Source organism: Talpa europaea (genome assembly GCF_964194135.1).
Source record: "Talpa europaea genome assembly, chromosome: 8".
Lineage (NCBI taxonomy): Eukaryota > Metazoa > Chordata > Mammalia > Eulipotyphla > Talpidae > Talpa > Talpa europaea.
In genome coordinates, this window is record NC_140075.1 from 31,796,316 (window position 1) to 31,940,494 (window position 144,179).

Here is a 144,179-nt window from a genome sequence, read left to right on the forward strand (position 1 = left end):
CTCACATACAGTCAACCTATGTTCAGAGCTCCAGGGTGCCAGGTATTGGTTGAGGTGTTAGTTCTTTCAAACCTCACCAGAATCTGTAAGGCAGGTGCTATTATTCCCCATTTCACAGTTGAGAAGACAGAGGACCAGAGACAGTGTGCTTAGGGTCGCTCAGATGGCAAATGTGAGGGAAGCTCCATCGGGAAAGCTGAGCTTGTGAAGGGTTTCCATTCCTCTGGAGTCAGCTGCTTTACAAAGCAGCTCTATCGTTTAGCATAATAAATGAGCACAATTCTCTAACTCCTAAAACACACGCCCTTGTTGTTTGGATGACTGAGGGGATCATAAGGAAATGAGAAGTGATCACCTGAAGGGGAACAATAAGGAAGATTAATTTGGGAAAGGTACAGAAAGGCATCATGTGCAGGTCACGTGCAACTCTGCAAGGCTCAGCCGATGCCATTATCACCTCATGGCCTGGCGCCTTCTTGAGGGGATTGGAGAAGGAAAGATGGAGTGATTGCTGCAGATGTTAGCGAAGAGCCAGTGGAGTGGGGTTTGCTGCCCGAGAGTGTCCCGCTGGGACAGGAGGCAGATGTTGGTGAGGACAAGCAAGGATTGGGAATTGGCAAAACGTGTCCCCAGAAAGATGGCCAAGACCCTTGGGCAAACTTTCTGAGGAGGTTTCTATTTTGAGAGGGTCAAGGTTAAACCTGTCTCCAAGATTCCTTCTTCTCTGAACTCCAGGGTGACTGACCTTTTCCAAGTAAGAGCATCACTTCTACCTCCTTTTGTGGAAACCCTTCCATGTGCTGGCCTTCAAAGATGAACCTTGCTCTCGGGGAGTTCCCATGAACCCGTCTGCTCATCTGTGAAGTATTTACCTCACAAAGTGGTAAAGATTCTAATTAGAGTGGACATAAAAACATTTAGCAACCTGCCTGCCTTATGCTAAACTTTCCATAAATGATTGTTTCTGTTATAAGAATGAGGTAGAGGGAACAGTTCAGAAACAGAAGTAAAGTAAGGGGTAAAGTAAAGTAAAGGGAGCAGAGGAGGAACGCCTAATTGCCTGAAGCAAGAGCAGGTCATCAAAGGAGTTAGTAAAACCTGGGGATTTGGTCTGACTGGGAGGAGATATGAAAAGGGCATCTTGAAAATGTTCCCCAGGTTGACATGCCAGCTACGAGAAAACCACTAACTACTCTTTCAAAGTCACTTTTTATTATTAAAAGTTATATTTCAACAGCTCGGGACAATAGAGAAAAGATTCACCCGTAATTCCAGAATGCCAATGCATTCACCATTTGTAAATGGTGCCCCGCATCTTTTTCCTCATGCATCTGTTGCTTTAATTGTTTTAATCATAGTGCATGTGATAGCTCATATTTTGCATTTTTGCCTTACTATGCCATTCCAGGCATTTTTTACTACATTGTTTTTCTAATGTTTTATTTTATGTTGATCTTTAACTTTTTAAAAAAGGTTTATTTATTTATGCATACAAGCCAGATGTGCAGAGGGTGAGAGGATTCACCAGAGACAGAGTGGGGAACAGAACAGGCAGACAGACTGAAATACACTGGTGAGGGGAGCAGTGGGGTGAGACAGAAAAGGTTTGCTGCATGTGGGTTGATCCCTGGAGGGCTGGGGGAGAGGCTGCAGAGGCTGTGGATTGCTTCCTAGTGTGGTGCTTAACCCCTTGCGCCACCAGGGAGGCCCTGATCCTTAACTTTTTTTTTCTAAGTAGAAGTGCTTTATGTTCTTTTTCTAAAAAATCTAATACCAGTCTAAGTTGGTATTAAAAATATTACAAATCTCATGTGATCCTGTACTCACAAGTAATCACAGGATTTTTATGTGTGCTTTCAGGTTTTTTTCTTTCCTATGCAAATAGCACATACAAAGTTTTCATGTTTAAAAAGGTATATTGGGTGGACAATAGATTACGGTGGAAAAAAGTTACATTAATTTATTTCATAACCTGCTTTTTCACTCAATTATACTTCATAGATAGGTTTCCATGTTAATAAATATAGGCATACCAAACTTTTTCTAATGACTGCACAGATTCAATTTTATATGTATGTCAAATTTATGTAGCCAGTCATCAATTGCTGGATATTTAAGTTATTTTCTTTTGCATGTATGTGTGTGTGTGTGTGTGTGTGTGTGTGTGTCTATCTACCATGTGGATGAACCATAATTTACTTAAACATTTAGCTATTTTGGGATATTTAGGTAGTTTTCTTTTGTTTTTGCTATAATAAATAACAATGTACTGAAAAATCTTCAGGCATATGGCTTTCCCCATATTTTGAATAATTTTCTGGAGTAGAAGTATTGGGGTGGGAGTAATTTATGATTCTTGATTTGCATCACCAAGTTAATTTCTCAAAGGGTTATTTGTGCCAATTCAGACATTTCCAGCAGTGTGTTGGTACCAGTTTCCTGCCTTCCAACTCACTCCCCAAAGGCAGGTAAGTGGAGGCAATCTTTTCCCTAAGAAGCTACCAGCCAAGGAGGGCCACATAGGGACTACAGAAGATAGGACTGAGAGCAGAGGGAAGGGGAACATGAACTTGGGGATGAGGGAAAGAGAAAGGAATGACCCCAACAAACATTTTGCATGTGATCCCCCTCCCCCCATTGAAAAGCAGTGTATACTCCTTGTGAAAACCCCAAACTTTCCTATCAATGTTCAAATTTATAATATTGAAATTCCTCTTCCGCTGGCAGTCCTTTTACTATAAAACTTGTTTGTTCGTTTTTTAAGAACTGGTTTCATACTATACGCACCATAGTGCAATATTTCTCCTGGAGGATGTATCTTAGACCCCTTTGAAACGACTACTGGATGTGTGCAGATAATTTGTGGCTTAAGTATCTACTTAGAATAGAGAGAGAAGCAGTGCTCTCCGGGCCACTAGGCAGAGGCCACTACCCTGGGGCCAGTGCCACTAGCAGGCCCTACCTGCCTGTTTCCTTCCATTTTCCATCTAGACCTCTGCAGGCGGCAGCCCCCGGCACCTGCTTGCGCGGCAACCCGACGCGGACCCTCCCCGGCCAGGAGGTCAGCGGCTGGGGGAGAAAACCCGCAGCTACCTGTTACTCTCTGGGCGCCTCAATTCACCCCTCCTTGCCCGGCGCTCCCGGACCCCCCCGTGCCTGAAGGGTTAACAGACACCATTACTGGAAAAGACCCAGGTTCGGCCAGAAACCCATCGCCTTGGGGCAGGACTGGCCTGACTTTCCTTTAACGCTTCATCCAGGTGCAGCCACCACCAAAGGGAACGCGACGGCCCCAAGCGCCCCGACCCACCTCCGCGAGTAAAAATGGATTCTGCTAGGGGTCGGGGAGGGGGAGAGGGTGTGAGGGTGTGAGGGGGGTCCCACACCTGGCCCGGGGCGTTGCCCTCACGTGAGGCCCGCAAGCTCCAGGCGCCCGATCTGACTCAGTCTTGCAGACTTTGCAGCACCCCGTAGCAGCCCCGTGACTCAGTTTCTCCATTTGCTCACGCGGGCCAAAGACGTGAGGCACCTGTGCGGAATGCGAAGGGTTCTTCCGACTCCCTCAGAGTGCGTGCTCCGAGGCGGAGCCCCTGAGGCCGGCAATTTCGCCGCCAGGAGCGCGCCTTCTGCACGCGCCCTGCACGGGCTCCGCAGGGCCTCGGCAGAGCAGGTGCGCGAGCAGGGTGTGGGGAGACGCTCCCTGCACCGCCCGCCTCGGTCTCTGACAGGGCCCAGGCCACGGACGCGCTGTCGGGAGGACGACCAGCGCCGGTGCCCACCGTCCGGCGCCTGACGCAATCCGAGGAGCCCTTGCTGCATGCGGGCGCTGGGGAAACCTCCCCCGCCATTGCATCACTCCTGCCAGGTTTGCTACAGAGGTGGAGCCGAACCAATCAGCCGGCGCGCTGGGCGGGGCCAGGCCGCTCAGTTACCCAATCAGAGCGCGGCGAGATGAACCAGGCAGGAAAGGCCCAAGTTGATTGGCCAAAAAGGGCTTCGCCCCGCCTCCATCACCGCGGCAGCTGGCTCCGGGGGGTGGGGCCTCCCGGCCGGAGGGTTTAAAGGGCGTCTAGGCGGGGGCCGCTCAGCTGGAGCGACCGAGGGTGCCAGGCCAGGTGTGCGCGTCCGCCGGCCCTTCCGCGCCCGCGCCGGAGACCAGCCCCGGAGGCCGCCCGGGCCCGTCCCTGTGCCCGGCACCATGAAGCAGGAGCCTCGGAACACGCCACCCGCCTCCCCGGCCGCCTCGCCCCCTGCATCGCCGACCTCAGCGGACACCGCGCCGCGCCCCCAGGGCCGCGGCGACCCCCAAGCGCTGTGGATCTTCGGGTATGGCTCCCTGGTGTGGAGGCCCGACTTCAGCTACAGTGACAGCCGCGTGGGCTTCGTGCGCGGCTACAGCCGCCGCTTCTGGCAGGGAGACACCTTCCACCGGGGCAGCGACAAGATGGTGAGCACCAGCCCGTGCCCGGAGAGGGGCGCTGGGGGTGGGAGGGGGCCCCGGGGGTGGGAGGGGGCCCCGGGGGTGGGGGGGGGCCCCGGGGGTGGGAGGGGGCCCCGGGGGTGGGAGGGGGCCCCGGGGGTGGGGGGGGGCCCCGGGGGTGGGAGGGGGCCCCGGGGGTGGGGTGCTGCCGCCTCTCAGGGCCCGTGGGCGCCCTGCTGGTGGGGGAAATGTGTAAACCTGTGCCAGGGACGTCTGACCTGTGTCTGTGCCCGGTGGATGGCCGTGTGATGTGGAGGCCGAGCTAGTGGATGGCTGTGCTGATTGATGACGGTCTCTGCCAGTCTGAGCCGCTGGCATGTGTGTTTCTGCGCGTGGGCACATCCCTGTCGCGCCTTGCTCCTCTGGCCTGCAGGCTTGATGAGGGTTTCGGCCGGCACTGATGGCAGAGCTGGTTTCTAACTTGTCTCTTTCGAAATCTTTCTTCCCCTTCTCTAGCCTGGCCGTGTGGTGACTCTTCTTGAAGATCATGAGGTAAGTGTCAAGAGAGGTCTGGGGCCCAATAATGGAGGGGAATAGAGAGACTGAACTTGTGGGCCCAAGAATCATATGAGGAATCTTGTGAAAATCCCAATTTTGATATAATAGGATGAGACTGGCATCTGAAACTCATTTGTAACATGCTTACAGATAAGCCCATTGAGTCTCAGACTAGCTTTTGAGTGTGAGTCCTCTTCTCCCCCGGGCTAGACCACCTGTTTACTGTAATTAAAAAGGAGATGAATGGTTTAGTGTATTGTTCCTAGATTGGCTTAGTAGTTCTCCACCCACCTCCCCTATCAGAACAGCCCTAGGGAGGGACCCACAAGGAACTGTTTTGACTGACCCTAACCCATGTTTGCTCCTAGGGCTGCACTTGGGGTGTGGCTTACCAGGTGCGAGGTGAACAGGTGAGCGAGGCCCTGAAGTACCTGAATGTGCGGGAGGCAGTGCTCGGCGGCTATGACACCAAGGAGGTGACTTTCTACCCTCAAGATACCCCTGATCAACCACTGAAGGCATTGGCCTACGTGGCCACGCCACAGAACCCTGGCTACCTGGGCCCTGCCCCCGAGGAGGCCATTGCTACACAGATCCTGGCCTGCCGAGGCTTCGCAGGCCACAACCTTGAGTACTTGCTGCGCCTGGCAGACTTCATGCAGCTCTGTGGGCCCCAGGCCCAGGACGAGCACCTGGCAGCCATCGTGGATGCTGTGGGCACCATGTTGCCCTGCTTTTGCCCCACCGAGCAGGCTCTGGCACTTGTCTGAGGGTCTGAGCCCCTGCCGGAGTGTCCATGTGGAACATTGGGGCCAGGTTCCCACTCTCGTGCACATAGACTTAATACGGTTAGAGCCCACGGAGGACACTATGGGTGGCCAGGAGCTTCTCTCCTTTAGCCCCTGTCATTCTGCCAGCCTCCAGCTCTTTTGCCTGAAACTGACTTACTTACTTGAAACTTTATTTATTGCACCATGTTGGTGTGGTGGGCAGGGTTGGGGGCCTGCCCTGGACGCAGGGGCCTGCTGAGCAGTGCCCCACCCTAGGTGCCTGGTGCTTGACCAGATTCCCCCCTAGTGCTGCTACTAACCCCACACCACCCAGACCTCCACTTTCCCAGGGAACCTCCAAGAACCTTGATTCTCCTGCCCGCCCCCACCCCCCATTCCCTAGCCTCGTGATACCACCTGCCAAAGGTCTCAGCCCATTGGTAAAGGATAGCAGGGGACCCTATAAGAACTGAGGCCCCCACCATCCCTGCTCATGCCTTAGGTCCCTAGGGAAGAACTGGACCTGAAGCCCAGCCTGGGCCTCATACCCATTTGGCTTTGTTTCCCTACTCCTCTGTCTGTCCACTTGTCTGTTTGGGTCATTCCTATATGTTGGTCCATTCCTGGGAAGTTTATCACTGTAGGCGCAGGCTCCTTCCCAGTGTGTCCCGTACCATTATCCATAAATTGATCTTTTCTTATCTGTGCTGTGCTGGAATGTGGTTCTTTCTTCAGATGGGGTTGGGGTGAGTGAGGTGGTGAAGCTGATGAGGCCCTAGAGCCCTCCTTCCTTGGGAAGGGGGCACTAAACAAGACTCACAGGTGCTGCCACCCCATGGGCACCATTCATAGCACATCCAAATAATGCCCTAGTCATGCAGAATTAGCCCCCAGTGGCTCTACCTGGGAAGCTGTCTCCTCTCAGCTGCCCCAAGGAGGCTGGCAGCTTGGAACGTGGACCAGGTCTTCCTCCAGTTGCAGAGCCAGCTGCTGCCTCTTCCTGATGGCCAGGCTGGACTCTTGGCTTCCTGCTGCAGGAGCATGTGGCCTCGGGTGTGGTAGTGGCTGCACACAACAAACACTTGATGAAGCTCGTGGCCCTTTAACTTCTAAGGTCAAGGTGCTCATGGTTGCCTCCTGAGGCTCCTGTTGGGGTGATGTGGGCTGTGCCTTCTCTGTTACTGACCTGCCAGGACTCCCCCCTGCTAGGATGAGTTGCTGAGGTACCCTCTGGGTGGCTGCTCCTTTTCCCTGGGGCTATCTCTGGTTATGTCTCTGCTCTCTGCCCTGAGACCCTGGCCCCAGGGGCAAATCCTAGCCTCTGGGATCTCAACCTAGTCCTGGGCTCCTCAACTAGGAGTGATACCTCCGTGGGTTCAACCAGTCCCTGAATCTGCCGAATGGGTGCAGGTCCCAGATGACAGGCTTTAGCAGCAGAGTCTGGCTCAAAACCAGCCCCTCCCGTCACTAGCCAAGTGCCTCCTCTGAACATCAGTGGGCTGAGGGGGGACAATACCCAAAGGAAGCTGCTGCATGGTAGATACTGCTGCTGCTCTGTGGCTGATGCCCTGGATTGGTCTGGGTGTCCCCAGCAGGGTCAGCCCCCACCAAGTTGTGCCTGGGGAGAGTGCTCATGGCTAGTGGGTGTGCCCATGCCTTAGGCTCATGTCTTGGCAATTGACAGAGCGTGGTGTTCAGCCAGGTTCTTCTGGGAACTTGGTTAGGGCATCTGCCCTCAACAGGAGGGGCAGTGGGGGGGCAGGGAGCCCTGGCAGGTAGCTTCATGTACCAGAGCAGGTGATTCGTCTGGGCGCTTGAGCAGAGCCCTGCTGAATATGGTTGCTGAGCTGGGGTAGGTAGTGCTGTTTGCCAGCTGCACATGGGGTCACACTTCTGTTAGCCATTCACCTTTGTAATAAGCTCCTTACCTGGCAGGCACCATAGTAGGCGCTTGGGATACAGCAGTGAAGAAATCCTTCTCAAGGAATTCGGACCTAGAAACCATGGTGACCGTTTAGCTGGAAATGTGTGCTGAAGGGAGACTGGGGCATTCGGCACACAGGAAGGGCCCTGCCCCACACGGTGGTCAGGGAAGGTTTTCAGTGGGAGGCAAGGACAAGGCTGAGCCCCAGAGGCTGAGACTGACGGGCACAAGAGGCAGGGAGTAGCAGGTACCTGAGGAGGAAGCAAGGTCAGGTCATCTAGCCCAGAGTGACTTGTGGGAGGGGACATGAGGCTGGCCAGGTGACAGGATGGCATCCTGCTGGCAGACTGGGTGAGCTGTGTTGTGCTGAAGAGGTGGCATTCCTCCTAGGTTGGTGCAGGGCTTCCCTTGTATCCCGAGCTTAAAAGGAACACTAGCTGCTGCTGTGTCTGATGGGAAGAGAAAGGCCTCGATGGGCGAGGGCGAGGTGGAGATAACTTGGGCAGAGGTGGGGCAGTGGGACTAGATGGATTGGGAGCAGTTGAGGGGGTGAGGTCAGTGGGGTTTAGTGTGGCTGGTTGAAGAGAGTGAGGGAGAAGACACAGGGCCAGGGCCTGGGCTGCCTGGTTAATTTGGAGTTGGAAAGGGTGAGTGTGGGTATCTGCCCCGTTACTGCGTGAGTTGGTGTCTGGATGTGAGGCTGCAACATCCATGTAGATGCTCAGGGGGCGTTTGGATGTTTGTTTAAATCTCAGAAGAGCAGCTGGGGCTGGCGTTAGAGATTTGGGGTTCTCACATAAAGGTAGAACTTGAGACCCTGGGAGTGCAGAGTAAAGAGACCAGGACCTCGGCCCAGCCCTGAGGTCCCCAGCATGAGTGGTCTGAGCAAGGCAAGAAGAGTCAGGAACAGGCGAGTAGGAGGTAGGAGGGAACCAGCAGACGGGGTGTCCAGACAGCCACGGTCCTGTTGCCAGGATGTCAGGGAAAATGTGGAAGGGGGTGCTGTTGGATGAAATCCGGGGGTCCTCTGTGGCCCAGAACAACTTGGAGCGGTGGCAGGAAGCCACAGGACTGGGCTGAGGAGGCGGAGTGAGGGCAGTAGATGGCTTTCAGGGAGTTTGGCTGCTAAAAAGAGGGACAGAAGCAGATAACTGAGGCTATGGGGGGCGCACCAGGGGCCTCAGGACTCCTTTACAAGTTAAAAATCATTGCGGCCCCTAGGAGCTTTTATTCATGTGAGATAGCTATCGATATATGCCATAAAAAATTAAAATAATAATGGTACTTCATTACAAAATTTTTTTTAAAGTGGAAAAGTTTTACATATTTATTAAAAATAAGCCCATGACATCCTAATATATTTTGAAAGAAAATGCATTTTCAAAAGCAAACACATTTAGTGAAAAGAGAGGCATCGTTTTATATCCTCACTGTCTGATGGAATGAAAGCAGCTGGATTCTTGTCTGCAAATTCACAACCACGGAGTCTCCGGAAAATTCCTCCTCTGTACACTCATGAGGAAATGGGAGTAAAAGGACAAATAATTTCTTTTTCTTTTTTTTTTTTTTTTTTTGTGGGACCCTCGCCGGTGGCCAGGGATCGAACCGGTGCCACAGAGGCTGCGGGCAGCCTCGCAGCCCAGTGCTCAACCGCTGCGCCACCAGGGGAGGCCCGACAAATAATTTCTTAATATTATTATGAAAATAGTTCTGGCATTGCAGACTCCCTGAGAGGGACCCCTGGGCTATTTTTTTTAGGGCTTCTGCTGTAGGAACATCAACATTTTTTTTTTCTTTTTTCCTTGGGAGGGGCTTGAGCAGGGTGGTAGGTGGTTGCTCAACCTTAGGAGGCAGCATGAAGGAATTTCAGAGCTAGCAGGGACTTCAGGAGTCTCTGGTCCTGTCCCTCTCCCGAGGATTTCCCTCTGGAGAGCGGGAGGAGGTAGGAAGGACCAGCCGATTGGCTGACTGTTTACTGAGTCTACAGCAGACTCCAGCTGTGGGACACAGAACCTCCCTCACATCTGGAGTGGGGTAACAGCAACTCCGGGACTAGGGATGGGGCGCAGGTGGTCAGGTCTGTGTGGGCCTTAAAGAAGCTGTAGGTAGCTACCAGGTGGGGGGGCATCAGGAGTTTGGGGATGGTGCCAGCCAAGGAGGGAGGCACACAGACAGCTGGGCAAATGGCTGCGTGGTGGAAGCTCTGGTGTGCTGGGGGCAAGGCTGAAAGCTGCTTTGGTATTGGAGGAAGTGTTGGCCTTTATCTTGGAGGGAAGTTGAATTCTGTGGTGATTTTTTTTGTTTTGTTTTTCATGTGTTTTTCCTCCCACAAAAGGGTTTTTGTTTGTTTTTGCTCTTTTTGTTTTGTCTTCTTGTCAAGCAGACAAGTCCTGTGTGCAGGTCTGGGTTTGAACAGGCTGGGCCGAGGCTGGGGACGGATGAATGGAAAGCGGGGAGACCTGGTAGGTGCCTGTGGTGACTTTCCAGGGAGTGCTGGGAGCAAGGGCGCTGAGCTGCAGCCAAGAACCAGGATTTTGGGGATGCCTTCTGGCAGCATGTTGGAAGTGGGGGCGAACGGGAGGGAAGAGCCTGGGCGTACCAGGGTTCTGTCAAGAAAGGGCTTAGACTGTCAAAGAGACATGGGTGAACCCCAATCTGCCCTCCAAACTCACTTTAGGCCTGGCAGGCTCTTATGGGGTTCTCCTGGTCTGGGTTTCAGAAAGGACCACACTCCTCCGGGGGCTGTATTTCCCCTGAAGACTGGCCACCTCAGGGCCAGCGATTAGAGTGGGAGAAGACCCTGTCTTCCAGGCCTGGCTCTGAGGACGGTCCCAGTGCACGAGGATGGGGGCGGCACTTCATTGTCCCTGGTGGGGTTAGAGGAGGCCGTGGTCCTGGGAGGAGTAGAGTGTCCCTTGAGGGTCAGGACAGCAGCACAAGGGCCAGCCAGCCTCCTTTGACATAACCCAGTATGCCCAGGTCAGGCCTGTTTTACTCTGGGTGTCTTAGAATAATTGTTGTTTTTACTCTCAAAAGCACCGGCTTGGATAGTAAGTGGCATGGGGGTTGTGGAGATGGGAACAGAGTGGCCTGCTTCATCAGGGGGGCTGGAGGCGCTCAGAGGGGTTGACCAGAACCCCCTGATCATGCTGCCCTCCTCTAGAGATCCCTAGACCCTGACTCCCAGCCCAGAGGAGGGAAGACCCTCTCTTGCCCTTTCTGATTACCTGCAGACACCCCACAGGCCTGCCCTTCCTTGGCCAGGCCTGCGCCTACTTAGGGCATTTACTTGGGTTGGAGGGAGAGGCCACGCCTGGGAGGCCCAGCTGCTCGGCAGGACACCAACCCTTCCCCTCTAGGTGGGACAGTAACCACCTGAACCCTCTTTTACATGCCAGTCTGGCCTCCTCCCTCACATCTCCACATGTTCTGATGTTGCACTAAGGATTTCCTGTATCTGCTTTCTCTCCCTGATGATTGTCATGCGCTCTTGTCCTCAATTTCGAGCCTTTTCTGTATATCTTCCACAGACCTTAAAAGGCAACTCTGACATGCCCCCCCCCCCCACCATTCTTGACAGACTCCAAGGTTGCCTCTTTTGTTTGGTCACTAGTTTTCTTCAGTTGCACTATTTCTTATGGAGGGAATGTTGGTTTACAGTATTGTCTATGCTCTAGGGGTCTAGGCTCCCCCCAACATTCTTCCTGGCCTCAGAATAAACTTCCCCGCGGGCCTGGACCCTGCTCACCCTTTTACCCTCAGTGCCCCTCAGACGCTGCCACCTCAACAACCTGGCATCCACGCTGCCTGGGTCTCCCCCCTCCCCAAGCTGTTTCTGGCTATCGAGACTCTGTTTCCCCTGCTTCCCCTACCCGGCAGCTTTGCCCAACCCTCTTCAATCCTTGCAGATTCACCCAGTGTCCTGCTTCCAGAAGTTGCTGGAGACCCTGGCTGGCTGGTGCCCCTGCTGTGCCCCACCCGCCTCCATTTTGTGCCCGGCTCCTTATATTGTGTAATCTGCTTACAGGTCTGTTCCCACTAAACCGAACACCCCTGAGGGCGGGAACTTCATGTACCCCAGCACATAGCCCACATCTGGGCCCCGCAGGAGCTGAGGGGCCCTATGGGGACTGGGATTTAAGGAGACGCCCTTCTGAATACAAAGTCACACGTTCCCTTGGCGGGAAAGACCCTGCGAAAACCGCAGTCATTGCCAAGGGAGGAGGCCAGGCCGTCTCTGGGCTAATATTCAAGCTGAATGTTTATGTGCACAGCCTGGGAATGTGCAACCAGAAGCCGCAGGGGCAAGGGCAGGCCGGGCAGGCAAGGGCAGCCTACCATGTGCCAACTGGGGCAGCGCTGACCCACGCAACCTGGGCTGGCCTCTCTCGTCTCAACTTGGTCTGTACAAGGCTGAGCCCTAAACACACACCAGGCGGGGCTACCCCCGACAAGGTGTGAGGGGAGGGGGCACGGGATCCTACTCTTGCTAGTCTTCTCCCTTCCGGGTGTCAAGCTGGGAGGCATGTACCTTCCTCATGGGTAGTGCTCCCACCCTACGGTTTCTCGCCCCATCCTGGTAGGAGAGGGAGCTTGGCCTGCCAGACACGACCTGAGAGTGTTGGTGACTGAGGGGGGAAGGGAACAGTAATGACTCCATCTATAGCTTCCTCCTACTGCAGTCAAGGCCTCCAGCCAGGCACAGACCCTCCTGGGCCAGTCATGCCTGTGCCGCCAGGCCAGGAGGGTGACAGCAGATGGGGAGTGTCAGATGTGCTGGTGGCCTGGTTGGGGGTGATGATGTGTCCAAGGTGGGGGGAACTGACGAGGAGTTGCTCACATGGGGTGTCTGAGTCATCTCCACAGGAGGAGAGACCCTTACCCATGGGAGTTTCCACTGAAAGGAGATGAAGTTCCCATTCACAAACCACTCGCAGCCCTGAGGAGTGTGACACTGAGCAGGGGAGCTGCTCTGACAGAACCTGGGTGTCTGGGGCAGGCAGTGAGCCTTCTTAACCCTCCTGCACCCTTGTTTCCTCTCCTGAAAGTCTCTTCCCTGCCAGTTCTGGACTGGTCAACTCATTCCTCAATCTTTAGTCCTCACTTGGGATGTCACCTTCCTCAGGAAGCCTTCCCTGAACCTGCTATACCCCCATAACCAAAGTCTGACTTTAGGCCTTTACTATAGATCTGACACCTGTTTTTTTCCTTATGCAGCTTTAATAGCACCGTGATCCTAGTCGGCCTCCCAGCAGGCTGCGCCTCCCAGCACCTAGCAGGCGCTCACATCATGATGGTTGAACGGACGCCCAGTCACTCAGCAAGAGGCAGGCGCTGGTGAGAAGACGGGCTCTGGGAAGGGCACTCTGAGCTGTCCCTGCGCAAGAGTTACGTGCAGCAGAGAGAGGTGGGCTTTGCGGGGGTGCAGGGGAGGCGTCAGACCTAGCATGACCACCCCCACCCCATATCTGCCAGGGTCATCTGCTCTGGGCAGGGCATTGAAGTGCCCTTCCGATGCAAAGAAGGAACACTGTCTTGGGGTCCGGAGGTTCTGGCCTGTTTTTTTTTTTTTTGTTATTTATTTTTTTAATTGGGGTAACATTGGGATCCCCCCATTTGGTATCACCATCATAGTGCACCCATCACCAAATCACCCATATTCCTTCCCTTTGTCCTTACCCCTCCTCCACTCCTACCCTCTTTATTTATTTATTTATTTATTTATATATTTATTTTTTCCTACCCTCTTTATTTTTTAAAATAAAACCTTTTGGGCCTCCCTGGTGGTGCAAGGGGTTACGCACTGCACTATGAAGCAATCTGCAGCCTCTGTAGCACAAGTTTGATCCCCGGCCTTCCAGGGAGCAACCACATGGCTCAGCAGACCTCTCCCGCCTCGCTGCTGCTCCCCTCAGCAGTGCTTTTGGTCCATCTGCCTGTTCTACTCCCACTTCTGTCTCTGGTGAGTCCTCTCACCCTCCGCACCTCTGGCCTGTACCCCAGCTCTTGTATGCATAAATAAATATATCTTTAAAATAAAATAAAACCTTTTTTTTTTTTTTTTAAAGAGAAGTCTGTGCCTTTGCTGGCTGAGCAGCTGGCTGAGCAACTACCTGAGCAAGGTGAAGCAGAAGGAGCCGAGTAATTGGAGGCAGAGTTGCAGGCCGCCCGGCGTGCTTCAGGGAGTTTCTGCACCCAGCCCAGACCGGGTGGGTTTATCATCAGCTCAGGCAGCTTGAAAGAGAACCTTGGAGCCCTTGGCATCATCCCCACAGGTTGGGGGAAAAAGCCGTCAGGGAGACAGCAGCTTGGGCGCCCCACCCCCACCCCCAGCCTCCGCCGCCCCTATATGCTCCGTCTCCCCGCCCAGGCGCGCCACTCACGCACGCCCACAGGTGCCGCCGTCAGACGCGTCAGGCGTGCGTGTAAGACCACAGGTGTGAATCATAGATGCTAATGGTGGGACCGCGGAAAAATCCTGGTAACTTCCATTCACCCTTCAAGGAGAGAGAACACGCCCAGGCGGCTGACCCCTCAGGCTCGGTTTACGCCTGGTTGAAGGTTTTGCAGCTGTCTTTACCACCTGGTCTTCCTGGGGGTGGCTTCTTGGTGACCCAGGTGCCTCAGCAGGGTGTGCCCCATCATGCCCACCCCTCTCCCCACCCCCCAGTCCCCAGCAGCTGGTCAAGGTCCTCCCCCAGGAAGGTTACTTCTTCTGCTCCATTCTCGCCATCTTGTCAAGTCTTGGGAAAGGCCTGGCCTGGGTTTTTAGCTGTGTGTCTTAGAAGGTGTTTGCTTCTCTCTGAGCTTCTGTCTCCTCAAATGTAAACCACAGAAATCAGTTCCCATCCCGTTCCAGTGGCCCCTCTTTTTCAGGAGAGATGCAGGCTTGGGGGCAGAGAGGCTGGGCTGGATAGTCAGGAATCCCCAGGTTGTGTAATATCTCTGAGCTGCATGTTTTCAGCTGTAAAGCAGGACTGGTAAGTGGATCTACCTCTCAGCGTCTTGGGGTTTGCTGGGCCACCAAGTGAAAATGTTGGGTATCAACATTATTTCTCCATCAATACCTCAGTAGTTATGGGGTTATCTCTGACCTCACAGGTGTGTAAGCCCCATCGGGGCCTGAGCTGGCACCTCCCTGTCGTTGCTGTGTGCTTGGTACCCAGCACAGAGTCTTATTCCAGGGCCTCACACAGTATTTGCTGGCTAGTCTCCTTGGATGAACGACCACACAAGTGGATGCGTCCCACTCCCTTAGAGCAGGAAGGACAAATCAGGTTGACCTGGGTGGCAGGAGAAAGGGAAAGAAGGAAGTGGAAGAAGCAGGGAGTACTGGGCTCCCAGGCTTGGCCACGTGGGGGAGGGTCGGTAGCAAAAGGCAAGAGGGGAATGACAGAAAAAGAAACCAACTAGGGATAGTGCGATGAGGCTGCTTCACAATCCTGTCTGGGGGGGTGTCACTGGGTGGCCCCTCAGCCCTGAGTCCTCTCCCTTGCAGTGCTCTCCTCACTGCTTTTTTAAAAAAAAGATTTATTTATTTATGCATACAAGAACTGGGATACAGGCCAGAGGTGTGGGGGGTGAAAGGATCCACCAGAGAGAGTGGGGAACAGAGCAGGCAGATTGACCAAAGTACACTGCTGAGGGGAACAGCGGGGAGACAGGAGAGGTCTGCTGCGCCATGTGGGTAGCTCCCTGGCCGGGGAGCAAACTTGTGCTGTCGTGGCTGCACACAGCTTCATAGGTTGCATCTTAACCCCTTGCGCCACCAGGGAGGTCCCTCTCCTCACTTCTTGCAGCCCCTTACTGCCAGCAGGCTGGGGAGAGCAGGGGACGGGTGCTGCAGCCACGCCTTTCTGGTTTGTTTACCAACAGCACAGCCCTCGTGGGTCATGACACAGCCAGCAGCATTTGATCCAGCTAAATATATCTGCTCTGCTGGCCTGGACCACACAGCGGGGCCCCTGGAGTTCAGGACCACCCGCTCATCCCTCGGGTCAAGACTCTGGGCCTCTTCCTGACCCAGAACCCTGTGTCCCCAGGGAGTCAAGGGCCAATTGGGGTCTAAACTAAATGCAATTGTTGCCTGAGCCCAGAGGGACAGTTTCATCTTGGACAGAAGCAGAGGATTTAAGGGGGAAAAACTAATTGTCCAGAAGGACCACAAAATGGCTCATGCCCCATCAATGGCCCCGTCATTCTTGGATGTTTAGGAATAAATACGTATTTACTAATGTTAGGGAAATGTTTTACTCTTTACAGTACTCACTTTACATTGTTATTTGTAATGTTAAGGTGAGTAAAAAACTTAGATACATGGTTTGAATACAATCATGTTTTTATTTATTTTTATATTTATTTATTTCTTGTATTCATGCATACAAGAACTGGGGTACAGGCCAGTTCTTGTGGGAGGGTGAGAGTATTCACCAGAGAAGACAGAGTGGGGAGCAGAACAGGCAGACTGACTGAAACACACTGCTGAGGGGAGCAGCAGGAGAGACAGGAGAGGTCTGCTGCGCCATGTGGGTTGCTCCCTGGCTGTAGAGGCTGCGGATTATTCATAGTGCAGTACTTAACCCTTGCGCCACCAGGAAGGCCCACAAATGTGAGCTTTTTATCTACCATTTTGTATCCTATTTTTCCACCTAAGCTTACACTATAGATACGTTCCAAAGTTATCAAATAGTCTTGAAAGGATGATTTTAATGCCCCCCTAACATGCCTTCATATGGATGTACAAAATTTAATTTTTTCCTATACTGTTTCCGTTTGAGTTTGTATTTGGGTTGTTTGAAATTTTTTGCTAAATTTAATTATGCTCAATCGGGCTTAAGTCAGAAGGAGATATTGGTGAAACACAACAGAGGTCGGGGTCTTAGGGCAAGGCTCAGTCTGGTCTCCTAAGGTTCTCCTTTAGTTTTGCTCTTACCCTTCTCTGTGGCAACCTCCCCCTCCCCTCCCCCCCCCCCCAGGCTGGCTTTTCTGAGTCCCCAGGCAAGAAGCGCTCACAGCTCAAGGGGAGGGTGGATGTGGAAAGAAGGCTCAGGGACTCAATTTTGCTCTGATTGGCTCATTTATGAAAGGATGACCAGTGACTTAAACAAATCTCTGCCTTAGGCTGGTTTCCTAGCCCATCCCTGACCAGGTCTATGGCAAGGGGTGTGTGTGTGGGGGTGGGAGCAGGATGGGGGAGATTATGCCTATCCCTTGCCTGTCAGACAGCGTGGCTTCCAAGAAAAGATGCTAAGCAGACAATCAAAGAATGCCCTGGGCACCTGGTTACTCAGATTGGAGTCTCAGCACCTCTACTTTGGAATTCATTGGAAATGCAGAAATCTTAAGGACATCCTCACATCTACTGAATCAGATTTTGAATTCAATCAGAGTTGCACCCAGGAAATTATGTGCATTCGAGTTGAGATGCCTCCCTGAATTAAACTTGACTATTCCATGAAAATAGATCCCTAAGAGTGGAGTGACTGGGTCAAAGGGCATGGATACTTCTAAAAGTCTTGATACATATTATCAAATTACCCTGTAGAAGGCTCTATCATTTTACATTGCCACCCTGGGATCTGGGTGTATGAGGCCTAAACTTATGCACTTTGAGAAAAATCATCTTTAAGAAAAAGAATACAAAATGAAGTACAGGGCCTCCCTGGTGGCACAAGGGGTTAAGCACCGCCCTGTGAAGCAATCCGCAGCCTCTGCAGCAGGAGTTTGATCCTCAGCCGGCCAGGGAGCTACCCACATGGCACAGCAGACCTCTCCTGTCTCTTCCGCTGCTCCCCTCAGCAGTGTACTTTGGTCGATCTGCCTGTTCTGTTCCCTACTCCGTCTCTGGTGAATCCTTTCACCTGCCCTGTACCTCTGGCCTGCACCCCAGCTCTTGCATGCATAAATAAATAAATCTTAAAAAACAAACAAACACCAGAACATGACTGTCTAGAAGAATACCTAGCTTATCCAGATCTCAGAACTCATGTATGTGGAGGCCAACAGAAGGTCAGAAGGCTTGCCTTGAAACTCCATTTAGTCTTGGAAGACCCCACAATTCCTCCTTCAGAGTACTTTTCATGGGTTCAGAAGTTCTGGACTAGGTAAAATGGTTTCCAAGCCCCCAGAAATTTCGAAAAGGTAACCTAGAAGAGGGGAAGGCTGCCTCATATAGGCACAAAGTCAGGGAGGGGCACAGATCCTAGTCCAAAAACAGACTTAAGAGCTACAAGAATTTGCACTACTGTAGCTGTGGGCATCTTTCCGTGTTTGACAAATTGGAGTCACATTGTAAGGGGCTGAGCCCAGGTGCTCACAGGACCTGCTCCCTCGGGAGAGGTTAAGATCTTCAGCATGGTGCTTAATTAAGCAGCGACAGTCATCAAATCTCTACAAGAAAGTGCTAACCAAGATAAACTCTGGTACTTCAAAGGGCTAAATGTCAAGCTTTCTGAAAGACTTCGCTATTCAGAAAGACTCTGGATTGCAGCGTTTATGTTGACCTTTCCAAATCTATTGGGCTGAGAGTAAACCACGACCCTGGACCAGAACCACCCAGAAATCCATTGGGTTTGATGAGCCTCCCTCCCTACTGTCTTCATGTTCAGACTTCAAGGGTGGAAGGCATGGAGCTGTCTGAGCAGCTGGAAAATGTGAAGGGAGTCCTTTCCCTCTTGTCCGTAGCAGGAAGAGCTGCAGGGAGGCCAGGTTCAGGGCAGGGCTTGTGCTTGGGCACTGGAGGTGGTGGAGGGGTAATGTGCTCTGAGTGTTCGTGGGTATTCTCCTAGGGAGCTGCTATGAGGGATCACGGGACATCACCTAAGCTAGAGAAGGGAGCTTAAACGCCTCATTGTCTCTTGCAACTTTATTTTTTTTTAAAGATTTATTGATGCATACAGGAGCTGGGGTATAGGCCAGCTAGCCAGCCGGGGATTGAACTCGTGCTGCAGAGGCTGCGGATTGCTTCATAGTGCGGTGCTTAACCACTTGCACCACCAGGGAGGCCTGTTTCCTGCAACTTTAAACCTGAGTCCTTGCTTCCTTCTTCTCACCACCATTCAGAAACTTTAAATATGATAAACTTCAGAGGCTGCTGTAGCCTCCTCCTTAGTCCAGGTTAGCCCCAGGAAGGCCATCCCTTGGGGCCAGGCTTTCATTCATGAGCTTGGGCCCCAGAATAAGGAAAACATGAGGGGAGCAAAAGGGGATGCAGGAAGTTCTCCTCATTGTGTTCATGCATGAGAGAGTCTCTTGGATTCCTACCTCTGACTGAAATGCTGGAAAGAAAAGAATTTCTTCATGTGGCTTCCAAAAAAGAGACCATTACTGTTCATCTCATATATTCATTTTGTAACAGGGTGGTCCCCAGGAAAAAGGGAAGTTTTAGGTTTCCTGCCCCACCTAAGGGAGGGTGGAGCTGAGCAGGGAGAGAAGAAGCTGCAGAGGAGACTGAGGAAGGAAGGAAGCAGGATGGAGCCAGGAGGAGACCTGGAGGAGGCACATGGAGCCTAGAGACACGTGAAGAAACTGCGCTTGTCTTTTGGTCGTGGACTGGGTGACACAGATGTGGGTGAGACCCATGGGGAGGTGACAATGGCGGCTTTTATCTCAATTTTGATGATGCTTTTTTCCTCCAGGACTTGGATGGTTGTTTCTGATCCTTTTCTGTGGGTCCCCACTGGAAGTGTAACAGGGTGGTCCCCAGGAAAGGGGGAGGTTCCCTGCCCCACCCAAGGGAGGGTGGAACTGAGCAGGAAGAGAAGAAGCGGCAGAAGAGACTGAGGAAGGAAGCAGGATGGAGCCAGACCTGGAGGAGGCGCATGGAGCCTAGAGACACGTGAAGAAACTGCGCTTGTCTTTTGGTCGTGGACTGGGTGACACAGATGTGGGTGAGACCCGTGGGGAGGTGACCATGGCAGCTTTTATCTTGATGTTGATGTTGCTCTTTTCCTTCCGGGCTTGTCCGGTTGTTTGTGACCCTTTTCTGTGGGTCCCCACTGGAAGATGCTTTAGACTTGTGGCAGGCTTTGGGGCCTTGCTCTGCGCCATTCCCATATGGATGGACTTTTACCCACGAGGGGACGGGTAACTTTGGGTGCTTCATTTAGAAACTAGACTCTTTGCCTTACCTGTATTGTTTCCTAGTTTTATTAAAGTTCTTTCCCATTAAAGTCTCCTATGTTTTGTGTTGATGCGGCGGATGGCAGAACCCATTTAGAATAGGCAGGTTTGTGGGGTTTGGGCTGCCCCTCTCCCTGCCCTATAACAGATTGTGCTTTAGACTTGTGGCAGGCTTTTGGGTCGGGCCTTGCTCTGGCCTATCCCATTTGGCTGGACTTGTACCCACGAGGGGACAGGTAACCACAAGTTGGGGGCTCCCCGGTACTGCACCGAGTGGGTAGCTCCCTGGCCAGGGATCAAACTCGTGCTGCAGAGGCCGCAGATAGCTTCATACATTGCGTCTTAATCCCTTGCACCACCAGGGAGGCCCAATAAAAGAAATCTTAAACCAAAAAACCCACAAGTGCCAGAACGGCTGGCCAGGATGCCATGAGAGCTGTGGAGTCGATGTTAACTCCCTATGTTCAATGCTACTTTCACCTGGTTGTTTTGATGAATAAGAAAACCCTTTCTAGGGCAAGCGGGCAAGCAGGAGGGACTGGCAAGGGAGGGCCAGTGGGCCGGGAGGGTCAGGAGGCAGAGTGAGCCTCCCAGCCCCCTGCGCATGTGCGCTTGTTCTCTGGCCTCTCTCTGGAGTTCCTGTGCCGGGAGAGTGGTGCTGAGTGACGCTGCCCTTCCCGCCATCGCCTGTCATAGGTGTGAGCACTTGCACACATGCACGCCCGTGCTCTCTGGGCCGAGGTGTCCACAATCACAGGCGTGCAAGACCGCAGGTGCTGGCCAGGAGGGTGGGAAAAAGCCCCATAATGTCATTGACCCTACTGCTCGGAAGAGCATGAACGCGCCTCCCTACACCCGCACAGCCAGGCACCAGGGCCTGCGACAAAGCTGACAACAGTAAACAATCACCCGCAGACCTGCCCAGGCGTAGGGAACTCCAGCAGAGCCCCTCCGGGCAGGAGCGACCCGCCGGCCTCCACCCTAGCTCACAAAAAAATTCCGCCAGTAGCCAGACCCTATAAAGACCCGCTCTCCCATTTGGGGGCAACTTTTGGCCTGCAGAGTTGTCACCGCACGAACTTTCAATAGAGCCTGCTTTTGTCTGATACTATTGTTCTCCTCCCTTTCTAACATTCCGGGGCTGAAACCCGGGACGGCCTCCCCTCTTCTCTGGCACCCTTGATATGCACACACATATTCCGTAAAAGCACAGCGCTCAGTTTTTGGCAATAGCTAGGAGGCCTAGGACACACCCCGGGCTGCTTACCGTAAGGGAGGATCTGGCATGAGAAAGCGGGCGGGGCACTTTTAAAGAAGAAAGAGCTGTGTACAGTGAATGAGGTAAAAATCAGGCTTTTGGGGCCCTCCCGCTATTAGCCTCTATGGCCAGCACCTGTGGTCTTGTGCGCCCGAGACTGTGGACACCTGGGCCGAGAGCGCGGCACGCGCAGGTGTAAATGGAGACACCTGTGCTGGGGCGAGGGGCTGAGGGGCTGAAAGGGCGCGTTGCAGGAGAGGAGACAGCCAGAGAATGCTGAGAGAAGCGGCTCCGTCCCCTGAGTCTGCATTAAAGGCCTGTAAAAATCTACTGAAGGCGCCAAAGTTATGGTCTTTGAGAACCGACGGTGAACTCCCCGGCCCGGGATGGCTGCCTTAAAGGGTACCAACTGAGCCCTAGGACTTGAAGCAAGGGAGACATGGGGGCACAGGAAGGTCAGGGGTCTGGCGAAAGGGAGGCACCCAGTTTCCTCAGGCCCTCCACACCCAGGAAATGGGCCTCTGCTTGTCCTCCTCCTTCCTCCCCCTTCATTCCGCCTCCTCTTACACCCAGTCCTGGCAGCTGTCCCGTGGGACTGGCATCTCCATAGCTGTGGAGCATCTCCTGGTGCTGCTGGCTCTAGACACTCTACGATGACAAATGGGTGGGTTGTTCCTGTGAGGACTGAAATAGCCCAAGCTCCTGCCACCCCGTAGCACTTGGGAGCAGCTCTGTGCAGGGCCGCTCCTCGCAGCAAATGCTTTTTTTTGAGTTAGAAATGAAGCTTTATTGTCAGTGCTGGGGTTCAAAGGGGTTACAGTGAGTGGGGTTCTCGGGCCCATCTGATAAATGATTTTTCAGTAGCACAGGGCAAGTTTATTAAGAAAAAGGGAGAGACCCCATCACAGGTGCAGGTGGACAAAAGCCCGCATTTTAAAAGGGCAGGTTTTAAAAAAAAAAAAATAAAAAATAAAAGGGCAGGTTTGTTAAGGAAAGAGAAAAGGAAAAAAAGGATTATTTGCATAGGTGCAAATGGGCAGCTCTTAAAGGGCGTGAAGCTGCCTTTTGAAAGAGGCCATAAAGAGAGGCCTGCAGAGACGCAGCCTTGGGGCAAGATCAGCAACAGATGCCTTATCACTATTCGCTACCACAAAGCAAATACCTGGGCACAGTTTCAGGATAGCCTGAGGTTCTGCTTTTTCTAGACCCACGCCCTCCGCCCTTTGCAATGAAGTAGTCTGAACACGCCTCAGGAATGGGGCAGGCTGTGCCATCCACCGGGACTGACTATGCCCCAGCAGTCTCAAGAGCATGGCAAAGCGAGAACATGGCAGAGCGGGCCGAGAAGGATTTAGGAATGAGCTGACAGCACTCCCTGATTCTGAGGGGTCTGGAGTCTGGTGGTCCTGATAAGAGGGCACAGGCAGTAGCTAACAGGAATCCAGGGATCACAGATTCTCCAGTGCATGCCAGCAGCCAGAGGCGCCATCCTAGCAGAGGCCGCCCAGGATCGAGGGCCAGCACATCAGAGACCTTGGGCACCTAAGGTGTCTACCAGAGGGGCTGCTCAGGGGAGAAATGCAGTGGAGAAAAAGATGGATTGACATTAACCTGAATTTATCCTGACAGGCAGGACTGGAGTGTGCCCTTGTTATTCTGTGTGTGGTGGTGGTGGGGGGGGTGTCCAGTGACTAGCAGCAGGGCTCTGGAGTGGGAAGAACTATAGAAATTCAGTCTCAGGTCTCCCCCTAGAGCTTTTCAAAGGAGCATTTTGAGAAGATTCCAAAGTGATTCATATATATATTAAAGTATGAGAAGCATTGCTTTAAGGGATGATTAATGTTCCAATTTCTTCCCCCTCCAACTTAACTCTTCTTGCAAAATCTTTACCTGGCAGAACAGCTCTGTTCGCTGGAGAGAACTGGGCCTCTTTTGCTCAACACTCACAATAGCCTTTGAGGCACATCTGTGGCTGTCCAGAGAGGAGCTAAACCTGCTTAATCTTGCCCAAGCTCCTCATCTGTCACTTAAGAGTGCAAAGGAAATCTGTGAGGGACACAGGTGAGGGTGTGTGGCCTGCACTTGAAAGCCAGCAGGGAGGCTCTTATGGATGGAATATGCCTGCTGACACTGGCGGAACCTTAGAGTACAATAATTTAGGATCAAAAGATTTCACAAGGACAAACACCAGACAAGGGGGGTAGGAATAATTAATGAACCTTAAATTAAAACCCAGCTATAGGTGGTGCAAGGGGGTTAAGCACAGCACTATAGGGCTATCCACAGCCACTGCAGCACGAGTTCGATCCCTGGCCAGGGAGCTACCCACATGGCGCAGCAGACCTCTCCTGACTCGCCCACTGCTCCTCTCAGCAGTGCTTTTGGTCCATCTGCCTGGTCTGTTCCCCACTCTGTCTCTGGTGAATCCTCTCACCCCGCCCCAATCCCCGTGCCTCTGGCCTACACCCCAGTTCTTGTATGCATAAATAAATAAAATCTTTTTTAAAAAAACCAAAACCCAGCTTTGGAAGAGTCCAGGAATCTAAGGTGGGGGTCAGAAAAGACTATCAACCAGAGGCGGCGGCGGCGGGCAAAGATGATTATCAATCTTAATACCAACCCAATCTGACATTATTTCCACAATAATTTCATCCAACACTACAAAAGAACTCACCTTGCTCTGGCAAAATGTAGCTCTTGTCTATTAAGACTGCCCATCTGGGCCTCGCTGGTGGCGCGGGGGTTAAAGACAGGGCATCAAGCTATCACCAGCCACCGCAGCACTGGTTGGATCAGGAAGCAACCCACAGCCGCGCCCGCTGCTCCCCTCAGCAATGGATTTCAGTGGCTCCACCTGTTCTGCTCCCCACTGTGTCCAGTGGATCCCCTAATTCCCCCTGCACATCTGGACTGCACCCCACTTCTTGTATGCATAAATGAATAAATGTTTTTTTTAAAAAAGACTGCCTGTCTGTCTTTTCTTTTTTTACCTTGCCTCACTAAACTGCACCTGTACTGATGAATGGGGACAGCTGCTGAATACTCTCTGAGATACCCAGGAACCCCACATACCAAACCTCATACATACATCTGAACCCCAATACCACCAAGACAAGGCTGTAAAGAACCTCCCAGAGATTGTTGTACAGTCCACATGACTTGTCTTGTGCACCTCAACTTCAGGGCCAGGGAGATCAGACCCAAGTCCAGGGTGGGTGTCAGTAGAGTCCTAGATGCTTCAACACCCCCTTGAGCCTTCCCTCCCCACCACTCCAGAACTATGCTACTAAGGAGTAAGCCCTATGCAAACTGCGCATTTCAAAAGCTGCTCAGACAGAGCAACAGTCTTAAAATCCACTTACCTTGGGCTCCCAGAGTGGCAAGGTGACTCTGCTTAAAGGGACAGTCCATTCCAGGTCTGTAGTGTAGAACTGGGCTTCTAGGCTTCCTGAGGGGAGTCAGGTAGAGGATCTCCCCAGCTTTAAGAGGCTTTTTTTTTTTTTTTAAAGATTTATTTATTTATCCAAGAACTGGGGTATTTATACAAGAACTGGGTACAGAAGCATGGGGAGGGTGAGAGGATTCACCAGAGACAGAGTGGGGAACAGAACAGGTGAAATGACAGAAATCCACTGCTGAGGGGAGCAGTGGGCGAGTCAGGAGAGGTCTGCCGTGCCATGTGAGTTTCTTCCTGGCTGGCCGGGATCGAACACGCCCTGCAGAGGCTGTGGAGAGCTTCAAAGCGTGGCGCTCAACTGCCTGCGCCACCAGGGAGGCCCATGAGGCTGGTTTCATTGGGGTCATAAATAGGTGATGCTGGGTTCCCTCAGGTGATAACAAGTAACTCCTTGCGAAGTGGGTAGAGGGGCCTCCCTGGTGGCGCAGGCGGTTGAGCGCAGCGCTGTGAAGCTGTCCGCTGCCTCTGCAGTGCCGGTTCGATCCCCGCTGGCATTGGAGCACCCCACATGGTGAGCAGACCTCTCCTGTCTCACTCGCTGCTCCCCTCAGCAGTGTTATTTCGTCAGTCTGCCTGCTCTATTCACCGCTCTGTCTCTGGTGAATCCTCTCACCCTCCCGCGCATGTGGCCTGTACCCCAGCTCTTGTATAAATAAAATAAATCTTAAAAAAAAAAGTGGGTTTTGGGTGATAATCCGGAGACTCATTATTTGTGAGCTTGAAAACTTCACTTTAAGATTCAAGTCCCATCCCCTACCCTCAGGAAAGGGAGGGACAGATGAGGAACAGCAAGGCAGAGAGCATCCCTCAATAGGGAATGTTAGTTAAGTCTCTTCAGGGTAAGGACTGAAAATGCCTGAAAGGGGAGCATGGTCAGTGAAGACGGGAGGACTCAGGCCCAAAACGTGCTTTTCAGAGAGGGCAGCAGCCTGGCCACATTTGAGTGAAGGTGTGTGAGGATCTGAGAGTTGCCAGCTCCCCAGAGAGGTGGCTATGGCTGATCTTGGCCAGTTTACAGCACAAGTGTGCGACCTTGGTGAGTGATGAGACCTGAAGGGGACCCACCCTAGTGGGCTTGCTGACCAGAAGCCAGAATGGTGACAATAGAGCATGGTTAATTGGGAAACTGATATTGTTTTGTTTTGCATTTTGAAAGGGGATTTATTAAAAAAATAAAAGATGCCTGCATAGGCAGGCAGGCTTAGGGCAAGACCTGCTAAACTGATACTGGTTTGTTGTTCTGTGTAAGGCCTTGATCAAATTTACTAGCAAGAAAAACAAGACCAGTATATCTGATAGTGCCACTTGAGAGCATCAAAATGAAGACAAGGCTGACCCTGGGGTTGGGTGAGCAGCTACCTACGAGCCAGCCCACCCCTGACAAGGTTGTACAGGGTGAGCCAAGGCTCTCGCAGCCAGCATGCTTGGGAACAGCATGAGCCCTGCTCAAAGGTGATGTAACAGTGTATCAGTGTTGTAGTTCGAGCAGAGAAACACCAACTGCCAGTCCAGTCTAGAACTCCTTCTTTTTCCAACTCATCAGAGAGCTAAGTTTTCAAAGCTTGAATGTGTTTGGCATCCCCAGGAACATATTTCACTGTTTCCCTTCATGATTCTTACAGTTAACTTTGAGAACACTGAGTTCTTTTCACAGTTCATATTTTCACAGGCTTAACTGATCCACAGACCCTGTGTACTGAACTGCAAACCGGCCATTTTCTGGGTGTGTACACACACATTCCATTTTATAAATCAGGACCATAAAGTTCCCATTAGTTGGAGATTTTATATAAATGCACACTACCAGGATAATCTCAGTTACTGCTGAGTATTAAGAGAACCACTACAGAGCTGCCTGACAATAGACCAGCCAGGCTGCCCACACCTAAGTCTTAGGTCAGGCTTTTAGGCCTAGGCATGTTGGGCACTTGATCAAATGCCCTCTCTGATGGCCTGAAGCCAATTCCTGCACTCCATTAAGAATGCCACTGAGGAGAGGCCTACAGAACTCTCCTTCCACGGAGTACCTATTATGTCCTCTCTGAACACAGGACGATGCTGGGGCTGTCTCTCCTTCGTCTGGCTGCGCGCCCTTAAGAGCCCTACAATACCCAAAGAGGAGGCAGTAGCAGAGACCACAGACACCCCAATTTACATAAAATTATCTCACTCCATTTATTTAAGATTTTTTTCTCCAGTTAGTAAAAGAAAGATGTGTCTCTCTTTATACATATGTACAAGTTCAGTTATAAAAATAGACAGCACATTCAAAGAGAAAAAAGGCTTGGCATTTTTCTGATTCCCTCTAAATAGCATCTGTACACAGAAGTCTGGGTTTGGGCAGGGGAATCGTAATGATTTAAATTAAATGATTCCCCTCCTACCCTTACTTCAAAAAAAACTTTTTAAAAATCAATCTATCTAAACTCAATTCCGCGATTTTCAGGTGTGCAAATTAGAGGCTGGCCCGCCCGGAAGCACCTGCGCCACCAGGACATCAAGCTGGGGGCAGGCAGAAACAGCTCCCATGCAAACACCACCACTTTGCCTCTCTTGGAGGGCAGCACCTCCAGCTGGTGGGGTCGGGGCTGGGAGGTGGTCGCTGAGCTTGCCCTCTCCCCATCCGCTCCACCTCACTCCTGCTGCCCCTTCCTTTCTCAGTGCAATACAGACAGTGCATACAGCCAAGCGGGGGCTGAAGGGCAAAGGTGGGGAGGCTGTGCATTCAGGAAGGGCAGGGGAGACGGCAAGAGGGGCAGTGAGGATAGTGAGGATGTCCTGCTGATTGAGGTGGCTCCTGGTCTCTACTGGCTTCTGGGAGTCTTGGGCTGGGAGCTGCTGCTACTGTTGCTGGTGGGACCTGAAGGTTCTCTGTGTGAACTGTGCAGGATGGGGAGGAATGCTGGGAGAACGACTGGATCTGGGCATGCTCCCTTCTAGCCTCTGTCATCCTCACAGCTACTATCTTTCTCTAGAATTCACTGGTCTCTTCAACAATGACACTGGAAAATGGGGTTTAGAGACCTGGGGGGCTGCCCAAAGACGGCAGATGCCAATTACATGATTTCCTCCCCTCCTAGCCCTACATGAAATCAAAGCCCTAAGAGAAATTTCCACTGTGGAAGGGCCTTCACCACATTTCAGAGCCTTTGCAAGGGACATGGCCAGAGAAGACGACTAGAACAGGGATGGAGCCAGTGTGTCTGAGCATCTCAAGGGGGTCTGTGTCAGGCTGCCTCCCAGTACAATGTTTAAGACTTGGCTATAAAGATCATCTGAGATGCTGGGGGCTGATTCCTGTCCTTGGGCCTTCTTCCTGCAGGCAACCCAGAGCAATCCTCTAGAGACACAGGTGATAAAAGTGCTCATACCACCACCTGCCTGTCTTTCCCTTGCTGCAGCTGACCACCTCTGCCCTCTGTCCTGCGATGTAAGATGCAGCACTGGGCAAGCCCTCCAAAGACCATTCGCAGGCCAGGACGCTAGCCCCTGGTTTGGTTGAAGGAAGTTGGAGGGCCCAGGTTGTTACCGTCCTCCGGAGGGGTTGGTGCCTTTGCCCTGTTTCCGGACCAGGGAGTCTGGGGCTAGGCTGCTGGTCAAGTGGAGGGTCTTCGGAGTCCCAGGAACATTATTTCCTTTGCTCAAAGGGGAACTCAAGGGAGAAGAGGCGCTTGAAGGTCCAAAGTCAGCAAGGCCAGCAGGTCGAACAAGGGATGTCTGCAGAGGACTGCTGGCAGAGATTCCTGTGGGGATGGAGACAGAAAAGAATAGGTAAGTGCTGGTCCTGCCCGAGCTGCCTCGATGACTATAGTCTGGGTTGGAGGTGAGATTGTGGGGAACTCCTCACCCACCACTCTTTGCCAACCTCTTCTTAGCACATTCGTCTGCTGTGTCAACTGTCTTTTCATTAAGATGGATGTGGGTTTTTTTGTTTTTATTTTTATTTATGCATCCAAGAACTGGAGTATAGGCCAGAGGGTGTGTGTGTGTGTGTGTGTGTGTGTGTGTGTGTGTGTGGTGGTGGTGGTGGTGGTGGTGGTGGTGGTGGTGGTGGTGAGAGGATTCACCAGAGACAGTGGGAAGCAGAACAGGCAGACTGACTGAAATACACTGCTGAGGGGAGCAGTGGGCGAGTCAGGAGAGGTCTGCTGCGCCATGTGGGTAGATCCCTGGCTGCAGTGGCTGCCAATAGCTTCACGGTGCTGACACTTAACCCTTTGTGCACCAGGGAGGCCCTAAGATGGATGTATTTTTAAGAGAAAAATAATACCTATTCAGCCCTCTCTCCACGTTACCTCATCCACAGGGAGTGAGGCGCTCAAGGGCAGAGCACAAAACATACAAACCAAGGCTGCAGGATGAGCTGTGATTCACTGGGAGCTCGTGTATTTTCTTACATATTCCTTCTTACATATTCCTTCTTCTTTCTTGGGACACTACCTGTGGTTAACTGCTTCCTTCCTGATTTCAGATGAAGTCCTCTACTCTCTCACCAGTCTGGCCAGAGAGGGCACAAGGCGTCCCACTCTATCCTGGGTCTACGCTCATGCTGTGCTCCAAGTCCTGCCACCTTTCAGGGACCCATTTCAAAGTTCCCATCTTCAATAATGGCTCCCTGAACAACAGTGAACTCTTCTTGTCTAGTAAGAGCCAAATCCACTTATATCTGATCACATATTGCCTAATATGATGCTTCAAAGGTTTCTCATGTACTGGTTTTAGTTTCCTGAAAAAGAATTTTAAGTGCTTGGCGGGCAGACACATGTCTCATCTCTGACAGAACTGCAGATAATCTCTGAACCTCATATTTGTTGGATGAACAAACAGAAGCTGAGGCTCCTGCAGGAGGAGAAAGGGGAAAGAACTAACACCCATGGAGCACTTAGTGTAGAGTAAGTGTTTTCTAGTCAACAATGCCCTTACTTGCTACAACAATCAATGAGCTAAATACTCAGCCCATGCTCTGAATAGGAAGAGAGCTGTAACTGGGCTGTTCCGCCTTCTTACCCCTCAGAAGCCAGTCGTTCCATTGCCACAGTTACCCTCTCCACATCATGTGAACACAATGGCCACTTTCCCTTTTTTTTTTTAAATTTTTTTTAAAGATTTCTTTCTTTATTTATACAAGCACTGGGTACAGTCAGAAGCACAGGAGGATGAGAGAATTCACCAGAGCCAGAGCGGGGAGCAGAGCAGGCAGAAGGACCGAAGTACACTGCTGAGGGGAGCAGCGGGCGGCAGGAGAGGTCTGCGCGCCATGTGGGACCCTCCTCCGGTGGCCGGGGAGCAGCCGGGGATCGAACCGGTGCTGCAGAGGCTGCGGGCAGCTTCGCAACCCAGCGCTCAACCGCTGCGCCACCGGGGAGGCCCCACTTTCCTTCTTAAACTTCCCAGAGACCCTTGGCACACACTGATAAAGCTCTGACTTGTCTTTCTGATTTTACCTCCTACTGCTGCTTGTCAACCCAGCCTGACTGACCTGCTCAGGGACTCCAGTATGGCCTGGTCACTGCCAACTTTCTGTTGCCAGTCCAAATCCTCTGACATCCTTCTCCTTCCTGAATTATAGCCTGATAGCTCTGTCATCATGGTTCCTCCTTCTGACCAACAGCCACAATTAGGGCCTTCCCTCTTTTTTCACTGAGTGTACATACACTGCCTGGCATTGTTGTTAAATATATCTCATGCACACAATCCCCTTCTCATTTCTAATATATACTTGAGAGCAGGGGCCACGTGTTATACTTATGCCCAGAGCAGGTGCTTAATACCTAGGTGAGGGGGTCACACAGCTGGATAAATGTTAGTTTTGCAAGCCTGGTCTACTGAAATGTAATTACTGAAATGTGGGTCTCAGAGATTAAAAAAAAAAAATCAGTTCTTGAAGCAGAAAAAATTCCAACCATTTAAAGTGGTACAGTACAGGGGCTCCCCTGGTGGCGTAGGGGTTACGTCTAAGCACTATCACAGCTCTGACCACTGCAGTGGCCTGACTTCAATCCCTGGCCAGGGAGCTGACCTACATGGCACAGCAGACCTCTCCTGTCTTGCCAGCTCCTCCCTTCAGCAGTGTATTTCAGTAGATCCGCTTGTTCTGCTCCCCACCCTCTATCTGGTGAATCCTCTCGCCCCCTGCACCTCTAGCCTACCCCCCCCCCAGTTCTTCTATGCATAAATACATAAATCTTTAAAACAATAAAATAAAGTACAGCACAGAAATTCAGATCTCACTTCGCATAGCTACTTCCACTTCAAAGGTGGCTATGCACTAAGTCACAGGGGAAAGGGAAGAGTCAGGGCCACTCTGCGCAAAAGCATAACTTGATTAGTGCTTTGGGAAGGCGGTTCCTAGCCTGGGGAGTATCCCACCAGCTCTACGAGGCAGAACACACAAAAGAATCTCCAGACTGCCCCTGATGAGAAGGGAGGCCAGAGTTCCTGCAACTCCGCACCTTTAGACACATTGTACCCGTATGCAGCATAGGCAGCGGCAGAGGCAGCTGCAGCTCCAGCTTTGGCGCCTGCCATTGCAGCAGCACTGCCCGCGGTGGACTTCCGGCTCCGGCCTTTCCCTGCTCCTTTGGCTGTGCTTCCTGAACCTTTGGGGCGGCCTCGGCTTCGGGCTGAGTGACCACGTCCTGCAGCTGGCATTTCCTGGATGGAAATTCCTATGGGAACAAATGGATCAAGAGGAAAAAGTCAGTCTCTTCATATGTTAACAGAATCTCCCCCTGCCAGGGGAGGATGGCTCTCAGGGTGTTTGCTTCAGGATTCCCGGGAGGGGCAGGGCGGGGTGGGGGGGGTCTACATCTCCACTTACTAATGGAACATGGAGTCACACAAGAGCTGGCAAGAATTTTAAACTGCTAGAACAGCCTGACTCCTCAAGCTGCTTTCACTCTGAAGAGTGGTTCCATTACTCTAGAATTTCTTCTTTAGATTAGATCACTCCAAAATAACCCCAGGGACTTACTACCTGTGATTCACCTGCACACACCCAAGCACTTTTGCCTTGGGAGTCAACTTTTGTTCCCAACTTTTAAAATTAGGGTGTCTTGAGTAACAGCAGCAGCACTGAGTTCCACAGCACAAAGTGAGGAAAGGACCAGAAAAATGAATTTCAATTAAAAGATACCAAAATTTAGAGTAAAATATGGAGAAGGATGACTAGAAAATAAGGAAGTTTCAAATCTTTCTAAATTTTGCTTTGCCCAAATGTTCTCTTTTTCCCTTTTGCATGACAGGGCTAATGAAAGAATGAGCCTAGACATTCCCCTTTTGACCCATATTCCACTTTTCTTTAACGGAAGAAGAAAATGCCATTATTTAAAAGGAGTCAGGACCTCACTGAGCTCCAAACCAATGCTTTTCTTGAGGCACTGTGTGGGAGCAGGTCCAAGCGGTGTGGTGCAGCAGCATCACTTACCATTCACGGTGTCTGAGACGGAGCCTGTTACAGAGGCTGGAGAGTTGGTGGCTCGAGACTGAGGTGCTGAGGAGGCTGGATCATCAACTATGACCAACATGTCACTGCTGCTCTCGTCAGGAGGGATGGAGCCAGTGTGCAGCTCACTACTGATAGAAATCTAGAGGAGGAAGGATGGAGATCACACTAACCCCAGCGCCCAAGGCCCTTGCATCTAGGTGGGGGACACGTGTCTCAGTTCTCGCCTCGATATCCCACCCCTGTCTGAACTGACTGCTAAAGGTCAGGCCCCTGCCTTGGTCGCAGTAAAGGCAGCCTGTCATCTGCTGCTTTTCTCCTTGTGGGTTCCACAGGCAACCCCTTTCTACAAGGCAGGAGAAGCAGGGGCACATGAAGGCTAGCTACAGTCCCCACCGAGTCAAAGAAGGCCTGCACAAGGGGCCTCACCTCACTGAAGGGACTGGGCATGGCTGAGTCCACACTAAGGAAGGAGTCGTCCCCGTCGGCAGAGAGGTTGGAGTTATCTGCCGAGGGGACAAATGGGATCACCAGGTTCACACCCTCCTTTCTCCTTTTCCCGTCCAGTTCGTCTTCCTTCTTCCTCTGGGGACACACAAATGAGAAAACATAGACAAAAGCATGAGAGTGGCACCGTGAGAAAAGCGGGACTGCAGAAGAAAATGAGAGAACTTTCACTCCTTACTGTATAAACTTCTAGTTTACATTTTTTATGTTAGTACATTTTTTTTTAAAGATTTATTTATGCATACAAGAGCTGGGGTGCAGGCCAGAGGGGTGGGGGCTGGGGGGAGAGGTGAGAGGATTCACCAGAGACAGTGGGGGACAGAACAGGCAGATCTACTGAATCACACTGTTGAGGGGAGCAGCTGGTGAGTCAGGAGAGGTCTGCTGCACCATGTGGGTAGCTCCCCGGGTGGGGATCGAACTCATGCTGCAGTGGCTGCGGACAGCTTTAAAGTGCTGAGACAACTCTTTGCACCACCAGGGAGGCCCTATTGTTAGCACATTTTTTTTTTTGGTGGGACCCTCGCCAGTGGCCGGGGATCGAACCGGTGCTGCAGAGGCCACGCACGGGCTGCCTCACAACCCAGTGCTCAACCGCTGCGCCACCAGGGGAGACCCACTTTTTTTTTTAAATATTTATTTATTTATTTATGCAAGCACTGGGTACAGTCAGAAGCGCGGGAGGGTGAGAGAATTCACCAGAGCCAGAGCGGGGAGCAGAACAGGCAGAAGGACCGAAGTACACTGCTGAGGGGAGCAGCTGGCACGGCAGGAGAGGTCTGCGTGCCATGTGGGACCCTCGCCAGCGCCGGGGATCGAACCGGTGCTGCAAAGGCTGCGGGCAGCTTTGCAGCCCAGGGCTCAACTGCTGCGCCACCAGGGGAGGCCCTACGTTAGCACATTTTTAAAGAAGAAAAATTCATAAGGAAGGAGGAAGAGGATGGCTTAACAAGAGTCTATCTGTCATCTGCTACAACCAAGATGAAAGGTAGGCCAGTCACAGAAGGGGAGCTGCATGGAGCATAATCTTCATGGGGGCAAGGTGTGTGGGAAGCAGTAGCGTGTGCAGCTGCAACAATTCTCAGGAACTGAACTAGTCCAATCTTCACAAGAGGAAGGAGCAGTGCCTTTACTACATTTTCAACCCATCTGCTTCTACACTGCCTTCTTTTTTAAAGCTACCAAAAAAGCTTCTTACTATCATTACTTTCCAATCTACATGTAAACACTTAAGGTCAGTAAGACTTTGTCACAGATTAGGGACCTGGAATCACATCCAGCTACTGCATCTACCTGCATTTGTATTTAATACAGTTATGTCTTTGTATTATTACTGGGTATTTCTCTGAAAGTTTTATGTACAAAGCAGAAAGGCATCTGATGCAAACTTAGAACCGTATGATGTACTGTATGAGAAAACCACCTTTTCTTTTTTTGATATTGTTTCTGAATGTTAAGGCCATTTTAATTCTAAATAGCATTAAGCAATGGATTAGAGATTTAGGAGTGGGATCTAAGAGTCTGAGGAAATGGGTAGAGACAGCAGCCCAGGTTAGGAGGAGCTTCATCCTGGGATTTTTCACGTTTGTAAAAGAAGTGAGAACCAGAGACATCCTTCAGGTTGGAAAAAATTCCAGGTAGCAGAAGATAAAATTGAGGGTATGGATTTTGTAACAGTTAAGAGCTGGTATGTCTCCTGGAAATGATGGTACAATAGAGACAGGCACCCTGGCTGTCCCTTCAAGGCCATATGGATAAAGGGACATGGGGACCAATACAAGTTTGGATAAAGGGAAGAAGCTGATCATTTAAAGTGGAACCGATTTTATCACGTGGTCAGACAATGCACTTTAGAAAAACCAAGCAGTCCTGGGATTTGATGGCCCAAAGCTATGGAGATGCCTGAAGTCAAGGTGGCTGTCCTGTTCAAGACCAGGGACCCAATCAGGGCTGGTGAAAATGGCATGGGTTACTATAACCCAAAGAGAAGCCAAATCCACCATGAAGAAATTACAAATGCTTTCTGTAAGGTAGTAAAATGGTGCCAAACCAATAGCTTGGGGAACCTAATCAGAACTAATGAGCCGACTGACACCTGAAACGAGTATATTCTCATTTTCTATTTATATGCCAATAAACACTAGGATTACTGTTATGATACTTTGGGTAGAAACAAGATAGGGAGAAACGTAGGTGAATTACATCTACTTTGCAGTTAGCATGGTAGGTGTGAGCAAGATAGACATGAACAGATTGTATCAGTTTAAATCTTTGACAGTGGGGCCTCCCCGGTGGCACAGCAGGTTGAGCGCTGTGCTGTGAAGCTGTCCACAGCCTCTGCAGTGTGGGTTCGATTGTCAGCCAGGGAGAAACCTACACGGCGTGGCAGATCTCTCCTGTCTCGCCCGCTGCTCCCCTCAGCAGTGTCTTCAGTCCAGTCCGTCTGCCTGTTCTGATCCCTGCTGTCTCTGGTGAATTCTCTCACTCTTTGGCACCTCTGACCTGTACCCCAGTTCTTGTATAAATAAATAAATCTTTAAAAAAAAATAGAGCCTCCCTAGTGGCGCAAGGGGTTAAGCACCGCATTATTAAGCAATCCACAATGTCTGCAGCACAAGTTCGATCCCAGCCGGCCAGGGAGCTACCTACATGGCTCAGCAGACCTCTCTTGTCTCGCCCACTGCTCCCCTCAGCAGTGCATTTCAGACAGTCTGCCTGTTCTGCTCCCCACTCTGTCTCTGGTGAATCCTCTTACACCCCCCCTGCATCTCTGGCCTGTGCCCCAGCTCTTGTATGCATAAATAAATAAATAAATAAATCTTTAAAAAAAAAATCTTTGACAAGAATTGGAGAAAAACAGATGAATATACTAGCTAGTGATTTACTTTTCTAATGGTAGATCATACTGAATAGCACACTAGTAGAATTATGATAGAAGCACTGGGCCTAATCACCTCTGAAACAATTTCTAAGAGTCTACAGAATTTAATAATGCAAATGACACCCACCTTACCCATAGTTAGCCTTATACCGCTGTGTAACTGGCTCAACAAATGGTTCCCATACTCATATGTGACAACTGGGGCCTCCCTGGTGGTGCAGCGGGTGAGCGCAGTTTCGTGAAGCTGTCCGCAGGTTCTGCAGTGCAGGTTCAATTCCTGGCCAGCCAGGGAGATGCCCACATGGTGTGGCAGATCTCTCCCGTCTCGCCCGCTGCTCCCCTCAGCATTGTATTTCAGTCCGCCTGCATGTTCTGCTTCCCCACTCTGTCTCTGGTGAGTTCTCTCACCCTCCCACACCTCTGGCCTGTACCCCAGCTCTTGTATAACTAAAAAATAAATATTAAAAAAAAAAAAAACCCTATGTGACAGCAAGAAGGGGGTCCCGTGTGGGGAGCACAGGACACCAACAGTGCTCCTCCCCTAATCAAATGTCAGTTAGCATAGAACTACTTCTAATCACTCATAACTGGAGCTGGGTATCAACCAGCTAACTAAGGTGACAAGCAATCCACTCTTAAGTCTTTTCTGTAAGCACCTCCCTTGTCCCCATCAGTCCTGTTGGCCACTCTAAGCTTGAAATACCTTCTCTGCATATTTTTCCCGCTTGCGCTTGCGCTCTTTGACACGGTTGGTTTCCTCTTGCTGCCGTTTCTCTTCTTGCCGCAGTCTCACTGCAAGAAAAAAAAAAAAAATGTGGTGAAGTAATGTGGCAATCATAACACTCATTCTCTAGAATTAAGACAGTCAAATTCTTTGATACTCATGTTCAAAGGTATGACTTCCACCTCTGTCTGAGGCAGATTACCAGTGATTTCCTAACTTTATTTATTTTTTAATATTTTATATAATTCTTATATCATTTTTTGCACACTGTATGCATTTTCATTTTGGTTATATTCCCCATACAATTGCACCTCCCCCTTATTTTGACCCTAATCCTTCCTCTCCCCCCTCCCCCCCGCCCCCCCACAGTAATCTGTCTCTGGTTTACAGTTAGTTGCTTGTTGATTTTGATTTTCTAACTTTAGAAGAAACAAATTTCCTGGGTTCTGAACAGTTTTGTGTTCAAATCAGGAAAGGTTTGATTGCTATGAGCCTTTTCCTTGCCTTTTATTATTTTCCCTTTTCTTCTCAGCCTTTTCCTATCTCTGCATCGAGTGATGGAGTACGGTGTTAGAGTTCTAAAAGGTTATTCAGAAGGGGTGGCAGATGTATCACATGAAAAGAGCACAATACAGAAAGTGCTTCATTGTATTTTCAGACATGATATGGTGAAAGTCCTCAGAGGCTCCAAGGTAAGCCTGAAACCCAATGTTCTCAAAAGTCAGAAATAGATGGGAGAATGATTTGTATGTCACAGCAGCGCCCTTCTCCAATTTCTCCATAAAAATACCTCTCTGTGTAGAGAAGTAAATCTGTTATTGCTGAGGAGTCTAAATTTAAAGGCTACTGGGGACAAATTTATTTGTTGTCATTAATTTAAAAATATATGTGAATTCTGCCTTCTACTCAGTAACACATCCATGTTTGGGTTTTACTATGAACTATAAAGAATGTTTCCATTCTTTGGCTTTGTCTATGCCAAAGTCAGCTCCTTCCATTTTCAGATGTGTGAGGCCAGAGAAACATTTTTGAAGGAAGGAGAGAGCACCGATAAGAGGTAGAGTACATACACTTCTTCTCCAGTTCTTCATCGTCCAGAAGAAGACTAACTACCTCTTTGGGTTTCAAGGTATCTGGTTTGAAATTCCCACCAGAAATCACCATCCGCTGAATCTGTATCAAAGAAGATCCAAATGTCATCACCAGGCACCCATTCTCATGTCACACATCCAGAAAGAAACAAACGACCTTTCTCAACTCACTCCTCCAAGCCATGACTCTGGGCCCCAATTTCTTTGTCAGTTCATCCTATTGGCTCGTTTAGATCACTTGTCCAACAAAAGGGACAGAAAGAGCTTTGCATGGGACTGCTAACTGATAGCTAAAAGATCCAATAATCTAATAGATGGAAACACCCCCAAAATAATAATTTCATTGTAAAGTATCAAACTTAGCATAATACTCAGCCTGGATGAACAGAGAATACTAGAGCGAGAGGAAATATCATTGCTTCTTCCCTTGGGATGTGAAAGAATGTCAAACACAGGGCCACGTATGGTGTCGGTGTCTACACAAACCACAAATATAGACAAAGAATCTAGGCTGTGGACACCATTCTGGCAGAAAAAGTAGTGGGGAATGGCAGGGTAGTTGAGATTGCTATTGTGCAGAGAATCTGGTTTTCTTTTCTACTAAGAAACAATTCAAGAACTTAGTATGGGCCCAATTAATATGGCTAGATTTTCTATTTTCTCCACCAGTAGAGTCATTCCTTTGCCTTGTGCTCACCTCACTCTTCTCCTTGGCTCGCTGCAGAATGCGTTCTTCAATGGTACCTTTACAAATGAGCCGGTACACAGTAACCTGCTTTGTCTGCCCCAAGCGGTGGGCCCTGTCCATGGCCTGCTGGTCCACAGTGGGGTTCCAGTCGCTATCATAGAAAATCACCTACACAGGCAGATGAGAATACAGCAAAAACTGAGACAGCCAGGGAAAGACCAGGAATTCTGAGTGCAACCCCATCATTTATCTGTTTCTAACAGTTTGATGTGAGACTTTTTTCTATGACATTGAGATGAGCAGAAATCCACTTTTTTTTTTAAGGATTTTTTTTTTTTAAAGATTTATTTATTTATACAAGCACTGGGGTATAAGCCAGAGGCGTGGAAGGGTGAGAGGATTCGCCAGAGACAGAGCAGGGAGCAGAACAGGCAGAAGGACCAAAAAATATACTGCTGAGGGGAGTAGTGGGTGAGACAGGAGAGGGCTGCTGCGCCATGTGGGAATCTCCCTGGCCGCTAGGAATTGAACTGGCACTGTAGAGTCTGTGGACAGCTTCAAGTGCTGCGCTCAACTCACTGCGCCACAGGGGAGGCCCCTAGGGAGACCCCCAGAAATCCACTTATAAAAACAAGGCATATCTTTACTTGCCTTGGGTGACAGAGAAACACTCTGGGTTTTTTTCAAGACTTTCATTTAAAAAGAGAAAATAGCAATAGTATTAATAGTTAGCACCTAGTACTCACAGTTTACCAGTCATTGTTCTAGGTGCTGTATGTATACAGACTTATTCAAATCCTACACTAACTATAATTTACTTACTATCAAGATCCTCCATGTTATAGATGAGGAAACCAAGGCATAGAGGAATTAGAAAATTTATCCAAGATTACACAGCCCAAGTAAGCAGAGTAACTGGCATGTAAAGGATGTCAAAACCTTCTCTTTTTAAAGATAATTTATTTATGCATATAAGAACTGGGGTTGTAGGCCAGAGGTGTGGTGGTGGTGGTGGTGGTGGTGCGGTTTTAGAGATTTAGCAGAGACAGAGTGGGGAGCAGAACAGGTAGATCAACTGACATACAGTCTGCCATTTTGAAACAGCCCTCATTTCTCATATAGCCTGCTTTATATTCAATCAAGTCACCAAATTGAATCAGTTGCTTCTTAGAAACCAACTGGACCAGGTCCTCACCACGTTTGTCTGGCTCACTAACGCTGTTAGATGCAGGCTTCCTGGATCTGTGTCTTTTTTTAGTCTACCTTGGGTATCACTGTAAACTATTTCATCCCTGCTGGCTATGCTACAACACATCAAGTCCAACTCCGCTCAATAATCAGGGCCCCCCTAGCTGTGCCTAAACTTCATTTCCTCTTTCTTAACATAAATATGCCCCTTTCCTTTCATCAGATGGGTCTCTTGAGTGTTCCACTTACATTTGTCTGTACCACTTATTTCTCAAGCTGTTTCTCTGACCTAGAACCTCCCAATTCTTCTCAATTGTTCCTTTAAAGTTCAGTTCAAGCTAGACCACTCTGCCTGTTCTGCTCCCCACTCTGTCTCTGGTGAATCCTCTCACCTCCCTCATCTCTGGCCTACATCCCAGTTCTTCTGCACAAAAATAAATAAATACAATCTTAAAAATATATAAAATGGAAAATAAAAGTGGATGCAATTTTTCTGCTATTCTCTGCAGAATTCACTTTGAGTAAAGACGGATGAAAGAGCAATTTCAGTGTTCTTGTTTCTACTAATAAGAACCCCATTAACCCTTTCTAATGGTGTTCTTTTGTTTTGCTTTTATATCTTTTATATGAGGTATAAGATCTCAATTTTTAGCATAGGTTAGATACTTGGGTAAGAAAATTAAAAACCACTTGGCAAAGAAAAAAAATCAACATAAATTTATTGTTAATCCATTGTGTCCACAAAACTAGTGTAAGTTGTAGAGCAGCATAGCAAACCTAGTCACAGGACATTTTGGAGCTTCAGCAGGATATGCAAAATTCTAAAAAAATATAGTCAAACTTTCAGGGAAAACAAATAGACAAAGAGTTAATGAAATGGAGGCCTCCAAGTTGGACTGGAGGGCACATTACTTGCCCAATACCCATGATGAGTACCTATGTGGAAAATGCGGCTATTGTGCCACCCAAAAGATAGTGCCTTTACTTGTTCAAGCCTGAGGCAATGGTTCAGAATGCATTCCTAATGGGGAGTCCTGTATCATGAATCATTTCATAGATACTTCCTTAACATTTACATTTTTCCTGGAAGTCTCAGTAGCAACAAACCAAATTCAACATGGGTTCTTCTGAGCTCATAACTAGTAAGTTTAAGGCCTAAGGAGACAGGTTGGCAATTTAACAACACCCTCTCCACCATTGGTGGCTACTTATCATATAAGTGGATTAAAAGAGGTGGGGGAATTCAAGAGGCAAAGAGAATAAAATAAGTTTCTATTTAGAAAATTACCAAGGGAAAAAAGAATATGAAATATGTAAAAATCAGTAAGATAAAGAAAGAACAAGAACTAAACCCAAGTGAGATGTATGGTTATTATTTGAAAATAAAATGAACACTGAATCAATCATGACATGAACTCAGGGTGGGTAAGGGTGGTGTTAGGGGAGACAGTGCCCACCAGTGCCACAGGGACGACACCTATACTTGGTAATCAGGTTATGGAGCTCAGTGACATGTTCTAGAGAAAAACAAATAACAATTGAAGGATTAAAACAACTGACTAAACTAGGAAATATTAAAACAAGTCAATCAACAAAGCTTGGCCCAGCTATGACTAAGGGGAAATATATTAATAGTCAGCACCTTCATGAAGTTGTAAACACCCAGCAGGGCAGGCATGGGGGAGGGGGAGAGTTGAGATGGGGTGGAGGCTCCCGGTTATGTAGGTCAATGAGAGGGAGTTTCAGGATATGAAGGAGTGAAATGGAAAACAGGAAAATTTGGAGAGGAACAACTGGTAAAAGCTGGGCCAACACTTGGAGGGTAGAATTATTTCCCCCAAGAGAATGGGTGGAAGTTCAGTCCCTAGGGAGGGCTAAAAGCTGTCCCTTGTCTTATGGGATACAGGAATGTTCATATTGCTACCAAGGGACAAAAGCTCCTCATTCTCTTTATACATGTAAGCATTTAAGACAGATCTAACAGAAACAGAATAGCAGTTTATACATGCCTCACTAAACAGAGTCAAACGCAAAGAGACCCCTACTTCAGGAAGAACACACAAAGAACAACACAGTAAGGAGCAGCTGCCCTTAATCATGTGCCAGAATCTTGTTTTTACGAACAGAGTGAGCCGGACAGAGTTCCACTGTTTACAAACACATGTTTATATGTGCATTCTCCATCATTAAGACATTAAGTTTCTCCTGACATTTCAGGCTGACTAACTCTTCCTTGGCCATAAATGGCTCTGGGGATCTTTCAAGTTTAAATAAATCTCAGGGCAAAGGAAAAATGCCAGACAAGTCTTTAAACCTATTGTTTCTCTAATAACACGTAAACACAGAGTACAGCTTGACTTCACACAAAGCATTACCTAGGGATTCATTTCAATCTTGTGGTCTGATTTTTTTGAGGTATATTCCAGGAGGTTCTAATCGACAAGTAAGTCCCCAAGCCGTCTTCTCAAGAGTAAATGAAAGTTATATTGGAATTAAGAACAGACTAGATACAGAGCCCTTTTCTAGGTCCCAGGATGCGAGAGGAACTCCCATTTCTATTCCTCAGCTATTGGTCAGAGGCGCACATTGGTTTCTTAGGTGGCTGCCAGGAGCTCTTTGTCCGCAGGAGAAGGCAAACGATGTGAATACTAGAAGCGTGATGTAGATCTTTCCCCTTAAATCTGCTTATTTTTTTGATCATTCATATGAACAATGGTTAAACTTTTCTTACAAAAACTACAGACCAAAGCTGAGACGGGCAGGCTGAGAAGGGAAATACACTTTAAGCAAATGAGCTTCTGAAAACAAATGAACTGATGCCAGATCTCCCCAGACGGCCTCGTTTAGCCTCATGTCCTTAAATATCGATGACCTGAGGATTCCAAAATACATTTCGTTACAATCTTTCTCCTGAACTCCAAAGAGTTCTGCTTTGCTGTCAGGGAGACACTGCCACTTAATGTCTACTAACCTTCTTGAACTTAACTCGCCCCAAACCCTATAATCGGTATCTCTATTATTCTTATTGCTCAGTCCAAACACCCTGGCGTTCTCATACATACCCAACATCCAATCTAGCAGCAAACCCCATTGGTTGTGTCTTTGAAATATATGCAGATTCCAATTATTTCTTACCCCATTTCAATTCTTGTCCAAGTCACCATCATCTTATGCCTCCCTCCTAACTGAACTTTCTTCTTCTTTTTTTTTTAGAGATTTTTTTTTAAATATATATTTTTAATTTATTTATTTATACAAGCACTGGGTACAGTCAGAAGCGCGGGAGGGTGAGAGAATTCACCAGAGCTAGAAAGGGGAGCAGAGCAGGCAGAAGGACCGAAGTACACTGCTGAGGGAAGCAGCGGGCGGCAGGAGAGGTCTGCGCGCCATGTGGGACCCTCCTCCAGTGGCCGGAGAGCAGCCGGGAATCGAACCAGCGCTGCAGAGGCTGCCCGCAGCCTTGCAACCCCGTGCTCAACCGCTGAGCCACCAGGGAGGCCCTCTTCTAACTTTCTTGCCATAGTTCTCCCCTCCTGCTCATTAAGAAGCCAGTGATACACTTTTAAAATCCAAGTCAGAGTCTGTTACTATTTCTCTATTCAAATTCTTCAATGGTTTCCCATCTCAAAGTCCTCATCACGGCTTACTTACTTACTAAGCCCTACATGATCTGCTTCTGCTACACTCATCTCACACCACTCTCCCTTCTCATCCATTTGTTTCTTCTACAAAGATCTGCTTGCCATTGCTTGATTATGTCAAGCATGTTCTCACCTCAGGGCTTTGCATCTCCCTGGAATGCTCATCTTTTTGCCAGGTAAACATCTGGCTTGCCTCTTCACTTTCCTCTGATTTGGATCAAATGTGAACTTAACAGAGACCTCTTACTACCCCAACCCCTGATCATGAGTAGGGTTTTAAAGAATGAGCAAAAGTTCATCAGATGGAAAAAGAGGTTCACAAGGGGATGATCTATGTTGAGGAAATCATTTATTCAATAATGTGATACAATACAGTACGTTTAGGAAACTACAGGTCAATTATTATTCTGGAATAAATATTTTGGAAGGAGAAGGAGACTAGCAATTAGGCTGGAAAGGGAGATAAAAGCAAAAAAATGCAGGGTCCTTTAAAGGCCATTTAAAGGAACTTATTCTTTATCTTGTAGTTTCTAGACTCCCTGAAGAATTTTAATCAAGGGAGTGGCATGGTTAATAAAGAGAGCTGTATATGAGCTAAAAAGAGGCTGAGTGTAAGGGTAGAGGCTGAGTATGAAGTCCAAAAGATCAGCTAGGAGAAAGTGATGAATCTGGCATGTACATTGGGACAACATAGAATGTTTAAAAAAACAGAGCAAAGAATCAAGGAACAAGGAGAAAGCCAGGTCTCTTGTTATCTGACATGGCACCAAGTGAACCAGCACACCGGAGAACAATCCTACTGTCACCGACAGCCTGCCCATCAGATGGCTGGGGCTGATGATGTGCCTGTTATATACAGCATTGACTCAGTGATACCACCAGCATCCTCAGGTGCTGGAACTCTCTCCCAAATGGCTAACTAGCTATCAAAAAAGGTACAACTTAAGATATTACAGAATCTGCTTTTTATTCTTGAAGGCAGACAGTGTACAGCACAACAATTAGGGAGTGAGAGAAGACTCAGCCTATGAGTGAAGACTAGAGATAATGGGCTCCAGTTCCAGCTCTGCTGCTATCAGTCTATTCCAGTCTCTCTCATGTTTCCATGACACTCCAGTATTTGCATTCTCATATTTGTAGGGATTTTGATGCTTTGTATTTCATAGTAAGGGATCCAATGTAATATGACAGTTTTAAAGTTGTGCCTTCAACAAAGCAAATTCCTATTTATATTTATATGTCTCAAGGTTACTGAAGTTGTTATTAAATATATCTGAATCCTGGGATTAACTCTGAGATTCATTAGGAATATTCTTTTCTTCTCCCTTTCAGATGTTAAAGTAATCCTCTAAGAGGTTGGAATGAAAGGAGAGATAATGTGATGAAATGTCTTATGTCATTATTATTTTTTTTATTACTAATTTCACTGTTTTCCATTCACCTTCTGAAATTTGGAAAACAAAACCATGAGTTTTTTCTGTAATAGAATAATGTCCAAGAATAAGAAAATCCTTTCTGATTTGTTCATATATAGCTCCTAACGAATCTGGATGGGTGGGGTCTCCCTGGTGACCTAGGGGTTAAGTCTCAGTGTTATCTCTGCCTGCATCGATCCCTGGCTAGGGGGCTAACCCACATAAGGCACAGCAGTCCTCTCCTTCTCGCCCGCTGCTCCCCTCAGCAGTGTATTTCAGTCAGTCTGCCTGTTCTGCTCCCTACTCTGTCTCTGGTGAATCGTATCACATAACCCCTGCCCAACCCAGCACCTCTGGCCTACATCTCTGTTCTTCTATGCATGCATGCATAAATACGTCTTTAAAACAAACAAACAAAAAATGAATCTTAAAAAAACAAACAAACAAATCTGGATGGATTGGTGGTTTTTCAGTCGGCATACTCAATACAAATCTGTTTAGAAAAGTATCAGACACATAATAGGCATTAAATATTTGTTGAATCAATGTGTAAGAAACTTATTCAGAGAGAATAGAGTCTAAAAAGAAAACTAAAACGTTCCAGTTTCAGGTAAAGGACAATTATTGTATTTTAACATAGTAAAGAAATTAAATTTCTGACACAAGCAAAGATTAATACCAAATGAACAACATATTTACAGTAGAAAAGCTGCATTATGTTGTGTATTGTGATGATCTTATTACTTACTGTATCTGCGGCAGTAAGATTGATACCCAGTCCTCCAGCTCGTGTGCTTAGCAGGAACACAAAGATATCATTTCTGCAGAAGAGGAAGGGATATGTTAAAACAAACAAACAAACAAAAAATTATAAAAGAAATACAGCATATAGCAAAAGAGAGGGAAGTGAACAGTGTCTAAGACCAGACAGAGTTTTGGTCCTTATTCAAATAGTCCTGATCCACATTTCTCTGACATATTACACAGAGGTGCTCTGTTGCTAAAATCAAACAGTGGGGCCGTCCTGGTGGCCTAGGGGCTAAGTCTCAGCACTGTATGGCTATGGCCTGAGTCTGCTCCCTAGACAGGGAGCTAACCCACATATGGCACAGCAGACCTCTCCAGTGTTGCCCGTTGCTCCCCTCAGCAGTGCATTTCAGATTTCAGTAAATCTCTGTTCTGCTCTCCACTCTGTCTCTGATGAATTCTGTCAGTGCAGCCCTCACCCCCCGACTTATATCCTAGTTCTTCTATGTGTCAAACAATAAATAAAAATCATAATGATGGCAGCCACTTTCCAGTTTGCAGATATACTTTTGCTACCCACTAATAGTGACTGGTAGATAATATATTTATAAATGTAGGTAGGTACCACCCTTTAAACACAACTTTCAATAATTTGGGAACTAATGATTATAATTCCAAAGCATTCTTTGTAAGATGAAGAAAATCAGTCCTAGAAAAATGACCTAAGGTCAGGTCTAAGACCTATGTCAAGACGTCTATGTACTAAGTTAAACTTAGGCTCAATCTATGAAGACAGGCTGGAATTAAAGTACTTTTTCAAAATGCCAGCATAGCCTGTACACAGAAATGATCATACAGTTTTTTCAGTTTCCCTTTACATCCTACATCCTTTTAAAGAAAACGAGAATTACAAATAAGCCAGGAGCTACTGTCACTCATGCAGGCAATAAATATTTATCAAGTACCTTCTAGGAACAAGTTCCATGCCAGATCACAGGAGCAGACTTTTACTGTAAGATTTATGTATATATACATAGTTTAAAGCCAGTTTTTGTAGGTAATACAAATATATTTTAAAATTATCTTGCATCTTTATGTTCCTGTCACCTAAAATTATTTTTTAGAACACTTCTGAGGGAAAGGGAGTGTGCATTAGACTTGTGAGCAAACTTCTCTGAATCAAGCTGTTAATCCATTTCCTTCATGACTCCAATGAGGGATACGACTGGAAATTCATTTAGATCAGTGTTTTCAAATTGCAGGTCACATTGATTATTTGTCATGAAATCAGTTTGGTGGATCTAGACCACATTAAGGAAATAACCAAGAAATAGAACAGACTAGAAAATACTGTAATACATCATGGTATAAGGATATGTACTATTTTGTGAAATTTGAGATATGGCCTATAGGTATTATTCCACCTTTAAAAAAGAGAGGGGGGGAAAAGGAAACACTCTGACATCAGCATGCTCTCATCCCTTGATGCTGTTTTTCCTTGGTAAAGTCATTTGACTGCTGATGGTCTGTTTCCTGGACTATAAAATGAGGATGCTCTGAATATAGCTGCAGTGACTAATTGATGACATATCAACAGCAAATATGAGTACTGATGAAGGAGCTATTTTGAAATATACATCCTGGTAAATCACTAAGCTGGGTAGACCCCAGAAGAAATCTATCCATTATTTACATTCAGTTAAACATAACTTTCCAAGAGGTAAGTGTGGAGAACAAAGCATATCTGGAGGCTTTTTGCAAGGCACGATTCCAAAAGCTCTGTACTTTCATAAAAGTTCTACTAGTTTACCCTCAATTTTATTTACACCCTCATTTTTATAGTGACATTTAACATTTCATAACTTTACTAATTTATGTCATCATTTATGATTAAATCATAGAGTAAATCAAAAAGTTCAAAGGCACTGGTAAATTTACAAAACAATAGATAGGATGATAGAAACAGAAACTTGGTACCTCACAGTCCACAAGATATTAAGCCATATCCTAACAAAAAGGCTTCAAATAAAAATTGAGCTATTAAGGGTTATATTGATCTCAACTGAATAATCCTTCCCACCTGGCCCTGAGAATACTGCTCTTCCTTATATATCTCTCTCCTGCTTCGGTAGGTACAGAGGCTTCTCTTTTATATCCATGTAAGAGCTGATGGAGTCACCCAATGCCTATAGTAATTCCTGAAAAAATTCAGAGTCTGAGTATGGGGCGTGGGGAAGACAGGGGAATAGGGATGGGATAGAAGGGGAGGTAGTAGGCAGGTGATAAGTAAAATAAAAGGGTTATTTTGTAAGTCTGGATAGTCAGAGAAATAAGTCCCTAGACGTGGTAATCATTTTCAAATAGGAACTATATACAGAAAAAACACCAGCAAAAGGAATCTAGGTGAAAATAGTAGCAAAACTTAGAAAAACAAGGGGTAGATGGTTAAGTAGCAAGGTTTGGCTGCATCCAATGTGATTTCATCACACTGTAAAAAACTAAGGATTGCAAAAATGTTGGATTATTAAAAATCAAAGAAACTACTTTCCATACTGGATCTCACACTGGCTTACTGGATTATTTATAAACAAAATCATCAAAATGAAACTGCTGAGAAGCTCCTTTCTACTTAATACATTTAGTGTTGATAATGTGATGATGTTTGGGGGGCTCTGACTAGATGGAAGAAAACAGAAACCCAGACAGCAACATGGTGGTTTGGATGCCCTCTAGGGGGATAAACAGGAATCTCAGGGTCTCTGTTGGAACAGATCTTAAGAGACCAAGCTTCTGGGTGGTCCATGAAGGAGCCTATGAAGTCATATAGCAAAGACATGCCTATCTCATGCTCACATTCTGTTAATGACCACTGAGACCAGTGTGCACCAAAACACCCAAACAGCGGTCGGCACGTAGTCTACTGCACTAAAAGCTTAGGAAATGACTGAAAAGAAGCCAGAATAAAAGAAAAATCCTCATGACGTTCACCTTTTCACATGTTTTCCAAAGGGTCACCCTGAGTGGTCAGATAACAGGGGGATGCATTAGGTAAATGTCATGGGGAAGAAGGAAGGGAAGCAAAGGCCAAGGCACCCCAGAGCAAAGACCTTGTGAATGGCTTCAAGGATCACGCACTGGTCACATGTTCTGAATGTTGCCCAGTCAGGACATCCTGGCCAAACAGTCTTTAGTCTCAGTCAGACTCTTTCCTGGAAGGATCCCTCATAAATAAATCTTGTATGAAGGGAATGTAAATGGCTTTTTATAGGAGTTCTTGTTTACTCTGGCTGACCTTTGAGCCACAGGGCTTTCCAGTTGAAACTACAATTTTTTCTTTTGATGTCTTTTCATTAATAATAAAAATATTTGGCAAGGCATGCCTTTTTGTTTTCAAAACACCTGTCTTTTTCTCTGTATTGGGCCACTGCAGTCACTCACATTTATAAGCTGAGGACTTCCCCCCATTTGTAAGGGTCTGCCCAATAAACTTCTGGTTAGCATAGGCACAGTTCATGTTCTATACACAATCTCAACTCTAAGCCAGTAGAGTTAGACAAGGTATGAGAATTTAGTCCGCTTTTTTCATTTTTCCTAGTATTAGACACAGGGTGTTAAAATGATGGTTACTCAAATAATGAATCTAAATAAAACTCACTGCTCCCGAAGCAATTCTCAGTACAAATTAATAGTGAAAAGACCCTCCTTGTAGAGTTAAGCTGTTTAAAAACATACAATAAATTAGATACATCAACTGATTTTTCCCACCAAAAGGTCACTTGTAAAATATACTGTGGCCCTGGATGTCACAGTCCAGTTTTCTGAGAATTAGGTCAACTATAACAGCTGTAGCTCTACAACTCAGAAGCTCCAATCACTGGATATCAACATGCTACAGTTCTGGTTGGAATCCAAATCAGTAGAACTTTTAACAAAGCAATCTGATAATAGGCAGTTTTGAATGCTCATATCCTTTTACTTAGTAATTTCCCTTGCTTGAATCTATATTAAGAAAATAATCTAAAGTGGTAAAAAGCTTTGCAAACGATATTCACCCAGCAATTTAACGTAGAAAAGTGGTGTATATATAGACCTAGGGTAATAGAACACTGGTCATTATAAGTAATGATTACAAAGACTTTTAAAAATGATAGGTGAAAATGTTGTTGATGTAATATTAAATGGAAGCAATCAGAACACAGAATATCTACAATATGTTATCAAAATGTAAATATTAATGCATACATTAAAGGCTAGAGGGCTATGTCAAAATATTAACAATAATGAGATTATGAGTGATTTTTATTTTCCTCATTAAATACCAAATTTTCTTTAATAGGCATTTTATTATAATAGGAAACAAATCCAATTGTTACTGCAAAAAAATCATTTTGTTGAGAATGAGATCCTCACACCACTCCATAGCATCAAACAAATCAGTGGAAAATGAACACAACCAGTAAAGGTGAAATACCTATTATTTAATGGCTTTTTTACAAACACACAACTCATGTCACTTCATACCAATATGCCCACATCACAGAGGTGCTGGCATACCTAGAGAGAAAGCACACACCCTGGGGAAAACACAGAGCCTGTAGATCTTATACATGTTACCCTTGTCAGGCGGAGCAGGTTAAGGACAATACATTTCATTTGAGTTTAGTATAAAGAAAAGAGGAAGATCATCTGATAAATTTTTTTCCTGCGTGGGTTGGGGGCAATAATATGGCAGGGCGAGGAGGCATTACTGTGCTTATATATGTCTCAAATAATTCAAGAATCTAAGAACCTGCCAAAAGCATCTGCAAGGTGAGAAGCTAGGTGATTCCATCCACACAACTACTCCCAGGTCACAAAGTGAAATAGCTCAAAAGCTGATCTTCCACTGTTGGTATAATAGTCACTTGCATTCTGATGTTTCAATTTGGGAAGCTATTGGCCTAAGCATAAATCAAAACACCAGGATATATCTCTCTACTTGTGTGTGTTCCACTGCAAGGGATTGAGCAATAGCAAAAATCATCTATCAGAGGGTATTTCATGATGAACTATGGATTTGTTTTATGCTAAATTATTTAACATCTGAAGTAAACTATACTGTACAACTGAAATGAAAATTAATACTTTCAACCTACCAACTTAAAAGTTAAATATTAACAGACTACATAAAGGACATTCATTCAAAATTGTTCTGGTACACAGAACATTAAAATTTCTTCTATTTCTTAGTTCTCCAGGGTGAAGGAAGAAAATTAAGGGTGGAGTTCAGCAGATCAGTCTACCAGTGAGCTTGGCTTTCTCCTTGGAGAGAGCAGTAACCAGACTCTGCTTATTATAATGAGAAGCTGCACTTAGGATAATTATGGCTCTGTAAGCCATCAGCATCCAGCAGGCAGAATTTGAAATCTCACAGGCACATTATCAGGTGGGAGAAGTGCTGTAATGGAGAGGTGCCAGCTAAGTAGACAGCAAGCTATTTGTCATGCTGTACTGTGCTGCCACAGTGCTGGAGGAAAAGCTGGAAAAAGAAAAGGTTTTCTTTAAACTTACACAAAATGAAATAGGTAAGCAGAAACAAATTAAAAATGAATTCCAAATCAACTCCCAGGGAGAGAGCCACTATTAATTTTAGGAATACATACCCTTGTGAATTTTTTTCCCCACACATATTATCTAAAATAAGGGTGACTTTGGTTGACAATCAGAAAACCAGGCACTGACTTGGAAAAAAGCATATTTCAAACACAAAATTACCAAGTATTCATTTTCTCTTTTTCATAGGCACACAGGCCTAAATCACTATAAGCGCTCAACTGCTGCGCCACCGGGGAGGCCCAGATTTAGCTAACTTTTAAAATGGCAGGAATTTAAAAATATTAAACTATTTGAGATATGTTGGCATTCCTTTAAAACTCACCATCTGAAGCACAAAAGGAAAATCAAAATGAGAATTTTGGAGATTCCTATTACCTGTTTTGAAAATCAGCAACCATGTCCCGCCTTTCTGAGATCTTGGATGAGCCATCAAGCCTCATGTAGGTATGCTTCCTATAAACCATATATTCCTGCCAATCAGAGAAAAAAGATGTAAGAAGTCAATGCAAATTACTGTATTCTAATTCCCACAACCATCTACCCACCTTCTACCTCAGCCATTCCAAGGACAAGACACATCCAGAATGAGGAAAAAAGCAAACTTAAGTACAGAAAATTTGTAAATGAATTCACTGCCAGTGTGTGAAAATCAAGGGTAACCTGAGGATTACAACCACCTCAATTTCAACTTGGAAACTGATCCTATTCCTGCATTTTTCTGCAAGGTTTTGTAGATAAAGAAAACTGCCCCAAGAAATCTCCAAACCAAAAGGGCTTTTTTTTTCAGTCACCAACTACATGTCTCAGTTTTGGAAATAGCCAGTTTTCTTTCAGTAAATAATCCTTGCCTTACTGTGTTTCTCCCCCAGTAAATCCTTGCTGACATGAATCCTTGAATTTACAGCCTATGCCTCCTTCTCCCATCAGAGAGTGCAACACTGTAAGGGAAGCCTGAGCATCAGAGGGAAACAGAAGACAAGCTAACCTTCCCTGGTATAGACTGTTCTTGACATCTGTAAGAGGAATTACAAGTTTTTAAGAACAAAGAGACTCCAAAAGATGCAACAGAAAGATGCAGCTCCATTCTTAGCAGTTGCAATTCATTTTATAGATACTGTGCAATTCCAAATGAGCACTGATTTTCTCTTTCTATAACCCTGAATAGATGGATTATACATCAAAAAGTCCATCTGTAAAAGAGCTATTATCAAAATCTTAACACAGTAGCATATTTGTAAGAAACGCCATACAACAGTTATTTTGGTCTAAAATAACTTTTTCCAGTGCAGCTCTCCTCCCAAGATTGCCTGCTTCTCTTTTTTCCTTCTCCTTTTCCTGATAAACATTTAAAATGTAAAATGTCCCTTTTACAATGTAAAATAAATAAGTAACTTTTACCTATTGAAAAAGAGTGAGGGCCTCCCTAGAGGCCTAGGGGTTAAGGCTCAGCACTTTCATGCTATTACCTGCTCCCTGAGTGGCCTGGGTTCCACCCCCAGCCTAACCTGTACATGGCGCAGCAGACCTCCCCTGTCTCGCCCGCTGCTCCCCTTAGCAGTGTCTTTCAGTAAATCTCTCTGTTCTGTTCTCCACTGTCTCTGGTTAATACTCTCACGGCACCCCCCACACCTTTGGCCAACACCCCAGTTCTTCTATCAATCAATCAATAAAAATAAATCTTTTTTTAAAAAAAGTGATCATTTCTACATTTGGGAAATGTTTGTGTTCATTAATTTTCTGAGGGCAAATGTTCCTTTACTGCAAAATTCTCCTAAGTAGCTCATCTGACTGGGTATTCCATTCACAAGTTCTCATTTTGGTATGGGTTGGTGCAGTGCACGTGGCAGTCTATTCTTAGAGAAAGTGTCCTCAAGGGTCTCCCTGGTGGCGTAGGGTTTTTAAAGTCTCAGTGGCTGCCAGCCACTTTGGCATGAGTTCAATCCCTGGCCAGGGAGCTATACCCAGCCACTGCAGCACGAGTTAGATCCCCAGCCTGCCAGGGAGCTACCCATATGGTGCAGCAAACCTTTCCTGTCTTGCCTGCTGCTCCCCTCAGCAATGTATTTCAGTAGATCTGCCTGTTCTGCTCCCCACTCTGTCCCTGGTGAATCCTCTCATCCCACCTCCTGCACCTCTGGCCTACATATGCATAAATATGTCTTGTATGCATAAATAAATCTTAAAGAAAAAAAAGTGAGTGTCAGAAACCCTGTAATGGTTTAGCAGAGGTCTCTGGCTAGATGGCCTGTGAGGTGAAGCTGATTGACAAACTAGACAAGCTGATCAAGGTACACATCTTCTTTGTGTATGTGTATACACATACATACACATTTTATACATATATATATATAAAATGAGTTATATATACACAGTTATATATATATATAACATACACAGTTATATATATATATATATAACTCTTTTTTGTCTCAGGGAGGTTCTTTACTGCCAGAGAGGAGCAGAAAATAGTCAGTCTAAGAGAATTTAAGTTCATAGTTTCAGGGACTGGTGCCATCAGAATAACAAAACAACTAGATGAAACAGACTTCACATATATTTGAATTTTTTTTTTAAAAAAACTTTTTATTTATTTATTTATTTATATATACAAGCACTGGGTACAGTCAGAAGCGTGGGAGGGCGAGAGAATTCACCAGAGTCAGAGTGGAGAGCAGAACAGGCAGACTAACGAAGTACACTGCTGAGGGGAGCAGCGAGCGGCAGGAGAGGTCTGCGCGCCATGTGGGACCCTCCTCCGGTGGCTGGGGATTGAACTGTCACTGCAGAGGCTGCAAGCAGCTTCGCAGCCCAGCGCTCAACCGCTGTGCCACCAGGGGAGGCCTATATTTGAATTTTTAATGAAAAGGTGGGTTTCTTACACAGGCACTCTTTAGTCTTTTAAACCAGAACTTCTAACCTCAATGAAAACTGATAAAAGAATCTCCTGGTAGATCTTTTTATCCATATAACTTATACATCATGGTCAGCACATCAGTTATTAATTCTAGACCATAATCAAACCAACCCCTGATTACAGGGAGCCTGTTACTAAGGCAACAAAAGTGAATCTTATCGTTTTACTGCTTTAAGTCTTCACTCTCCACCCCAAGGGAGCAGAGGGATTTTAGAGGCTTAGATGAGTTTAGATCTTATTTCAGTAAACAGCTTCTAAACAAGTAAATGAACATGCAAAAAGCAGTTACAAGCAGACAGAGGAATGTGTACAAACTCATGCCACAGAAAAACATCCAAAAGACAAGGACAGTTATAAAAAAAGTAATTTAGCATTTTTCAAATTCTGGCTATACCAAGGTATTCTAGATTTCTAAAATTTTAGGTTCTTTAGAAAAGACAAATAGCAAATGTTCATGTAGAAAGAAATTTTCTATTTTCTTCATGAACAGAAGCCATTTTCATTCTTAATCCAGTTTTCCTATGATTCTAAAGATATTTAATAATTTAGCATAAAATCCAATCCTATTCTGTTAAAATAAAAACACAAATTCTAACAAATGATTTGAAAGCACAGCCATAGTATTTTGAAAATTTATTTAAAAAAAATCCAATTCCACCCAACAATCTCTAAATCAAAAGATGTTTTAAGATGTATCTTAAAAGACTTGATTAATATAATCTTTTCAAAATCAGCAGCTGAGATCTGGATAATTAGAAACTGTCCTCTGTCTGAGTATGGCAGTCGGATATCTTGAAAAACAGTTCCGGTTGTCCCTCAAATCTCTCTAGTTCATGCACGTGTCTGAGGACCACTGCTGCATAACTTCTTTGTTGGATGCCTTCACTGTGGTTTGTAGGACCTGTGGCATGCTTAGCACTCCTGAACATTACAGAGGGTTTAGAGGATAGAACTGTCTAAACCAGTCTGTCCTTACACTGGATATTCTGGAGAAACCAAGGATACCTGTCACCCAAGTCCATTTTTAGGAAAAGACTTAGAAAACGACACATTAATATGATTAAATTTTCTGGAAACTTGCAAAGCAAGAATTACTTTTACCTTACTCTAAGCAGAAAAAGGAGAAGTGAAATCAAATGCAGACTTTCTTCTTCTCCTAGAGGCCTCAATTTAGTATCCTTTAATTAAACAAATATAAACAACAGTGCTCTCAAGTGAATTTTTGTGGCTCAGTAACTACTAACCATAGTAACCTCTAATACTAGTTGAATAAAATTATGGCTTTTAACATTTAAGGAAGTCTTGAGAACTGTGTTCTAGTAGATACTATTTAAAAAAATCACCAAAGAAAGTCAAGGGGTATGGATAAGATGTACTGTTAGCACCTGAGTAGTAATTTTCTTTTTAAAGATTTATTTATTTATTCATACAAGAACTGGGGTACAGGACAGAGGTGCAGAGGGTGAGAGGATTCACCAGAGACAGAGTGGGGAACAGAACAGGCAGAGTGACTGAAATATACTGCAGAGGGGAGCAGTGGGTGAGACAGGAGAGGTCTGCTGTGCCATGTGGGTCAGCTCCCTGGCTGGGGATGGAACTCATGCTGCAGTGGCTGCGGATAACTTCATAGTGCCACCACTTAACCCCTTGTATCACCAGGGAGGCCAGAACTTTTTTTTCAAGTAAAATCTCATATGGAACATCTTTAGTAAACAATAGATTTTAAAAAATTATTATTCTGGTTGATGAAGAAGGGTAGGGAGTCCAGGGCCTCATCTGCTTAATATCTAACTAGGTTCCCTATCCTCTTTCTCACCCCACCAGTTTGAAAACCACTGTCTTAGAGTTGAGAAGACAGGTCAATTTTTGGTTCACACGCATAAGTCCTACACACTTTAAGGCAATGACATGCATTTTAGGCAATGATATGCAAATAAATAATGTAAAGGAATTTCAGCAAGTACCTCTTACTCCTTTAAAGTATACTAAATAAATGCAAACATTCACATAACCAGTGGTGTAACACAAAGGGGCTAAGTTCATCTTAAAGTGACAGTGATGATGGCTAGCATTTACTCATTGCCAAACATTATTTTCTGTCCTTTATCTGGCGTTGCTTCTCTAATCCTTACTGCAACTATACTCCTTCAGGCAGGTGATGTTATAGATATTCCCACTGCATAGACATTAAAAGCCTCTAAGGTGGCAAAGGCAGTGGGTAATTAGTTAGGATTGGAACTAAAGGAGATTTGGTTCTAGAGCATTTGGCTTAATCCTACTACTGCTTCCCAGATGGAAAAAAGTTTACTAGTAGGATAAAAAGTGTGTAGGAGGGAGAGAGAAGTCTCATTAATCTTGAGCTTCTTAACACAATCTGTCCATCATCTCCATCCATCATCATCATCATCATCATCAAGAAAAGATAATTAAGGACTTGAAAAATTAAGCAGATTTTTCTACATCTGAACAGGAACCTTCCATTTTGAGACTTCTTTTCTGTTTAAAAATTTCAGATGGCATGAAAAAGAAATGATCTAAAAAGAATAAATATGTTATATGCAGTTTTAAGTAGATACTTTCCTTCTATAGTTCCTTAAGACCTAATGAATATGCTAGTTAACAATGACCCCAATGTGTTTTTCATTCCATAGGCAAGTTTGAGAATACCTAGCCTCCCAGTATGTTCAGAATTACAGTTCCCAAAGGTGACTTGGAGTTCTTGGAGAATCAGCTTGTAAATGTTAGAGCATCTGTTCAGGATGAATTTTTACCCAGTAAGGTTCTTGCTGATTAGGCAAGTTACACAATGCAGTGTCCCCAATGTCATCATTAGCTATGGATTATCTAGATTTAATTCTGAATTTGCACTATTTTCATACATTGGTATAGTTCAAGATTTATCTGCGTTTCAGTATTTAACAACCACACCACAGATACACCACCAGTTAGCTGATCCTTACAAGCACTTTTGTGCTCCACAGAAAATACTGAGGTTTATTTCCTTCAACTGAAAACTCAATTGCTTGGACCTCCCTGGTGCCACAAGAGGTTAAGATGCAACCTATGAAGCTATTTGCAACCGCTGCACCTTGAGTTCAAGCCCCAGCCAGCCAGGGAGCTACCTACATGGCGCAGCAGACCTCTCCCGACTCATTCGCAGCTCCCCTCAGCAGTGTATTTTGGTCAATCTGCCTGTTCTGTTTTCCACTCTGTCTCTGCTGAATCCTCTCCCCTGCCCACCAACACTTCTGGCCTTTACCCCAGTTCTTGTATACATAAATAAATCTTTAAAAAAAACAACTCAGTTGCTTGATACAGTAGAAATGAATCTCAAAAGAGATAAACCAGAGATAATGTAAGTTATCTGTAGTGAGTTATAAATTCTCTGCAACTACCAGAATATTTGGGGGGTGAGGGAAAATATCCAAACTAGGAGAAAAACAGTGGTGACAGGAAATGTTTTATCTGACATCCAGCTGCACAATACCATCCCACGGGAGCTAGGACACTTTTCTTTGTGCCCCCATTAGCCAAGACCCTATAGTTTACTCAGTGAATATAAAATAAACCCATAACATAACATTTAATGGTTGGCCATATCCACCACTAATTTTGTCCTTGACTTCTGTCTTCTGTCCATGGCACATTAAAAATTTCTGATTCTGGAAATTAAGCAGTCTCCTGTTTTTAAAATCCTCTATCAGGAAATACCATTGGATACCACCAGAAAGTAGAAGACATTTCTGAATAGAGAATCTGTTTGGAAGACCTTACATATTCACAAGAAATTTAAACTGAAGTCAGACTTTTCCCAGGAGAAGGCATCTATCAGTCATTTTAGAAAGTAATGAGCCAACACTAAATGCAGAGAACTAGCAGTTCGCACAACATCGAAACCTAGTCATAAGAAGTATGTGAATTTTGTTATTGATAGTTCTTCTGACTCCCTCTGAAACAGATAAATAGAGAGCCTGGGCTATGGGCATAGAACAAAAAACCCCCAAAGGTTACTGGAAAAAAGACATACTCCACAGTTACACAACAGAGCATCAATGTCCCCATGTGAGTTTTAAACTTCTGCTTTATAGGAAGTTTTTCTTTTCCCCTTTGATATACAAGGTACATGATGTTAAGGCAAAAAGAGAATCCTGAAAAAGAACTTATTATTATTATTATTTTTTTAAAGATTTATTTATATAAGCACTGGGTACAGTCAGAAGTGCGGGAGGGTGAGAGAATTCACCAGAGCCAGAGCGGAGAGCAGAACAGGCAGAGTGACGAAGTACACTGCTGAGGGGAGCAGTGGGTGGCAGGAGAGGTCTGCGCGCCATTTGGAACCCTCGCCCGGCGGCCGGGGATTGAACCGGTGCTGCAGAGGCTGCGGGCAGCTTCACAACCCAGCACTCAACCGCTGCACCACCGGGGAGGCCCAAAAGAACTTTTTTTTTTTAAAAAGATTTATTTATTTATTTATACAAGCACTGGGTACAGTCAGAAGCGCGGGAGAGTGAGAGAATTCACCAGAGCCAGAACGGGGAGCAGAGCAGGCAGAAGGATCGAAGTACACTGCTGAGGGGAGCAGCGGGCGGCAGGAGAGGTCTGCGCGCCATGCGGGACCCTCCTTCGGTGGCCGGGGAGCAACTGGGGATCAAACCGGCGCTGCAGAGGCTGCAGGCAGCTTTGCAACCCAGCGCTCAACCGCTGCGCCACAGGGGAGGCCCAAAAGAACTTATTTTTAATTAACACAATCCTTGGGGTTCGAGCACCAGGTCATATTTTAAAGCTGAAACATGGCTTTAAAAAATGTCTATAGTAAAGTTTACATTATGAAATTGACCAAAAAGTTCGTAACACTCTGAAAAGGTAAAAGAATATAGACCCAATCCTACACTGTCCTAAGAGCCACACTACCTTTACTACTGCAATAAGTGATTAGACATACACTAAACATTGTGGGCACTGCAGTTCCAAGCCCACACAATAAATTTTACTTGAAAACTAACTTCTTGGAATACAGGATGTAGTTCATTTGAGCATATAATATTGAAACAAATATACAGACTGCCCATTAAATGAACTTTTAGAAATTTAACAACTACAGAGAAATAGCAAGTTACCAAGGTGTGCAGAGCATACAGCACTCATCCTGATCAAACCCATTATTGTATTTTTAATTTCTTTTTTTAAAGATTTATTTTAGTTATTTATGCATACAAGAGCTAGGGTGTAGGCCAGAGATGTGGGGGGTAAGAGGATTCAGAGACAGAGTGGGAGCAGAACAGGCGGATGTACTGAAATATACTGCTAAGGGGAGCAGTGGGCGAGACAGGAAAGGTCTGCTGCACCATATGTGGGTTAGCAACCTGGCAGAGGATCGAACTCATGCTGCAGTGGCTGCTGATAGCTTCATTGTGCTGAGACCTAACCCCTTGTGCCACCAGAGATACCTTGTATTTTGAATTTCTTTAGTAATATTTATGAGCATCTAGAAGTGGGACATACACAGAATGAGGGACTAAAATGTAGGACTGTATCAAATTTAAACCACCTATATTCATTTCACCTGTCAGAGCTAGTTCATTTTTTGGAGGCTCACCTATTTTCTTTTGGAACTTCCCTGTAATATGCACCAATTTTTAGGACTCTGTAATACGCCGATATAGCCCTGAAAAGGAAAGAGCATCACCTCTCTCACAAAATCCTCAGCATACTGCTTTTTCTATAATTCTTAGCAGCACAAGATCACTACTTCATCCGTACATCCTAGACTCTTCAGGACAAGGCAAATGCACTTTACCTTAAAAGAGTCCATGATGGAAGTTACCCATATTGTTTTGGCTATTGGCATTATTTGATTTGAACAAAATGTTAAAGATGCAGGCATCTTTATTTTGGATTACTGCTTATTAGGGCCTTTAACATAATGTTTATCTTTTTACATAATTTATGAGCTTATAAGCATTTTTCTATTCCTTAGATATAGGTGACCTACTCATAATAATATAAACCAAAGCGTTTGACCTGTTGACAGCACTCAAAGGGTTAACCATTGTATTAAATGCAAGACTCAGTGATTATACTGACCTTGAATATCACTTGTTATACCTCTTGCTAAAAGAAGTTGCCAGGTCATTAGAAAGAGGCTGTCAGCAAGTCAGTCTTGGCTTCCAAAGAACCTTAAAAAAATTCTCTCCTACCCTTCATTCTTTTTCTGTACTGATATGATACTTAATCCTTTATTTCCACATAGGTACAATAATGGTCAATTTCACTTATTATAAAAGAATATTTATTTATTTATTTATTTTTTATAGAGGCATGTTTTATTTATTTATTTATTTATTTTATTTGTTTGTTTGTTTTGTTTATACAAGCACTGGGTACAGTCAGAAGCGCGGGAGGGTGAGAGAATTCACCAGAGCCAGAGCAGGGAGCAGAGCAGGCAGAAGGACCGAAGTACACTGCTGAGGGGAGCAGCGGGCGGCAGGAGAGGTCTGCGCGCCATGTGGGACCCTCCTCCAGTGGCCGGGGAGCAGCCGGGGATCGAACTGGCGCCGCAGAGGCCGCGGGCAGCTTCGCAACCCAGCGCTCAACCGCTGCGCCACCGGGGAGGCCCTATAAAAGAATATTTATACACTACTGACATCCAGGTGCTTTACCCCTTAACCAGCAGCTTTCCCACTTTCTTACACTATAGACTTAATCTAGTGGACTGTGATTAGTTGTCCTCACTTTTGCTCTCCTCTTTCTATGTGTATGACGTCCTCTCCTTCAAGTAGAAGTCATTACTTGTACAACAAGTATAGACAACATCCACCATAGAAGTAACTAAACAAACAATTGTTCCCTGCACAGTAAGATATAATTGCTTTCTTTCACCATAACTCATCATTTGCAGCTTTGGCTGTATATTAGAATCACCTTGGGAACTTTTAAATATCCTGATGCCTAAACCTCATTCCAAATTTATTAAATAAGAAATCTCTGAAGATGGGACCATACATCAATATTTGTTAAAGATTCCCTAGGAGACTGCAAGATGTAGTAAAAATGTGAACCACTATTCTCTCATTATTTTTACACAGAGAACCACCATTCTCTCATTTTTTTACATAGAGAACTACAATCTTGAGAAAACAATCTCCTTTTTCATACAGAATTTCCAAGGATTTTTCAAAGAAATTCCTATGCTCTGATCTATTTTAAGGGAGTAAGAATGATTTATTCCAGTGGTACAGGAAAGGAGGCAAAAGTCCTTTGCACGTTTTCACACCTGCCAGGAACTAATTCTCCTCCCTTCACAGACTGTAAAATCACAAAGACAAGTTTTGGGTTCCCATTAAGCAGGACTGACATTAGTCATAGACATCTAATTCCTGCAAGCTAAATGTCAGGGTGTGCTAGATCCCCAAGTTTCCTTCTCCTACCTCCAGCAGGTCTATCATCCTGGTCATCTGGGAGTAGATAAGGACCCTATGTCCTTGAGACTTGAGCCGAGTCAGCAGGACATCAAGGGCATACAGCTTTCCACTGTCAGTGATGAGGCTCTCCTTGCCTAGGGAGAAGAAAAGGGTTGAGGTGGGGAAATTATATTTAATTGAAGCAGCAAAATCACCCACTGCAAAGCTGTATGCAGCCAAAATTACTACAGCCAGGATGCTTGTCATCATGAGAGCAAGAACGTACTCTAGAGAAGAATGAAAAGCACTGTGAAATCATACCAGAAGTGCTCTGAGAAGAAATATCCTGAAAGAGGGAGGCGTAGGTTCTCTATGAACTGAGAACTCCCCATCAAACATCTGCTAAGGCATTTGAAGCTTCCCTCCTCCACATCCTTACTTAGGGAATAGCAGGCATGTGTGGATGTCCAAATGATAATCTATGTCGTATCTGGTCTAAATTAACTGAGATATCTATTTTTTTCTTTGTTCATTTCATCTCTAGATAGCTGTTTCTGCTAATTCTGTGGCTAAAACTATCGTTATCTCCTGAAAGCAGGAGAATGTATACATACAGGGTTGTTCATGCCTGACCCTGGAGATATTTAAACATAAAGAAATACAAATAAGCATACAAACGCCTGTCTTAAAAAAAAAAAAAAAAGAAAAAGAAACAAAATTCCTCTTCTGAATGATTTCAAATAAGTTAGCTGGTAAATGTCACCATTCCACATTGTAATTCAATACAGACAATAGGGCCTGTTCAGCTATCCAGAAAGACTGGCTGTCTTTCTGTGAAATGGAAGCTGCTTTCACTCACTAAACTTATATGCTTTCTCCTTCCTCTTCCCACTAACAAAAACAAAAACAAAAACAAAAAAGTTTCAGTCAGAGATCTTTAAGGAACACTTAACTCACAAATTTTCATCTTATCCATTCAGTATCACTCAACTCCCATCACATTTCAGGAAGTAGAGGTTCCTGTTTGCCAACTGGTCCATAAACATGCCCTGAACAATTGCTGCTAATAAGAGGAGAGGAGATGGAGCTTAAGGGACTGGGAGATTTAAGAATACACATGGAAGTGGCTGTGGGACACAAAAGAGACAGAAAGGACAGCAATATTACATAATTAACAGCTAAAAGTAAAAAAGATAACAAGAAAAACACAGGGTGTATCTTTTGTTTCTGCATTTGAACCCATGGCTTTTCCTCACAGAATTGCATAGGCTAACTGTTGAGCGCAATCCAAGAGTTTTCATTGGTCATTTCTCTGTTCTTGCTGCTATTTGCCAAGTGCATAATTATTGTAAACTGAACAAGAACGGATGTGCTGACAGTACCATAACAAATCATCAGCCACTTTGTTTTGCCACAAAGCCACGGGTCCTGGATGTTTACTCCTCTGCACTACAGACAGCCTTTTCCCACCTTCGGAACGCTGCCAAGCCACACCGCTCCTTCCACCACCCCTTCCCTGGTGCGGTGGCACACACCTTTGTTCAGTCTCTTTGTTTAGTCCTGTTTAGATTATTGAAATGTTCTTCTTTTTTGTTGGTCTCTTTACCAACACAATCAAATGGCTGCAGCTGGGACAGAATCGATTGCTGAGCCTGCTCCCTGGCACCAGACGAGCAGGCCTGTATAAACCCCAAGTCTGATCAGACAGCAATGTTTTCAGAACAACTTTAAGGTTTTCTTTTTGTCACAATTACCATTCTCCTTTAATTCGAGTCTCTGAGGTTGCTTAATTTTGATAGCTCCTAAATATTCACCTCAGAGCCACCTATCAGCTTTAGATAATAAATTTCTTTCTTTTATTATAAGCACTGGAAGATTGGGGGTGGGGGTATTGTTTTTAGTCACTAAGCAAGAGTGTGCCAGCCAAGTTTATCAGATTTCTGCAGCTTGCTTATCATCTTGCCATTCAGAAATACTCCCTCAACACAAATATTTAAGCACATACAAAAGTCTTGTATCTGAATTTTGAGAAGCTTCAATTCATCTCAAACTCATGATTCAGTGGTTTTCACACATTTCTGCTTCCCACATCTCCTTTACTTTGCTAACCAGAATGAAACGATGCCAGGATTCAGGAAGCTCAGAGATGAAGTGCACACTCTTAGAAGGCTAGAGCTCTGATGTGCCTGAAAGAAGCAAGAAGTAGCTCCTATTGTTAGTTTATTATTGTGTAGGTGGGGGAGGCAGAAGTGGATGGACTGGATTTCTTTGGACTGCCTTAAAGGAAAAAGTCTTAGGAAAAAAGAGACTTCACCAACAGTCTTAACTGTTAACACGTAAGCACGAACAATATTTCATGTACAACACGCAAGACAGAGGAAGCCCGTCTGCATTATAATTCTTAGAAAAATATGAAGAAAAACATTTCTTTCTCTGCATACACAGGTATCTTCAGGGCCTAACGTCCATTACCCAATGTTTTAGGGGCCACCGAAGCCTGCTGCTAAGCAGGGCACAGAGCCAAGAAGAGAGCACAATTCCCTACAGATTAGGCTAATTCTGCTAAGTCAAGCCCATGCCCATGCCCATGCCAGTCTTTAAAATGAGAGCTCAAAAAATATTAAAATGGACAGACCTATTCCACTTTCTTGTAATCTTTCCTAAAATCCTATGGTATAATCTTGTAGTATTTTCATTCAGGTACAAATTCTTACTGACCACAGTGTAAGATCCTGATCAGAGACAAAAATGAATGTAGTTAATAGTAGTAAAATTAGGGGAAAAGATTAAATAGTATCTCTTTTTCCCAAGGAAAGGCTTTTGAAGGGGCTGTACACCTTTCCCTGGTGAAATATGGAGATGCAGTCAAGATCTGAAATCCAGGAGCTTTTAGTAAGTTTTTCAAGGATGCAATGGAACCAAGCCTTCCCAGGGAAATAGAAAATACAGAAGTATAGAGGGAAGAGAGATAAATACAGGTTCCAGGGACAACCCCCACCACCCCCCTGCCCCAACTGCCCTGCCCCAGTCAGTCTACAGAGCACAATGGGGTCAGTGAGGAGCTGGTTGGTTCTCACAGTAAACAGCCAGTGAGGCTGGTGCTTTTTATCGATGCGAAAAGAACTCAGACACTTCCTGCTATTTAAACAAGGTCCATTTTTCTTTCAAAGAACAGGAAAAGCCACAAGAGATTCCCACAGCGCCAGCAATATGCTTTCTACTCCTATACTGGGAACTTGGGAGCTAGAATGAAGAAGGAAGAAAGAAGAAATAAGGTGTTGTCTTGCTTCTTCCAATACATGTGCTCTTCTGCAGCCTGGGTTTAGTCTGTGGTTTCCATACCTGCTGGATTCCATCCTATTACCATGAGCCTTCAGGCCTACTTTATACTTGGGCTTTCCCTCTCATTTTTCAGCAACATGCCTATACCTACTGTTTTCTTGTACTCTAAGTCAGCTATGAGGCCATACACAACATTGCTTCATGGGCTGAAAGTGGCATCTTTCAGTTCACAGCACTCCCAAAGCTATTAGCAGGTTGCCAAAGGTCCCTGACGGAGGACAAAGGTAACTTTAAATGGAAAAGTCTGGTCTTAAAGCCTGGAATCCAACTATTTTTAAAAAAAGTCAGATACTCTCTTCTGAATGCTGAGCTCTAGTTATTTCCATTATAAGACAACAAGATGAATGAGTCAAAGTGCCAGATAATTTGGACAACCAAAACCAACACAGACGCTCCATGCTACCACTCCAGCTTGCCAGCAGGTGTAAGCAACAAACATAAGTCTACGAACCTTCTGTGTTCAATTTCCTTAAAAGTCGTCTCACTAAGGCAAAGATGAAAACCTAGTTTCCTTTCAACCCTCGACCTTGACCCTAGGAGGTCTGGGAATCCGCTAGCATTTTGGCACAAAACACAATGTTTTTCTTCTGGTTATCATTCAGATCTCTAGTGCTTCGTGCAGGACACTGTTTATGCTACTGCAATGAGGCTTTCTGTGAGTGACGACATTCTCATTCATTCCACTGGCAATGGCACAAGACAACTGTACTCACTCGACCTAGAGCCTTTCCTACAAGTTTATTTTACCCCACTTCTCCCCCATTCTCCACCCCCTTTTTAAGAGCTTTCCTTTCTCAGCTGTAAACTTGTACTTAAGCATATATTGAAATCATTTATCTCTCAAGTTACAAATTATTTAAGTATTTCTTGATTAGGCAAAATGGAAATAGAAATTCCAAGAACTCTGAATTTCAACTCTCTGAAACCACTACACTAGCATCTCCCTTTCTGAAGCTGGGAGTGTATTTGAGAGAATGGAAGACTCACCTGGAATCCTGATGAAAGACCAGCCATTCTCAGGCCTGATGCTCCACAATCCCCCAGCTGGCTCTGGGAAGAACTGGGATCGTCGGTTTAGCCAATCTGCCGCCAGTTCAGGAGCCCCATTCAACAAGCACTGCTTAGCTGCCAGGCTCCCTCCTTCCTTCAGTACTCGTCTCTCATATTCTGCACTTCGGTCATTGCAGTAAGAATCCAACGGCACTGCGGTGACCTGAGGAGTCACATAAAATGGTTTGTTCACATTTTCCATACCCACTAAACCTTTTGGGTATGTCAACTTTGAAATCACACTAATGTGGCAATTCTTACGTCAGTGGTCTTAACTTCCCTGTTCTGACAAACTGAACTAGTAACTGAATTAGTGAGCTTTTCCATGGAAAGGCCAGCTTTTTACACCTTGAGCCTGCAACAGAGATCCAATCCAAAGAGCATTGAAATTAGCAGATAAATCAGGATTATCAGATCAGGAATAATTCTATCAGAGATGTATATGTATCTGATCACTTTATAACCTCCCTTCATGGTTGGATACTGTTTGGGGCAAAGTCCAATTAATTACATATTCAGGATGGTGTGGCCAGAAAGGGAGCTGGAGCTAGTCATCATTAAAGGATGAAAGTGCACTGGCCTGGTGTACCTGAAGCTATCCTTAATTCTTTTGTGGCAAAGTTCCCAAGTTTTTTAACATTTTTTCTGACCAGGTTGCTGACTGACAAACCTAACGGAAGACAAAAGAACCTTTCTTTCAGACCATAAACTGGTGGGGAAGAGGGGTGGGGGGGGAAGCAGTCGCCAGAGAATAGAGGATTTATTTCTTGGCAGAGGCTATGCACAAATTCTCTTCTCGCCACAAGGTGCCATAAAACTCAAATGCTGCCCTCAATGGATGAGAAGGTTTCTGCCAACTTAGAAGCACAGGTTTTATCCTTCTTTAGCTCTGGTCTATTCCCAGTCTAATAAGCAGCTATGTATTCAGATGGCTAAGAAAGCATCTGATGAGGAGACTGAGGCTACCTTTTGTTAACATTAGAAGGCTGATTATTTGCAAGTCCAGGCTGATAAAAATACTGAAGTCCCATTATAAATAGTAAATTGATCAGAAGAACCTTGGAGCTAGACCAAGAGATGAGGAGAAACTGGGATTAAGGAAAAAGCAGATGTATAGGAGACTGCAGAACATACAGCATTGACTATACCTAGTGAGGTAGTTCTACTGTTTCTCAGAAGTGAGACATTTAGGAAAATATCTTTTCTTACTATTAACATTTCTATTTTCATGCCCATTAATCTTAGGATGTCAAGATTTGGTATGCATAAGAAACTCTTTGGGACTCTATCAGTGCAGGTTTTGATCCAGAAGCTCTAAGAGGGCCCAACAGATCTAGGCCTATTTAACAAGTAGCCTGGCTTTCCAGGCAAGCCTGGAGAAATAATGCCTTGGGCAGAAACTTACTATGGGGTTGCAAGTGCTCTTCTGGGATCTAGAGGCTATGTACACTACAGAAAGAACATCATTTACCAATAACCACAGAGAACTACTCTGGCTTGCGACTGAAACTGTACTGAGTTTGCTAGGGAGTGGTGCCCTCTACGGCACATATGCAAAACTACAGAGGTTCACAGCAAGCTAGGCTCCCGAAGTTCCAAAACCTAGAAATCCGTTTATCCTGACAGTGCTAGGTGTAGGTTTTTCTCATATGAATCACCCTCTTCAAAATGACTTTGTGCTAGTTTCCAAGTTATGCATTCTTTCCACCGAAAGTTGAGCATAGGCAAATAAAGACTGCAATATAATGCCAGAGGATCTCTCCTAGCTATGACTTGTCCTGATACTATCCCAGCAAATACTGAACCAGAGCAGACATCTAAACTAGGGTCTGAGTCCAGAATCTCACAATCAATAGTTGCTATAGTTCCATAAAAGTAGTTAAAAAAGCAGTGGTCTGGTCCACAGAACAATGATCAGTTCTATGTATTTCAAATAATATGCATACTTTTGGATGAGTAATGCATACATTTTAGTCCTTTCTAGTAAGACTTAGATTGAACAATCTACACTCAAAGACAACTGCTTTGTTTTCTAGAAAAGCAGAACTTATGTCGGGATTATATGCAAGAACTTTGGACCTATAGTCTCAAGATGAAACCAAAAGCTAGAAGCTCAGCATGAAAGAATAAGGGAGAACAGTGGCAGAGGGAACAACAGTGTTTCCTGCCTGGGATTCCGTTCTAGGCACTATTTAAAAAAAAAAAAAAGTTACAAACTTTCACCTATTTTCATTTTGCTGCTATCCTTCCAAGTTCAGGGTTGAAAACTGGGGAGTTTATAAAGCATAGTTCTTAGTGATTTTTTTTTTTTTTTTGATGTTTTGGTAAGTTTCCTTAGCAAAAGCCCTGGATCAAGTTAAAGGCAGAACCATAGAATGTCATATTGTAAGTATGTAAGCAGTGAACTCGTGAGGTCCAAAAGGGGTCAAATAAGTCCATTTCTACTTAACTCCTGCTTTCTCTGTCAGCTCTGTCCTAGACAGCCTCCACCCATTCTACTAACCCCAAGTGGCCTTCCTGATTGTTCAGAAGCAGGGGGAGATGAAGCATGACATACCATTCTTCCCTCCCCACAAATGGAAATGCACACTCCCTTTAGTCCCACATGAGCTATGCCTGCTTCTTGCTTCATTAACTTCCTAAACTACAGGGTCTTCAGGGGCTGTCTCCTCAAGCATTCAGTGCGTCCTTCCTGAGGACATGTATACTCCTGCTTTGGCTCTAGGAAGCGTGACCGCTCCAAGCGCTTCGGTTTTTTGGTAAGATGAATTCCCAGGGTCTTAGTTTATTAACCCTGCAGAATTATTTCCTCAGCTAATGAGAAAACCGCTCCTATAATCCCTTCCTTAATGGCACAGTTCTTCCTGAACTGACCCTACAGTTTTCATAGCATGTGCCAGGGAAATTAATTTGTCTTAACTCAAGGCCAGGGTTGAGACTTCAAAGGAAACTCAGTTTCTTCCCACCACAGATGGGTTAGAAATCAATATAAGATAGTAGGTATCTCATGAAATGTTGCCTTATTCATACCTTAGGCCTGATACATTTAAGCTTTTGTATATGTATATAAAATATTGAGACATATTTAAAACTCTTCTTTCTGTCCTCATAATCCTGGCATAAGTACTCCTATTTTCAGGCTTAGCACATGCACATGAAGAGACTCTACAAACAAATATGAGGGAGGAATGAAAGGTGCTAGGAAGGCGCCCTTTGGTCAAATGATAAAAACTCTCCTACTCCTTGCCTGCAACCACACCTTTAGGCTATCACAGTCTTCTTCAAACTCTTACTTGTTTTTTAGGAAAACAGCAGCACCAGGCATAAACATTTGGCTCCTTAGAAAACAATACTTATGTAGAACAGTGGGAACACGCAAGTGTGAGTTATGTTGGGAAAACAAGGTTGTTTTTCTACACGGAGCTAGGTTATCAAACTCCCAGGGGTACAAACGGAAGAATTTTTATGTCCATAAATGCAATTACAGTCCAAGGCAGTTCATTTTTTACTCCATAAAATACTAACAATATGCAAGAAAGAAATGCCTTGCAGTTCCTCTCTCAGAAACCTAGACTGCCTTTTCTCAGGCCTCTGCACACACAGATTGGAAGAATGAGAAGGAAACAAACTAGGCAATTGTGAGGCCTAAAGCTTGCTTTGTAGGAAAGGTCTTGGCTTGAGATGTTTTCTAGAAAAAAGTGCATTTCCCTGCATTGGCTTCAAAGACCAAGAATGCTTTGGAAGAACCCCATATGAACAAAGTTCACATACTTTCTGGATATTCAATACAAATCAAACAAAGCTGACAGTGGCAAAAAAAGCCAAGTTCATGTAGCACACACAGGACAAGCAAAAAGAAATCAAGGCAGGCAGGAGTTAGTGAGACTCAAGACTATCATCTCATTTCCATTCATGATCTTTGGACCTCTGCCATATTTTGACCTTTGCTAACTTAAGGATGCAAAAGGGAATAACAATGGTAGAAAAATATCACTGAGGAGGATTCAAAGTGCTACCTTCTTTGAACAGACCGTGAAAACAGTAATCTTGCTAGGATGAGTGGAGGAAATAAGATAAAGGCACAGAAGAGTAAGAAATGTCAGCCTCTTAAGCGTTTCCTGGATAAGTGCAAGTTGCCCCTTCAAGCAAAACTTAATGATCAAGTTAGGGAGAAAGAAACCTTCTTTGCATTAACCAGAGTCCGGCCACATTTTTATTCTGTTTCTCTCCCTTCATATACTTCTTCATGGATGTAAGAGAGTTTGTGTCTGGCTCTGATCAATAAAGACAGGAAAAGGTAGACAATGTCAGCAAAGTACACATTTGTAGGGTGCCAAGGGGAAGACTTTGTAAGGATGCTTTCAGCAGTCCCCTGTTTTGAGTAACAGAGTATTAGGAAGGACCCAACAGCAGCATAAGGTAGAAACCACAGTGGACATTACCCCCAATCTACAAGTAAGACTATGACTGCTGAATGGCGAATGTTGCAACAGTCACTTTTCGGAGGGAACGTACCTGTGAACCACAACCCAGGCAGTACTGCTTAGGAAAGCGAGAGAACACCAAACGAAGAAGCTTCTTGACGTTGGGGTGTCATATTTCTTTTTGTTATCTAGAGACTGTGCTGAGGTGATAAGGCCAGATCAAATCTTCTCCCAAACTGGCTCCCTCCTCAAAAACCCTCAAAAACCTCAATGCAGTGACAAATGGCTCCCCCTCCTTTTCAAATGTTTCACTGCCCCTGACCCTGCTGTTAGGTATTAATCCACCCAACAGATGGCTTGCTCCCATGGTAATTCAGAACCCCTGACTAAATGAGAGGAACTACACAGGATAGACATGGTCAGGGAAAGAAGTCATTCCTGTCCATTATACAACTGTTCTCAAACCAACACAATTCAAGGTGAGGAATGTTGACTTGGGAAGGTCAGGACTATGGATGCTCTTTTTAAATATTGAGGATTTACATGTTTTGCAAAGTTTACAAAGCTTATCACTATTTTAAGAAATCAATTCTTTGAAAATCGGTTCCTCAAGTAACATCTACTTTGTCTCTTCCCTCCTGTGACACTTACTCGTGGACTGGCCACACACAAAAAAGATGGCAGCTCAGTGAGCAGGCAGCAACGAAGAGAGGAGGTAGCTGATCTCCGCTGATGGATGACCTGGTCTGAATAGCCACTCACTGCTTTACAGTGGCTGCTGAAAACAAGAGACTATAAAACAAAAATGCAAATTAGTGCTATTGACAATTATGCTTGATGTAAACAAAATGGGAAAAATCCCATTAAACATCTGACACATTCTTTCTAGTGAATATTATTAATTCTAGTAAATAAATAACCACTGTTTAGAAACAAATGTATATTATAGTTAAAATCTATGTTAAATTAGAATGTGGTACCTTAAGCAAACATCATTTCTAGTTCTTTTTCTGGAAGAGATACTTTTAATTATAAATAATCACAGCAAAACCTTCATTTGACAAAACTCTGTGGGCATGTAGGGGGAAGTTTGGTTCATTTGTTAAACCATAGACACAAACTCATATTTTGAGATAAAACAATGACCAACAGTATTTCCTTCTAAACTTTTCTTTAAGGCAGCTAGAAATATTTAGCATCATGTGCATGTACTAATACAGTGCAGTACACTTCTAGTAAGCTTAGCTATTTTATATCGTGACATCAATACAAGTGGTCAGAAACAGGAAACAGGTTCTCTTTAATTCCTATCCCTATCATTTAAAATAAATGAATTTTTCATTTATACTACTGTATCAAAAGTATATTTTAACAGACTCCATAGCTCATGTTAAAGCTTCTCTTTACAGCTATTCATGTGAATGATTTTATTTTATTTTAAAGATTTATTTATTTATTTATACAAGTACTGGGTACAGTCAGAAGCGTGGGAGGGTGAGAGAATTCACCAGAGCCAGAGTGGGGAGCAGAACAGGCAGAAGGACTGAAGTACACTGCTGAGGGGAGCAGCGGGCAGCAGGAGAAGTCTGCACGCCATGTGGGCTCCTCGCAGGCGGCTGGGGATCGAACTGGTGCTGCAGAGGCTGCAGGCAGCTTTGCAGCCCAGCGCTCAACCGCTGCACCACCAGGGGAGCCCCCATGTGAATGATTTTAAATATAGAATGTTCACATACAAAAAATGTTAGTGGGATTATAGTGTTTCATATTAGAAACAATGTTAGAAATTTTATCTTTTGATTTCCATTTTTGATTACTTCAATTACTTGTTTCACTAGTTTCTGAAACAAGGCAGATTAATAATCTAGATAACCATATGAAGGTAATATATACAAGGTAATCACATTTATATATTGCTTTAACATCAAGAAAACAAACTGCAAGATTAACAATAATCAAGACATGATGCAACCAAGAGAATAGTTTTAATTCTAGTACTAAAAGCTTAAAGTACCCAATCTCTTCAAGATTTCTTTGTTTAGTACATTTTTTCCTGGAGCAAATGGGTTTTTCAGGTTCATAATCTGAGAGAAGCCACCTTACGTTGCCTAGTAGGAGAGGCATAGCATAATCTGCTTCCTTCCATGAACCAATCAGTATCTTCTAAATAGTCATGAGCAAATTGGAAGGCTTTAAGAACTGGGCCATTTTCAGTGGTTTCTCATTAGACTGTAAGTCTTTTCAAGGGTTTATTATAATTCTGGACCCAAGTAACTATGATGTGTTTGATTTTTCTCTTCAGATATTAAAGACCCTGTCATTAACCAGAAAATAATTTTAACTTTCTGAAAGAATTTTTCACCAATATCTGCGTCCTCATTTTTATATTGGTTAGCATCTGCAGTGAAGTCAATCCACCTCTCTAATTTTTTTTTTTTAAGATTTATTTATTTATGCATACAAGGGCTGGGGTACAGGCCAGAGGCGTGGGGGATGAGAGGATTCACCAGACAGAGTGGGGAACAGAACAGGCAGAGTGACTGTAATATACTGCTGAGGGGAGTAGTGGGCGAGTCAGGAGAGGTCTACTTCGCCATGTGGGTCATCTCCCTGGCAGGGAATCGAACTCGTGCTGCAGTGGCTACGGACTGCTTCATAGTGCTGCATTTTAACGGCTCGTGCCACCAGGGAGGCCCCCTCTAAATGTTTATTTTCCATTATTGGCACACCTAATGCAAGGATCATTATGAAGATCATCAGACTAAGTGTTATGTTTTACCACCAATGCTCTATACTGAACAGCTAGGAACACTGCCAAAAAACCCTATAGCTGATGCATAAAGGATAAAAAATGAACCAATTTTCTTATATTCCAAAGTTATACTTTTGATTACTGATGGCAATTCCTCCTGCCCCAGCTGGAGGGTAGAGAGAAGATGACACAAGTCTAGCAGGTGAGGCGGCAAGAACAGTGGTTTACGCTGACAGCTAGGAAGGGTGCTGCCACCTCTGTGGCTAAGAGAACAGCAGTTGCTGACCCAAAGAATTTTGAATTCTTTACTAACATAACAATGTCTCCATTAGGAATCTCTTAAAAGTCTCCCTCAGTTTAAGTATTTTCATATAGCGAAACCCAACAGAAACCTGTTTGTTATTTCATTTTTACAGTATAAAAGCAAAAGATAAAAGAATGAACAATTCCTTCAATTACTTTCTCTTCAATGTTACAGTAATTAGTAAGAAAGGCACAAATATTCACTGTAGGAAGTCCTTTCAATACACTACATTGTGATACCTTTTGGTATATAGTGATAATTCTGTCTCCAGAGGTGGTCATTCCCAAATTGTTCTGTGCGTGCTAGGTTAAGGTGGTATTCTCATTGGAAGTCACTAAGTCAAGGTGATTTGTAACTTTCTGATAGCATATTAAACAAATAATTCATTTGTTCAAACTGTTCAACATACCTTAACTTTAAAGAAACCCTGACTATTCCCAGCATGTTTTATTCAATCTATAGTTTCCTAGTTTTTTTCTCTTAACACTGGCTCCACGAAATCTTCCTGAGCGCTGTTGGTCCTGGTACTGTACCACGCTACCCACATTCCCTTCACGTAATGACATGAACTTCCAGACACTGCTGGAAACAGAAAAATTTAATGCTTGACACAGAAGAACACAAAGAACACCTCAAATACCATTGTGTAGGTTACTTGGGAGTAGGGACAGAAAAGACGGCTCATTACTTCTTTAGTCTATTTTGGTCAAAAACAAATTAGGAAAAAAAAAAGAAACAGAATGTCACATTATGGGAGATGTGACTTGGTTATAATGTGGTCACAGGTTTTGCTGTTCTGTCGTCCCTTCCTACTGCGCTTGAATGTCTCATTACCCTGTAGGCACCGGCAGCTGTGTGTGTCTTGCTGCCAGTACTACAATATGCACATAGCAGCGAAGTTAGGCTTTTGTAAAGAGTCTTTTGGCACCATGGAAAAGTCTCAAGTGAAAATAAGTAGGCCAGGATGACAGGCACTACAGCTGCATACTTCTTGCCATGGTGTAACATGGAAAACCACAGATGTTTCCCCCACAGATATAGACTTACCCATTTAACAAGGGGTAATGCTTTGTTCTTCATGTCTTGTTTAAAAATTAAAAAGAATACTTATGTTAACATTCAGGTCTTCGTTATTTAGAAATTAATTTTGTTTTTGTTCTTAAATACATCAGGGCCTCCTGGTGGCGCAGTGGTTGAGCGCTGGGTTGTGAAGCTGCCCGCAGCCTCTGCGGGGCCGGTTCAATCCCCGGCTGCTCCCTGGCCACCGGAGGAGGGTCCCGCATGGCACGCAGACCTCCCTGCTGCCCGCTGCTCCCCTCAGCAGTGTACTTTGGTCCTTCTGCCTGCTTTCTGCTCCCCACTCTGGCTCTGGTGAATTCTCTCACCCTCCCGCACTTCTGACTGTACCCAGTGCTTGTATAAATAAAAAAAAAAAAAAAAAAAAAAAAAAAAGAATACATCAAACAGATATAGAGAAACAGTCTCATTTTAAATGAAAGGGCGTGATGTTTACAGATCAACTGCTAGACTGCATGGATTTTGTTTTCACAGATAATTTAAGTGACCAAACAAAAAAGGGGGAAAATAAAATACAGAAAAACCCTGAACACAATGGCTTCCCAGAGCTTTCCACAAGGGGCGTTGGCAGCTCTCACGATCTCAGGAAATGATGACAGATATAGATACTGTAGTTGCAAATTAACATTTTGGGGAAAAGTTTTTGAACACTTCCTGTTTGAGGGATTCTTCATCAATAGCCCGTCAAAGCTCTCTAAGCATTTAATAGAGAACAGTGTTTAAAACTTAAAACATATACCACTTTTTTTCAAAACATTCTTTATGTTTAGATCTTTTTGTATATTTTAAACTTATATGAAATGTGCCCTAATTTTGAGTTTTCTGGTTCACTAGAGAATTTAGAGTATATAAATCTTCTAATGCATGTCTAAGTAGACTATTACCATAACAACAGTCTCACTGAGCCTGAGATAGGAGATGGAAGCAATACCACCAACCATCACTTTAATGTGACATTTAACTGGATATAATCTAATATCTGTAATGTCTCCCCTCAAAATGACAAGATGGTATATTTTCTACAGATTTTAATGGTTCTCTTTATTCTTCTAAAAAAGATTCATACATGTGGAATTTACACTTTGTTCCCCGAAAAACCATGTAAGAGCTCTGGCCAAAGCTGGTGGGGAGGGAGGTGTGTAAGAATGAATTAATGCAAAGTTTTGAACTAAATATTACTCCTCTCTGAAATCCTCACCAGAAAGCAGGGTGGAGCACAATGAAATTAAGTGGAACAGAGGAAACCAGACTGGTTTTTGCTTCGCAAGCCTCACAGAAGGAAATATCAGACAAGCTTCATGTCAAGTGAAAGATTTTGAAAGATCCTAAACACCATTCAAAACACTTCTAGGTGTCACTTAAAGTGTGTCTTTAGCCTCCTAGTTCTTTCTTAGTTCCTTGATGTTGAATCATTATCCCAAAGCCAGTGTTAGAGAATTGTATTTCATTGAACTAAAACATAGAATTCAAATTTAATATTCACTACACGGTTTCACAGACAGGCAGGTGGGGTGGGGTGGGGGAAATAAAGCTTTTCATTGTCCAGATTCATTCACATCCATGCGGGGAAATATTCAGAGGAGAATTGGGTTAAACTGCTAATATGACTCAGGTAGTACATGACTTGAGAGTTTACCAAGAATAAAATGACAACATGTAATTAAGTCAACTGTCATTACTGTCTCCTCATATGAATAAAAACAAAGCTTTTACCTTGATCAGATGCTAGGAAGCTGTACTAAGGAGACAGGCTGCTGGAACAATACCTACTACTCTATAAAACAAATGAAGGCACAGAAGAGAAGAGAAGGAAGAATTTCCTGTGTTAAGAGAATAAAGCTGAATATGGGAAAACTAACTCAAAGATAATTTGGTTATTTTACTAAAAGTAATACAAGAGAAAAAAATAATACAAGAGAAAAAAATCCTGACACTTCCAATTTTAGCATTTTCCCTGTCTCTACTCTCAGATCTGTCTGCTTGAGAATAACCACAAACATCACTTTTAAGATTGTTCCTGAACATGCAATTTGGACTCAATTCATATGTTCTTCCACCCAACCTATGAAATATTGATATAACTTGTGTTTACATTGCATATTAAACAAGACCTCTCCACTTCCTAATGTCACAAAAGAAAGCAAAACTAAGAGTTGAAAAAACATGTCTTCAACATTAAGCTTACAAATAGTGGGCCTCCCCGGTGGCACAGCAGGTTGAGCGCCGCACTGTGAAGCTGTCCGCAGCCTCTGCAGCACAGGCTCGATTCCAGCCGTCCATGGAGAAACCCAACATGGCGCAGCAGACCTCTCCTGACTCTCAAGCTGCTCCTCTCAGCAGTGTATTTCAGTCAGTCTGCCTGTTCTGTTCCCCATTCTGTCTCTGGTGGATCCTCTCACCGCCCCCGCCCCCCACATCTGGCCTGTACCCAGTTCTTTGTATGCATAAGTAAATAAATCTTAAAAAAAAAGTTTACAAATAGTCACAAAATCAGAAGTTCACCAATCAAATGAAAACAGAAGACACAGAACAGAGACCGCAACCAAAAAAAAAAAGTTAGCTTACAAAGAGTCAGGGATTATGAGCAATAAAATCTTGTTGATAAGCCAGATACTATATATTGTATTTAATATCTCCCCCAGCTGACATGTGCTGTGGCCAATAAAACTATGAGCAGATGGGTGATGTGGAAAGTGGGGAGAGATTCCAATATCCTTTCTAGTTTAACAACTTTTTCGGTGTCAGTTAGAACCTATCTCTATATAGTCTTAGTCAAAATCTTAGAACAGGGAATATCAAAACAAACTTTACAATAAAGTGACTAATATAAAAGTATCAGCCTAGTAGTAAGGGGCTCTGGTCATTTTAAGATATGCCACAAATTCTCTGATGCCACTCTTTTTAAAAGGAAGCGCCTAATTACCCTCTCGAGTATGGGTTAGATTTAGTGACTCCCAAAACTAAGTCATTTAAGGCATTGTGGCGCCTCCTCATTCTCTATCTTGAATATCTCACTTTGGGGGAGGCAGCTGCTATGTCACAAGGAGCTCTCAAGCAGTCCCTTGGAAAAGTGCAAACAGCAAGCACTGAGTCCTCCAGCCAACAACCAGCACTTACCTGCCAGGCATGCAATGGACCACTATGGGAGTAGATCTTGGCTTGAGTCAGGTCTTTGAGAAAACACTACACAAGTTGCTATCTTGATTACAACTTTGTAAGATTTCCTGAGCCAGAACCACATACTTAACTGATCTTAAGTTCCTGACCTACAGAAATTATTTATTGATTTAAGCTGTGATGTTTCAGGGTAAATTAAGTATTATCTATAGTAGGTACAGAGGACGACGACAAGCACTCTTATCCACAACTGACCCTTTTTGCAATTACTCTTGAGCTTTCTACACATTAGCGTCTCTCTGCTGGTGTTTCTCACTCTGAAGAAATGCTTCTAGTTCTCAGCTCAAACACAGGGCAAAAATAACAGGTAGAAAACAACACTCAACAAACACTCAAACAAATCACTAAATCCCCATCCACATTTCCCAAGCTCTAAGGAAAAGGTAGAACGCTTCACAGAATTTTAAGTACTGCATTAGACTATACTTGTATTTGAAGCTAGACGACATTCCCTCAGATGAGAACACACATACAGTTCCAATGGGAAAACCCACACTAATAAAATGCACCAACATTCACTAAGTTATTCAGCAAATGTTGATTTAACCTTATAAAAGAAGGTAGCTAGAATAACCAGACCACAAAGACAAGAGGGACTACACAAAATAGCTAATCACTGTGACTGCATTCTCACTCGGAGAAAAAGGAATAAAAGAAGAGAAGGGTGGAAATGATGGGACTGCTTAGAACTTTTTTCCTGTTTAACTTCAGTCTTTCTGCACATTGTAAAATACTTTTTGTAACAGAAAAGTAACTTTCTATAATATAGCTCCTACCAGTACTCACTGATTTTTCATATAAAAAGGGTAGTTAACCACTTTCCCATGCCCATCCATTGCATCACTTACTGTTCAATTTACCTCTTTGCTTACTTCTTTCCCCACAATTTCAAACCTTAAAAGTCTCTTACAAACTTAACTTTGACTTAAGCCCAAGTGTTCCACCGAAGTGTCTTCCCATTTTTTCTTTAACTATTAGTCTTCAGTACCCGTTTTCTGCACCTCCTAACCAGAGTCTCTCTCTCTCTGTGAAAGACTGTGCCTTTCCTATTCTATCTGCACATCAAAGAGCTCCTAATCTCTCTAGGTGTTTCTTTTAAATTTGACATAGAATTTACTATTCCATCTGGACCCTCTCTTGAACTTTGGGTTTTGGAAGTGATTTCACCACCACCAATGATCCCCATATCCAAATCATTTCTAATCTTTGATTCTTTCTTTATAATCTTTTGGTTACAATCGTTTCTTTTGGGTCCTTACACCTGATAGCTCAAACTTTTGCTTAACACTGCCCTAAACGAGTGGCCCTGTGTCCAATCTTTCCTGATAATCACACTCAGAGATTAATCTTCATCAAGTATCAATAGCAGAGATCCCCTACCTAGTGTGCTGTAACCAACTTGGGTGTTTTAGCAGCTTTCCTGAAGCCAGCAAACAGATTACTCCTTCCCACAGTTTGAGGGTAGCAAGCAAAACCTTATTTCCCGGGTAATATAACTGCATTATCTTTTAAAGGAAGTAAAAAAAAAAAAAAAAAAAAAAGGCCGAGAATCCTGATTTAATATCTAAACCCCGACAGTCTGACATTGAAGGACTCCCATGACATACCTTTCTGGTCCTTTTTCTCAGGACTTTCCTTTATTTTGGCTCTAATGTTAAACTTGAAATATTATTCTTCCTCCCATCCAAATCTCTACCACTCAAGATCCAAACAAGTTAAACAACACTAATTTCTATGAGGTCTATTTTTGTCCCTCTCAATCTAAAGCGATCTCCGATTCTGGACTTTACCACTAATCACCAACAATTAATTTAACAATTACTTATGTCTGTTTTCAACTATCAAATCATTTTTATCTTTAAAATCTTTTAAGTGTGTGTGTATTGTTATTATTTGCATATATATGTATATGCAAAGAAGATTTCTTCAATAGGACACAAAAAATGAACACTAGTTTTCACTAAAAGGTTTGTGCAGTAATGTTCAAACCAGCACTATTCATAGTAACAAAACTGGAAATTGCCCAAACGCTTCTCTATAGTAACTCCTGTGGGGATGGCCAGTAAGAACAGTGACTGGATTACTATAGTTCATTACTATAGTTATGGCACAAGCTGATTTCTGGAGCTGAGCTCTGACAGTGTTTTGTGAAGTGATCAATCTGTATGTACACTTATGATTTGTGCACCTTCCTGAGAGTATGTTTAATATCTCCAGATACTTCACCTTTCTCTCTAATCTACTAAAGGAAAGCAAATGGTCATCTTTTTACAAACAAGTTACCCACTCCTTAGAATCATGACCTCATGCTAAGGCCCAAAATGTTATTTCTTTCCATTCTTACTATTAAAAAAAGAGTGATCCAGAATAATCCACGAGATGACTCTCTTTATTCAATATTGTGCATATTGTGCAGTCATCTAGTGCCATAAGTAGTGAGATTATTTTTTAGTATGTTCTAATGAACATTTCTTTAAAAAACAAAAGGAAAAAATCAGAATGTACTATAAAGGTAAATACTGTTTTATGACTTTTTTTTTTTTTAAATTGTATGTATGTGTATGTAATATTTGGTATAGCTACACTTTTACCAGTGGGAACACAGATTTGAGTCATGGCCACCATTCAAAAGCCAGAGATAAAGTGGGTTTTATCATATTTTTGTTAATTGTTATACAAGGAGCTTCAACAAAATGATTCTTTATTCAGAACCTAGGTTAACTTTTAGAACTAAATACAACATGTAAAGATCACTCTGCATAGCTGAAGGCAGAGATTTCTTAGAGGAGACAGATGAACAAACTCTGGCAAAACATATCACCTGGTTGGTAAGTCAACTGATGGAGATAAGATCAAAATCAGAACAGTAGGGCCTCCCTGGTGGTGCAAGGGGTTAAGCACAGCACTATGAAGCAATCTGCAGCCTCTGCAGCATGAGTTCCATCCCCAGCCTGCTAAGGAGCAACCCACATGGCACAGCAGACCTCTCCTATTTTGCCTGCTACTGCCCTCAGCAGTGTATTTCATTCAATCCACCTGTTCTGTTCCCCACTCTGTCTCTGGTGAATCTTCTCACCCCCCCATACCTCTGGCCTGTACCCCAGCTCTTGTACGCATAAATGAATAAATCTTAAAAAAAAAAAAAAAGTGTAAGTTTGAAAAAAACCAAACAAAAACCAAAATCAGAACAGTATCTCCACACATAAGTTTTCAGCTACACGTGGCCCAATGGCTCAATAACTCAGTATATGTTATAAAAAGAGTAAATGCCAAGTAACAACACAAAATAAACAGCAAGAAATGGAAGTGGGGCCTCCCTGGTGGTACAGGCGCTTAAGCCCAGCCTGTGAAGCTGTCCTCAGCCTCTACAGCGTGGGTTTGATCCTGGCCGGCCCAGAGATACCCAAATGACACGGCAGACCTCTCCTGTCTCACCAGCTGCTCCCCTCAGCAGTGTATTTCATCAATCTGCCTGTTCTGCTCTCTGCTCTGTCTCTGGCGAATCCTCTCACCCTCCCACACCATCTGGCCTGTACCCCTGTTCTTGTATGCATGAATAAACAAATCTTAAAAAAAAAATGGAAGTGACTCTAACTCAGATAAATGTTCATATTTTAATGCCAATTTTCCATAAAGCATATTGCCCACTTCTGAATGTTTCAGGAAATTCACTAATCGATACAAGGCTTCACTAGGTACACTGAACACACAACCGTATTTTCAGAAAACAGAAGAATACAAATTAGTGACTCATATCTTTCAGTGTTAAGTGAGGTATAGTTATCAATGTGACAGGGTATAATAAGCCTTTGGGAAAAGGATGGTTTCTATACCAAAATTAAAACTAGTTAAATTCATAACTATAGTAACATACATATATATGCTAACAAATTTTGGGGAATGAATCTATACAAGTTAAAGCAACTCTTCATCAGACATATCGGTATTTCACTGGAAGGGTCACCCTGCCACCACCAACTACATTATTCAAATAGGCTGGATCCTAATTCCATTCTCCTTTTGCAGTACTTATCATTAGTTCAAAAAAGTACACAGAGCAAAGCCTGAGAAACCAATTGGTAAAATAGGAGAAGGAAATCATATTGATTCTTCTGTGTGAGGGGGCAAACACCAGATCCAGTCAAAGAACATCCTGCTTTGCTAGCAGTTAATCACAAGACTAATGACCCATTCTAGAGTATGGAACAGCCTATCTCCTAAACCCTTACTCTAGTTGAAGGACTATAACATATAAAGAACCCTATTCTCAAAACTTTTTATTCAGAATAAATCCAAATTCTTAGCAATAACCACGAGGCCCCTCTATAAACTCATTTCATGTCACTTTCCCTACCACCTACTAAACAACAGCATTCTGATGGGGATAAAAATGTGTAAAACCATTTTGGAAAAATCTTTGGCAGTGGCTACTAAGTCCAAACATACATATCCCTGAGGACACAGCAATTTCCACTCCTGAATATAACGCCCTGTTGTACACCAAAAGACACACACAACAATGTGGCACTTTTAGTCCCAAAATAGTCCCCAAACAGAGGCAGCAACTTCTCTCATTCCCAAGCAGAATAGATGTAATAAACTGTGGTCTACCAACAATGGAACACTTCACAGAGTTAGAAAAAAATGCTATAGGGTCTCTCAGGTGGTGCAAGGGGTTAAGCATCAGCACTGTGAAGCTTTCCACAGCCTCTGAAGCACGAGTTCAATCCCTGGCTGGCCAGGGAGCAACCCACATGGCGCAGCAGACCTCTCCTGTCTCTCCCGCTGCTCCCCTCAGCAATGTATTTTGGTCAATCTGCCTGTTCTGTTCCCGACTCTGTCTCTGGTGAATACTCTCACCCTCACCCCACCCCGCACCTCTGGCCTGCACCCCAGCTCTTGTATGCATAAAGAAGTAAATCTTTAAAAAAAATGCTATATGCAACACGCATGAACCTCATGAACACAACACTGGGTGAAAGAAGCCAGGCAAAAATGTAATTCTACTTACAAAAAGTTCAAAAACAGGGAAAAAATAATCTATGTTGAAAGAAACAGAATAGTGATGCTCTTTATTTGTGGGTTTTGTTCTAAGCTAAAAATAATAAAAGGAAAGAATTAAGAAAGAGTCTTCTGGGTGCTGGAAATGTTCTAATGCCTTGATCTAGGTAGCTATGACATAAGTTCATACATGTGCATAAATTCAGAGTTGTACCTTGAAAAGTTATGTATTTTATAGTAACACTATACATAAAATATAAATTTTAAAATATACCTATAGAGGCACACAAATTGGTTGTTAAGTCACATACAGTAAATTATAACTTAATACACTGTTCCCACCACTCTGGGAACTTTTTTGGTTTTTAAAGGTCATCATTTACTTTATTATTACATGTACTGATTGAAAGAACAGGGAAGGGAGTATTATATGGGTAACTGATGCTGAAATAATTGCTTACCTTTAACAAAGGGCAGCTGCAAAGGTTGGGAAAGGATAGTGGAAAATTAACCCCAAGAAGGAAATCCTTGTTTCTCAGATATCTCCGCTGGCTCTCCCCTTCTGGGTCTCCCCAGGAGCGCAGCTGATGGAGCCTGTAGGAGGCTTTCAGAGACAGGAAAAGAGCTAACCATCTGAAACAAACCACAGCAGACATGCTGATTCAGTGCTCCATGGATTTCTGAGTGTTTTCATAGCAGCAAGGAAGCTTGTCTCTCATTAATACATCTCGTGTAAATCTTGAGCATTTCAAAAACAGTTCTTTCCTACTTTCCAATAGTCATTTTACACATTTGTTCTATAAATTCTATCTTTGTCATAACTTGGTTTGTTACTATGAGAACAAATTCTCTGTAAAGCTCCTCTTAGTATTCAGGAACATTCAATTCTATCACAAAAACAGTTACCATAAAAACATTCTCATATTAGGGAGACAGCCTTTCCTAATGAGGTTACTAATTACTACATAAATACAAAGTAACAAATAAAAGGCGTGAATCTAAAGTACAAGAAGCTAGAACTAAGTTTTCCAGAACACTTAAAGCAGCCTATCTGCAATCACTATTAATTAAATGAATCATCAACCATTTCATCAGAGCAACCATTTGTCCTTGAGAAGAAAGTAAAATATAGTAGAATAACTAGAAATTAAAAAGACTTGACCTTTTTCTAGCATATGGGAAAAGAGCTCAACAGTTTTTATTTTAGGAATATCATGAAGCATGAGGCAATTATTAAATGAGCAAAAGAAAATTAAGATCCCCTTGTAGAATTTTTAATTTATAGTAACAAAAAATTAAAGGCTCTCTAAAATGATATAATATTAAGTGTTTAAATTCATAATTTTTTAACCTTTATTCCTATTTATCCCCAACTGCTCTCTCACCAAAGAATGAGCAAACCTCTCACCTGGCCAAAAGTCCCTGAAGCATGAGATTTGCCATTTCTGCTGGAGATACATCAATAAAGCGTAGGAAAGAGAAACAGCTTTCTTCATTAACACCTGAAATAGCCACAGACAGAGTTAAAACCAATAGCAAGAAAATAATATTCAACAAAAAGTTGCTGAACTCCTGATTTTTTTTTTTAATACTTTTTTTTTAAATAGAGGCATGTTTTATTTATTTATTTATTTGTTTGTTTGCTTGTTCGTTTATACATGCACTGGGTACAGTCAGAAGCGCGGGAGGGTGAGAGAATTCACCAGAGCCAGAGCAGGGAGCAGAGCAGGCAGAAGGACCGAAGTACACTGCTGAGGGGAGCAGCGGGCGGCAGGAGAGGTCTGCGCGCCATGTGGGACCCTCCTCTGGTGGCCGGGGAGCAGCCAGGGATCGAACTGGCGCCGCAGAGGCCGCGGGCAGCCTCGCAACCCAGCGCTCAACCGCTGCGCCACCGGGGAGGCCCTGAACTCCTGATTTTTGACTTAAGAATCAAAAGATATTCTAAAAGTGCCCATCCAGACTTTTCATGGAAATAAGAATGTCATTTTTGTACTACAATCATGAGTAGAAAATGCAGACCTATGAGATACGGTATATATAGGCCAAAGTATAGCTGGCTCATTAGTTACCTTTGGAGTTTTGATCTTTGGCTGCCTTTTCTTTTTATCATGCTCAGAAAAAGAAAAGGAAAGGACAGAATTGGAATAACCTAAACCTCTGCATTAATACTTTGGACAATGCTCAAAGCTGAGCAGCTTTTTTCCTTACATTAAGGAAGAAGGAACTAAAAGTCGTATTAATAAGAGTCTTGCATTGTCTCTATCAAGTTTCAAGGGTAAGAAATTCTTGGGAGGCAGATATAAAGTAAAGATGTATATTCAATGAAATAATTTCTTACTGCTTCCTGTTAGAGCCTCTTATCACAGAGATTACATATGCAGAAAACCAATTTACTTAAATCTTATTAACACTTTATAAACAAAGGCCCAGGTAAAACTACTTCTCCCAGTCACTCAGGTAAACAAAGAGCATCCTGGTAAATCCTTGGTATACTTTCCTTCCCCAAGATCAAAACACTTACCTTTTCTGTGAAAAAGAGATTGCTGGATGTAGTCTGGTGCAAATGGAGAAAGAAAAACCCTTAACCACCTGTAAAGTAAGTAAGTAAAATAAATCCAAACTCAAATATAAATATTGGGAAATTAACCAAACTGGAAATTCCAAGCTAAAGAGAATCTTTTGAAACTGTTTCTACTTTTAACAAGTTTGTTCCTGTTTTTACCAGGCAAAAATCATGGCAAAAATGTCAGAAAGTATTAAGTATTTAATAAAGGTATAAAAGATAATGCAAGTTCAACATAGCTTCATTGTATTTCAGAAAATCACAATTTAGTGCGGTTAAAAATATATCAAACAACATTTAAAACTATTAATATATTAGCCATAAAAAACTGTATTAAACAAAAACTAGAGTTCTCATCTGTTTCCTTCCGCTCAACTAGTTAAAAATTAGACTGGTGCGCTATCACAAAGAATTCTTAAGATTAAATCCAAGAAATGTGTCTCAATTTCAGTTTCATTAGTGATTATTTTGAAAATACTGTTTATAATGTTTCTATACAGAAACATTATAAATGTTATAGAAACATTATAAATGTTTCTAAATTCATCTAAATTCAAATATGGGAGTGCCTAAGAATCCTTTGGGAGATTGCAAAAAAAAAATATCAGGAAGCTAAAGCCACATTCATCCAGAGATGGAGAACTAAACACCTATTTTCTGAATGGAAGTGGTCTCCACCACAAAATCATTAAGACAGATGTCACCATTATAAAATCTCTCAGTGCTGATTCTGGGAAGAAGGTAAATATGATTAATTTGAAATCTAACCAGTGCTACTCCAAGTGTAAAACCAATTTCACTACTGGGGCAGACACATTTGCTGTTCTCTCTTTGTACAAATATGTATTTGCAAACAAGTGTACATTCCTCATTCAAAAAGACAACTGGAAATGGCTAGGACTTTTAAGGGCATCTAGCTAAACCTTTGTGCACAAATTCCTACAAGATCACTCAATAAATAGCTGTCCACCCTTTGTTTAAATGTCTCATCATTGGAAACATACTTCATTAAGTTTATCTATAAAAATCTTACACTAAACCTTAAAATTATTTAAGATAAAAACACTATGATATTAGTATTTGCTCACCTATCTCGAGAATGGTTGAAGACCCTGATCTGTCCATGACGGTAGATAAACTTTGAAATCTGGTATGGCTTTAGGGAAATATGAAATGGAGACCAAGTTTCTTGTCGTTCAAATAACTCTGGGTGATTACACACCTAAGAGGAAGGAATATAGTAAAACAATGTTATCACATAAAGCCATCACTTTATGAAATGACATGGGATCTCAAATCCTACATATTTACCTTTGTGAATATATACATTTTCACTTTCATCTCTTTTTAAAAGATATGGTTTATTTATCAAATAAATTTGAAGTCTTACGAAGTCTTATGTAGTCTAATTATGAAGACTATGGTCATTTTCTTCAAATGGATTAATAAAGACAACTCCAAGGGAGCTGAGCTAAGCACTTACCTTCCTAAACTGCATGACCAGATTCATGAGGCTGCTGGTGGTAGTCTGTGCCTGCTGGGTAGAACCCATGGAAGACTGCAATAAATCTTCAATGGAAATTTTGTTCTTTAGTGCCTGATACAGCAGCTTTTGTCGGCTGGTCAGTTGGCAATACATGAGAATCTCAATCTAAAATCAATTAAGGACATTTATATTTGGAAAAATAGTTTTATGAAAATTCAGTGCCAGCATAAAGTTGAAAAAACATGCAAGTCAAGATTATGATAAAAAAACAATATTCATATCTCTAGACAATTCAATCTTCTCCATACACCTGTGTTATGGCTAATCATTCAGAAAAATATTTCTTTTCTAGACCCTTGTCCTTTATCACTCACTCTGCATGCTTTCCCTGGGCAATTCTTTCTGTTTCCAATAGCACCAACTAATATCCATTGTAGTAACTTACAAAAATATATTCTGAAACATTCCTAGTCTTACATTGTCAACTACTAACCTATTATAACAGTGCTACTCAAGATGGTCTGTGGCAATCACTTATGTGACATGTCAGGAAAAAATATTTTCTACAATCCACTAATTTGATTATAGCATTATTAATCACCGAGTTGCCCAAAGACACACTTCAGTCAGCTGATTTTTTCTCTCTCATACTCCATGTTCTATCATTTCCTAAGTCTTTCAAGTCAACCTGGAAATTTACCTCTAACTACCCTTCTGACCAGTCCAATCACCTTACAGGTAGAATGTCATCACATCTAACTTTAGACTATTATTATTTCAGGGTCTTCCTACTTCCAGGTTCTCTCTGTTTTAAGAAACTTTCCATACAAACCTTATGAACCTTCAATGTACATTACTGCCCAAAGCAAAACATTACAGTCTCACATAGGCAGAGAAAGTCTCCCATAATCTATCCCAGTTTCCTCATCACTATGTACCCCAAAATACCTTAGTAACCATGTCTATTCTGAATAGTGTTTATCAAACATGATGAATATTTGAATTTGTTCATACTGCTTCTTGTTACCTAGCACCCCTTTGCTACCATATTTTCCTAGTAAATACCAACTCATCATTCTGGATCTAGTTTATGTCATCTCTTATTTGATGTCTTCTCAAACCTTCCCTAACATAACTACTACCTTAACTATATTCCCAATGTACTACATAAAGACACCCATTTTATTTCTTGTGACACAGTATTGGATACTCATGCATTCATTTCCCTTGGAAAAACGAATGAGACCTACAGGCGCATCTTTATGTAACAGTGGCTGGCAGGCAAGGGCTCAATAAATAAATAGATTATTCTGTAATTGATTAAAAATATTAAATGAGGCAGTTCTTGTCCCAAGACTGTACACCTGTGTCTATGTGCCTATTTTTTTCTTTTCTCTTTTTCCTAATAAACCTGTCCTTATTAAAAAAAAAATTAAATGATATTAAAGAAACTTATACTATATATAATGGTTAAGAACAATACTACGGGGCCTCCCCGGTGGCACAGCGGTTGAGCACTGGGTTGTGTTGCAAGGCTGCCTGGCCGCCGGGCGAGGGTCCCACATGGCCTGCAGACCTCTCCTGCTGCCCACTGTTCCCCTCAGCAGTGTACTTCGGTCCTTCTGCCTGTTCTGCTCCCAGCTCTGGCTCTGGTGAATTCTTTCACCCTCCCGCGCTTCTGACTGTGCCCAGTGCTTGTATAAATAAATAAATCTTAAAAAAAAAAAAAAAACTTATTAAAAAAAAAAACAATACTACGTCCTCTAATCACCTCCTTATTGACACTGAATAAGAGAAACTATTACACTGCTATTGTTTTATAAACTCCTTCTGCTATCTCAAGGGTCCATTCATTTTTTTTTTAAAAAAGATTTATTTATTTATATAAGCACTGGGTACAGTCAGAAGTGTAGGAGGGTGCGAGAATTTACCAGGACCAGAGCGGGGAGCAGAATAGGCAGACCGATGAAGTACACTGCTGAGGGGAGTAGTGGGATGCAGGAAAAGTCTGCGCGCCATGTGGGACCCTCGCCGGTGGCAAGGGATCGACCTGGCACTGCAGAGGCTGTGGGCAGCTTCACAGCCCAGCACTCAACCACTGCACCACTGGGGAGGCCCGGTCCATTCTTTTTTATTAGGTATTTTCCTTCTATCAGATGCATCTGTGTGACACTGCTCTTAATTAAAATCAGGCCGTTTAATAAAACAGTCATCAAGACTTTTTTAAAGGAATAAAACCAACGTACACTTCTATTCCTCTCTTTGAAGGTGTACATCTCCACCTCTATCTTTCGATGAGAGTTACTAATTTTACAATGATCTACCTTTTTGGAAGACACAGAAGAGATGTTATCAAGAACTTGAAAAAAATACCTTTTAGGCAGAGAGTAGAAACAGAAGAAATCTATATGAAAAATGGGGGGAAATTCCTGGGGACTATGAGAAAAAGGAAAATTCACATAGAATTCAAAGAAAATTATAGAAGTCTGGTATGATCCAAAAGAAAACAACTACACTAAAATTACTGGTTTTCGTTTTTTTTTTTTTTTTAAAACACTATTTTTTTTTTTTAAAAGATTTATTTTTATTTATTTATACAAGCACTGGGTACAGTCAGAAGCGCCGGAGGGTGAGAGAATTCACCAGAGCCAGAGCGGGGAGCAGAGCAGGCAGAAGGACCGAAGTACACTGCTGAGGGGAGCAGCGGGCGGCAGGAGAGGTCTGTGCGCCATGTGGGACCCTCCTCTGGTAGCTGGGGAGCAGCTGGGGATCAAACCGGCGCTGCAGAGGCTGCGGGCAGCCTCGCAACCCAGTGCTCAACCGCTGTGCCACCGGGGAGGCCCAAATTACTGGTTTTGTATGAGGAAAAAATATTACAACACAAAGCACATTAAACCTCTTAATCTAACTCGTTTGTAGAAATACAAGAAAAGGGGAAATATGCTAGGAAATACCACAATAGGGCCTCCCTGGTGGTGCAAGTGGTTAAGCACCGCACTATGAAGCAATCCACAGCCTCTGCAGCACGAGTTCGGTCCCTGGCAGGCCAGAGAGAAACCCACATGGCGAGGCAGACCTCTCTTGTCTTGCCCGCTGCTCCCCTCAGCAGTGTATTTCAGTCAATCTGCCTGTTCTGTTACCCGCTCTGTCTCTGGTAGATCCTCTCACCCCCTGCATCTCTTGTCTGTGCCCCAGCTCTTGTATGCATAAATAAATAAATCTTTAAAAAAGAAAGAAAATACCACAATAATGCAATTAGCAAAATCTGGTACTTCTGTGGAAAACTCTGTAAGACAAACAACTCAGTTTCATCAACAAACAATTTGCAAGGGTAAGAAGGGAGGGATTAAAAGATGCTTCTGAGCTATATCATCCAAATGCTGTTTGTGGACCATGCTTAGCTTCTGATTTCAACTAACCAAATTTGGGGGCGGGGGGGATGGGAAGGAAGGATGGAAGACACAGAAGGACAAAAATAACTAAGAATGTCTCAGCACTCACTGCTTACATGATACTAAAATGGAATAAATTTTTGAGTAGGGTTGATAACTATATGTGTGCATGTATTTTAGAAAAGATCAAAGATACAAATAAAATAAATAATTCCTAGGATTTACTTCTGAATAATCCAGAGGAGTGAGAGCTGATCATTATCAAATTGTCTGGTATTATGAGAAAATTCATTATACTACTCTTTCCACAATTATGTTTCAAATTTTCCATAATAAAAAGTATTAAAAAGTTTCTTGCCTTCACTATTTGCCTCATTTTTAAGTACTTTGATGTACTCAAGTTTAAAGGTCTTCTCTCAGTCAAAGTAACTATCATTCAACTAAAAACCAAGAATTGATTTTCATCCTGAAGCCTTAAGGTGCCTAATTATTAAGGTTAAATTCATGGGTCTTCTATCCTTACCTTATCAGACAATTCATTTTCCACATCTTTCTTGATTCTCCTCAGCATAAAAGGCTTCAAGATCATGTGTAAGCGGGAGAGCTGATCTGAAAACCCCATAAATAACACATACTTTGATTTAATACAAACAAAAGAAACACAGTATCTTTCACTAAATTGTTTTAACATCTTTTGGTTAAATGATTATATGAAAGATAAAAACAATCTTTGCAAATCAAAGAATCTGATTTTCATATCATCTTCCTATAAGACAATTTCAGGCTGCTATGATTAACTCAGTGTGAACCAACAGGGACCTGATGGCGCAAGAGGTTAAGCGTCAGCACTACGAAGCAACCCCCGCCAGGGAGGTGAGCCACAAAAGCCCAGCAGACCTCTCCTATCTCACCTGCTGCTCCCCTCAGCAGTGTATTTCAGTCAATCTGCCTGTTCTTCTCCCCACTCTATCTCTGGTGAATCCTCTCACCTCCCGCACCTCTGACCTGGACCCCAGTTCTTGTATGCACATCTTTAAATAAAAATTAACTATAAAGACCCTTCTAATATTTTGTGTTTATCATAGAAAGTCTTACCCCATTTCACAAAGAATATAAATCTGATACGAATTTTTCATGATCTATGCGGAAAATGAGGACTCTGTAAGCCAAAATGTGGCATCTTCTGAGCTCTGCCTATGCTGCCTTGATTAAATAATTAAGACTATAGCAGTATCACCTGAATTAGTCCCTTTTTCATCAAAGCATATAACTATCTTGTAAGAGAAAAAACCTTTCCCCTGATCATAATTTTTACTAGAAAAGACATTCTTTACCTATAAGAAAACATACAATTATATGATCGCCTACACTGACAGATGCAATGAAAGTACTCACTCTCATCAATGGCAGATTTGTTTTCCGCATGGCTCTCAATGTCCTTGGAAAACCATTCATTAAATTCCTCGTGTGAATCAAATAACGTTGGCATAATGAAATGTAGGAGAGCCCATAGCTGGAAACAAAGGAAAAATGAAATAGCTGAAGGGCAACAAAATGACAGCATGTGAAGCTATAAAGAGGGTTTGGAGAGAGTGAAAGTTGTAGGTATGTGTGTGTCTGTGTCTGATTCATGTCCCCATCTATGTGCGACATTTACCTCATCAATCAACCCAAATTCTAAAAAGTGTTACAGCAAAATGTGACTAAATAAATTAATTTTCAATTAATTTAAAACTGAAGTTTAAAAATGTACATCTTGGTCAGATTTTGCAGTGGGACAGTATTTAAGATCTTACAGAACATAAATCGGTTCACAAATTAACATAATCCAAGGTAGCTTAACTTGCTACTAATGGTTCTATATATCAGGGGTCAGAAAATTAGCACCTGCAGTGGCAACTATGGTCTGCTATATAATTTTATAAACACAGCTATGCTGGAACACAGCCACACCTATTCATTTGTGTCAACTACGGCTGCCTTCACATTATGATGACACTGTGATTACATGACATAAAGTCAAAACAGTTACCTTCTGGATCTTAAAGTTTTTTGATCCCTATTCTAATCTGATCCCTAATCTAGATAATTTGATCCCTAATCTAGACAATCATCTTTCCTACAGAAAAAATTTTAGCTCATCTCAGTGTGAAGAAACAGTCTTTCAATTTTAACATAAAAACATCTCTTCATTAGATGCAAGACATTCCTGCCGTGGTCACTATTTATTACAAAATAGAGAGAACTAAAGTAATTTATTGGCTTTCTAATAGAAAATAAGAAAATAGATTGGGGTCAAAATAAGGGGGTTGCAATTGTATGGGGAATATAAAAATAAAATTTATTTAAAAAAAAGAAAAAAAAAAAAGAAAATAGGAGTGATACCAAAAATTAAACTACGTGGGGCAAACTATGGTTAAATTCTTCCTTATAAGCAGAAACTGTAATTTATCTAGAGCAGTAACATCCCACATGGACTTGGTAAAGAATTTTATGCTGTTTGGAAACACTGATTAACGCAGACGTGAAACTGAGACCTTGTCTGGTGCCTACCTCTGCCATGGTATTCTGAATGGGGGTCCCAGTTAGCAAAAGGCGATTCCGACACTGGAACTGCAAGAGGATCTTCCAACGAACGCTGTCCAATAAAATTAATTGCAAATTCCAAGTTAGTAGTAAACCAACCTTTACCAAGAACCCATATTTATAAAAATGCTTTCCATAAAATAACAAATATTCAGAATCAAGTACTCCACCACATACACAATTGAAAACTGTTACTCAACAAAGCTGAGGGCAGGAAATTCCAAAGGAACTGACTCTTCTATACTGAAAAGTTGGTATTAGGATTTAGGAAAAGTAGCCCAAAAAGTAGAATCTTTTTCTTTGATAAAGTCCTCTACTGTTTATCGACACAAACCATGTAATTAAAAAGTACTTATCTATACTAGAAAGCTTGAAATTTATTAATCTGTGTGCTTTCAGTATGAGTCTATAGGAAGCAATGGGGAAAAGGGGTAGGGTGTAAGAGAAAAAATGCAAAGGGAGTTTTTATTAATCCTGGCCACAAGCATGTTCCACTTCAAGAGAGTGCAATGTGAAGTAGCGCCCTTTAGAAGATGGAAAGTTCCATGAAAAATACCATTCTACCATTTAATATGGGCCTCTAAGTCCTAAGGGTTCACCAAGAGTTAATAAAAATTTGTTAAACCTAAGGTTTCACACCAATGAGTCAAACACTCAGTAACTATTATTCAGTTTGGAACCTACAGAGTACTAGAGTACTTTAAACATATAACTTAAACAAACAAACAAAGGGACTGGGGGGGATATATCTATATATCCACAGTCCACAGATTTTGGTTTCTACTAGTCGTGTTACCTGGAACTACTCTTGAGCGCCTGAGCTTCATCCAATACCATGTACTGCCACTTGACCCGCTGGAAATACTTTACATCCTGAACTACCAGTTGGTAGCTGGTGATAACCACATGGAAAGGGGCATCCTGAGTATAGAGGGTTTTCTGTAAATATAAGAGAGAAAGGGTGAAAAGTGATACCCACTAATTCCTTGTAAGGTAATGAGGAATGGATTACATTTTCTAAGACCAAGAAATTTAACATACCCCAAAAGATATGCTTCTCCTACATGGTAAGGAGATGTGCGGCACATTTAATTATAACTGTTTTTGAAGCCGTCACCTTAATCATAACCATGTTAAAAACTAGTCTTCGGTTTATTAAGAGTTCTTTCTTAATTATAGACTGATTTAAGTTCAGATTATTCTCTGACAGAAAAAGTATTATAAAAGAAGAAAAATGCACTTGCCCAGTGTCAATAAATACGTAAGATTTTATACACGAGAAATTACTTAACAGAAGAAATGATTGTGTGTATACACATATATACATACACACATATACATACTTGAGTATAAGTACATGTATAATGCATAAGCTGAAAGTTACCTGACTCCAGAACCTCCTGATGACTTTTCTATCATGAGGATTTCCCCAATACGGTAGCACCTGGAAAAAGGCCGATATACAAATTATTTCCTACTGATAATCTAAAAAGTAGCACCACAAATATGTTATTAAAAATGATTTTAAAAGAACCAAAAGAATGAATATAGGAGTGCCTCTGTAATGGCTGCACTAGGTGCTAGATCAGCATTTCTCCGGCTGACAGAATGAAAACACATAAATAAAACATGTTTGAAAGCATCAGAGAGCTACTGAGGCAGTGGAGAATTACACAACCAAGATTCAGAAAAGAAAGCCTGGCATTTGGTATACATTCCCCCTGAAGGTGTTGATTTCTTTCAAAAGTGCAAGTTCAGAATTGAAGACTCGAAAGCAGAGGTTTTTTTTAAGAGACACAGGGTTTACAGAACAAAAATTTAGTTCAAGGAGAAGGGCTTCTGATAACTGCCACCTCCATGGTCTTATACTGACAATCAATGTATACATATACACAGGTAAACTATATACAAACTTGCCTAACAGGTGAACTTGTTTCATCAGTGCCCCAGAAAAAAAAAAAAACTGTAGGGGCAACAAAAACAAAATCCATAGCACATATAATTCCTCTTGCTGGAGGAAATCAATCTCCAGCCCATAATTATATCCAGAATTCTTCCTCTACAATGTCTGGTAAACAATAGGAAAAACAAAAAACAAACAAACAATACCCCAGACATATGGAAATAGTAGACCATGTGACTAAAAATGAACATGAAAAACAGACAAACAAAAATCAAAAGAAAAAACACCCTTCACAGGAAATCCAGAAAATGAGAAGATCAAAAAAATGTATTTTTAAAAAAGCTATTTTTTTTCCCAGAAAATTAAAATAAAGATAAGACTGAAAATTGATAGTGGTGTACTATCAAAATATAAAAGCACCAAACAGAGTTTTTGGAATTGAAAAATACAGTAACTAAATCAAGAATTCAGTGATGGGTTCAATGACATATTCAATGCAGCTCACGAGAAAATGAGTGAACTGGATGATGAACAAGAATAAAATACACAAGATAAAGCCTGGAGAATCAAAAGAATGCAAAAGTCAGCTTTTATTCTGTGATGTTACCAGGTATGCTGTGCTTTCCTTTTTTTTTAATTAAGATTTACTTATTTATACATACAAGAACTGGGGTACAGGCCAAAGTTGTGGGTGGTGAACGGGTTCACCAGAGAGAGTGGGGAATAGAACAGGCAGACTGACTGAAATATACCACTGAGGGGAGCAGCAGGTGAGACAGGAGAGGTCTGCTGCGCCATGTGGGTAGTTGCCTGGCCAGGGATCGAACTTGTGCTACAGTGGCTGCTAAGAGCTTCACAAGTTGCTTCTTAACCCTTTGCGCCGCCAGGGAGGCCCTGCTTTTCTTTCTTTTTATCCTTACGGGGTTCCAAGTGCTTCTTAAATTGTAGCTTGATTTTTAAAAATTATTTATTTATGCATACAAGAGCTGGGTATGTATAGGCCAGAGATGCGGGGGGTGAGAGGATTCACCAGAGACAGAGTGGGGAACAGAAAAGGCAGATTGACCAAAGTACACTGCTGAGGGGAGCAGCAGGCAAGTCAGGAGAGGTCTGCTGCGCCATGTGGGTTGCTTCCTGGTGGGCCGGGGATCAAGCTTGTGCTGTAGAGGCTGCAGACCGCCTCATAGTGCGGTACTTAACCCCTTGCACCACCAGGGAGGCCCTATATATACACATATATATATATATTTTTTTTATTTTTTTAGAGGCATGCTTTATTTATTTGTTTGCTGGTTTGTTTGCTTGTTTTGTTTATACATGCACTGGGTACAGTCAGAAGCGCGGGAGGGTGAGAGAATTCACCAGAGCCAGAGAGGGGAGCAGAGCAGGCAGAAGGACCGAAGTACACTGCTGAGGGGAGCAGCGGGCGGCAGGAGAGGTCTGCGCGCCATGTATATACACATATATTTTTAAAAGCTCAGTCTGAGGGCCTCCCTGGTGGCGCAGTGGTTGAGCGCTGGGTTGTGAAGCTGCCCGCAGCCTCTGCGGCGCCGGTTCGATCCCCGGCTGCTCCCCGGCCACCAGAGGAGGGTCCCACATGGTGCGCAGACCTCTCCTGCCGCCCGCTGCTCCCCTCAGCAGTGTACTTCGGTCCTTCTGCCTGCTCTGCTCCCCGCTCTGGCTCTGGTGAATTCTCTCACCCTCCTGCACTTCTGACTGTACCCAGTGCATGTATAAACAAAACAAAACAAAACAAACAAAATAAATAAATAAAAAACATGCCTCTATAAACAAAAAAAAATAAATTTAAAAAAAAAAAAAAAAAAAGCTCAGTCTGAGTCATGTGTCACAAAATGACAGCTGACACTGGACTGCAGATAGCCAGCAGTTCCTATAATGTTTGCAATGATAAAACCACCTAATGACTCATTGTTTGAGTATATGTAATGTGAAAACATTTAAATAAATTTACAATGCATAAAAAAATGAAAAGTCTTGTGGTTTATAAAAATATCTTAAAAAATATTTTACAAAAAATATTTCAAAAACAACATATAAATTTAAAGAAGGGGATATACTTACAGTATATTAAAGCCACTGCACTACCTAGAAATTAGTAACAGTGTTAATTTATACTAGCTTTAAAAAGTAAAGGAAACATTCAATTTTCCCGGGTTTCTACTAAATAAAAGGAGTATTTAATTAGCAAGAGGGTTATCTAAGAGTAATGAAATCTAATCAATCCAAAAGGCTACAATAAAGAAAACGGAAAGAAAAAGGAAAACTACACAGGTAAAAGAATTAGGACGTGAATTTCAATCTCACGTGAAAGTCAGCAGATTTTAACTTAATTAGATTAAAATTATTCACAGGGGCCTCCCTGGTGGCGCAGGCAGTTGAGCACGGCCCTGTGAAGCTGTCTGTAGCCTCTGCAGTGCCAGTTCAATCCCCACCGGCCATGGAGATACCCACATGGCGGGGCGGACCTCTCCTGTCTCGCCTGCTCCTCCGGAGTATTTCAGTGTATTTCAGTCAGTCTGCCTATTCTGTTCCCCACTCTGGCTCTGGTGAATCCTCTCACCCTCCCACACATCTGGCCTGTACCCCAGTTCCTGTATGGATAAATGAATCTTTAAAAAAAATATATATATATATTCACAAAAAATAAAAGCAGAAACGTGTCTAGGGCCTCCCTGGTGGCGCAGTGGGTTGAGCACAGCACTATGAAACTGTCCGCAGCCTCTGCAGCGCGGCCGGCCAGGGAGATTCCCACATGGCGGGACGGACCTCTCCTGTTGCGCCCACTGCTCCCCTCCCCTCAGCAGTGCTTTCGGTCCGTCTGCCTGTTCTGCTCCCCACTCTGTCTCTGGTGACTCCTCTTACCCTCCCACGCCTCTGGCCTGTACCCCCAGCTATTGTATAAATAAAAAATAAATCTTTAAAGGAAAAAAAAAAAAAGAAATGCGTCTTAAATGTAAGGCTACAAAATGGTTAAAAGTAAAAGCCAGCATGTTAAAACTAAGCAAAAGAAAGGTAGACCATTTAATACTAGAGAAAAAGGATTTTAAGGCAGAAGGTCTTGGGGGGGGGGGGGTTTATAATTCCAAAAGGTTCAAATCACTAGGAAGATGAAAGAACCGTAAATTTGTAACATATCTCACAGTCTCACATCTTATAAAGCAAAAATGATAAGAAAAGAGAAGTGGATAAATCTGTATTCATGGTAAATCTTAAAGTACTTTTCTCATTCCGTAGTAGGACAGCAGACAAAAAATGAGTAAATAAACAGAAGAGCTGAACAAGTTAACAAGTTTGACCTTGTAGAACACTGTACTACTTCTACAGTTGCAGAATACCTACTGTTTTTAAACACAGAGTATTTATAAAACTGACCATATGCTAGGCAAAAAGAACAAAGTTCAACAAATTCCAAAGCACTGAAAATGTAAAAAGTATGTTTTTTAACCACACTGATTTAAACTATAAAAACAAAAAGATACCTAGAAAATAATCCATTTTTTTGGAAATTAAGAACTACGTTTTTAAATAATTCATGAATCAAAGAAGAACTTTCAGGGCCTCCCCGGTGGCGCAGCGGTTGAGCGCTGGGCTGCGAAGCTGCCCGCAGCCTCTGCAGTGCCGCTTCGATCCTCGGCCACCGGGCGAGGGTCCCATATGGCGCGCAGACCTCTCCTGCCACCCGCTGCTCCCCTCAGCACTGTACTTCGGTCCTTCTGCCTGCTCTGCTCCCTGCTCTGGCTCTGGTGAATTCTCTCACCCTCCCGCGCTTCTGAATGTACCCAATGCTTGTATAAATAAATAAATAAATAAATCTTTAAAAAATAGATTAAAAAATAAATGAAATAGAGACTAGCTTATTTTAAGGAATGAAAAGTGGTATACTAACTATAGCAAAAAATGTAACTCATTTCTTTTTTTTTAATTAATTAATTTATTTATTTTGATTGATTGATTTATACATACATGCATACAAGCACTGGGTACAGTCAGAAGCGCGGGAGGGTGAGAGAATTCACCAGAGCCAGAGCAGGCAGAAGGACCGAAGTACACTGCTGAGGGGAGCAGCGGGCGGCAGGAGAGGTCTGCGCGCCATGTGGGACCCTCCTCTGGTGGCCGGGGAGCAGCCGGGGATCGAACCGGCACTGCAGAGGCTGCGGGCAGCCTCGCAACCCAGCACTCAACCGCTGCGCCACCGGGGAGGCCCAAAAAATGTAACTCATTTCATGGGAAAAAGTGGGAAGTTAGAGGCACTGATCATATTAGAACCACAGAAAGTATTACTCAGATATCTGTCGAATAAAATGAACTTTCAGACATTATCATCGTTGAAAAGTATCTTTTGAACGTGATCAAACTGTAAATCTGTAATCTAATTATGTTCTGTATGGAGGTGAATACATTCCGAACAATCTAAAGGAGTAATGGTGATGGAAAAAATGAGCCAATAAAGTTGATTTTATAAAAACCTTTTCTGTAAGTGGAGAGACAATAATCTAATAAGCTATAGGGGCTCTGTCACAACTACTCAATTCTACTGCTATAGTGAGAATGCAGCTGTATTCCAATATATATGTACTCAATTTTCATATATCATGTCATGAAATGTTATTCTTTTATCAACAATTAAAAATATAAAAACTATTTTTAGCTTTTAGGCTGTACAAAAACAGAGGTGGTGGACTCCTTAATAAATTAAATATAGAATGATTAGCAATTCCACTACTAGTTATATGCCCCTCCCAAACTGAAAACACAATAGGTATTCGAACAAATACTTTTTAAAAAAAGATTTATTTTATTTATTCATTTATGCATACAAAAACTGGGGTGTAGGCCAGAGATGCAGGGGGTGAGAGGATTCACCAGTGACAGAGTGGGGAGCAGAATAAGTGGATCTACTGAAATATATTGCTGAGGGGAGCAGCGGGTGAGACAGGAGAGGTCTGCTGCACCATGTGTGGGTTAGCTCTCTGGCGGGGATCAAACTCATGCTGCAGTGGCTGGTGATAGCTTTATAGTGCTGAGAGTTAACCCCTGAATCACCAGGGAGGCCCTCAAATAAATACTTATACATGTTAATAGCTGTTAACAACAGACAAAAGGCAGAAACACCAAATAGCCATCAACAGATGAATAGACAAACAATCCAGTATGGTACCTTCAGAAAATTAAATATTATTCAATCATGAAAAGAAGTGTGCTGATATAAGCTACAACATGGATAAATCCTGAACATATTATGCTGAGTTAGAGAAGCCAGACATAAAAGGTGACAGATTGTGTGATTCTAGTTATATGAAATATCCAGAGTAAGCAAATACATAGAAGTAGAAAGATTTGTGGTGCCCAAGAGCTAAAGAGAAAGGAGTGAGTTTAAGGGGAAGGAAGTTTCTGTTTGGGATGGTAGAAAAATTCTGGAACCAGATAGCAGTGATCATTGCACCACACTGTAAGTGTATTTAATGCATGTTTAAAATGGTACATTTTATGTTATGTGTATTTTATCACAATTGTAAAAAATTGGGACAAAAAGCTGGCACCTGGTATTGGCCCACAAGCTATATTTTGCTGATCCCTACACTAGAGTATCAAAAGAAGTTCAACATGTAAATGAAAGCTCAGTTTTTAAGCATAGGTATAGTTAAAAAAAAAAAAAAAAAAGCATTATCAAAGACCTAAGTAGTACCACACTGCCACCTATCTGTCAGCGAAGGAACTACCGAAAACTTAGTGTTTTGATTGAAAAATTTTTTTTTTGTGAGACCCTTGCCGAAGGCACCGCTGGCCCGGGAACGAACTGGTGCTGCAGAGGCTGCGGGCAGCCTCACAGCCTAGTGCTCAACCGCTGCACCACCAGGGGAGGCCCTTTGATTGAAATATTTAAGATTTAGTATTTCAACTTCCTAATTTTCTACATGTGCCGAACAACAAAAAAGCGGGGGGGGGGGGGGGAATATGAGGAGCTCCGTATGCCACATGGTGAATATTAGAGAAAATACTCGACAATGCCTAAGAATGATCTCAGATTCTCCTTACAAAGTTTTAGTCAAGTTAAAAGATACTGACCTAGGGGTTAAGTCTCAGCACCTTCATGAATCTACTGGCAGCAACTGCAGCATGAGTTTGATCCCTTGCCAGGGAGCTACCCACATGGCACAGCAGATCTCTCCTGTTTCGCCAGCTGTTCCCCTCAGCAGTGTATTTCAGTCAGTCCGCCTGTTCTGCTCCCTACTGTATCTGGTGAATCCCCTCACTTCCCACCCCCACGCCCCCGAACTTCTAAGCTACACCCCAGCTCTTGTATACATAAAAAGTTTCATAATCTACAATTCAGTCACAAAGGTGGGGCAACAGGCATTAAGGTGCCCCAAAGTAACATCCCAAACATGTTACAAAGAGTAAGCCAGAAAATAAACACTTGCCTCCCACCTCTATCCTCCTTCCCAGGCCCTTTAAACTGCACAGAAGCTATGATTATTATGGAGACTCAAAATCAGAAATCATGCCAGTATCTTCTGATGCACATCCTCTCCATAAAATCCTCCTCACCATGCAACTTCATTATCACTTATGACCCTTTAATGACAGAATACTCATTAAACCCTTTTACTTGAAAACACTGTAATAAGTCCTACCAATTCTTCCTATATCCCAATGACTTTATATAATTAGACCCCTATTTAAATCTTGTCCATGCCTTACCTACCTTGAGGCAATATACTTCTCTGCTAATTGCTTCCTACCACAATTTCAAATCTCGATCAACTTTCACATTATCTATGTTATACATTGCAATATGGACCAAGACCAGGACCTGATTTTGGAGTGTCAAGAAAATGGACTATTTATTTATATACTTCAGGGAGGATGACAACGTCATAAAGTATAAAATATGTGCCTGGGGCCTCCCTGGTGGCACAGGAGTTAAGATGCAACCTATGAATCTGTCTGTAGCCTCTGCAGCACTAGTTCGGTCCCCCACTGGCCAGGGAGCAACCCACATGGCGCAGCAGACCTCTCCTGTCTTGCCCGCTGCTCCCCTCAACGGTGTATTTCATATTTCAGTCAGTCTGCCTGTTCTGTTCCCCACTCTGTCTCTGGTGAATCCTCTCACTCCCCACACCTCTGGCCTGTATCCCAGTTCGTGTATACATAAATAAATCTTAAAAAAAAAAAAAAAAAAGATATGAGCCCCAAAGCTTGCTTTGTCGAAGTCTGTGTTAAACCAGCAAAGTAGACATTTTCTATTATGGCAGTTTGACCAAGAGTGTGAACTGATGTTTTTAATGCAGCAAATTATTTAAACTGGACTTTGGTTTTCTAACTTATGAAATATAAGGAAATAACATGCTCTTATCAGTTACTTTTTTATAGAGAATGTATGCAAGGCATTTTGGGGATAATTCAAGAAATTAAAAATTATAATGAGTAATTAAATTAGAATGTTCATTTTAAAGAACAAAAATTTTTATTGGACTGATTTTTACCTTAAATTTAGGAACAAATCTAGTGAACTCCTGGTGCCAATTGTTAAGTGTAGATGCAGGTGAAATTATTAAGAAAGGTCCCCAAATGTTCTCTCTCTGAAATAGAAAAACTAGGTCAGTCAACTGTGGGAAAACTGAAGATATTTAGTTCAAAATTACAACTAACAATAAGAGCAATTTAAGAAGAAGAAACATAACATGAGAAATGGCATTTCTCCCAAATATGTACACTCAATATTATCCCATGTCAATAACAACCCAGGCAAGAAAGTTACTCAGACACATCTTCACAAGAAAGCTACCAAGCGCCTGTGACTTCTTATAGGTCTGATTTATTTCACTCACAAAGCGCTTATGACACAATGACTTGCATGTGCTGTTTCCCCATACCAGATTATCATAACAATTATATTATTATTTAATTGGTTTAGAGCTTTTGCTTTTTTCAAAATACATTTACACTGATTTTCTAAATTATTTACAAAAATCCCTGTAAGGTAGATATTATTCAAACTGCATAATAGGAAAGGAAACCGCAGAGAAATAAAATGAAGTCAGCTCCAAAGAGATCATGAGGGTTACCCAAGGTTTACAAAATATGCTAGTAAGCAGAGCTGAGGGATGTGAACCCATGCTTTCTGTCCTAAGAAATAACTCGTTACTATAGAGGTAACTCTCAATAGAAAGGAGTTTGAGGGGAAGAAAGGAGTTCAAACCAAACATGTTCAAAACTGTTCTAGCCCTCTTTAAAACCAAATTTTACAACACACTGTGTCACCTTACAAAAAGCCTTGAAGGTAAGCAGCAAGTCATTGTCTTGGTATGCTACAAGGCATAGCACAGTACGTGATAAGTAGCAGATTCTCAACAGAAAATGACCTAGGTAGGAGTCGGATAAAGGAAGATGGAAAAGCTCTATCTACCCACCTCAGCCAGATGGGCCAGGAGAGCAATGCTCTGTACTGTTTTACCAAGGCCCATTTCATCAGCAAGAATGCCATTAATACCCTGGGGGAAAAAAAATACACATGGTCAACACCCCTCACATTGCATCACACAGAGTTCAACCTACTGCCCAAACAAAGCAAAAGTGACTAGAGTACCAGCTTCAACACCATTACCCACAACTGTAATGATTCCTTTTACCAATTCCAAAGCTGTAACTGTGAATCATGACAAAGGAGATGAACAAGTCAATTTTTCATCTAATCTAACCCAGGCACAAAAGCAAACAATCAGGTTTAGCAAAACCGCCCAGGAAGAACTACACACATGATTCAAATATTCTCTAATAAATTTCCAGGTTAGAAACAGAGACAATCTGACTCTTGTCAAAGGATAAAGCTTTTTAAAAGGGATAAAATCTAAAACACCTTATGCCCATTTCAAAACACAATGACCCAACACCTTCAGGAAAACAGATAACAAACAAACCAGAGTGGGTATGACATAATTCTAAAATTCACCTGTTCATAGAGATTTGCCAACCAATTCATGCCTTTCAGCTGATAACCTTTTAATTTGCCATTAAAAATTGTGGGCTGTGGAATATCCTCACCAGCCCGGATAGATGGGTTTGCCAGGCTGTAGCTCTCCCCAAACCCAGTGCCCGACTTGTTTGCTGCCCGTAAGGCAGCAGCTCTACTTTCTTTTGCATCTTCATCAAAAGACCTTGTCTGGAAAATAAAAAAATATTAGAAGAAAATGTAAAAGGAAAAAAGTTTTTGAAAAGAAAATTCATGACAACATATCTATCTTATGCTAACTGAACAAAATTCCTAATAATGTAATATAGGTTATGTAAAACAATACATTATGTTACTAATATTTTTAAGTTAATTTAAAAATTTTATGAAGAATATGCTTTTGATGGACATATACTAAGTCAAATTGTAAGATTACTTCCTTCGTGAAGGAATTTGTTAATGATTTGATATAAAATTTATTTCCTTAGTTGGGGTTGGTGGGGAGAAGGCTATGTTTGTGTCTACCCTTTCTAGGACCCTGTCAAAGTTGCATAAGGGTTTCTAAGGCAGTCTATTAAACTATACTTTTTTAAATTCAATCTTAACTGCAGTTTCTCTCTGATGTCATTAAATATCACTAACTCATGAATAAGCAATTTACTACTAAGGTGAAAGAAGGCAATAGCTTATTCTTCTTAAGTCATGATAAACATCTCTTAACAAGCAAAAATCACTATACAACTATGATACATTTCATATTCATTACCCATGATTAACCAAGAGCCTCCCCCCACCAAAATCAAAATCCTAGCTTTTATAAACACTCATAAACTTTAGACAAGTGACTACCCACCTTTCCTCAAGTACTCTTATTGTTCTAAAGTAAACAGAGACACAAAGCTCACTCAACACACATATAATCACCAAAGTTTTTAATTACAAATATGATTAAGACTAAAGGAAGACCACCTAAAGAAATGGGTATTTTCAGGCCCTGTTATAGTTTACCCTTTCATTTTTAAGACTCACCCGAGCTTGATGAATATGGTATGCATTTTCAGCATTCTTCAGGGCCTGGGCTTTGAAATGGTTACTATCTGAAAAGGAAAACTTATAGATTATCACACATCATTAATTGATATCCTTCAAAGATGCAATTCATAGCAAAACATGTGACTTGGACTCCCTCAGTCTATTTACCCCTAAACTTCCAGGTAAGGACCTGGAAATAGCAATGGAGGTAGAGGCTGCCATGGTATACAGCAGGCAAAGCCAGCTTACAAAAAACCATGAGGAGACTGAACTCCAGACTCTAAATCCTGAGTTTTTTGAGTGAAGCAATGCCTAAGCAAGGAAAAGCAAGACAATGAGGAGTGAAGTTTTTTATATATTTATGCTGGGCAAGACAATTTTAAGCAAAGAAACACAAATATGTGCAACTCCAAGATAGAAACACTCTTTCTCTTTTATTCTTAGACATGGTCTCACTACTCTCAAGTTTGAAATTCCTCTCAAACTTCATCCCAGTTTTTCTCTCCCCTTGAGATCACAAAATGCCAACATTGAACAGTCTCTTCTCAGGCTTGATTTGTTATGTGAGAGATGATTTTCACTGCTGAGACATGTTCACTGAATTTTTCTGATTTTATAGGTTTTACTAACAAATAAAAAAAATTTCAAAATTTCAAGACATATAATCACACCTTTCCCTTTCAAAGACTTTAAGTCATTTCAGGGGTGCCCTGCCCTGTAACACCTGTATTACAGAAACATTCACACTTTCCCTAATCCAATACAAATTCCCTTTAATGACTAACATTACCTATTGATCAAGACAAAACCTGCAAGAATTAGTAATGTGTACAGCCACAGATATGAAAACATGAAGGGTATTTACTTCCTCTAATTTTTGATTCAGGACTTACCATAATCCTCCTGTGTGATGTTAACTACCACCCCTCCACCAATGTCAATTTGTCTCTGGGTAGAACTATCTTCCAGTTTCCTTAGAATTTCTTCCTGAATTCCATCATGGCCCATGTCTCGTTTGCGACTCATAAAATGGGCATACAACTCTGTCTGGGTGATTAAAAAGTTGAGTTTTCGCTGTTGCCTCTTGGCCTAAAGAGGGAAAAAAAGAGTCAAAAATGAAAACTGAGTAAAATTATTAATCACACTCAGAGACAGGGCAACAGAATTCACTAAATCTCCACCTAGTTTGTATATGATTCTTTTACAAATGCTTTACCTTCAGAAAGGCAAAAATTGCTAATGAACTACTTTAATCAAGTCAGTGGTACTAAAAGCAAGGAATAACCTTCATTTACATTCTAATTGAAACTTATGTTTTCTTTACTCTACATGATGAAATCTTTTCTCTATTAGGCTTCTAATGTACTTATTTATCACTTTTCTATAGTTGGCACTGAGATACCAACTAAATTAAAACAATATATTTTATTTCATAACCTAGGCAAAACACACATGTATGTAGCTTTACTATTTTTAAAAAATGTAAACATATCAAAAACTCTTTTTAAACTATCTCCCAAAGTCAAAATAGGTGACTGGAAGCTATAAGTTATCCTGAAAATCAATGAAGGAGGTATATGAGAGTATGACACCAATCAAAGGAAGAAAACACTCCTCAAAACAGCCTATAGTACATCTGTAATACAGACAGCTACAAAACATGAACACAGACCAACTACACACACACCTTTTTTGTGTGCTGTGTGAGAAAGCTAAATTCGAAGTGCCTCTTAGAGAAAAGGATGGAGGGGGGGCCAATGGTCTATAGTGGAGAATTACTGAGGCCTTGATGGTGGCTGTGATATGCTATTGATGGAGGAAAAACCAGAAAACCTAAAGGAGTCATCACAAGACTAAAACCTGACTCACACAAGGAGGTAGGGGTAGAGGGGAGGAACGTGACCATTAACCCAGCTATAGAAATCAAGATCCTTAGGACTAGTGCCTTATCACAAGGCATAAGGCCCAAGTAGGTATCAGATGCTGTAGGGAGTGTCCGGAGCACAGACCTGAGTGTAAAGGTATAGAGACTGGGCCTATCCCGGAATCCTCCAGTCCCTTTTCAATTCTCCTTGTTACCCAAAATCAGCAAAACACAGGCATGAGCCCCTCCCAAAGAGAAGAAGACTATTATCAGTGCAGTCTCTGCACTGGCACGGGGCAGCAGTCCATCCGCCCACCTGTGACTACACATGTGCAGGTGCTTTCTTTCACCAACTCTTTCCTCTGCAGGGCAGCAGCTTCCTGCCTGCCGTGACCTGTACCTGCCATGACTTCTCCTCACTGACCTCCCTCAGCGGAGGCTGCTCTCCTCAAGGCCGCCCACCTGCAACCATGCAGGCCTCTCTCAGCAAACCTGTCCCTTTCCGGGCAGCTCTTCCTGCCCACTTGTGTCTACGCAAGTATCTTTTACACTTCTGTCCCTTTCCCTAAGAAATCTCCCCTTTAAATATAACTAATGTCTCTGTCTCGTGAAGAAACTTGCCGAGTGCCGCTGAAACGGGAGCTCTGGTGAAACCTTTTCCAGAGTGAACCCAAAGACCACGCACTCCAAACTCCAAAAACCCACATCATTATGGTAACATACATCTGAAGAGGTGTGACCCAATACCCCCTAAATCATAGACAGTGTTGCAGAACCACCATTACCTCAATAAAAATAATACAACTTTTAAAAGACTCCCTCTGAAATAATCTGGCAAGGAAAATCATCATGTTAATAAATAAAACCACATTTCAAGATAAATAATGAGTAAAATAAGTCAAACACAAAATTATTTGGAATATAGCATATGCTTTAAATATTAAATTAAAGTAATTTTTTAGGGTAAACTATTTTACAATAAAATTTTATAAAGTATATTTGATTTATCCTTGATCCACTTCCCTGAAAGAAAGCAACAATGAGATAAGGAACCTGACCAAGAAACAACAAAAATCCCCAAGTATGCAACATAAAAACTATCCTTTCTCTTTAAGGTCTCACAGCAATTGAGCAGATACAAAATAGAAAAAAAAAGAGAGAGTTTAAGAGAAAATTGAGGTATTTTTTCATAGAGGATATGGATGTTCACTTTCTAAAGCTAAAGCACTGCTGGGAAAAATCTTTCTAAATTGAAACAAAAAAAGAGTACTATCCCCTTTCACCTTAAAAAAGCTAAACACTACACAATTAAATGAACAAAGTAAATTAAAGGAATTAAAAAAATCAATCAAATGCATTATTTCAAAAGGTAAGGGAAAAAAGACAAATAAATCAACATAACCATGGGTGAAATTTCCATCAATTAGCTATTCAACAGGTTTCTCCTGCTATCCAAAAGTGGATAGTTCCTATCTGGTATAATTTGGTAGTTACATTCTGGGTTTGGAAACACTCAGTTTTTTTTTTTTTTCATTTAATTAAAAGTTAAATCATTTCCAGACCCAAAACAAAACCTACCAAACAGACAGAGTCTACTTTCGGTACCAGGGAAAACCTATAGTTGAGAGAAGTCTCAGAAACTTAGATCATAACCCAATCTGTTTACAAAACTTCAAGATCTCTGACTCTCTTAAATGCCTCTAAACTCAGTGACTAAGTATTCCAATAGCAGCAAATATTTACTAGTTCAATAATACATGTTTATGTCGTATGCAAAGATACAAGTTACCCAGGGACTTAAAAAGAGACTAGGCAAAATCCATTTTCATCCTTTAATGTATCATAAGAGGTAAGATTAAGAGCTGAGAAGAGGTTCCAAAGCTTGGCTCTGATAGTACTCCTACACCTCAAAGAAAACATCCAATCTTTTGAATCCCTTCTTTATCTAAACTTCAACTTTCCTTCCAAACATCCCAACTGGCTTAATAAAGCAACAGAATCATTTCATTTTCTCAATCGCTCTCCTTGCTTCCTGAATACTGAACAACATACACAGGTGACATCTGCTGAACCTCAGGCTCAGCAAGAATACCGGTTGCAAGTTAAAACAGCAAAGGAGGTGGGGAAGTGGGTCTCAGAACACTGGGCTAGTTGTCCATTGTCCTTCTATCTGGCCCTATATTTGGAAGCCCTGATTTCCAATATATCAAAACTGCAGCCTACACCTGGAACCAAGCCAGGATAAGCTGTAAACTGTTTTACTTTCGTTCTTTTTTTTAATCAATCCACCCACCAGAAATAAACAGAAGAATAAAGTTGCATAGAACAGAGGAAATGAACACAGAAGAAGAGAGGTGAAGGGGCCAGGGAAATGGCGTCACTAAAAGAATAAAAACAGAATTGGCTCCTGAACTAAAATCACTACTCTCAAAGTTTTATCATTAAAGCTTTTCCTGGGACAATTTCCTTGGTTAGACTTACAATCCATAAAATGCAAACCCATCTCTTAATATGGCTCAACCAGTAAGTCTTTAAATTTTATGCTTTTGCCCTACCTCCCGCATTTCCTCATCTAACTTCCGCTGCTCCAAAGCTTCTTTCTCTGCTCGTTTGCGGTGCTCCTTCTCAACTTTCTCATACTTTTTCCAGTACAGAAGCATCTCCTTGGTGAGGCGGCGGGCACGAGGCAAGGTCTCTTTACAGTTCTTCTGGGCCTGCAAGGCAGCTCGGCGTACCTCCTTCATGCACTGGTGAGCAAGCTGCAGATGACAAGTTTTAGCACAACCAGGAGGACTCAGCACCAGGTCAGTTCTCCCTGGCTCCAGACACAACATTCACCAATCTGCTCGGTGTACACAGTGTTCCTCCTATGGCCACATGTCATACTGTCCTTGGACAGTACTGTGACCCAATCCCAGAAATGTGAGTTACTATCAGGGATGAGAAATCTATAGATATCTTAGAAGATGAAAATGCTCACTGTATGCTAGGCTTAATATACATTAAATTATTATTCCCCAAGCCACTATGAACATAGTATTATTATCAACCTCATTTTTTGGATGAGGAAACTGAGGATGAGTAACTACTAGCCCAGGGAAACCCAATTACTAATGTTATTTCATCTGACCCTCACAACTCTCAAAGGAAGTTGTACTATTTCTCTCTAAGGGAAGGTATTAATATCACCATTTCTGACAAGAAACAGGCAGTCTGTGATCTGTTCAAGGAATTAGAGCAGATATAGTTTTATCTAAAAAAAAAAAATAATAATTTAAAATACCAGAAGCCTAAAGGACATTTTATGTTTATATATACAGAACATTTAGAAACTGCTAGTTTCTGAATAACAAATAAGAAACTATTAGTTATTCCAGTACTGTTAGATTCATTAGGTACTATTAGATTCACTATCACAAGACAAAAACAGCAAAAATGGATCCAAAGAACAGTTTTGCAAAACAAAATGGAAAATATAAAACTACAATTTTACCTTTCGGCTATTGGTGAGAAACAGGTTACGAGCTGAAGCTTTCTGTTTGTTGGCCTAAAATATTTAAAAACAATATTTAGAATTCCTTTTTAAAACAAGATTGTACAGAAAAACAGTTTTATTCAACCCCTGATGGGTTAGAAAATAAAAGTCAAGCCACCTATATTAAGATACATTATTTCTAAAAGTCACTGAGAGATATATACCATGTTAGAGCCACAGAAAAGCTATTCAAGTAGCATTAAGAACCAGCTAATGCTATGGCTGCCTTAAACAGTGTTCTGTACACTTTGGGAGGAGTTTAAGTTACATCTGAAGCTAGAAGTGGACTAGGAAAATTGAACAACCTACTCTACCCCTGATTTCACACCGATTAAAACAGTGCTTTCAAGGGCTAATCCACAAAGAAGCTGCAGTAACAGGCCACCCAGATCAAGGAATTTAGGAGAAAAGTAAACTAGTCTTGCAGTTTGTGATTCTTGCCTCACTTCCCTGTCTTACCTTTAGCCTGGGCAAACCTGCTATTATTATTACTCAATTTCTGCCATCATTTAACCCTCATCTTCAACAAAGGACTGAGTCAGATTTAGTAACACAAGATGACTGAGCAGTCCACAACCCTATCTTAAGCTGCTCATCATGTCTTCCACTTCTGCTTAAAAAACACAACAGGAGCCTCCCTGCTGGCGCAAAGTGTTAACAGTCTCAGCACAATGAAGCTACCCTCAACACTATGAAGCTATCTGCAGCCACTGCAGCACAGAGTTTGATCCCTGGCCAGGAAAATAACCCACATGGTGCAGCAGACATCTCCTGTCTCACCCGCTGCTCCCCTCAGCAGTGTACTTTGGTCCTTCTGCCTGCTCTGCTCCCCGCTCTGGCGGATTCTCTCACCCTCCTGCGCTTCTGACTGTACCCAGTGCTTGCATAAATAAATAAATAAATAAATAAATAAATAAATAAATAAATAAATAAATAAAAATCTTTAAAAAAAAAAAAAAAGAAAAAGAAAAAAGAAAGGGCATCATCTGGGCCTCCCCGGTGGTGCAGCGGTTGATCAGATAATTTTTACTTTTTTTTCCTCTAAATTTATTTAGTTATTTTCTTACATCGTTGTTCAGATAATTTTTATAGCTGCACTTTGGTTATGTACAGAGGATGTCCTTTCTCATAGGAAATACACACTGAATTATTAGAAGTATCAAACTCACAAAGTCTCAAACTAACCCTCAAAATGGGTGAGGAAAGAAGTATGCATTTATATAACAAAAGCAAATAAAGCAAACAATTGGTAAATACGAGTAAAGGATACATGGCAGTTCCTTGCATTATTCTTGCCATATGTTTTTTAAAAACTTTGTTTTGAACTAATTTTAGACTTACAGAAAAGTCGCAAAAAATAGTACTGAGTTCCCTTACCTCCCTCCCCCTGATTTCACTAATTTTAGAATCTTATATAACCACAGTACAATTATTAAGAAAGGAAATTAACATTGGCAAAATATTAACTAAACTACCAGTGTTATTTGAATGTCAACAATTTTTTCACTACTATCTTGTAACTATTCTAGGATTCAATACAGGAATCCACATTGCACAGAGCTGCTTTTCTCCTTAGCCTCTCCCTACAATTAAAATTTCCTCAGTCTTTCTCTACCATGTGCTTGACACTTTCGGAAAGTACTAAAGCAGTTAGTTATTCTGTAGAATGTCCCCAATCTTATGTTTTCTGCACTTTCTCATGATTTGAAAGACATTACATATTTTGGCAATAACAATAATGTCACCATAATGATGCATTCTTTTCAGAGATTACATCAAGCAGTTCATGATGTCAAAGTTTACATTACTAGTGATATTTAGTTTGATCATTTGGTTAAGCGCCTTCTACCAGGTTTCACCACTATAGTCACTGTATTTCTCTATATGTTAATATGCATGCTGGGATAGATGTCTGAGTCTATGAAAATTCTGTTTTCCTCTAATCTTCGCCTTCTAATTTTTTTAAAGATTTATTTATTTATGCATACAAAAGGTGGGGTACAGGCCAGAGATGTGGGGGGTGAAAAGATTCACCAGAGACAGAGTGGGGAACAGAACAGGCAGACTGACCGAAATACACTGCTGAGGGGAGCAATGGGCAAGAGAGGTGAGGTCTGCTTCGCCATGTAGTTTCTCCCTGGCTGGCTGGGGATTGAACTTGTGCTGAAGAAGTTGTGGATTGCTTCATCGTGTGATGCTTACCCCCATGTGCCACCAGAGAGGCCTGCCTCTAATTTTTTACATTCATTAAATGTCCAATCAGCAACAATTACTACTGGGGTATCTGCATAATGATGATTCTTTATTTCCTTCTATACTAATTGGAATTCTACAAGAGCTGCTCCTCTACAGCACTTATTTATTATTCAATCATTTACTTATGACAGTATGGACTCAAATATTTCTTTTATTTTATGGGTAAAAATCCAGTATTTTCATTATTTATTTTGTTGTTCAATTAGTCTAACTTTGGCCACGAAGAGCTCCTTCAGATTGGTTCCTGTGATCTTTTACAAATTCCCCCTCATTGTTTTGTCACTCACTGCCTTATTTTCTGACACCACAAGATGTTTAAGATTCATGTCATATTTTCCTGCTGAGTTCTGGAATAAACTACTTCTCCAAGGAGTTCTGGCTCTCTTTAATAGAAAATAAAAAGCATTTAGAAATCAACAGCTGGGTGTGAGGTAGCCTCATTGTTACTAGGCATTGTTACTAGGTGTCACGGCTTCTAGGCCTTCTTAGCAAGCCAAGCCAGGAAAAAACATATATGCATATTAATCCCGGTAAACACGCCCAACTATTTCTGTTCTTAGCTATCTGTATGTAAAAAAAAAAACAAAAAAACCTGTAAGTTTACACTGAATACCTCTGATTCCAATCAAACTTCACGTTTTATTTTAGCTTCCCCTTTTCCTTATAACTTCTTTCAGAAATTGACTCTCATCTACAATACATTTACTAATTTGTTCAATCTCAGCATACACATAATTTCAAAGTTGCTAACTCATTCCCCTGTGAAAACAATTTTACAATGCCAATCATGGCATATATATACAGTTCTTTTGGTCTTTAGCATTACATATTCAATCAAAAGACTGTTATCCTCACTTAGATAAGTTACTTTTCCCTATTTCCAGTAACTTCAACTATGTTAGTCATTTCTAACAGCTAAGTTCATTCGTTCTTGTTTTTACTCCACTTTGCCCACTCATACCCCAATCTCCCTCTCCACCCACACAATGGTTGGTTTTAACTGTTTGGTTTATTTGGGGGTATGTCAGGAGTAGGTTAAACATTATGGTTCTAAAGTCAGCCCTTCACAAAATAATATATACAAAGACTTCCTCCTTATCCCTGCTATCCTGTTCTTATTCCTTCCCTTCTCTTTTCCACTGGCTCCTTAAAGAGAATCAATAAGAATTTCTGCTTTATCCTTCTTGCATCTCTTTTGTATTAAAAGGTATTTTAATTTTTCTTAAATTCCCTTTTTTCTTACATGAAGGGTAATATACTATAGAAACTTGTATTTTACTTTTTCCACTCAATAGAATGTGCAAGGGATTTTTCTCTATCAGTTCAGAGAGAGCATCTTCATTCTTCCTTCTTAAAAGCAGTCTAATAATCCACTGTCTAAAATTACCATCATGTGTTCTCTTACTTTTTGCCAATGTGATAAGTGGCAAATGATGTCTAAGCACCATTTAAATTCTTGTCACTAATCCATTTACGAGGATTTTTAAACCATTTTAATATGCTTGAGGATCATTTTCATATCTTTCTTAATGAAGTGTCTTTTCATATTTTTTCCCATTTACCTATTGAAGTTGTAGTCCTCTCTCACTCATTTTGTAAGAATTCTTTATATATCAGTGATAACAGCCCTCTGAATGTGGTATACAATATAAATAATTTCTCCCAGGTTGTTAGTTGTCTTCTGTCATGTAAAAATTTATTTTTATATAGTCAAATTCATTAACATTTTCCTTTATTGCCTATGGATGTCACAGCTTGAGATTCTTTCCATATACAAAATTTAAATACGAATGTAATCATGTTTTCTTCCAGTTTTCATATTATCTCTAATCTACTTAGACTATCTGAGTGAGATATAGATCTAATTTTACCTTTTTCCAAATGGCTATCCAGTTGTCCCAGCATCTTTATTAGAAGTCCACTAATCTATTCTATTGGTCTATTTCCCCAGTCATGTACAAGCACCACACCATTTTAATTGTAGCGATTTTGTTTGGTGGAACGTTTCCAATGTTTACCTAGCAATTCTTGCATAGTGACTTTTTTTTACAAGGACTTTAGTTATCAATTTTTCTAAATTCATAAAATATTCTTTTCATGTTTTGTTTTTTTTTTCTTTTCTATCTTAAAGGGACAAGTTTACTAAGAAAAGGAGAAAGAAAAAGAGAGGCACCTGTATAGCCACAGGCATGCAGGAGAGCTGCTCCTTTTCATGTTTCTACTATGGATTAGGCTCAATTTATAAAGGGCAATTAACTGGGTAATGCAAATAACTGGTGAATCTGAATAAGGGCATGTGGACATTCCTTGTACTATTCCCTAAAGCTTTTAAAATTGAAAGAAAAATGCAATGGTGTCAAAACCAAACACACTAAAAGAACAAAAAAAATGCTTATACATCTTTGCGTAAATCACTCACATTTTCTTGTAATGTCTGTGATTATTCAATATATCCAGTGTTTACACACTCACTAAGAAACACATCTCCACCTCTTAATTCCTCTATTATTACATATGAATTTATTGTCAAATCTCTATAGCTGTACATAAAACAGTGTTCCTTCTCAAAAGGTTTCCTTCTATTTTTTTGGCCAAGTGGCACACAACAATTAATTTTGATCAAATTCTAGAAAAATAGTTAACCAGAGAGAGGACTGTTCAGCATTATCTTAATTCTAAACGATCAGTTTCCTTCCTGAACTACGAGAGGGTATCTAGTTCTCATAGCTCCTCTTTAAAGGGCAGGAAGAAAAAACATTCTTGCCATCTCCTATACAGGAGACACTCAACTCACCTTTGGTAGTTCCTTTTTCACAATGCTGAGCCATACTTTCCTGCGACGAGCATTCAGCTGCTCAATGGACAAGTGCTTCTTCTTGTTGCCAGGAGGAGGTGCATCATGAGAGAACTTGGCAAAAACTTTGGTCTGGTGGTGATGGCGACGAGGGGATTCTTCAGAGGATAGTTCTTCATCCCGTCGTCTTTTCTTCTTCACTTTTTTCAATTTGGCTGAAAAGGAAACAGAATCTCACGAAATTTGCAAGGCAATTTCTTCCCTTCCAAAGGAAACTGACATAAAATGACCTAATCACTTTAATTCAAGGCTCTTTCCTCATTCTACCTAAGGGTAGTCCACAAAAATCCCTAAAGAGAGCTCTCACTACCATGGAAAAGAACACTAGATATCCTTTCTAGATACATGAAGGAGAAATATAGAATAAAACCTAAGAAAAATTAATATTGAACTCAACAATCGGAAAGGAGGCTTATAATGTTATAATGGGCCCAAGTATTGTCAAAAGGAAGACAATAGAATTAACAGAGAAGGAAACAATGTCTTAAGTGATATGACACTAAGACCTGTAAAGAGAAATTCATATATGGAACAAATACCTAAGTTGAAGGGGAGGGTGTGGAAATGAGAAAACACGGAGATACACAGAGAGGTTGTAGAAAAAAGAAGCCCAAAAAGCGTCTTTTTAAGAGTGGAGTTCAGACCTTCACAGGAATAAAACCAGCCTTGTAGAGATAGTTTAAAACTTTCCCTTCCTACTTCCTTTCTGATTTCCAGCTGCTTAGAGCTCCATAAGAGAGGAAAAGACATTTCCTGGCAAACATGCAAAGAAACACTACAGATCATCAGGAGGTGATCTATTTTAAATCACCAAATACAGCAACAATTACAACTTATTCCAAACACTTCGGGTTACTCTCCATATTTCCCGATGCATAATCAACTTTTGCAAAATATGTAGAAGGTAAAAAAAGAGAATAAACTAATTAGTTTAAAGCTTTGGCCAGGAATTTGTAGTTTTTATGTCCTTCTGATACTACAAAAGACCATAAATCAAATATGAACTAAAGTTAATAATAGTGAGATAAGTGAGACACAAACATTTTTCAGATAAAGCAAATTTTCACTACATGGATTATATGCAAAGTTCAAATGTACCAGCATACCCAAACAACACTAAACTAAGAATGAATAAATATGGAAAGCAAGTCAATATACTCACCTTTAAGTTTCTTTTCCTCTTTGAATTTCTTTTTTTTGGGTCCAAGAAGGTGCCGCTGTTGCTCATAGAAAGGGTCGTATGTAGAAAGCAGGCCTGCACTGTAGTATTGATACTGCTGCAACTGAAGCAGGCCAAAACATTGATGCTCAGAACAGCATGTCTGCTTTCTGTGTACAACCTTCAAATCATGTTTACTATAGGAAGCTGAGTCAGAGAAAACTATAGCTCTGAAATATGGTATTCTTCTCACAAAGAAACCAGTAAGATTTAGTACAGCACAGTGAATTATTTCCTTAACTTCAAAACAAAATGGGTTCATAGAAACAAAAAACAACAAATAAAAATAAAAACAAAACAAAATGGGTTCATTGGTTATTCACATGGCAAGTTGCTGGAATAATTTAAGGAAAGAAAACTTTCCATGCGTCCATCAGAACATTTACTTAATCCTAATGTATCTGAGAGACGCAATCCATTTCAGAAAAGTCTCACCTTGGAATTTATCAACAAGAAATAAACCATATTTCTATTATCAACAGGTCCTCAGATTCACAAGGTTTCTGATGCCCATTATTCTGTCTTTTGTCTTATATTTGGTTCTAGTATTCACCAACCATCCCAATTATCTAATCCTTCAAATTCCAATTCTTCAATCTTTCATGTTTTTTTACTCTTCATCTCCTATTAACAGACTGAGATTATAGAGAGTGCTTATGCTGCCAGAATTCTAACATATGAATAATCTTTCTAGTCTTTCTGTCCAAGGAATAGTTAGTTCTTTCAAACATTTCAATAAATTGACTCATAATTCTTATATTTTGTATCACTTATTACTCGTGGATAAGTACAAGTATAAATTAAAATTAGGTAGTCCACTGTTGAATCTCTTCCTGGATTATTGTCCAATGAAAATAACAAATGACAAGTTATCCAAAAGCTGAAAGTAGGCTAGAAAAGTGACATAGAGAACTATTTACAAGGTCCTCTGTCAAAGATAAAAATTAAATGAGTATGCATAAAACTGTATGCATACAATCTGTGAACTTTCCCACATGTATATTTACTTCAATTAAAAGAACCATCAAATCTGTCTTTACACTGTACTTTTGGACAGGAGCTCTTTAGATATCGTACTACTTATCACTTCCAAAGATTTACAACTTTCAGCATATTACTCAAAGCTTTCTGAAGTAACTTTGACCCTAAGTAATTGCTGAAGATTTTTAGGTCTTCAAACATGCTAAAGCTCATTGTGTACAAAATGCTACACTTCTGAGAAAAATCAGAAGACTTGGTAACACCATTCACATAACCATCACCCTGCTTGGCTACCTAAAAACCCATCACCAGGGCCTCCCTGGTGATGCAAGGAGTTAAGGCACAACCTATGAAGCTATCTGTAGCCACTGCAGCACAGAGTTCGATCCCCAGCCAGGAAGTTACCCACATGGTGCCAGACCTCTCCTGACTCGCCCACTGCTCCCCTCAGCAGTGTTTTCAGTCAGTCTGCCTGTTCTGCTGCCCACTCTTTCTCTGGTAAATTCTCTCACCCTCCCGTGCCTGTGGCCTATATACCCATTCTTGCATAAATAAATCTTAAAAAGTGGTAAAAGTTCAATTAATTCATAACAAGTGGTATGTCCACACAATAGAAAGCTACTTGACAATGAAAGGAATTAAGTACTACTATATTCTACAACATGAGTAAACCTTGAAAAAATTACGCTAAGTGAGAGAACAGGCATAAACGATAACACGCTGTTTCATCTGTAGAAAATGTCTAGAAAAGACACATTTAAGAGACAAATGGGATTCTTATGGCTGCCTGAAGCTGAAGGGAAAGGAGAAAATGAGGGGCAACGGCCAGGGGTCGGGGGTTCTTCCAGGCGATGAAATGTGTTGGAATTTGAGGTATGATAATCACACAAACTCCATTGAATATACTAAAAACTACTGAACTGTGAACTTTAAAATGCTGGATTTTTTGGTTATATGAATTATATTTGCAGAGTGTTGTCATTAAACCACTACCACCACCATCTCAATATAAAAGATGCATCTTCAATGAATATAAAACCAGAGGGGTAAATACTCAAAATGAGATTTCTTTTGCAAGCCTTACCTCCTTGTCTTTACTATACTTATTCTGGTGAAGTTTCTTATACTTGTGCAGCCGCAACATGTTATGAAGTTCTTCTCTACTCAGATTGAGTTCTTCTTCTTCTTCCTCCTCCTCCTCCTCCTCTTCATCATTGTCTTCACTCTGAGAATCTGCCTCACTGGACTCATCACTTAGTAGAATGTTCTGAAAAAGGGAGGAAATAGAAATGGAACCTTAGTTATGAAGCGATTCCTTTTGTAATCCAAGCAAATTTTCCAGATCCCAAAACAATGACAAAAACAGTTGAAGGACATTCATTCCATTTTCCCTTATACTATCACTAATTTACCAAACAAGAATAGGATGCCAATTAAACCCAGTGGGCATGAATTAAAGAGCACCAAAACATGAGAAATGCTATAACCAGCAACAAAGCTAGATTTCATTAAGTACTTACATTATACATAAAATATTCTAAATATCGAGGAAAAAAAGGAAACAAAACAAAACAACTAATATAAAGGAATATAGAAAGCAAGCTGTGATGGCTAATAAATGAGGAACTCAAAATCCATTAACTGATGAATGGATAAACAAAATCCATTGGAAATGAAATATTATTCAGCCATAAAAAGGAATGAACTGTTGATATGTGCCAAAACACAAATGAACTTTGAAAACATACTAAGTGAAAGAACCAGACACAAAAAGCCACAGATTGTATGATTCCATTTAAATGAAATGTCCAGAATAAGCAAAGCCAGAGAGATAAAAAACAGGCTAGTGGTTGCCAGAGGTTAGGGAAAGTAGAGAAAAGGGAATGACTGCTAATACATACAGAGTTTCTTTTTGGAGAGATGAAAATGTTCTGGAATTAGAGGTGATGGCTGCACAACCTTTATGAATATACTAAAAATTACAAATTATAAGCTTTAAAATGCTAGATTTTATGACATATGAGTTATATCTCAATTTTTAAAGACATGATGGCTAAACATAAAGATTTCTGCATTCCAACAGTGTAAAGCCTCACTAATAAGAAACAAATCAGTTCTATTACATATAAATTTCTAAAAGGACTAGCCATAAAAGAAGAGTACCTTTAAATTATTTAGAGGGCTTCACAAGAAAAGCAGGAAATAGAGAAAGAGCTTCAAAAGAAGAAATGCTATTCTTAACTTGGCAAATGCAGTAAAGTTTTTAAGAACATAAGCAATATTATACAACTCCCATTTACAAACACTCCAAAGGTTTACTACTGTTAACACCAGCAAAATACAAATTCCTAAACGGTGTACAAGGGCCATGGAATCAGGCTCTCTAACCCCACCTTCTACTCACCTCTCAATCCTGCTATAGTCAAACCAACCTTCTCTCTCCCTGCAGGGAGGACTTACACAGCTGTTCCCTCTGACTGAAATGATCTTATCTTAAACTCACACATTCTCTCTGATCATTCAGAAATCAGTTGAAGACTTACTTGTTCATTTGTTTACAGGCTTAATTATTGTCTTCTTCCATTACAATGGAAGCGCCACAGGGTAGGAACCCTGTCATTCTACAATAGTATCCAGCAGACAGGAAGCGCTCAACTAACATTTGTGAATGAATGAAATAGACAGGGACAGATGATCAATAATTCTGATAACAATGTGAGCCAGTGAGGGCAGGGATCTGATATGATAAATTTTGTACTCCCTTATTCCCCAGTGTTTTATACTCAAAAATGTGTGTTAAAATGAATTTCACTGAGTTTTCTACATTTTTCTCTACAGAATTCAGAAAACCACATCCAGAATAAAAAAAACTGCTATCAATAAAAAATCTTTGCCAATGTGCCAAAATGAGTCAATAACTTTCCTTCCTATTTGTAATTTCAGTAGGTTATTTGAATTATAAACATTCTGCTTTATCTCTTACCTTTAGCCACTTTCTGCTTTTCTTCAACTTAGAGAAGTTATATAAATTCCCTTTGTCAGATTTTGATTCTATATAAAGAAACATAAAGAATTAAAAAAAAAAAGAAAGAAAGAAAGAATGACCTCCCCAAGAGAACCAAGAGTCCAAAGGGGTCCCGCATCACACTGACCTGACTGCAGAACCCCATTCAGTGCATATGTGTTTAACATTCCAGAACTGCTTGCTCCAGAAGTTTCACCAAGCAGTGAATTTGGAGGCTCTTCCTTGACTTGTATTAAGGGATCCCCAGACTGGGGCAATAAAGGATTATTGTCATCCAATCCATCTTCACTTTCATCACTATAAATTGAAGAATGGTAAATCCACAATCACATCTGACCCAAAAAAATATCATCATTTATGGTCAGTATATTGAACACAAAAGAAATTGATCCGGGCCTCCCTGGTGGCGCAAGCACCACACTATGAAGCAATCTGCAGCCTCTGCAGCACGAGTTTGATGCCCGGCCAGGCAGGGAGCAACCCACATGGCGAAGCAGAACTCTTCTGTCTCGCCCGCTACTCCCCTCAGCAGTGTATTTCAATCAGTCTGCCTGTTCTGTTCCCCACTCTGGCTCCGGTGAATCCTCTCACCTCCCGCACCTCTGGCCTGTACCCAAGCTCTTGTATGCATAAGTAAATAAATAAATCTTTTTAAAAAAATTACTAAAAGAAATTGATCCTCTGAACAAGCTGTGTTTTATTTGAAAGAAATAAAAAAATCAAACATACCCCAAAATAAAAATGCTTTAACCCTAAACTCTACAGAAAATAGGAATCAGAAATGTGGTCAAACACATTGGGAAGATGGAATAACATACCTAGATATATTCCTGTTGAAGATGGCTGATGTCTGCCGTAGGAAATGGTCCAGCCGGAGGGCCCTCTCCAGGTACTGAAGATAGAGGGGCTTTGCCAGCTCAGTACAGCCGCCATCGTCCCCGGCACCCAACTCCGAGGCCATAGAACAAATTTGTCCTCATGCACAAGGGTTTCCGACTACACGGCTACAGAATGGAGAGAAACAGTGAAAGATGAAATACTTACTATTCATTCTTTCTTATCTTGTCTGCTTGTTCTCAATTTAAAGAGAAACCAGACATTCTAGAACATAAGATGGGAAGAGAGTAGTCTATATAAATATTATCACAATAAAGCTCTTGTCAAACACTCACTACTAAAGCAAAGGCAGAAGTACAATCAATATAAAAGAAAGAAACCAATCAATAAAAGAACAAACCTCTCAAGTATCATATCGTACCTTCTGCCTAATAACAACCATGTCAAGAATTTAGGGGCTAAGTCAGAATTAAAGGAGATAACAGAGTAATTATCCACTATCTGATATACAATGCTTACTCAATAAATGATAAATTATTTTTAAGTTAATAACCTAACTAATAAGCTTAAATGAAACACTAACATCTCTACAATGATTTTTCTTCCGTTTTTATTAGTTTTATAATGCCACCTAACATGTTTCTTTTAAGGAAATACTAAAAATGTTCTTCCCCAAATGATCTACAGATTCAATACAATCCCTATCAAAATCCCAGCCAGAGTCTTTTTCTCTGTTCTTCAGAAATTGACAAGCTGGGCCTCCCTTGTGGCACAGAGGTTAAAGACACAGCGCTATCAAGCTATCTGTAGCCACTGCAACACAAATTCGATCTCCCAGCTGGCCAGGCAGCTAACCCACATGGCGCAGCAGACCTCTCCTATCTCGCCCAATGCTCCCCTCAGCAGTGTATTTCTGTGGATCTGCCTGTTCTGCTCCCCACTCTGTCTTTGGTGAATCCTCTCACCCTCCCCCACACCTCTGACCTACACTCCAGTTCTTGTATGCATAAATAAAAAATAAATCTTTAAAAAAAAAATTAGCTTGTCAACTGCCTACACTCCAGTTCTTGTATGCATAAATAAAAACATAAATAATGGGCAAAGACTCTGAAAAGACATTTCACCAAAACAGATACACAAATGGCTATCAATACATGAAGATGGTCAACATCAAAAAATGCAAAGTAAAATTACTGCATGATACCACTGTATTCCCACCAAGATGTCTACGCAAAAGAGATAGATAATAACAATTGTTGAGGAATGTGCAGAGAACCCAATATCCCCATACATTGCTGGTGAAAATGCAAATTATAGCCACTATAAAAATGTTTGAGTTTCTTAGCTAAAGGCCTTTCCTTTGAGATCAGGAACAAGACAAGGATGTCCACTCCCACCACTGCTCTTCAGGATAATACTGTAAGTCCTAGCCAGAGCAGTAAGACAAGAGAAAGATATACAAGGAATTCAAATAGAGAAAGAAAAAGTAAAACTATCACTATTTGCAGACGATATGATAATATACATAGAGAACCCTAAAAACTCCACAGAAAAACTAATCCAAAGAATCAATCAGTTTACTAAAGTCGCAGGATACAAAATCAACATACAACAATCAGCAGCCTTCCTATACACAATCTGAATAAGAAATCAAGAAAACCATCCCTTTTATAATTGAAGCAAAAAAAAAATCAAGTACTTGGGAATAAACCTAACAAAAGAGGTGAATGACCTATACAAAGAAAATTATAAAACACTGTTAAAAGAAATAGAAGACACAAAGAAATGGAAAGACATCCCCTGCTCATGGACTGGAAGAATTAACATTATTAAAATGGACATCCTACTAAAAGCAATTTACAGATTCAATGCTATTCCAATAAAAGTCTCAATGACTTTCTTTGAAGAAATAGAACAAATACTGATGAAATTCATGTGGAATCATAAAAAAACCTGAAGAGCCAAAGCCCTACTGACAAAAACAAAGGAGAGTGGAGGTACCACACTTCCAAACTTCAGATTGTACTACAAAGCCATAATAGTTAAAAGTGTGGTACTGGAGCAAAAAACAGACACAAAGTCTAATGGAACCAAATAGAAAGCCCAGATATAAAGCCACACATACATGGACAACTAATCTTTGACAAAGGAGTAAAGAATATGCAAAGGAACAAGGACAGTTTGTTCAATAAATGGTGCTGGGGAAACTGGACCAACATAAGTAAAAGAACAATCTAGACCACTACCTTACACCATGCACAAAAATCAACTCAAAATGGATAAAAGATTGGACATAAGACCTGAAACCATAAAATATATAGAAAAAATTATAGATAAAACACTGTAAGACATACATTTCAGTAACATCTTTAAAGAGTCAGCACCCAAAGCAAAGAAAGTGAAAGAAAAGATAAACACCTGGGATTACATCAAACTGAAAAGCTTCTATACAGCAACACCCCACCAATAGGGGAAAAAAAATCTTTGCACTCCATACAACTGATAAGGGATTATCACAAAGATATACAAAGAATTCACAGGACTCAACAAAGTAAATAATCCAGTCAAGAAAAGGGCAGAAGAACTTAAAAGACACTTAGGCCAAAGAGGAAATGCAAATAGCCAACAGGCATATGAAAAAAATGTTCAACAACCCGTTATAATCAGGAAATGCAAATCAAAACCACTGTGAGATACCACCTTACACCAGTAAGAATGGCACATATCCAAAAAAAAAAAAAAAAAAATTAGCAACAACAAACATTGGCAAGGATTTGATGACAAGGGAACTCTCCTACACTGCTGGTGAGACCGCATATTGGCTCAACCACTGTGGAAAGCTGTATACATGTTCCTCAGTCTACTCAAAATGGAGCTACCATATGACCCAGCAATTCTACTCCTAGGCATCAACCCAAAGGACACAAAAACATTGATTCAAAAGAATACCTGTACCCCTATGTTTACTGTAGCACTATTCATAATAGGTAAAACCTGGAAACAATCCAAATGCCCAAAAATAGATGACTGGATCAAAAAGATGTGGTATATATACACAATGGAATACTATTCAGCAATCAAAAAAGATAAACTAATGCCATTCACAGCAACATGGTGGGAGCTAGAAGAAATTATGCTCAGTGAAGTAAGTCAGAAGGAAAAAGAAAAATATTTGATGGTTTCACTTATAGGAGGAATATAGGGGAGCCAAATAAGACATCAGAGAAAAAAAATAATAACACAACAAAACAAAAGAAAAACAGACAATTATAAAGCAGAGACATCCTACAGAGGAGGGGGCAGGAGAGGGATTAGAAGGTGGGAGGGAGGAGCACAGAGACTGTGGTGATGGTGCATGGGTGCATTTGTGGAGGAAAGTCTATGGGGATATACCTGAGGGGGGAAAAACCAAACACTTTGAAAATGAAAAATGCTGTAAAATAGAAATAATAAATAAATAAATAATTTTGAGTTTCTTAAAATTATGAATTAAAAAATTACAATAGAACCTAGCATTTCCATTCCTAGTTATCTACTCGAGAGATATAAAAACATGTGTCCACCCAAAGACTTTTCTGTGAATGTTCACAGCAGTATTATACCTAATAGTCAAAAGATGAAACAATCCATCAAATGGTAAATGGATAAATATGGTACAGAATTGAATACCACTCATCAATAAAAAGGAATAACCAATACACACTATATGAATAGACCCTGACTTACTATGCTAAGTAAAAGAAGTCAGACACAAAAAAACACATATTGTGTGGTTCCATTTACATGAAATATACAGAAAAGAAATACTGTAGAGGCAGAAAGAAGATTAGCGGTTGGCTGGGGGTGCAAAGGTGGGATTCACTATAAATGGTTATGAGAGATTTTTTTAAGAGGATTTGGAAATGTTCTAAGCCCATACTGAGGTAATGGCTGCATACTTCTGTAAATCTGCTAAATAACTGTTGAACTGTATCTTTTAATGAGGTGACTTTCATGTAGGTAAATTATGAGTCTTGGTAACAGTTAAGAAAAAAGAATGCTGGGCCTCCCTGGGGGTGCAGTGGGTTGAGGGCCACACTGTGAAGCTGTCTGCAGCCTCTGCAGCGTGAGTTCGATTCCCAGACAGCCAGGGAGATACCCACATGGCGCGGTAGACCTCTCCTGCCTCGCCCACTGCTCCCCTCAGCAGTGTAGTTCAGTCTACCTGTTCTGCTCCCCACTTTATCTCTGGTGAATTCTCTCACCCTCCCATACCTCTGACTGTACCCCAGTTCTTGTATAAATAAATAAATAAATCTTTTTAAAAAAAATCCAATCTTCTTAGGGCCCCCTGGGGTTAAGACGCAACCTACAAAGCTACAGCCTCTGCAGCACGAGTTCAATCCCCAGCCGGCCAGGGATCAACACACATGGCTCAGCAGACCTCTCCTGACTTGCCCACTGCTCCTCTCAACAGTGTACTTTGATCAATCTGCCTGTTCTGTTCCCCATTCTGTCTCTGGTGAATCTTCTCACCCCCCACACCTCTGGCCTGTACCCCAACTCTTGTATGCATAAATAAATCTTTAAAAAAAATAATAATTTTAAAGACTTTAATAGGGCCTCCCCGGTGGCACAGCGGTTGAGCGCTGGGTTGCAAGGCTGCCTGCAGCCTCTGCAGCACAGGTTTGATCCCCGGCTGCTCCCCGGCCACGGGAGGGGAGTCCCACATGGCGCACAGACCTCTCCTGCCGCCCGCTGCTCCCCTCAGCAGTGTACTTCGGTCTTTCTGCCTGCTCTGCTCCCCACTCTGGCTCTGGTGAGTTCTTTCACCCTCCCCCGCGCTTTTGACTGTACCCAGTGCTTGTATAAATAAATAAAAATAAATCTTAAAAAAAAAAATCAAAAAACAAAACAAAAAAAACAAAAAAGACTTTAATAAGGGCCTCCCTGGTGGCACAGGGGTTAAAACAGTGCTATCAAGGGCCTCCCCGGTGGCACAGCGGGTTGAGCGCCGCCTCTACAGCACTGGTTCGATTCCCAGCCGGCCAGGGAGATTTCCACATGGGATAGCAGACCTCTCCGGTCCCGTCTGCTGCTCCTCTCAGCAGTGTATTTTGGTCCTTCTACCTATTCTGCTCCCTACTCTGTCTCTGGTGAATTCTCTTGCCTTCCCAAACCTCTGGCCTGTACCCCAGTGCTTGTATAAATAAACAAATCTTTATAAATAGATAGATAGATAGATAGATAGATAGATAGATAGATAGATAGATAGATAGATAGATAGATAAAACAGTGCTATCAAGCTACTGCCAGCCACTACAGCGTAAGTTCAATCCCCAGCCCCAGCCAGCCAGGGAGCAATCCACATAGCCCACTGCTCCCCTCAGCAGTGTATTTCAGTAGATCTGCCTGTTCTGCTCCCCAAGCTCTCTGGTGAATTCTCTCAAACCCCCCCGCCCCTGGCTTACATCCCAGTTCTTGTATGCATAAATAAATATTTAAAAAAAGAAAAAGACAAAAAAAAAGTTAAGTTCTACTTTTCAAAGTGAGACTTAACACGTACCCCTTCTAGATTTCAGACAACCATTGTTTTAAAAATACAGCAAAACTCTTAAAAAACAGCAAAAAATACCTTGATATAAATATAAAGCATATAAACTTACTGCTCAGCAATCCCCTCAGGTTTTATCACAAAATCAGTGATCTCATGGTCTATTTTGGCCAATAATGAAAATGGTTCTAATTAAGGAAGTATGAATGTATGACTACAAGGACGGGTGTTTCAAAAACTATTTTCAAAAATAATTCCACAGTAAATAGGCTGTATATAATAAATACCAAGTCAAGACGAATTTGTCAAGGAAAGATCAGTTACGTCTATGGTCTTACAAAGCTCAGTATGTGATCCCTTGTGACACCCAGTACACATCACTCCTGTAATCTGACTCACCCCAGAATCACCATTGTGGCGTATCACCATTGATGGCTAAAATGGTAGCCATGAGGCATTCCTTTATTTTCCTAAGACTAAATGGAGGAGATACTCCAAGCATAAAGTTCTTCGCTCTATCTCCATAAGAAGTCTTTATGAAGTTATCTGGAAAGTGAAGGAATATTTTTAAAGCGTTAGGTTGGATAATTTTTTTTTTTTTTAAAGATTTGTTTATTTATACAAGCACTGGGTACAGTCAGAAGCGCGGAAGGGTGAGAGAATTCACGAGAGCCAGGGTGGGGAACAGAGCAGGCAGACTGACGAAGTACACTGCTGAGGGGAGCAGTGGGCAGCAGGAGCAGTCTGTGCGCCATGTGGGACCCTCGCTGGTGGCCGGGGATCGAACCGGCACTGCAGAGGCTGCAGGCAGCTTCACAACCCAGCACTCAACCGCTGCGCCACCAGGGGAGGCCCTGGATAATTTTTTTGTAGTGAAATAAACAGCATAATATTTACCATTTCAACCATTTTAAGTGTACAGTTCAGTGGCATTCAGTACATTCACACTGTTGTATAACCAGCCCCACTGTTCTCAATTATTTTTTAATAATATTTTTGGGTTGACGTCCTTTCTATTCAACCCAGATGCTTATGTTATGTTAGTCTGTTAAAAGCTGCTACTCTAGGGGCCTCCCTGGTGACAAAGGGGCTAAGATGCAACCTATGAAACTATCTGCAGCCACTGTAGCATGAGTTCGATCCCTGGCCAGGGAGCTACCCATATGGCACAGCAGACCTCTCCTGACCTGCCCATTGCTCCCCTCAGCAGTGTATTTCAGTCAGTCTGCCTGTTCTGTTCCCCACTCTGTCTCTGGTGAATCCTCTCAACCCCCTTCATCTCTGGCCTGTACCCCAGCTCTTGTATGCATAAATAAATAAATCTTTAAAAAAAATCACTTTTAATTATATTGCTGTCTCTCAAGAGTTTTATTCAATAAAATCTAAATTCAAAGACCTTTATCATCTGGCTTCAAGTCATCTTTCCAATTTAATCTTTTACTATTTCCCTATACTGTAGAAAAATTATGAATGCCTTAAAAATGTCTCTTAGTCCTTAGACCCCTCCCTATCTTCAAGTGAAGAAATCTTTAAAGCTCACTTGATCATAGTCTCATTGTGCCATTTAAAAGGACAGAAAAACTATCTACATATATTGTCAATGCAATGCACTATAGATTGGCCTGTTTCAAACCCTGAACGCCACCATGATTATCCTTATTTGGACTATGATTATACTCAAGTTCCCCTGATTAGAGGTTGTTACTGTTTCCAAATCATTCTCACTGATGTGTGATCCCAGGCTTTGTACACTCTGGTTATTGCCTTTTTTGAGTGATGTCCATCCCTTGTCATATGAATAATGTCTCTGTAAGAAAAGTCCTACCAAGATAAAATGACATCCTTCAAAGATAATCGAGCAATACCTCTATTAGGTATTCATCCAAATACTATGCAAACTCTAATACACTAAGATTTATCTACCTAAGTACACAACAACACTGTCCACAATTACTAAGTCATGGAACCAAACCCAAGTACCCTTCAACACACAAATGGGTAAAGAAGTTGTGGAATACCTAACAGAATAGTATGTAGTTGGGGGGGTGGGGGGGACAACAAAATATGAAATAGAGGCATTTGGGACAAAATGAATGGCCCATAAAGTGATTATAAGTGAAATAAGTCAAAAAGTAAAAGAACAGATACTGGATGGTTGCACCCATCTGTGGAATATAAATAACCAAAAAACATACACAGGCAAAATACAGTAGGACTGAATTTGAACTCAGGGAAGGAATATAAAGTTTCCAGAGGGAAGGGGTAGAGGGAGGCAGATAGGGTACTGGCACTAGTGGTTTAGTAGAGAGGAGTGGAACACATACACCTATGGAAAAGCAAAAATGTTAACCACCAGAACTGGAACCCTCACTAGCACCTTACAAAAATATAACCCTCCCCTACCTCTATCATACACAATATCAAGTAAGAGATTAAATCACACATTTAAATGTAAAGCTAAAATGATAAAACATCTAAAAGATAACGTAAGAACATGTCCCTTCTTTGTGACATTAGAGAAGGTAAAAATTTCTTAGGACACAGAAAGCACTAGTAAAAGGAAATAATCATTCTTTACTTGGTTTTACACTTTTATCAGTTTGCAAGGGCTTACAAAAGGAATTGCAATAGCGTGCAGTAAGATTAAGTGACTCCCTTTGGAGCTCACACAAAATAAGGTGCAAAATCCCAACTGACACAAATGTCAAAACCTTACTCATGGAAGATATTCATGGAGGTCTGATGAGTTCCAACACCACACAGATTTACTACAGAAGACTGTGGTACACTTTCTCTTAGCAGCTCACATTAGAATTAAACTTCCATTCACAGCACCTAGAAGAGGACTTTTCATGCTCCTCCAGTATCAGTCCAAAGTAGATACTAAATGCTCCCATAACATAAGTTGTACTTAACTAGTATCCCTTACTGATAAAATAAGCAAGTGTGTTTTCTCTAACTCCCTTATTACTTTATAGAAAGCACCAATTTATTTTATAGTTGACCCTAAAACAAAGGGGTTGGGGTACTGACCTCCAGTTACAGCTGAAAATTCACATGTAATGTCTGACTCCCCAAAAACATTACTATCAGCCTCACTGATAACAAACAATTAACATATTTTGCACATTATATGTATTATATACTGTATTCCTTAAATAAACTACAGAAAGGCAAATATTAAGAAAATCAAGGCAGAAAAAATACACTTACCATCCAAACTATAATTATTGCTGCTACAAGTTTACATAGTCTGTTTACAAAACACATCAATCAAGTATCTCAGCACCTACATCAATAGTCTGAGCTATGTATCAAGGAAATCTTCCTTCTCTTGTCATGACTTTTCTGTTCCTTAGGAACACTGTCAGCATCACTAGCGGCACTTCATATGTGTCCCAGAGTGTTATTCAAGGTTTATGATATGCACTAACATATGATATGCACTAACATATGCACTAACAGTGAAAAAATCACTTTTGATTGCACTGTACAACTCACGAGAAATATGCATCCTTATAGGGAAATGACTGGTGTCACATGGCATTTCAAGCAGATACTTGGAAACCTGAACTCACCGTAATAGCAAGAGGGCACTAGGAAATTATCAAAGTAATACTGTATGCACTACAGTTAATTTTATGCAGTTATGATTTAGAACTGCAGTTTTAGATTTGCGTACATTTCTCTCAACTACAAATGGTGCCAAGTACACTGTTAAGTGTATATATGAGTAAGTTTTGATAAATTTTAACTTTTCATAATAGATTTGTATAATTTTATGTAATAAATGATGAAATAAACCTTTATTTACAAATACATTATACATTTGTGACACACCTAGTTTTGCTCAATTTATAAATTTTTTTTTTCAACTTTTAAAATATTTCTAGGTTATGTGGCTCATCAGTTCTTTTTTTCAAATTGTTGTAAATTGCCAAAATTTTTTCAAATTTATTTATATAAAAACCACACACAATCCAAACTCGGCTTGTACAAAGGTCAGCTGTATACTTAAATGAGGAAAATATGTAATCTCCATTTCTCCATTTCTCTTAGTAGCTGCACATCTGCACTGATGTATTTGTTCTCTATCCCAGCTCTTTCGGCATTACCTTATTATCTGTCGTTTAGGAAGGAATCATTCACAATACCAGTAGTACTTGGAAGTCTTTTTTTTTTTTTTTTTTAAAGATTTATTTATTTATTTATTTATTTATACAAGCACAAGGTACAGTCAGAAGAGTGGGAGGGTGAAAGAATTCACCAGAGCCAGAGCGGGGAGCAGAGCAGGCAGAAGGACCGAAGTACACTGCCGAGGGGAGCAGCAGGCGGCAGGAGAGGTCTGCGCGCCATGTGGGACCCTCCTCCGGTGACTGAGGAACAGCCAGGGATCGAACCGGCGCTGCCGAGACTGCGGGCGGCCTCGCAACCCAGCGCTCAACCACTGCACCACCGGGGAGGCCCAGTACTTGGAAGTCTTAATAGCAGAATAATTCCCTTTGGTTCACAACGTGGAGGTCTATAATGCACAAAGTATATAAAAACTCCTTTTCTTTGGATTCATTTTTGCTAAAAATGACAATTAAAATGAATCAAATTAGCAAAACATCAAAAATGCAAGGAAAGGAGGCTCCCTGGTGGCCCAGGGGTGAAGTCTCAATGCTCTCACTGCAAAGGCCGTAGTTTGGTCCACAGCCAGGGAGCCAACCCACACGGTGCAGCAGACCTCTCCTGTTTCAACTGTTGTTCCCCTTAGCAGTGTATTTCAGTAAAACTACCTGTTCTGCTGCCCAACGTGTCTCTGGTGAATCCTTTCACTCCCTGTACCTCTGGCTTACCCCCCAGTTCTTTACACAATGAAATAAATATTAAAATATGGGCTTCCCTGGTGGCACAGGGGTTAAAGTGTCAGTGCTATCAAGCTGTTGCCAGACACTGAAGCATGAGTTCCATCCCTGCCCAGGGAGCTTACCCAAATGGTGCAACAAGCCTCTCCTGTCTTGCCCACTACTTCCCTCAGCAGTATGTTTCCGTAGATCCACCTGTTCTGCTCCCCACTCTGTCTCTGGTGAATTCTCTCACATACCTCCCCATCCTCTACCCTTACCCCGCCCCCCAATACCTCTGGCCTAGACCCCAGTTCTTATATTCATAAATATTTTTTAAAAGCATTGAACAAATCAAGAATATTTATAAAACAAAATAAACCAAAAATACAAGAAGAAAAATTATTCAAGTACCTAATTCTGCACAGTATATTGATGAAAATGTGATGAATTTATTTGAATCTATTTTTCCTATCCAGGAAGATTTATTTATATTATTTCATATAATTGAATTAAAGTTTACCAGTGACTTCATTATTTTGCTAAATCTAAATTACGAAAACATACTTTAGCAATTCTTAAAAAAAGTAATTGGGGGAAAAAGGTTTTTATGAATGTTTTAAGAAAGAGTAATTAGGTTTGATAAAGCATTCATTTCCTGCCCACCAGATTATTTAACTTTAACAAAAATAATCTTAGTAGCTCAGCTTGTGAAAATATTTCTACATTCACTGAATTGTTTCAATTAATCTTAGCCTAGAAAAACTTTCAAAGTCAGAGTCAGTTGAAAGTAAAAACTATAGTAGTTATGGTGTGCTGGGAGGAGAATACAAGCAACCTAACACAACCTAACCTAACACAGAGTAAGAGCACACCTGTGTGTGGCTTTTCTGCACTGGGAGCTCATGAAAACCTCACAATTCAAATCTTATTATCATTTTAACTAACTTCCCCAAACTAGAATCAGAATATACTCTATTATCAGTGAATCCAAAGTCCCAGTTCTTCACCACTAGATTCTACTGCAATACAACAAAAATAAGAAAGTCTGATGATTAGGGACGACCATACTCTCCAGCTTGCCTTCCCCGTGACAGTTTAAAATTAAGGTTGTTTTCTTAAGCATAATTATTAACAGTCTCTTCTCTTTTAAAAATATCCACATCAGGGCCTCCCTGGTGGCGCCAGGGGTTAGGCACAGCACTTTAAAGCTATCGTAACCTCTACAACATGAGTTCGATCCCGGGCCGGCCAGCCAGGGAGCTACCCACATGGCGCACACCAGTGTATTTCAGTAAGTCTGCCTGTTTTGCTCCCCACTCTGTCTCTGGTGAATCCTCTCACCCCCTGCACCTCTGGCCTGTACTCTGGTTCTTGTATGCGTAAATAAATAAATCATTAAAAGCATACACACAAAAATAAACCACATCAGAAAAATAAATTTTTGGTTGCCCTACACCTAACAAATAAGAGGTAAATAAATCACAAAGCATTCTTAATATTCTAGTCAAACCCAAATTTTCCATTCAGATCATCAAATATTTACTAAGAGGTTGCAACACATCAGACACTGAACTTAACAAGAAGGGAAAAACTCTTGCCCTCAAGGAGCAGAGGCCGATAGAGCCCTCTATCTAGGTAGAGGCCAAAAACAGTCTCTTCAACCAAAGGTATCACTATAAAAGCATGGTATAGTCTAGCAAATTTAACAAGCTCTGAGTTTACCTAAAGCACAAAATTACGGGGATTAAAAATAACAACACTTGCATTTTAAAAGGAATGAAGAATTCCTGGCTAAAAAATGATGACCCTGTCATAAATTTCTAAAATGGCAAAGAGAAAAAAAAATATTTTTGGCCTACCTCACAGGCGTACTGGGAGAAAGAAAAAAACGTTCACCTATACTTTAACTTTCCAACTTTCCCTACTTAATGAGATGTGGATATTATACCAAAATAAAATGCCACCACAGACAAAAGAAAATTGCAATGCACATACTTTCTTCAAGGAAAGAATCATTTCCACTTCCTAGAAGAATATCTTCAGCAAGACAGAGAGCAAAAACATCTGATCAGAATTATAAAATAGTCTCACTAGCAGTACAACTGCTTCAGGAGAGTTCTGTAGTATATCAATAGATAGGGTATTTGGTTAAAAAAGCTTAATCTCTATTTATTAAACAGTTTGGATCTAAATATTAAATAAAAAAGCCCAAAAGGAAGAGCATGTTTCCTGAGGTAGCCACTGGAAATTTCACAAAGTAATTAATAAATTTTTTTTTTAAGATAGACTATGTTAAGACGTTCATAGGCTTTATTTCTTAAGTATTCAGGAGGAAAGCACCTAACCAAAATAACAATTTATCAAATTAAAATTTAAAACATAGCTAAATACCCCTCTCACTGAAGAACAGGAGACTTCAGCAACTTTCACATCTAGATCCATGAAAAACACCTTTTTCAGGGAATGACAGAGATCCAATTTGGGGTGGGGGAGGGGGAGATGCTCCTACAAGAGATAAAATAACTGAATTCACAGCCCAGAATATCTTGAGCAACTAAGTTCATTACTCAGCATAGGGTAGGTAATATTAGCTCACCTGATAAATTCCTTTTGAAACACTGAGATCCCACACAAAAAATGAGTTCTATAGAGTTAACCATCTGTTATTGCATGAGAGATCATGGAGAAGTCATTATTGAGAATAAAAGGACGCATCCGAAAACAGTATTCCTAAACTCACTTTTATATTTAGTGTTTCTATCCTATAAGTTAGTTTTCACTTTTGGGAGCAGCACACAGCAACTGGTGTAGATGGCAGCAGGAAGCTGGGTAGAATTGTGTTCTCTCCAAAAGAACACTCAGAAATCAAAGTCCAGGCAATTCAGCCTAGGGAAAAACCATCTGTAAAATGAACCTTGCTTGTCATTAGTTATTCTTCAGCCACTTAGACTTGTGATGATTTTATTAACACCAAATAGAATTACTCTCATTTCTTCTCTATCCAGTCTACACTATCCACTGGAACAAGCCAGGTATGTAAGCATCAAACTAGGTGCTCCATAAACACTTGTCAAATCACCCTTTTCCACTATGCAAGTTTGTGGAGAAAGAGGCTTTCATTAGAGAATTCCAAATTTGGGAATCCAAATTCTCTGATTCTGTTATATCAAATACTACTGTAAGGAAGTTAGATATACACATTCCAATGAGAGCTACGTCCCATTTCATATGCATATGTATTATACATCTTTTTATGATAATGATACCACAACCTTCATTTTACAGATAAAGAAAATGGGCAGAAGTAACAGTCCAGGATTACACAGCCATAAGTGTTATAGAAGCAGGATTTGAATCCAAGTCTGACTTCAAAGTCCCATATACTTCACTACTCCAATATTGCCTGAAGTACCTCCAGAGGCTCCCAGGGCATAAAATTCACACCAATGGGGTATTCCAGGCATTAAATTAATTTATTCATTTACTTAGATCAATATAGACTTTAAAATGCTCATTTTACACTATAGGATACAATCCAACGCTGTTTATTTTGCTGCTCAGATTGCTCTTTCGGGTGGCTCCAGTGCTCCTCTGACATATCCTAATCAACATGGGGTTGTGGTTCTTGTGGTGGTTAACCGTGTTGGTGGTGGGTGTAGGAGCACTTCCTTACTCTCTGGCACGAAAAGACATTCTAGGCCCACCTTGTATATTTTCTGCTCCATTACTAGAATTGTTACAGGGCAGGGAGAGGGGCAGCCCAAATCCCGCAAACCTGCCTATTCTATATGGGTTCTGCCATCCGCCGCATCAACACAAAACATATGAGACTTTAATGGGAAGGAACTTTAATACACTTAGGAAACAAGACAGGAAAGGCAAAGAATCTAGTTTCTAAATCAAGCACCCAAAGATACCCATCCCCTCGTGGGTAAAACTCCATCCAAATGGGATTGGCCCAGAGCAAGGCCCCAAAGCCTGCCACAAGTCTAAAGCACCTTCCAGTGGGGACCCACAGAAAAGAGTCAGAAACAACCAGACAAGCCCGGAAGGAAAAGAGAAAAATCAAAATCAAGATAAAAGCTGCCATGGTCACCTCCCCATGGGTCTCACCCACATCTGTGTCACCCAGTGCACAACCAAAAGGCAAGCGCAGTTTCTTCACGTGTCTCTCCATTCCATGTGCCTCCACCAGGTCTCCTCCTGGCTCTCCATCCTGCTTCCTTCCTTCTCAGTCTCCTCTGTAGCTTCTTCTCTCCCTGCTCAGCTCCACCCTCCATTTGGGGTTTGGCCTGCCCCTCTCCCTGCCCTGTAACAGATTCAGTCATTTCTCCAAAGAGCCCTAGTTCCTTTTATTAGATAGTATTGTAACAGGGTGGTCCCCAGGAAAGGGGGAGGTTCCCTTCCCCACCCAAGGGAGGGTGGAGCTGAGCAGGAAGAGGAGAAGCTGCAGAAGAGACTGAGGAAGGAAGCAGATGGAGCCAGGAGACCTGGAGGAGGCGCATGGAGCCAAGAGACACATGAAGAAACTGCGCTTGTCTTTTGGTCGTGGACTGGGTGACACAAATGTGGGTGAGACCCATGGGGAGGTGACAATGGCAGCTTTTATCTTGATGTTGATTTTGCTCTTTTCCTTCTGGGCTTGTCTGGTTGTTTCTGACTCTTTTCTGTGGGTCCCCACTGGAAGATGCTTTAGACTTGTGGCAGGCTTTGGGGCCTTGCTCTGGGCCATTCCCATATGGATGGACTTTTACCCACGAGGGGATAGGTATCTTTGGGTGCTTCATTTAGAAACTAGACTCTTTGCCTTTCCTGTATTGTTTCCTAGTTGTATTAAAGTTCCTTCCCATTAAAGTCTCATATGTTTTGTGTTGATGCGGCGGATGGCAGAAGAACCCATTTAGAATAGGCAGGTTTGTGGGGCTTGGGCTGCCCCTCTCCCTGTCCTATAACAGTATTAGAAACCAAGAAACGAGCACTAGGTGTACTCTTGGATTTCTTTCAACCTTCTCAGCCAGGAGAACATAGGAATATGTGCATATATAAGCCCAAGTACACACACATTATCTGTAAATGTTTTAATATGAAACTACCTGTGTCTGTATTAAGCTAACAAACAGGGATTTGTAGGGAGGTCTCCAACTCTAATCCATTACCACATGGATAAGAAGCCTCTTCCCCTTGCTTATCTGTAAATTCCCTTCCAACAGTGAGAGGCCTATATCCTGTCATTCATTTACTTGTTCAATTGCGGTATACATATATTCGGTGAGAATCATCCTCTACTCTTTGGGATACAACTTTATCGGACACAATGCCATGTGCAGGATCTTTTGTTTAGGTCAGTACCCATCTCCCTCCCCTTTTTACTAAGGTTACTTCCTGCATTTGCAATACAATTAGATTCTCTTTTCAGAGTATGCACTCCTTTCTGGGATCACTTCACCTCTTACATGATTTTCATTTAATCTGCATACATTAAAGTTTACTTTTCTGCTATAAAGCCCTGTGGATTCTGATAAATGCATTTCATGTACACAACATTACAGTATCCAACAGAATGGTTTTAATCAAGCAGCAGCATTTTAACTGAATTAAATGGTAATACAATCCTCTATGAAAGCAGCAAGGTTGGGGCAGAAAGAGAAAGCTATGAGTGGAATGCTATTGACAAGTCGTGTATATATAGACTTTAGAACTATCAGTTATCCTCTTCGGGTCCTAAGCCTCTCTGTAAAATGACAAGGTTCATTTAGGTTATAAAATATAGCATTTATTAAACACTATGTGTCAGGGACAGTGCTATACACTTAACATGGATTAACTCATTTATTTCCAACAATTCTCCATAGAGATGCTATTATTATCTCCATTTAAAAGATGTAGGTAAGGCTTAATAATATTAATTTGTACAAGATCACAACCAGGGAGTTGGCTAAAAACTCTAGAGCAGGAATCAATATAATACAGACTATATGTCAAATCCAGCCTGCTACCCATTTTTGTATATTCTGACAGACTAAAAATGGTTTTTACATTTTTTTTTAAAGATTTATTTATTTATTTATACAAGCATTGGGTACAGTCAGAAGCGCGGGAGGGTGAGAGAATTCACCAGAGCCAGAGCGGGGAGCAGAACAGGCAGAAGGACCGAAGTACACTGCTGAGGGGAGCAGCGGGCGGCAGGAGAGGTCTGCGCGCCATGTGGGACCCTCCTCCGGTGGCCGGGGAGCAGCTGGGGATCAAACCGGCGCTGGCAGCTTCCCAACCCAGAGCTCAACCGCTGCGCCACCGGGGAGGCCCGGTTTTTACATTTTTAAGCAATTGCCAAAAAATGTATATTTCATGACACAGGGAAATTATATGAAATTAAAATTTCAGTCACTGAAATTTCAAAAATTAAAATTCAGGGCCCATAAGTAAAGATTTTTGGGGGGGCCTCCTGGGTGGCACAAGGGGTTAAGACACAGCATATGAAGCTATCAGCAGCCATTCTAGCATGAGTTCGATCCCTGGCCAGGGAGCTACCCACATGACACAGCAGACCTCTCCTGTCTTTCTCACGGCTCCCTTCAGCAGTGTATGTCAATCCACTGTTCTGTTCCCCACTCTCTCTCTGGTGAATCCTCTCACCCCCTGCACCTCTGGCCTGTACCCCAGTTCCTGTATGCATAAATAAATACATCTTTAAAAAAATAAAGTTTTATTGGAAAATAGTCCCACCTATTCATTTACATATCGAATAGGACGGTTTTCACGCTACAAAGGGAGAATCTTGTAGCTGCAACACAGGACTGACCATCAAAGTCTAAGATTTATCGGGCCTCCCCCGTGGCGCAGCGGTTGAGCGCTGGGTTAGCGAAGCTGCCCGCAGCCTCTGCAGCGCCGGTTCGATCCCCAGCTGCTCCCCGGCCACCGGAGGAGGGTCCCACATGGCACGCAGACCTCTCCTGCTGCCCACTGCTCCCCTCAGCAGTGTACTTCAGTCTTTCTGCCTGCTCTGCTCCCCGCTCTGGCTCTGGTGAATTCTCTCACCCTCCCGCGCTTCTGACTGTACCCAGTGCTTGTATAAATAAATAAATAAATCTTTAAAAAAAAAAAAAAAAGTCTAAGATTTATCCTTTGACCCTTTACAGAAAAACTTTTCAGAGCCCCATTCTAGAGTCTGGCACACAATTGTTTTCTAAGAATGATTCTGAAAAGGCAAATTATTACTAGCTTTAGAATAACATTCTAGACGGAAATATGTTAGCACCTGCACTAAAAAGTTGTTGTTATAGTATGAAAAGCTGTGTGGAATTTCCTCAAATTACTAAAAATGGATCTACCATATGATCCAGCAATTCTACTCTTAGGGATCTACCCAAAGGACACAAAGACATTAATTCAAAAGGAAACCTGTACCCTATGTCCACTGCAATACTATGTCCACTAGCTAAAATATGGCAACACCCCAAATGCCCCAAAACAGATGGTACATATACACAATGGAATACTACTCAGTGATCAAAAAAGATAAACGCATGCCATTTGCAACAACATGGATAGAGATAGACAGGCTTATGCTCAGTGAAATAAGTCAGAGGGAAAAAGAAAAATATCAGATAGTTTCACTTATAGGAGGAATACAGGGAAATTGAAAAAAAGGTTCAAAACAAACACAAAACTTGCAGGGAACTATAGCTCTGAGGCATCCAGCAGGGGAGGGAGGGAGGGAAGGGTCAAATCAGGGGAGGGAAGAGCACAAGGGACTATGGTGAGGGTTCATGGGTGATGTGATGGAAGATTATGGGGACTACACCTGAGGGGAGAAATGAGATAGTGTACAAAAATGAACAATGTGAGAAAATTTAAAAGTTTAATCAATAAAAAATAAGCTGTATTTCCATTAAAAAAAGTTTAGCATTGTAAAAAAAATTTATTATTTAATATTGGAAACCACCTCTGAGTTACAATCTTAAACAGAAAGATATTTCCATTAGTATATACTGGAATTCATTACATAAACACAAAGATTAGTGAATTGTAGCTTTTTTTTTTTTTAAAGAATTTTTTATTTATTTATACAAGCGCTGGGTACAGTCAGAAGCATGGGAGGATGAGAGAATTCACCAGAGCCAGAGCGGGGAGCAGAGCAGGCAGAAGGACCGAAATACACTGCTGAGGGGAGCAGCGGGCGGCAGGAGAGGTCTGCGCGCCATGTGGGACCCTCCTCTGGTGGCCGGGGAGCAGCCGGGGATAGAACTGGCGCTGCAGAGGCTGCGGGCAGCTTCGCAACCCAGCGCTCAACCGCTGCGCCACCGGGGAGGCCCGAATTGTAGCTTTTTATTGATGTATTTTCCCTGACTTATCTAAAAAAGACTTGAGATATTTTCTACTCTTAATATAAAGTCTGATTTCAATATTTCATATAAAACTAAAACTCCAGATTAAACTGATTAGAAACCCAAAATAAAACTGTACTTTATAATCATAACTAACTCTTCTTGAGAGCACTAAGTTCCAGGTACATTGTAAACATTTGTTTGTACTCATTTATCATAATTATCTTCTGCTATTATTATCCTAATTTAACAAATGAAGAAACTGAAGCTTAGATAGTTTTCCAGAGGTCTCACAGGTCATTGAGTCCAAGAACTAAAAGGGGTTCACAATATCCTAGCACATTACAATGCCTCTGTTAACAAGGCAGATTAGGGCTTTGAAACAAATGAAAAGAATGTCAATATATTTAAAAAAAAGAAAAAGTAGTAGTCATTCACATCAGCACCTCAAAAGAAATACTTAGGTTTATACATCTCTATGGCACTGAGAATTGTGGAACTATCTTTGCAGAGCCCCTCTGTACTCTCCACACATACACACTTTGACTAACTCACCTGCATACCTCTGAGTATACCACTATCACTTGAGTGTGACAGATGTTCAAGAAATGGTTGTTGGGAGGCTCCAAAGGCATTCACTAGAGGTTGTAACCCCTAATTGTATCTGGTCTGTTCTTGAGCGTTCACTACTTACTGTGCCTGAATTTCATGAACAAACTACTCGTCTGGGCCTCCCCAGTGGCACAGCGGTTAAGCGCTGGGTTGCAAAGCTGCCCGCAGCCTCTGCAGCGACGGTTCGATCCCCGGCTGCTCCCCGGCCACCAGAGGAGGGTCCCACATGGCGCGCAGACCTCTCTACCACCTCTCTGCCGCCCGCTGCTCCCCTCAGCAGTGTACTTCAGTCCTTCTGCCTGCTCTGCTCCCCGCTCTGGCTCTGGTGAATTCTCTCACCCTCCAGCGCTTCTGCCTGTACCCAGTGCTTGTATAAATAAATAAATAAATATAAAAATAAAATCTTTAAAAAAAAAAAGTAAAAAACTACTCATCATTCAAGTCCTGTAAAACAATACTTATCTTTAAAGCTAATTCTACTTTTCCAAGATTATTATTCAAGTTTTGTTTTTTTTTAAATTCAGTACAATTTAACCATAGTCCATCTGAGTCTTCACTATTCCATTGTGGAGTCAAATTTCTTTACCTTCTTATGAAAGCCTCAGCAAGCCCTCATCATTTATAATGCCATTTTCTGGAATCTTCCCTCCTGTTTAATTTGTCCTTCCTTGAAGTGTAATAATTGGAACCTATTCTATAAAGTGGATGTATTGTGGGTTTGAACCAAGACAAAGCAGGTCATTAGAGTAAGTTTTTTTTTCTATCTCTCTTGGGAAAGAGTAATACTTTTTTGGTCTTACTGGCAATAGTCAGGCAACATTCTCACAGTGATGTTCACTAGTCTTTATCCTAATGCACAAAGATGCAAGATTTACCCACAATTTATCCTATCTAGCATTAACTTCTTACCCAGAATATTTAGTTGTCACTTGCAAACCTGGAAGCACTTAAAAAAAAAACAAAAAAACAACCAACAGTTTTAGCATCATTACCTAAAGGTGAACTCCATATTTACATACACTGAGGAAACCCTATATGCCATAACGTCGTTCCTTCCTACTATGTAATAATTTCCCCTCTTCCAAATCAAAACTAAATACATGTCCCATATATCATAGTTTTTGATATTCTTACTTCTTCAAAGATGAAAGTAAACTAACATTCACCAATATGCTGTTCTATATTTAATATGTCATTGAATTTCAGAAGTGGAAATTATCCCCATTTTACAGATAAGAACAAGTTCAACAACCTACACAGTAGTTAAGCTGGACTCAACGCCCTATACTCCCCCAAATTCAAACAATGCAAAGCAGTATTATCTCAATTAAAAAGTGAAAAAAGTGGGGTTCAAAACCAAGTCTTTCAAATTTTTATTTTTTTAACTTTTTTTTCTTTCAAAATTTTAAAGTCCAAAACCAGTATCTTGCCATTACACCACCATGTTTCTCCTTAAACTACACTTGCTGTTCTAGCAAGAGGTCACGTTTATGTTCTTATGGACATGAATTTAAGTCAATAATCCTACTTCATGTTATGGAAGCCACTAGTTTGCCCACAAAAAAATAACTCGGCTCTTGTCCAGGACTCTACCATAGAGGCTCTTAAACGGGGGTACATGAACTTGGATGAAAATTATATCCTAATCTTCACTAACCTATTTTAACTGAAATTAGCATTTCATTCAATTTTGAATGTAGGAAGCCCACCACAGCAGTATTAGGACTGGCACTAGTGGTTTAGTAATTACAGCTAGTTGTTGCTTAATAATAAAAAGCAGATTTCTTATATTATAAAATGTTCTTTAACCTATATTTAAAAAGTGAATTGTATTTTATACATTTAGAAGTCATATTCTAAGTGGTTCCCAGGCTTCCTTAGATGCAACCGGGTCCAGTGCACATAATAACAAATCTAAGAACCTTGCTCTACAGGTAGCCCATCACACGTATGGGCCCCCTGGTGGTGCAGGGGTTAAAGTCAATGCTATGGAGCTATAAGCAGCCACTATGGCTTGAGCTCACCTTAGTTCCATCCTTGGCCAGGGAATTAACCCACATGGGGCAGCCAACCTGTGTCACACCAGCAGTATTTCACCTCAGAAGTGTTTTTCAGTAGATCTGTTAGGGGGAAAAGGATGTCCCAAAGCTAATTCCATATAGGCTTTGTGGACTCCACCCCCACCCCAGGTCAAAGCCAAAGACACTGGGAACTCCAAATCCCATCACCACCAAAGGGAAGGTGGCTGGGACCTGAGGGTGGGGTTAAGCAGCCAGGTGGATAGAAAAGGCAGACACGTGGGCTTTGGGGGATCCCCATTTTTGGCTCTCCACCAGCTCGCAGCGTCCGGCCAGCTCTGAGAGTGACTTTGGGTTTCCAGGTCATCAGACGGGTAGGACGCATTAAAGACTTTATTTCCCTATTTTCTCCCTGAGTTGTCCATTTTCCTTATTTCCTTTTCTCTTGTAAATAAACCTTTTATTAACCTTTTGTGTGTGTCTGTAGTAAAGTATTCATAAGTCCCTTTAAAGCGCGGGGGTGAGGACCCACAGCCAGGAACCCGTTTAATATCGGGGTTGCTCTATAACAGATCCTCCTGTTATGCTCCCCACTCTGTCTCTGGTGAATGCTCTTACCTACCCCCCTGGACCTCTGGCCGACACCCCAGTTCTTATATGCATAAATAAAAATAAATCTTAAAAAAAAAAAGCCATCGCACAGATGACCTGTCAATGTTTGGTAATGAAGATTTATAAAGTCATGTCACACATTTTATTCATTGTCCTCTAGTCAGTTAAAAACAGGGAGTTATTTTTCAGTATCGAAATTGTCAACTACATTTACTATTACTGATCTCCCTCTTCTGACCTAATACATATGGAAATCTCTCCTTTGTACTTATTAAACCCAAGCATTAAGCTTCTTTGTGAGCAACTTTTCAATCCTGAACAAATATGCATCATGATTAGCAAGTGAACAAAAACGCTTCTGTACCTGAACTTCTGACTTAATGTACTACCAAGGTCTGAATGTTTGTATCCCTCCCATATTCATATGCTGAAATCCTAACTCCCAAGGTGATGGAGGTACTGTGTCCTCAAGATTAGAAATCCTACCCATAAATGTATAGTGTTTAGTATTAGCTCTTCTCATCCTCTGCATACTATATGGACTATCACGTCAAAATTCTTGCACTTAAATTCTGATTTTAAAACTTGTCATCAACTGCACTTACAAATTTTCTTATATAAACTAAAAGTGCTCTATTAACACTATCCTATTCTGGCCACTAGAATATTCACTGCAACTCAGCATTACAGTTTGTACAAACTTGTATGTTAACATGTTAAACCCCTAAGCCAGTTTTAATCATCTGGTGAGCAGGAGAGTCATCTACTCCAACATCCCTAGCCTAGTCTACAAGTAAAAACAGTCAAAAGTTATTATGATATCTTTCCTAACAAACTTTCAATAAATCAAATTATAACACCACAGCTGATGATCTGTTACTTAGATTTAATCCCATTTCCATCCTGATTTACTAAAAATGTTAATTTTTTCTAATTAAATTTGTGCTTTGTATAGTTATTTTCTATCAAAAGACAAGAGACCTTTAAAAGTTGGTTTGGAGGGCCTCCCCGGTGGCGCAGCGGTTGAGCGCTGGGTTGCGAAGCTGCCTGCGGCCTCTGCGGCGCCGGTTCGATCCCCGGCTGCTCCCCGGCCACCGGAGGAGGATCCCACATGGTGCGCAGACCTCTCCTGCCACCCGCTGCTCCCCCCTCTGCCTGCTCTGCTCCCCACTCTGGCTCTGGTGAATTCTCTCACCCTCCCGCGCTTCTGACTGTACCCAGCGCATGTGTAAACAAAACAAACAAACAAATATAATAAATAAATAAAAACATGCCTCTATAAAAAAAAAAAAGTTTAAAAAAAAAATAAAAGTTGGTTTGGAGACTTATGAAATAAAATATAGATGAAAAAGACACAACAAAGTAAAATAATATAATTTAATCCTTAAAAACACAAATTCATTTTAGAAATATGCAACTTTTATTATATAAAATAATCTCACACTGTCATTTTATAGAAAGAGCTTGAGAATTTCAAGCACCAAAGGCAACCAGAATGGAATACTAATTGGCAATAAAAAAGGAAGTCCTGATACATGCTACAACATGGATGAACCTTGAAAATATGATAAATGAAGAAAGCCAGTCAGAAAAGACACAAATTGTAGGATTCCATTTATATATGTTTAGAATAAGTAAGCCTACAAAGACAGAAAGTAGATTAGAGGTTATAAGGAACTGGGGTGGGTGAGGAGTAACAGCTATGAGGGGGTGTTCTTTGTGGGGATATCTTTGGGTTAGTGATTATAGCTGTATAATTCTACGACTGTGTTAAAAAAAAATCACTGAACTGCACACTTTAAAAGGCTGAGTTCTTGATATGTGAAATGTATTTATCAATAAAGCTGTTAAAAAAAAAAAAAGCTGCCACTAGTA

At 42.0% G+C, this 144,179-nt stretch overlaps 2 protein-coding genes across 2 annotated transcripts; one reads left to right on the forward strand and one right to left on the reverse strand.

Annotated features, from left to right (window-relative positions):
• Positions 1-4,079: 4,079 nt before the first annotated feature.
• Positions 4,080-5,748, forward strand: CHAC1 (ChaC glutathione specific gamma-glutamylcyclotransferase 1; the record flags this gene model as incomplete). The annotated part of the gene is made up of 3 exons (XM_084239714.1): positions 4,080-4,447; positions 4,937-4,972; positions 5,347-5,748. The coding sequence occupies exons 1-3, from the start codon at positions 4,199-4,201 to the stop codon at positions 5,746-5,748; spliced, it is 687 nt and encodes a 228-aa protein (XP_084095840.1). The 5' UTR covers positions 4,080-4,198.
• Positions 5,749-28,032: 22,284 nt separating this feature from the next.
• Positions 28,033-120,497, reverse strand: INO80 (INO80 complex ATPase subunit; the record flags this gene model as incomplete). Its single annotated transcript, XM_084240883.1, has 35 exons — positions 28,033-28,250; positions 30,960-31,175; positions 31,934-32,093; positions 32,381-32,536; positions 36,043-36,131; positions 37,134-37,236; positions 37,852-38,010; positions 44,835-44,907; positions 50,804-50,898; positions 60,770-60,897; positions 65,072-65,297; positions 70,210-70,350; positions 82,328-82,499; positions 83,275-83,368; positions 84,388-84,455; positions 85,518-85,651; positions 85,913-86,080; positions 89,831-89,916; positions 90,703-90,820; positions 91,861-91,945; positions 92,690-92,832; positions 93,278-93,337; positions 101,305-101,400; positions 102,232-102,312; positions 102,771-102,980; positions 103,800-103,867; positions 104,696-104,891; positions 108,222-108,425; positions 109,160-109,213; positions 114,252-114,466; positions 115,474-115,594; positions 117,596-117,778; positions 119,495-119,562; positions 119,664-119,833; positions 120,355-120,497. 35 exons carry the CDS (start codon positions 120,495-120,497, stop codon positions 28,033-28,035), a joined length of 4,701 nt encoding a protein of 1,566 aa, XP_084097009.1.
• Between the last annotated feature and the right edge of the window lie 23,682 nt (positions 120,498-144,179).